This window comes from Muntiacus reevesi, chromosome 2, assembly GCF_963930625.1.
Source record: "Muntiacus reevesi chromosome 2, mMunRee1.1, whole genome shotgun sequence".
NCBI classification, from domain to species: Eukaryota; Metazoa; Chordata; class Mammalia; order Artiodactyla; family Cervidae; genus Muntiacus; species Muntiacus reevesi.
The window spans coordinates 179222119-179360877 of NC_089250.1; the positions used below are offsets into that span (position 1 = coordinate 179222119).

The 138759-nt window shown below is 47.6% G+C and overlaps 8 protein-coding genes across 18 annotated transcripts; 5 read left to right on the forward strand and 3 right to left on the reverse strand.

Annotated features, from left to right (window-relative positions):
• The first annotated feature begins 6446 nt into the window (after positions 1–6446).
• ZKSCAN1 (zinc finger with KRAB and SCAN domains 1) lies at positions 6447–38018 on the forward strand. The gene is made up of 11 exons (XM_065919254.1): positions 6447–6572; positions 13939–14457; positions 14706–14859; positions 16876–16967; positions 17240–17366; positions 19354–20242; positions 29708–29834; positions 29919–30059; positions 34801–35283; positions 35574–35766; positions 36789–38018. Exons 2-11 carry the CDS (start codon positions 14032–14034, stop codon positions 37622–37624), a joined length of 3468 nt encoding a protein of 1155 aa, XP_065775326.1. The 5' UTR covers positions 6447–6572; positions 13939–14031; the 3' UTR covers positions 37625–38018.
• Positions 38019–47957: 9939 nt separating this feature from the next.
• On the reverse strand, positions 47958–56821 carry ZNF3 (zinc finger protein 3). 4 transcript variants are annotated; one of them, XM_065923860.1, is made up of 6 exons: positions 56683–56821; positions 55440–55568; positions 53324–53460; positions 52224–52297; positions 51818–51944; positions 47958–50146 (listed from the first exon to the last, which is right to left on the reverse strand). In XM_065923860.1, the coding sequence occupies exons 3-6, from the start codon at positions 53376–53378 to the stop codon at positions 49077–49079; spliced, it is 1326 nt and encodes a 441-aa protein (XP_065779932.1). In that variant the 5' UTR covers positions 53379–53460; positions 55440–55568; positions 56683–56821; the 3' UTR covers positions 47958–49076. The 4 variants fall into 4 exon arrangements, with proteins under 4 accessions (XP_065779932.1, XP_065779930.1, XP_065779931.1 ...); XM_065923858.1 differs by having other exon boundaries at positions 52224–52315; XM_065923859.1 differs by lacking the exon at positions 55440–55568 and having other exon boundaries at positions 52224–52315; positions 56683–56760.
• An 8198-nt stretch (positions 56822–65019) lies between these two features.
• On the forward strand, positions 65020–67894 carry COPS6 (COP9 signalosome subunit 6). The gene is made up of 10 exons (XM_065923881.1): positions 65020–65126; positions 65342–65467; positions 65891–66022; positions 66342–66430; positions 66529–66591; positions 66894–66941; positions 67017–67131; positions 67212–67304; positions 67398–67498; positions 67635–67894. The coding sequence occupies exons 1-10, from the start codon at positions 65060–65062 to the stop codon at positions 67773–67775; spliced, it is 975 nt and encodes a 324-aa protein (XP_065779953.1). The 5' UTR covers positions 65020–65059; the 3' UTR covers positions 67776–67894.
• A 282-nt stretch (positions 67895–68176) lies between these two features.
• MCM7 (minichromosome maintenance complex component 7) lies at positions 68177–75659 on the reverse strand. Of its 5 annotated transcripts, none has more exons than XM_065923870.1 (15): positions 75503–75659; positions 74242–74321; positions 73542–73706; positions 73246–73370; positions 72991–73171; positions 72563–72700; positions 72109–72258; positions 71809–71923; positions 71589–71720; positions 71308–71391; positions 70648–71041; positions 70321–70404; positions 69557–69725; positions 68699–68808; positions 68177–68557 (listed from the first exon to the last, which is right to left on the reverse strand). In XM_065923870.1, exons 1-15 carry the CDS (start codon positions 75531–75533, stop codon positions 68356–68358), a joined length of 2160 nt encoding a protein of 719 aa, XP_065779942.1. In that variant the 5' UTR covers positions 75534–75659; the 3' UTR covers positions 68177–68355. The 5 variants fall into 5 exon arrangements, with proteins under 5 accessions (XP_065779942.1, XP_065779945.1, XP_065779943.1 ...); XM_065923873.1 differs by lacking the exon at positions 75503–75659 and adding an exon at positions 74963–74994; XM_065923871.1 differs by lacking the exon at positions 75503–75659 and adding an exon at positions 74904–74967.
• A 117-nt stretch (positions 75660–75776) lies between these two features.
• On the forward strand, positions 75777–79617 carry AP4M1 (adaptor related protein complex 4 subunit mu 1). Of its 2 annotated transcripts, XM_065923879.1 has the most exons (15): positions 75777–76008; positions 76111–76199; positions 76581–76687; positions 76775–76871; positions 76972–77082; positions 77170–77250; positions 77473–77535; positions 77616–77682; positions 77785–77838; positions 77968–78074; positions 78176–78270; positions 78587–78631; positions 78854–78904; positions 79029–79140; positions 79308–79617. In XM_065923879.1, exons 1-15 carry the CDS (start codon positions 75951–75953, stop codon positions 79527–79529), a joined length of 1359 nt encoding a protein of 452 aa, XP_065779951.1. In that variant the 5' UTR covers positions 75777–75950; the 3' UTR covers positions 79530–79617. The 2 variants fall into 2 exon arrangements, with proteins under 2 accessions (XP_065779951.1, XP_065779952.1); XM_065923880.1 differs by lacking the exon at positions 78854–78904.
• Positions 79618–79711: 94 nt separating this feature from the next.
• On the reverse strand, positions 79712–87048 carry TAF6 (TATA-box binding protein associated factor 6). Of its 3 annotated transcripts, none has more exons than XM_065923875.1 (15): positions 86986–87048; positions 84199–84420; positions 84019–84105; positions 83745–83898; positions 83495–83551; positions 83296–83415; positions 82933–83078; positions 82774–82851; positions 82568–82669; positions 82304–82486; positions 81746–81820; positions 81493–81618; positions 80796–80969; positions 80375–80572; positions 79712–80243 (listed from the first exon to the last, which is right to left on the reverse strand). In XM_065923875.1, exons 2-15 carry the CDS (start codon positions 84352–84354, stop codon positions 79863–79865), a joined length of 2037 nt encoding a protein of 678 aa, XP_065779947.1. In that variant the 5' UTR covers positions 84355–84420; positions 86986–87048; the 3' UTR covers positions 79712–79862. The 3 variants fall into 3 exon arrangements, with proteins under 3 accessions (XP_065779947.1, XP_065779949.1, XP_065779948.1); XM_065923877.1 differs by having other exon boundaries at positions 87007–87025; XM_065923876.1 differs by lacking the exon at positions 86986–87048 and adding an exon at positions 86550–86950.
• Positions 87049–87304: 256 nt separating this feature from the next.
• On the forward strand, positions 87305–91625 carry CNPY4 (canopy FGF signaling regulator 4). Its single transcript, XM_065923883.1, has 6 exons — positions 87305–87539; positions 89451–89577; positions 89676–89772; positions 90009–90131; positions 90633–90750; positions 90843–91625. The coding sequence occupies exons 1-6, from the start codon at positions 87425–87427 to the stop codon at positions 90986–90988; spliced, it is 726 nt and encodes a 241-aa protein (XP_065779955.1). The 5' UTR covers positions 87305–87424; the 3' UTR covers positions 90989–91625.
• A 137-nt stretch (positions 91626–91762) lies between these two features.
• Positions 91763–93528, forward strand: MBLAC1 (metallo-beta-lactamase domain containing 1). Its single transcript, XM_065923882.1, has one exon. It carries the CDS (start codon positions 92271–92273, stop codon positions 93060–93062), a length of 792 nt encoding a protein of 263 aa, XP_065779954.1. The 5' UTR covers positions 91763–92270; the 3' UTR covers positions 93063–93528.
• Positions 93529–138759: the final 45231 nt, after the last annotated feature.

The window sequence follows — 138759 nt, forward strand, 5'->3', positions numbered from 1 at the left end:
AGTCTTCTTCAACACTGCAGTTCAAAAGCATCAATTCTTTGCCACTCAGCTTTCTTTATGGTCCAAGTCTCACATCCATACATGACTACTGGAAAAACCATAGCTTTGACTAGACAGACCTTTGTCAGCAATGTCTCTGCTTTTTAATATGCTGTCTAAGTTGGTCATAGCTTTGCTTCCAAGGAGCAAGTGTCTTTTAATTTTATGGCTGCAGTGACCATCTGCAGTGATTTTGGAGCCCAAGAAAATAAAGTCTGTCACTGTCTCCATTGTTTCCCCATCTGTTTGCCATGAAGTGATGCGACCGGATGCCATGATCTTAGTTTTCTGAATGCTGAGTTTTAAGCCAACTTTTCACTCTCCTCTTTCACTTTCATCAAGAGGCTCTTCAGTTCTTCTTCACTTTCTGCCATAAGGGTGGTGTCATCTGCATATCTGAGGTTATTGATATTTCTCCCGTCAATCTTGATTCTAGCTTGTGCTTCATCCAGTCCGGCATTTTGGGTGATGTACTCTGCATATAAATTAAATAAGCAGGGTGACAATATACAGCCTTGACATACTCCTTTCCCAATTTGGAACCAGTCTGTTGTTCCACGTCCAGTTCTAACTGTTGCTTCTTGACCTGCACACAGATTTCTCAGGAGGTGGGTCAGGTGGTCTGGTATTCCTATCTCTTGAAGAGGTTTCCACAGTTTGTTGTAATCCACACAAAGGCTTTGGCATAGTCAAAAAAATGCAAAGTCAAATGGGCCTTAGGAAGCATCACTACGAACAAAGCTAGTGAAAGTGATGGAATTCCAGTCAAGCTATTTCAAATCCTGAAAGATGATGCTGTGAAAGTGCTGCACTCAATATGGCAGCCAATTTGGAAAACTCAGCAGTGGCCACAGGACTGGGAAAGGTCAGTTTTCATTCCAATCTCAAAGAAAGGCAATGCCAAAGAATGCTCAAGCTACCACACAGTTGCAGTTATCTCACACGCTAGCAAAGTAATGCTCAAAATTCTCCAAGCCAGGCTTCAATAGTATGTGAACTGCGAACTTCCAGATGTTCAAGCTGGATTTAGAAAAGACTGAGGAACCAGAGTTAAATTGCCAATATCCGTTGGATCATCGAAAAAGCAAGAGTTCCAGAAAAACATCTATTTCTGTTTTATGGACTACGCCAAAACCTTTTGACTGTGTGGATCACGCACTCTTGTACCACCAGCGAAATGGTGATGAGGGAAGATGTTATGGGACTGCTGATGTTTCCTTCAAGTTAATTTGTCCCTGCTTCCTCTCTGCCTTATCTCCCTGCATTAAAACTGTGGGTTTCTACCGGAAGCCATGACCTGAGTTCCAAGAACGGTCCCAGCTCCTTCTTCCCAATTCTTTATCTTCCCTTTTTAACCCCAGACACCAAACCCACCCAATAGGCATCACTCCCAGCTGCCTCCCCTTTCTCCCTCCACCTCTGTCCCTTAAGTCCAGCTGCCCTGCTCCGTCCAAATAGCTTTGACCTGTGAAGTTGGTTGGAACTTCTCGGCTCTGCTCCCACCCACCTTAGCCCAGCCCCAGCACCCAGCTCTGCACCTGACCAGCCTCACCTCCTACTCTTTCCCCTCCCTGTCAAATCCTGTCTCCCCGTCTTCTCACCAATCCGTCCTTCAGTGACTACTTTTCTGACAACTAATGTGCAACTTTGTTTTTACAGCTTGCAAAGTACAGTTGCCTTTATGCATGTACAAACATTCTTACCAAGTCTCATTTAGAAGTTAGTTTTTCCTCCCTGCTGGATCTCTCTTCATCTCCTGCCTAAACTACTACTGGTTTGGGGTGGGGGCTGGGGGCAGATGTGGGAGTTTTGCTTGTATGTTTTGAGTTTGTTTGTCTCTTTGTCTTTTTCTTTGCCTTCAATACACCTGAGTTCTGCCTGTCTTTAAAAAAAAAAAAATTGGCCACACTGTGTGGCATGCAGTATCTTAGTTCCCCAATCAGGGATCAAACCCTGGCCCTCTGCAGTGGAAGCATGGAGTCTTAACCACTGGATTGCCAGGGAAGTCCCCTGCCACTGTTCCTTTAACCAACCTACATTAAGATCTTTCTCCACCTTCCTGACAAATTGCTCCTTATAAGACCTCACTTCCTTTCCTCCAAAAATTCTAATTAACCCTCTATAGTCTCTTCTTTCTCAACATTCAGAGCCTGTTAATAATCGTTAGAATGTGACTCCTGGATGGACTTCCCTGGTAGTCCAGTGGTTAAGAAGTCACCTGCCAATGCAGGGAACATGGGTTCAGTCTCTGGCTGGGGAAGATCCCACATGCTTCGGAGCAACTAAGCCCATGCACCCCAAATGCTGAGCCTGTGCTCTAGAGCCTGAGAGCCTCAACTACTGAACCCCACGCCATGACTAATGAAGCCCACACCTAGAGCTGGTGGACCACAGCAAAGAGTAGCCCCTGCTTGCCACAACTAGAGAAGGCCCATATTGTAGCAATGATGACCCAGCACAGCCCCAAATAAATAAGTAAATAAAGAAATAAAAATAAATATTAAAAAACAAATGACTCCTGGAACCAGCAGCTCTAAGGATCAGGTGGCCATGAATGACAGTTCTCCCCATGACCAGTCACGCCGTGCCACCTGGGTGTGTTTACACATCCACACTTTGTTTCCTTACCCTGCAAGCTCTTTGCGGCAGTGATGATCATTTTCCTTTTTAAACTACACAGATGTTTAGAGGAAGCTCTGGATTCGTTTGACTGCTTTCCAGTTTCTAGCCCAACTCAGACGTGTCCTGTATGTATCTTGTGTTCTATTACCTGTAGGTTTGGAGTTACATCAAAGGCAACTTGCAGGGGGTGGGGGAGGAGGCACTGTGTAAAAATTGAGAAACTTCAACTATATTTCTCTTTTCTCCTTGGGAGAATTAGCGTCTCTGGAAATTCTGAGTCCACACCCAGCTTGGCAGCAATAGCCTGAAGGGTGAATGCTTCCCTCGGCCAGAGTGTGTGCTCAACACATGGGCAAACCCCAGTCTCACATCAGGTTCAGGAAACAGTCACATATATCCCAGCCACTGGCTAGCCTGGCCCCTGTGGGCACTTGGGGGTGGGGTGGCTGGGCATGCATAAAGAGAAATCGATGTTCAATAGAATGAAAGTGTGGGACTTGGGGCAACAGGAAGAGAAGCTGCATGCATCACTGCTGACCGTGGAGCAGGCTTAGTCACCCCCTTTTCCTTTTTTTTAAATTAATTTTTTATTTGAGTATAGTTGTTAGTTTCCACAGCAAAATGAATCAGTTACACATATACATACATCCGCTCTTTCTTATTCTATTCCCTTACAGGTCATAACAGAGTATTGAGTAGAGTTCCCTGTGCCTGACAGAGACAATCCTTTCTTCTACCACCAGAGAGTTACCTTGGAAAGAGGCACCCCACAGAACCCTTAATTCTGCTCTGGGAAACCCACAAGCAGGCAGAGAAGTGTATTTCTGCAGCTCTGGATATACACACCACTTCACTTTGTATTTCGGTGACTCATACGTTGGTTTAATGTCCCCACCAGACTGCAAACTTCTAGAATACCCGTGCAATGTCACTATCATATCCTCCAAACAAGCATAATCCCTGATACATAATATATCATGATCAATGGCTATGAATAAATAAGTTCTGCCAAAATGCTGATGTGACTCAATAAATTAAGCAAGGTCAATGGAAGGACATTTGTCACCCTTCTGGTGTAAATAACTTTGCTGCCACACAAAGGTAAGAATTAAGCCTCTCAAGGGAAGAAATATAGTTATACATATATTTTTTATTGAAGTATATCATTGATATAAGTTACGGATCTATAGTGATGCATGATTTTTAAAGGGTCTACTCCATTTACAGTTATGAAGTATTGGCTATATTCCCTCGGTTGTGCAATATAACCTTGTAGCTTATTTTATACATAATAGTTTGTACCTTTTACTCCCCACCACTGCATTCCCTCTCTCCTTCCCTCTCCCCACTGTGACCACTAGTGTGTTCTTTGTATCTGTGAGTTTGTTTCTTTCATGTTACATTCCCCAGTTTGTTGTATTTTTTAGATTCCACATATAAATGTTGTATTTTTTTAAATTCCACATACAAATATCATACAGTATTTGTATTTCTCTGTCCAATTTATTTTACTTAGCATAATACTCTCCAAGCCCATTCATGTGGTTGCAGATGGCAAAATTCCATTCTTTTTTATGGCTGAGTATTTTCCCATTTTGTATATCTACACACACACACACACACACACACCCCACATCTTCTTAACCCGTTCACCTGTTGATGGACACTTAGATTGCTTCCATATCTTGGCAATATAAATGATGTTTTTTATGTATATGTATGTATGTGTACATATAAATATTAATTCACCTGTCAGAATCTGTACTAATTAAACAATCCAAAAGACATTTGCACAAAAATCTTCGTTTAAATATTTCTTAACCTAGCAAAACTTTCAAAGTATTCAGCATGTCTAGAAATATAGGAATGAACTATTTAGCTATTAAAATGATGCTTATCCATTCTGTGTAGCAAAATTTTAAATGTCAGTGATATGATAATTAAGCTTTTTAAAGTAGTACACATAATTTCACATCAACGACATCTGACTTTTCTAGGTGACAAGGAACCAAGTAAGTCTCTTTTATTGGGAAGGACTTTATTGTAAGGACACACAGGGAAATGGGGAGACAGGAAACAATACCGTCTGCAGCAAAGTCAGGCACCGCACAGAACCGGGGCCTGCAGGCTGTTCAGACGGCCACCTGCTCATGCTGGGGGTTCTCAGTAGTAGGGGGCGGGCTCCCCTCTGCGCAGTCTGCCGTGTGGTGCATAAGCCCTGAAGCCACTGCTAACCCATGACACCCACAGCTTCGTGGCTTCTGTCACCTAATGCCTTCTGCTGATTGATTTCTGGCTGGCCCTGGTTTTCTGTTTGTCTCACATTTGAACTCCCCAAGAAAGGAGATCTAGATGCTTTATTTCCCTACTGTTCCATTCTTCAGAGCTCTCAGACCAGACCACCTCTGTAATCCCAGTGGTCAGCATATAAACTGTGCTTCCAAAAAGTGCCCAAACCTGATCCCATCAATTTGGTCCAAAAAGTGGTCACAAAATATGAATGTAGCAGGTACTTCAAACATATAAGTCACCTATCCAATACAATCTATAATTTTGAACCATGTTTAAAATAATAAATAAAAATATATACATAGGAAAGGGCTTCCCATGTGGTGCTAGTGGTAAGGAACTCATCTGCTAATGCAGGAGATGTAAGAGACACTGGTTCCATTCCTGGGTTGGGAAGATCATCTGAAGGAGGGCATGACAACCCACTCTAGTATTCTTGCCTGGAGAATCTCATGGACAGAAGAGCCTGGTGGGCTACAGTCCATAGGGTCAAAAAGAGATGGATATGACTGGAGCGACTTAGCACATACACACACACATACATACGAAAACAGTTAGGAAAGAGATAAATCCATCATAATTGGGTTAGGGTGGAAGGATTATAAGTGATTACTTTTCTCCATTTTGCACTTTTCATTTAACAATACTGTAATTGACTTTTAGTTTTCAAATATTTTTTCAAAGTACTCTTCAAACTATAGGAGTCATACAGCCAAGCTACTAAGTTCAGTCTCTCCCCAGAACTTGCCTTGGAATATAGAGCAAAGTCACAATCATTAAAGTCTGTGGGTGCTCTGGCTCAGCAGGTAGAGTATTACTTCTGTCTTATCTTACCAGGTGAAGGCCATAATTGTTGTAGGTTGTGAAAGCACCCTGAAGGCAAAAGTGCCTGTTATTATTCTGAAAACGTCTTTTAAATTGCTATAATAGCATATATCACATGAGCAGAACATAGAACCTTATGACTAGCTTGAGCATAGAAAGACGTTCTTTATCCACAAGCCAAGTATTTGAAAATACCACCCCCTCAATTGGCAGACACCTTCAGGGCTGGAGAGGAACTACCAACAAAGTTTTGTGAAACTGAGCCACCCATGGCTTAACTTTGATCTCCTCTGTGTACATCGTTCTTTCAGCTCCTCTGCCACAAACATACAATTACTAAGTATTACTGCTTGATAATAACTCTAATTACTACAAGGACTGCCCGAGGTGAAAAAGGAGAAATCGAATTATCAGATGGACTGGTGTCAGAGTTGGACAGTCTGTTTGTATCTCGAAAAGACACAATCCTTTCGTCCCCAGCCCTAACTTGGGGGCGCACAGGCTGCGGGGGGGGGGACCCCCAAAGCGGGAGGCTGCACCAGTGCAGGGCAGTAGACATGTCCAGCATTGGGGAAACCGAGATGTCGAATCCTCCCGCCCTCCTAGAGAGGACCCGGAAGCGCGGCGCAGTCCCGGAAGGCGAGGTGCTGACACACTTCCGGCCTTTGTGACTCATTGTGTCTGTGTCGAGGCGTCAGGAGGGCCTGGAGCTGAGCGCGGCGCCCTTCGCCCGGCCTGAGCCCCAGAGTCAACTCCCTATTCTCGCCCAGCGCCCCCAGCCGCTCCCGGGGCTCACGGTGAGATTTGGGGCCGGCCTCTGAGGGAGCGGGCGGGGCCGCAGGGGTGTGTGCGTGGGGGTGGGCTCCGCAGCTGCGAACCCGGGGTCCTCTCCTGGCGGCCCGGGCGTCGCGAGCAGCGAGTCCGTGCCCCTGTCCCCTCCTCAGGCCGGGCCGTAGGCAGCGCCGTCCCCCGGGGTAGCCGACGCCGCCCCATCGGGGGCCCAGGCAGGGACAGGGCCTCGGACCTTGGCAGGAGGCCCTGGGAGACCCGGGGGAACGGCTGTCTGCGGGCCCCTTCCGGGCCCTCACCTGCAACGTCGTCGTCTTCGCTTGATGTTTTTGAGAACCGGGTTGCTAGCGAACCGACCCCTGTTGGTTATTTTTCCTTCCCTGCTTTAGTCGCCATTTGCTTTTATTCCAGTGAGAGGTTTTTTTGTTTTTTTAATTTTCGGGGTCCTTGAAAGATCTCAGGTGAAAATGAGAAACGGACACGTTTCAAGATGCCGAGTACGTGTTTCCAGATCACCTGCTTCTCCTCACCCTGTCCCCCAAGCGGTGATTAAAGAGCGTATGAAGCCTAGTCTGAGTGGATGGAGAAGTGATTCTGGTCTAAGAGAGATGATACGTAACGTCCCACTCTCTCTCAGCTTTAGGGCATATTTCGAAGGCTTTTGAAAACGAGCCGTCCGGAAGATTAGGTGCGTTTTTTATTTCTGGGTAGTAGTTACTCTGCTTGACTTGGAAGGGTGAAGAGTGAAAGGAATTTGTGGCAATTGCACGGGACCATTAGGAGACTGATTAACTGAGTGACCTTGGATAAGACAGGACACTTCTGCCAACTCTGAGTTCTGTCATCCATCAGATTAGGCTTTTTCCAAAGGCCCCTCCAACTTTGAGATTATTTGCTTTAGTCATTGTAATTGAAAAATTCAGCTACAGTTAGTTCAGCCTGACACTGCCCCCTGCCCTCCCCTTCCTACAGTGCCTCCAGTACACAATAAGATACTTTCATTATAGAGAGCGGCTGTTACATGGCCTGAGACCAAAGAAAGCATTTATTGTACAGGCCATTGCTAGGCGGATTGGAAGTGGTCAATAAATACTTGTTGAATTGAATTGTGGAGGATTCATTGTAACCAGTCAACAAAGCCCTGTTACTGTATTTGCCAGCCACATGTGGAGAAATAGCATTATTACTTAGGGAACCGTGATGATAATTTGCCCCAGAATGTTTCTCCAAGTTTGTATTGTCTCTGAATTAATATGCATGATTCTTGTTCATTATTTCAGGGTGTTTTCACCAATCTTAAAATATAAACAGGGAGGCTCACTAATCAATACCTTAGGTTTTTGCTGATTCTCTGCTTGATCTAAGCTTTTAAATTTTTGCTAACTAACTTTATACTGTATCTAAATACAGATGAGTGTTATGTTAAATCTTTCCTTTTTATTCTGAGTATCAGTATTCTTTTGGAATTCTCAGAATACCTAGTTATCTTTTTTTTCTTTTTTTCCTAGTTATCTTTTAAAGGTAGCTTTTTCACGTTTTAAAACATTTCAGAGTGCGTCTCAAAAATGGGGGAGGGGGCAGTTTAAAATGTCAAGACTATACCCTGGAAAAGATCACTGGCCTGTTTAGAAAATAGCCTCTGAAATAAACTGAGCTTGTAACTCCAAGCCTTTTTTGTAAGAAAATCTTTTGTATTTACCTTTGGTGAGAACCAGTTACGGGGGTAATCTTATCTATATCGGACAGTGTGTCAGAATGGTTTACAACTCAAAGGGATAGTTGTCTGCTCCTCTGATCCTACCCTACCCCTGTTTGACAAATAAAGATACTGGGTGTCAGAGAGGTTAAATAACTCACCCAGGGACATGTAACTTACTCATCCTAGGAGACTAGAATTCAGGTGTTCCAGCTTCTGCTGCTTTCACTATAACAGGGTTTGTCCCATTGCTTAAGTGAGTTTGGTGTGATGGTTGGAACCTGAACTGAGTCTCACAGAACTCATTTCAAATCCTGACTTAACCATTTAATTGCTCTGTGACCATGAGTGTTCCTTAACATCTATCAACCTTAGTTTCATTGTTTTACATTGTGACCACAATTGTACCTACCGTCTAAGAGTGTTGTGTGAAATGCCTGGCACATAGACCAGAGTTAACATTGGTTCTTACTATTATGCCTGCTAGAGGCTTCTTGAATTGAACAGATGAGGGGCAAGTGGCATTTCAGCTTAGCTCTGAAGGATAAGGAGGATTTGAAAAGGCAGTGAAGACTGGGAGGGAAATCCCAGGCATTATGATGTGAGAAAAGGGTGACAGTCAAAGTATAAGACATTTAGGAAATACTGAGTAGAGTCATTTTGCTGGATGGATAAGGTTCATGCAGGGGAGGGGAAGAAATTGATGGGAAATGAAGCTTGATGGGGACGCTGGGACCACGCGCTGGAGAGTGTTGGATTGCAAGGCTCTATGCAGCTTTAGGAAGAAGAATCTGAGAGCAAGGTTGGAGATGAATTGTGAAGGAGAGGAGGAAAATGAAGGTAGGGAACCAAAGAGAGGAAGCCATTCTTCACAGAACTAGATAGAAGAATAAGTGTGAACAAAGAATTGCATCTCCCTGGTGCTTGGAGATGAATGTACTTACGTAAGGGGAGAGGAATCAGAGATGAAGTTCTCAGTCTGAGTGAATGAGATGTTCATGGACCAGCTGATCCCAAGTTGCCACTGAAGGCAGTAAGATGACAAGGGGAGCTGAAATAGTTGTTCTTATTTCTTCTCTCCAATTTAACAGAATTAAGGTCTGCTCAGTTCTTTAGAAGAGAAGTGAACAAGAGTCCTTGTCCTTGAGGGGCTTAATGTTTAGTTGGGATGTGGTGATAGAAACTCAGGTAATGGTAATAGAAGGAGAGTAGACATGCCTGACAGAGAAAGTCCCAACAGTGTTCAAAGGAGGAAGATATCGTTTTTAATTTGGAATGTCAGGAAACAGTGTACATCTTGAAGGTGAGTGAAATTTGACCAGTTGAGGTTGATAAAGGTGGGAGATTTGTCCTAGCAAAGGAGTAAAGATGCAAAGTCACACCCCAAGTTAATGGGTGTTATGTTAACAGGAACGTTAATGGGCCGAATAGACTGAAATAGAAGGGATCACTACTACTAAGAGAAAAGTAATGGAAGTGGAAAGTCCAGCGGAGTGTGTTGTTTGAATGCTAAGTCAGTAGATATTAAGGATTCACAGAGAGTAACTGAGGGGAAGGCGGGAGTGACCAGCAGCAGACTTTGGCAATACTTCGTTGACCTTGGTATGTTATTCGTGTTGGAATGGGGAGAAATGGAAGCAAGACAAACTGGGTGGGGATGAAGCACTAGTGTCGGCAGGAGATGTGGAACCTGGATATTGGGATGGTGGAAGACGGTTCTGGCATAACTGGAAAAGATACTCTTTTTTTTTTTTTCCACTTTTCCGAATGAAATGAAAGAGACCAAGCCTTACAGGAGTTATTCAGCCTCCCAGCTGGGGGAAAGCCAGCCCAAAGCTCTCTTGGCCTCCCTGCTTGCTGCCTCTCTTTCAGATCCTGGCTCTTCTGATGCTCCAGCTCCATGGGGGCTGTTTCCTGGAAGCTGCCTCGGGGCTGCCCCGGCACTCACGTTGAAACCTCCTTAGAACTGTTGGAACATCTGCTCTGTACTCTGATTTGTGTAAAAACTGGAATCACGCTTCTCATCTTTTTATTCCCCTCAGCCTAGGGTGACACCATGTGTATTTGTGTTGTTTTAGTCACTAAGTCATGTCTGAGTCTTTTGTGGACTGTAGCCCTCCAAGCTCCTCTGTCCATAGGATTTCCCAGGCAAAAATTTTGGAGTATGTTGCCATTTCCTTTTCTGAGGGATCTTCCTGACCCAGGGATCGAACCCGAATCTCCTGCATTGGCAGGCGGATTCTTTACCACAGTGCCACCTGGGAAACCCTTGCGTATGGTAAATCTTCAGAAATGCCTAGGAAATTGAATACTTGTAAACCAAGGACTTTCTAGGTAAAGTTGCTCTGAAGTTGAAAAACAAAATATATTTCCCCAGCAAGGGCGTGGAGTGCGAAACAAGTCTGAAGGAATGGGTCAGTTCAGTTCAGTTGCTCAGTCATGTCTTGACTTTTGTGACCCCATGGACTGCAGCACATCAGGCTTCCCTGTCCATCACCAACTCCTGGAGCTTGCTCAGACTCAGGTCCATTGAGTTGGTGATGCCATCCAACCATCTCGTCCTCTGTTGTCCCCTTCTCCTCCTGCCTTCACTCTTTCCCAGCATCAAGGTCTTTTCAAATGAGTCAGTTCTTCGCATCAGATGGCCAGAGTATTGGAGTTTCAGCTTCAGCATCAGCCCTTCCAATGAATATTCAGTACTGATTTCCTTTAGATGGACTGGTTGGATCTCCTTGCAGTCCAAGGGACTCTCAAGAGTCTTCTCCAACACCACAGTTCAAAAGCATCAATTCTTCAGCACTCAGCTTTCTTTATGGTCCAGCTCTCACATCCATACATGACCACTGGAAAAACCATAGCCTTAACTAGACGGACGTTTGTTGGCAAAGTAATGTCTCTGCTTTTTAATATGCTGTCTAGGTTGGTGATGGCTTTCCTTCAAAGGAGCAAGTGTCTTTTAATTTCATGTCTGCAGTCACCATCTACAGTGATTTTGGAGCCCAAGAAAATAAAGTCTGTCACTGTTTCCATTGTCTACCCATCTACTTGCCCTGAAGTGATGGGACCGGATGTCATGGTCTTTAGTTTTCTGAATGTTGAGTTTTAAACTGGCTTTTTCACTCTCCTCTTTCACTTTCATCAAGAGGCTCTTTAGTTCCTCTTCACTTTGTGCCATAAGGGTGATGTCATCTGTGTATCTGAGGTTGTTGATATTTCTCCCGGCAATCTTGATTCCAGCTTGTGCTTCATCCAGCCCTGTTTTTCATGATGTACTCTGCATATAAGTTAAATAAGCAGGGTGACAATATACAGCCCTATTGTACTCCTTTCCCTATTTGGAACCAGTCTGTTGGTCCATGTCCAGTTCTAACTGTTGCTTCTTGGCCTGTGTACAGATTTCTCAGAAGGCAGGTAAGGTGGTCTGGTATTCCCATCTCTTTAAAAATTTTCCACAGTTTATTGTGATCCACACAGTCAAAGGCTTTAGCAGAGTCAGTGAAGCAGAAGTAGATGTTCTTCTGGAATTCTCTTGCTTTTTAGAAGATGGTTTACAACAGGACTTTTACCAGTTTAAAGTATTAGAGAAATGACTTATTTCCCACATTCTTTTTATATTTATGCAGAGAGCTTTTTTGAATATAATGTTCTTTATTGTAATTATAAGCTGCTATTTTAAGAACAATTTCTGTTTTTTATTAGGGACCAAAGAAAAAATGAATCTTGTTATAAGCCTCAGATTAAAATCATAATCTTTGTTTAGAACAGTCATGTCCAAACTTTTCCAGTCATACAATCCTGGCAGTAAAAACTGTTTACAAAAGTTACATACATATATTATTATACCAGCATTTTGTATAATTTAAAAAAATACGGTAAGTTGTACTTTTCTAAAATAATTTTGTGCTTTAAATGTACATGGTCCATTTTCCACCAAAATTGCTAATAATTTTTTAGTGAAAGTCATGTAATTAAAAATGTTTTGTTAGTTTAAAACTATTGGCTTATCTCATTTTGATACAGATGGATGCTGTCTCTAAAACTTGAACTTGATGCTTAATTTTGATGGCTGTAGAGGTGAAAACAATGCCTCACAAAGGTTTGTCGATTGAGATGAAAGAAATACATTTTTGCATCTGCTTAGTAACTCGTGATTGCTCCTGTCCACCAACCCTCTTCAGTTTTTGTTCTTGAAATTCACCTTCTACATCTCCATTTTTCCATGCCTTTATATCACCTCTTCTTACAAACTAATCAAAAGATGTTTTATAATTTTAACAAACAGGCTTAAGACCCACTAAAAATCCTCATTTGGAAGTTCTTAAACAAATAAGGGAATATTTCCAAGTTTTTAAAATGTGTAGACAATAAGGAGTTTCAAGGATGCTGAGTATCAGTTTTAGTGGTTAAAATTATGTAACAACCCACTAATAGTTCCTTCCTCACACTTTTTTTTTTTTTTAAGTTTTTCACTTGTCAGTTGACTTCTTGTTACATTTAGATCCACATTGGTTTTCACCTTCTAACCTGGCTGAGTTAAAAATTGCTGTAGACAGAAGCCTCAACCATGCCATTTTCTTGTTTGTGTTTGCCTTCCTAGTGTCTCCCCTTATTGTAGTTTCTCTGCAAGAATCTCTAAAGCTGCTTTTTCTTTTCTAAGGGGTAGTTGATATATAGCATAACGTTAGTTTCAAGATACATAATGATTCAGTGTTTCTGTATATTGCCAAGTGATCCCAATAAGTCCGGATAACATCTGTCACCATAGTTACGTTTCTTTCATTTGAAGAGAATTTTTAAGAACTTCTTGCAGCAGCTTTCAAATATGCAGCACGGTATTAACTAGAGTCACCACGCTGTGACTCCACCCCCAGGACTGACTTATTTTATAACAGGAAGTTTGTGTCGTTTGACCCATTTTGCCCCTGCATCACCCCCCATACTGTCTCTTGTGAACATGTTCAGCGTTTAGACCAAGTGAGCTTGTTAGTATCCATTTGTACATTAAATGTGGTCTATTTTCTCTCACTTTTAAAATAGAAATAGGCCTTCTGATATTTTCCTTATTCAAAGTGGATCATTTTGTACTGACCAAGGCACCCATAAAAGTCATAGAAGTAGCTGAATGGTGGGTTACAAGTCCGAGCCTTCAGACCTGGCTTGAGTGTTGGCTCCCCTAGGCAGGTGGCCTCTTGCTCCTGAGCACGCGGCTGAAGTCACCACACCGCAGTCGCATCGTCTGTGAGAGGGTGCTCCGGGTTCTGCTGGGAGCTCGTACATGTGCCGCTGCGGGCCACCGCCTGGCACCCTTTCTCAGCTCTCACCAGGCTGAGTGTGTAAACACATGACGTCATAACCTGCCTTCCCCCTGGAAGAAAGTGCTTGGACTCCAGCAGACACCCTGAGGGTAAAATTTGCCGGTTGGGGGGTTGCTTGCAAAACCTCAGTATCTATAAAGTGAAGTGAAACAGTTGGTACTGGGGGCTTTTTTTTCCTTTCCTATTCAGAAGCCTTTTTTTCTTTTTTTTTTTTTTTTGTCTTCCAGAGGCGTTTTTAATGCTTGGATGTGTAGTCTTGTATGAAGTATTAATGGCAAAGTATCACTTTTTTTGTTTGTTTGTTTATTTTTAAAAAGGTTTGTTTCATAAAGGTATCAGTAATTTTTTTTTTAAACTCTTCAGGAATAGTACAGAAACAGATACCAGACATCTCACAGGAAAGGAGCGCACACGAGCACAAACCCTGTTGGGATCAAGTCAGGTCCCTGAGCCTGAATGATGACTGCTGAGTCGAGGGAAGCCACAGGTCTGTCCCCCCAGGCTGCCCAGGAGAAGGACGGTATCGTGATAGTGAAGGTGGAAGAGGAGGATGAGGAGGAGCACATGTGGGGGCAGGACGCCAGCCTGCAGGAGTCTCCCCCGCCCGACCCGGAGATCTTCCGCCAGCGCTTCAGGCACTTCTGTTACCAGAACACTTTCGGGCCCCGAGAGGCCCTGAGTCGACTGAAGGAACTTTGCCACCAGTGGCTGCGGCCCGAGATCCACACCAAGGAGCAGATCCTGGAGCTGCTGGTGCTGGAGCAGTTCCTCTCCATCCTGCCCCGGGAGCTCCAGGCCTGGCTGCAGGAGTACCGTCCCGACAGCGGGGAGGAGGCTGTGACCCTGCTGGAGGATCTGGAGCTGGATTTGTCAGGACAGCAGGTGAGGCCAGCCGACGCCTGTGATGTGTGAGCAGCAGGTGGACTTTGACACCAGAGCAGAGAGAGAGTTACTGATTTAAAGCTCATGTGTATAGTCTTTGTGGGACTTCGATCCTGCTCCGCTTGGCTGTTAAAAAAGTATTCTGGCCCTGGCCCTCGCCCAGCCACTGGCATATTACTGTCTTTCTGTTTGTCTAAATTTCTGTTTAAAAAGTAATTTACCCACAAGCCCAACCCGTTTGTCCTCAGGTCCCAGGTCAAGTTCATGGGCCTGAGATGCTCGCAAGGGGGATGGTGCCTCTGGATCCAGTGCAGGAGTCCTCGAGCTTTGACCTTCCTCATGAGCCCACCCAGTCCCATTTCAAACATTCATCTCGGAAACCCCGTCTGTTACAACCTCGAGGTAAGAAGCCAGGTTTCACGTGGGGTGTGAAGCAGGGATGCACCAAGCAGATGTGTCTGTGGTGTTGGTGCCTGTAGTAGAGAGGCATGCTTGTGTATGTTGTCATTACCACTACACATCAGAGGAATCATAGCCTACAGACCAATTTCATGAGTTAAAGAGTGTCACTGAGGAGGTAAGTGGTATGTGCATAATAAACTTCGGTGGACATTATATTATTTGTTGAATTGTTAGCATTCTGGATGTCTATCATACCTTTTTTAACAGGGAAGTCCTGAGGAGATGATATATATCCAGCACTTGGTATGTCATAAATTATCTTTAAAAGGATCATTTTAAAATTGATTTTATTTGGGACTTCCCTGGTGGTCCAGGGGTTAAGACTCCGTGCTTCCACTGCAAGGGGCATGGGTTCAGTGTGTGGTGAGGGAAACTGGATCCTCTGCCACGCAGCACAGCCCCAAAATAAATAAATTCATTTTCTTTAAAATGTATAAATACTGTATAACAGCACTCTTTTTCTAGGTTACTTTCAGAAATTCCAAAGAATGGAAAAAGGATGGAAAAAATGTTTTTGGTTGAGGAACGTGAGGCAAAAAAAATCATTTCAGAGTCATATAAATAAAAATTAGTTTTTTTCCTTTGAGGGAAATATTAATGTATTTTATCCAGTTTTAAAATCAGAGTAGGTACATAGACTATCAGTAAATAATAATGACATGCTAAAAGAATGATTGTTCAAGAGCTGATAAACACACAGTCTTTACCCAGTGTGTATGCTTGTAGTGACATTTAGGGTGGGCGTATAGAGCCGAAGGAGGCATTCTTGTCGGTGTGTTCTGGAGGACAGCCAGCATTCATAAGCTGGAGAAACCCACGTGAACCATCCAGTATGTTGTGATGTTTAGTCCACCACTGTCCACCCCATCCCATTATTTCCTCCTGGGAGTTGAAATTAGGAAATGGAAAAGGATATTCATGGTTTTAAATGCCAGATTAGGGCTGCAGATTACCAGAGTGATAGTTCTAGAAATCCTGGAATATATAGTTGTTCCATAGTAAATATGCACTTATTCTTAGTTTCCTCTTTGTGCTGATCATCTTCCATGGTGTCTCCTCACTCTTACAAAGTTGGAGTGCTAGGTACTTGATCTTTTTGGACACTTCGCTCTAGCTTTTGGTAATTCTGTTTCAGAATCGTTTCTCTAACATCTTTGGAATACAGTATCATCATCTGTTTACCAGTAACATTTCCAAATCTAACATTACTTGGCAAGGGAAGGTTTTGATTTTGCAGTCTCCTAAGAATTTTCCAATTTTTCTTTTTCTTTTTTTTTTTTTTTTTTCAGTTTTTCTTACACATTGCAGTTAGTGTGATCCTGTGTTGAATATGTCTTTTAGTAGAGGAGTATCAACCCATGCCTTCATACACTTGGAAATATCTCATCAGCATTCAGACCCTTTGTGTGTTTTATCCAAAAACTGGTCAAGTGAAGGAGAAAAGTAGAGGGACAAAAATTGGCAGAAACTGAAAAATAAGAACCCCTTCCTTCTCTGTTTCAAGATATTACTGCTAAAGATTTTTAAAACTTAATTTTTCACAACTGGATGGAAATCTGAAGTCCTAGTCCAGTTCCTTGGACTGGAGAAGGTTAAATTACGAGCCAGACTTGACTCAAGAGCTGAGTGTTACCCACTTCTGTAGCTGAGGACAGGAACCTGGTTCTGGTTCTGGTTCTAGCTCTGCCCTCTTAACAGGGGACGTTAGGCAAGTCAGTTACCCTCTTGGGGCCTCTGTTTCACCATCTGTGACTCCTTGTTCCTCCTGCTCAAGAACAGAAGTCTTGGGAAGACACAGCTTATGCTGGCCCTCTTACAGTCTCTGTAATCATCAGTCTGTAGTTCCTCGTTGAACATCAGGCACACTAGTGCAGGAAAGAGGGTGCCCTGGGCCCTTCTTTGAGGGGGACCTAAAGCAGAGCTGGCTTCACTCACAGCTCCTTTCTCCTCCTTCAGCTCTCCCTGCCACCCACGTTCCTGCCCCTCATCCTGAGGGGGCTCCCAGAGACCAGGCGATGGCATCTGCATTGTTCTCGGCAGATTCCCAGGTGAGCTGTGGGCCCCTCTGCCCTCCCGAGTCCCTGCCGTCCGCCTCTTGCTGGGGCTCTCCTGGCGGTCTTCTCCCAAGACACTGGCTGCTGAAGCCCGGGCCCACAGAGGAGCCCCACTCCCCGGGGTCCGTTGGAGCCCGGCGCGGCCGCCTTTTCTTCCCAGCGTCCTGTAGGTCTGCAGTCACCTCCGTCCCTGACTGCAGGTTCGGGCAGTGGGACTGTCCCTGGGCCTTGGGGGAACTGAGTGTGGGGATCTCGTGTTATTTCAGGCAATGGTGAAGATCGAGGACATGGCCGTGTCCCTCATCCTGGAGGAATGGGGATGTCAGAACCTGGCTCGGAGGAATCTCAATAGGGACGCCAGGCAGGAGAATTATGGGAACGTGATTTCCCAGGGTAAGACGGGTGCAGGATTACTTGTGATAAGAGTGTATTGCCTCTTTTTCCAGTAGCCGTGGGATCTTTGATGTGTTAGACTCCCGAGCCCGTTTGTTCAGACCAGATGGAGAAGGACACTTTATTTCATCCTGAAGCCTGGCACTGGGACTTCCTGACCTCACGTGGACTTCCTAGGTCTAGGTAGTTTTACCTCTAGGGAGTCTTTTGAAAGCAGAAGTAACTCTTGTGTTTTGATTCCCTACCTCTTCAACTACTCCGCTATCAGCAAGGATTCTGCTTCATTTCCCTGTGGTTACAACTGAGGTGCTTTTGTCGGGGTTGGGGAGTGTCTGTTTTTCAGTGTAGATGGCCAGGTGGGCGCTGACCGTCAGTCTCATCCTAACCTGGGACTTGTTCCTGAGCCCACCAGGCATCCTTCCACGGGTTTTCAGTCTCGCGTCCTATGAGCACTGCTCCACCAAAACTGTATAATTCCATGACCTTATGCCTGTCCCTCCCTCAGGGTCAGGTTTCCTAGGTTCCAAACCTAATGGTGATCTTCTGTGAAGAGCTCTGGCTCCTGAGTGTGTAGTAAGAACAAAGAAGTTCTCAGAGGCATCAACCGGATAAGACAAGGTGACGCAGCTGACAATCGCATTTGTCTCTGTTAGGTCTCAACCCCTGGGAGACTTCACTGCAGGAAACTGTCAGATCAGTCCTGTCACAGAGAAAGCCCACTTCCTGAGACTTCCACCTGGGGAGAGCAAGGGGGATGTGAATGAAGGGAAACTAGGAAGAGAGGATGTTACTACAGAAACTTCAAGTTTTATTTTGAACCGTAGGATTAGCTGGGGTTCGATTCTTAATACTTGCTCTTTGGATGAGGTGAAAATTAAGCCAAAACACTGATTTGTGTTTGTGAGCTGGGTAGTAGCCATCTGTTGCTAACTTACAACATAGGGAACCATCCAGATCATCAAGGACCTAGGCTTGGAATTCAAAAGAATGGACCAGTTTCATTTTCCTTATGATTGGGTCACTATTTATGGCGGTTTCGTCACTAAGTCAGGGTCTAGATATTCAACTCCTTTGGTGGTTGTGTTGAGGTAGTGCACACCCACTTGGAAAGGTTTCTTAAGGCCAAATAAATGAAGAATAGATTTGGATTGGTTTGGGTTTTTTTCCCTAGACAAATGTAAACATATAAAATAGTGTTTTTGTACTGAACAGTTTTTAGTCTGTACTTAAAAACAGAGTGGCACACAGAATATAGCAGTCTGCAATAAAAATATATTCCAGTTTTTACAGGTTGCTAAAATCACAAATCAGCTCTGCATTTGTAAAATCTTGTTTTCTTATATTACATCCTTTGTGAGCCATTTCCAGACATGTTTTCACTTTCTTTGTTCTTAGTAATTCTCAATCATCTGTCAGTGAAAGTTTCAGTTACATTTACTGATGCCACAACCAGCCTGTCTCCCTCAGCCCTGTTACTTGAGCACGTCACCTCTCTTCTCCCTGGTGGAGAGAAACCGTTTCATGTGTCTGGAGGGCCACGTCACCTGCCAGATTCTTTTTAATTTCATAAATACTTCAAAATACTTCAAAATAATTTCATAAATTAAAACAAACACTTTTTAAAAAATGTGTATTGATTCTTTCAAATTAATTATTGGGTGACCAATTATAGAACCATGTGTTGTGACCTCTTATGTTCCTTAATGCCTCACTCCTTCCCTTCTTTTCTCGCCTGGTCTGTTCCTTCTGCTTGTTCCCAGCTTCTGCACACTCCCTGCATTGTCCTTCCCACTCTTTGCCTGCCCTCACATTTCCCAGTTCTCCCTGTTATCCCTGTATTTTTTCCTTTTTTCTACTATTTTGTCTACAATTTGTACTGTGAGGTCATTTTGCAGGTATGTAGAGGCTTCCTGGGAAAGTGTCACTTGAGTAAACCATATATTCAAAAGAGGAAGGTGCTATTTGTATTTTCTGTTTATTGTGTCAGGTTGTGAAAACAGGAATGAGACCGAGGAGTCCACCTCAAAGGCTGAAAGTGCAGAAGACTCAGCATCACGTGGGGAGACTGCAGGAAAATTCCAGAAAGATATCGGAGAAAAGCGTGAACAGCAGGGCAGAGTGGTAGAAAGGCAGCAGAGAAACCCTGAGGAGAAAGCTGGAAAAGAAAAGAGAGACTCGGGGCCAGCTACAGTCAAGGAGAAAAAACCCAGCACAGGAGAGCGAGGCCCGAGGGAGAAGGGGAAGGGTCTGGGAAGAAGCTTCAGTCTGAGCTCCAACTTCACCACCACCGAGGAAGTTCCCACGGGAACCAAGTCCCACAGATGTGATGAATGTGGAAAATGCTTCACACGGAGTTCAAGCCTTATTCGCCATAAAATAATCCACACTGGAGAGAAGCCCTATGAATGTAGTGAGTGTGGGAAAGCCTTCAGTCTTAACTCAAACCTCGTCTTGCATCAGCGCATCCACACAGGAGAGAAGCCTCATGAATGTAATGAGTGTGGCAAAGCCTTCAGTCACAGTTCAAATCTCATTCTGCATCAGCGAATCCACTCTGGGGAGAAACCCTATGAATGTAATGAGTGTGGGAAGGCCTTCAGCCAGAGCTCAGACCTCACTAAGCATCAGAGAATCCACACGGGGGAAAAACCCTACGAATGTAGTGAGTGCGGAAAAGCTTTCAACCGAAACTCATACCTTATTTTGCACCGGAGAATTCACACCCGAGAAAAGCCCTATAAGTGCACGAAGTGTGGCAAGGCCTTCACCCGGAGTTCGACCCTCACTCTGCATCACAGAATCCACACCAGAGAGCGAGCCTCAGAGTACAGCCCGGCCTCCCTCGACGCATTCGGAGCATTCCTGAAAAGCTGTGTGTAAAGCGTTTGTCAGGCCATTTCCCCTTTTCGTTTCTAAAGTGATTTCAGAGATTTGTGCCCATGGAGCAGGAAAAAAAAGCCTAAACAGGTTAAAGAAAATCACACTCAAGGATCCTTCCAGCTACATCAGCAGTGTTCTGCCTTTGTGTAGTCCATGGGCCGGTAGTTCTTCCAAAGCCCCTGTAGGGAAATGCTCAACTCGGGATGTAATCCACATGCTACTTCCACGCAGGATAGAAGCACACACAGCAAGGCTTTCAGTAATGAGGGCACCTCTAAGGCACCCTTGGACTGTCTACAACCACACCATATAATTGAAAGACTGAGATCGTGTCTGTGAAGACGACACCGATGTCCAAAACCTGCTTGCCACAGGCAAACCCTACTTGGCCAACATCTTGCTGAACCTTATTTCTCAAAAAAGAGGGACAGTTCGAACAAACTACATGGAGACCTGCTGCTCAAACTAATTACATAGATATGGTAAGTTCTGTCCAGGTACTGGTAGCCTACCAAAGCTGTAGAAATCTAGGACTGCGCTCATCCATATCAAACCAAAGATTTCAGTCTCTTCCTGAAAGGGAGAGTACACGTGCCCCAGGCAGCAGTCCCAAAGGTAGGTGGTCTGTCCTCCTCACTGAGACAAATCCTGCTGAAACGGCAACTGTGATTCAAAACTTCTCTCCCTGTGTGAGATCCCTGAATTCCTAAAGCGCTGTCGCACTCCTCAGCACATCTCTCCATGAGTGAGCACTTGATTGCATACTGTCTGTGAGCCTTCATTGTTCCATGTGTGAAAGTTTCCGTCACTCCCCAGGAGAGACGCTTCTCCTGTCAGGGGTATATTTATATTTATATCCTGGACAGCCCTGGACGCAGTGCTGAACATGTAAGAAGTGCTCCTTAGGCCTGACTTCTAGCAGGACTTTGACATTCACCACAGGGCCAGTGAGTCAGGAGTACCTGAAATACGGTAGCACAGGCCAGCTTGTGAGATCTTCAGGGCCAAGGGCATTGCTAGAGCTCCAGAGTCTCGTGTTTATTTTTGTCTTGAAGATAAAACAAACATGTCAGTCCACCACCGGCATAGACTCTATCTAGACCCAGATCAGAGAGCGAGTACCAGGGAATGTCAGAAGTGACTTTGTTGTCGTCATCTTAAAAAAGAAAGACACTTAGGCTATTGTTGGATGTCTGTTTATGGCAAAGATGTTCACCAGAATCTGTCAGTCAACTGCTGGACACCATGATGATTGGAGCACTTTCTGAATCATGTGGAACGTTAAACAATAAAGTTCAGAAGATGTGATTTCTGTTGCTTTTCAGAAAAAGGAACATTTTTCCCCACCCCTTCCAGAAACTTTGAAAAAGCATTTGACACCATTATCTGGCAGTTGCTAAACATGTCTGTTGCTCCGAGAAACTCACGAGCCTACTGAAATGTAGGTGGGTATGTCGCAGTCATTCTGCACGGTGTCTTTTCTGTTTCTCGTCACTAAAGACAGGTGAGGCTGTGAAACTTTGATCTTTCCCACCATCTGTGCAGGAGGTTGCACTCCCTTCTAGAAGCTCAGACCATTTTTGGATACATGAGCCCCAAGCAGCGTGGGCTACATAGGAAGTCCTCAGGGCTTCAGGAAGGGGTGACTGCTCATGCAGGAACTTAGAAACAGACTAAGAACACACCTGAAGACTAGCATCCTGATAGGAGACTCCCCACCCCCCTGCCATGTAGAGTTGGAGATTTTCCATCAAGAACTAAAACTCATCCGTCACTTGTTCGTCAACCAGCAACCCAAGCTTGTGAGACAGGGTCAGCTTCATGGGGAGCCGTGGAGGTGGGGCAGCTGTGGCCTCACGTCCAGGCCAGGCAGCACTCATCCTCTGGCCTCTGTAACTTGGGCCCGCCCGCAGCTTCCCTGCAGCTCCTCAGCAGTTGCATCAGTGTTGCTTGGGGGAGTTTCACCGAGGTCAGCTGGTGACCAGAGTAGTCTGTCCAGCCAGATTAAGAAAAGGAGTGATACTCCAGAAGGGCAAACCTGACTACCTTTTGATAGAAAAGGGAAGGTAGAAGAAACTGAGGAATTTTCTTCAGAGTAAGATAAGGATGGTCAAGTAGAAAACTTGGTGCGTTTGAGCACAAAGACGTCCGCTTCCAGGGAGCTACTGAAAGCAGTGAGGTGCTTAACTCAAGACACTGACCAAAGCGCCACTTGTTCTGAAGAGTCAAAGAACGTTGGCTGGGTCCACGTTGGCCTTTTGGAGCCACAACTCCATGCCAGCATAATTCTGCCATCATTTCTTTTTGTGGAAATTATAACCTGTTCCCCCATATGTAATTCCCATTTTCCTGGGATATTGTACAGACTGTGGGAGAGCTGTGGGGATTATTCCAGGTCTTCTGCAGATGGACTCCTTGAAATAGCTGTTTGAAGACATCATTTCTGAAGAAAACAGGCTACTACTGTTTATTAAAACTATTTGCATTGCATCCATTTATCAGCTGCTCAGCACAAAGTGTAATTGGGTCATGGTCCAGAAGGCTGACAACATCTAAATTAGTGTTTGGGATTGAAAGTCCTCGACTGGCTGAAGTCTGTTAACAGTTCAAGGACTCTAGTTAATTGGTGGCATGCTAGCTGACCCAGTGGAAATTTTTGAGAGGTTTTTAAAAATACACCTTAACCTTGCCCGGAAGAGAAGTAAAATTCTTCAGGTTGCAAGGCATTTATTTCTGCTTCATCCTGATAGGCAAGGCTAAAGCCTAAGACTGCAGATGTACAAGGCATCGTGATATGTTAGGGCACTTAGTATTTTAAAGTGAAACTGTGCTAAAGATGTACAGACAGGTTGACCCTTTTGAGAGGTAGGAATTCGCATCTTACCTGGCATCAGAAAATTCATTCCAGGAAGGAACCTCTTAAATGTGATAAATATGGCAAAGCCTTTCACATTTCAGCTCTTAGCATCAGAAAGCTCACTGTAAATAAACATTGTTAATATTATATGTGAGGAAAACTTTCCATGTATAGCACTCATTGCTTTGGACAGAAAAGGAATTCCTTCAGTATGTTCCAGTCGTGTAATGAATTTCAGAAACACTGTGGAGAAAGCTCAATCTTAACTGCAGAGGATCCACAGAAGACAAAAAAAATGGGGAAATGCTAAAGAAATAGCAAAATGATAATTTCTGACAGAAATTGTTGATGTTGGGTACTTCTGTATATTTTGTATGATCGTAATGTCAGTGTCTGTGTTTTGTACCTCCAGCCCCTGTTGTTCTATATACACCCTGTACCAGATAATGTATTTTTATTTTAATCTATTTGACAGAACACATCACTCCAAAAGAGCAGTGTTTTGGAGTGAGTAGTGAAATTGACATAGACAAAAAGTCAATTCACAGAACTGAGGAGAGGGGGAAAAAAACACACTGCATAGTTTGGTGCTTATCAAGTCAAGAGCTTAGGAATGAGTAGATTTCGTTAGGAGGGACAGCTGAATAGGGAACTAAAATGGAACAGTTCGCTATAGACACCTGCAGTTTCCACAGCCAGGAACTCGACGCTTAGCTGTCAGATCACCGATTCAAGCAAGGAGAATGGGTTCTCTGAGCTTGTCGGGGGCGGAAGAAGGTCTGCTCCATGAATTGAGAGTAGGGAGTGGACTGGGAAGGCCAGGGGGACCACTTAACTATCTTGACCTGGACCAATGGTGTAAAGCATCATCCTGCTTCCCCCACTAACTCTCATCTCTGTGTTGAGAAAACGTGGGGTAGGAAAACACCAAGATGGACTTTTCCCTGGAAAATAGACACAGGTGCATCCAGGCCCTGGCATTGCAGTGTTCCCTCTGTATACCTCCCCTGATCCCACTGACCTTCCCTGGCTTGTGATTATTAGAGAGGGCTTGAGAAGATTCACAGCTGAGAAAGAACTTTTTTCTCCTTATCCTAGAGTTGATCACCTTTTATTGCAGGGTCTGGTTATCCTACGTACTCATCTAAAGCTAGCTAACTAGGTTCATCCTACCACCGTCATGGAAGAATCATCGTGTAAATTGGTGTAACAGAATTAACATGTAGTCAGACAGTGGCAGCAATACCTGCCAGAGAAGCCATGTGTTTGGGGTCCCACTCTGTGCAGTTGCTCAGAAATAGCGATGAGGGGGCCATGGTGCCTGAACTGGGAAACCAAATGCAGGTCTGCAGATTGCAAGGCAAAATGTAGAATCAGAGAAAAGGAAAGTAAGTGGTATAAATAGATGTTTTTGTAGAAGTTAGAGTAGATTTTCATTTCAGCTACTGCTGGAGAATATAATAGCATTGTTTAAAAAGTTTCTCTAACATTTGGGTTTCATTCCTGGGATGGACACACTACTGTACATTGAAAAGTAGTTACTTATTTTGCTATTCAAATTAATTTTTTATTATATCTAAAACAAATTATGTGTTTTACTTTTCAGAGCTTTGTAAAAACAAACTTGAAGTTATAGGGAGGTAAGCCATCTCCGATTCTGCAGGTCAAACAGAAGTTTGGGAAATATTTTAGACATCACATAATAAGAATGTCTTAATATGAGAACTTAGTTTCATATTGTCTGATTCTGTTTAATAGTGGATACCACAAACCTCGTGTTTTTCTCTTATCTTGAAACCGTGGAAGGTAAAGAGTGGACATTAGATTGACTTCTGAACAATGGTCTGTTATTTAATAGGTTTTTCTTTTAATCGTTGAATTTCTCACCTCCATTTACTAAAGAATCATGACTCACTTCAAATTGCACAGCAATCAGCAAAGTTAATTGGTCCTAAATTAAATTTTCTCCTTTCAGCAAGCACTCATTAAGCAGTCAGGCTGAGTGTGTGAAGATGCAAAGAGTAAGTTTGTGAGGTATTGAAAGGTGATGCTGAAACTGGGATTTCATTCTAGCATCAGATGTGGGTTTCAAGTTCCTTTGGTCCAGGGAACGGACTGGGCAGCCACAGGTGCCCCCAAGTTGCTTTTGGTTAGTCTCCCAACAAGGTCAGATGCGCCATGAAGGAGAGCAGGGAGGAGGGTTGCGGAAGTCAGACTCCAGCTGCTTAAGAGTAATCGGGGAGCCTGGGGAGGGAGAGGAGAGAGACCGGCCATGAGTTGTGGACCAGTACTTGCCCCCTGCCCCGCCCGAGCAAGGACAGAGCATGTTAGAGATGCTTCTGCTGGTTGTAGGGGTTCTTCTGTGAAAACAGATACGTGAGGGGGGTGGGTGGGAGGAAACGGGTTGTGATGATACAGGAAGATTTGTGAGTTTAGGGGCAAAGGGTGGGATATGCAGGCAAAATTCGTAATTATTTTAAAATGAACATACGTATTTTTATTAGCTTTTAGTTAAATAGAGATTATTACACCCAGGTCAACACGATAAGCCTAAATCTATAATAGAGAACTAACTCAGGCATTGTCTTGTTTATCTGTAGACTGGATAAAATAAATCTTTCCTGTTTTGTCAGATCCTGGTTTCTTCATTTAGAATCAATTAGACCAAAAGAAGAAACTCACTTGTCTTTGTACACACCCAGAGTTAAGTTACTGCTGTTCAAGCCTGGCCTTTTCATTTCACTGGTCTTTGAAGAGTCCAGGTGCTTGGTAGATGTTCAGTAAATGATTTTTTAAGTGAACTTGTTTATTTAAAATCCTCATTAACATTTCTGGAAAGGCTTCTTTCGGTAAGTAATGGGATCTTAGAGGGAAAGTGGTTTTTTTGTTGTTGTCAAAGCTAGGAAACTCCTCCATTGAAAAGTCTTTTGAAACCTTGACTGAGAGCTAAAAGTTTCAATCATGAGAAATAGCAGGAAAATGAAACTGGTATGCACTTATAGTCAATGGTCCATTTTAGGAGGCCGGTGCTGTCTGACAGAGAAATGTTAAGAGTAGTGAGGTCGGGGAAGGAGATGGTGGGGATTTGTAATAAATATTCTGTTTATGTTCTCTCCCAAATCTTGGTAAAACAATAAATTATCATCTCTAGGTGGCAATAGTTGGTGATGTTTGTGTTTTGTTGTCCTTGGTTGCATAAAATGTACATTTTGGATAAAGAAGTAGAAGTATAATTTCAAAGTCAAATGTATTTCACACTTGCGACCCAGAAACAACCCTCACCCAAATGACATGTCCTAAGTAATTTCTCAGGAGCTTAGGTAGCTTCTAAGAGGGCGACAGAATGAAAAACCACAGAATAAAGATGCTTTTTAATGGTCTCCTAAAACATAATTTTCTCATAAAATGAAACCATTAAAATAGTCTTTGACCACTTTATGAATCTTAGAAAACAATATCCTAATGGTAAGAACAGCATGTAAAACTGATAGTTTAGATCTTTAAACTATGACTTCTAATAACCTTGCTTATTAGAAACTTTTATTTTGCTTTGTCTCATTTAATTTTTTTCACTCTATTTAGAAACCAGAGAGAAGTGCAGAGTGTTCTATTTTCCCCTGAGCTTCAGTTTCCATATCCTAAAAGGGGTCCTAAAGGACCAGTATTGGCCCTGGAATACTCGATATTGCTGATACAGGTTTAAGAGGCCTTTCCAAACTTCGCATGTCTGTTCATCAGTAGTCACCACTGCTGCCTCCCAAGTCTCAGGTGTCTTCAGCACAGCCTCCACTCCAGATGCCTGAACACGGGAGGTGCTGGTCTGAGTCCCTCTACCTGAGTTACTGGTCACTGCACCCTGCGTTTGGTTCTGGACTTGCATTTTAAGACATCAACCGTAGGAGGGAAAAACAAAACCACCTCTGGTGTGCAATGAAGGGTTTTGTTTGGTGAGGAAAAAAGGCATAAGAACTTGATCTCTACCCTCAAGTACCTAAAGGCCTGTCATGTCAGAAGAGGGATTCAGTCTGTTCTGCACAACTCCAGGAAATAGATTTAAATCCCTTTCAGTAAACATTGTCAGACCACGTGTTGGATGTCAGGAGTAATAGGTTCTGCAATGAGTAAGGCAGATACATAAAACCAGTTCTGCCCAGCCTCAGCCTCTGATTGTCCTGGCAGAGGCAAATTAGAAAAGGCACCTCTTCCTCAAGACACTTGGCTGCCTTGTGATAACCGCACAACTCCAGGGACTTCCCTGGTGGTCCAGTGGCTAAGACTTCCACCCTCCCAATGCAGGGGGCAAAGCTTCCATCCCTGGCCAGGGAATTAGATCCCACATGCTACAACTAAGAGCCAGCACAGCCAAATAAATATTAAAAAACAAACTGTACAACTCCCTGATGAGATGAATGGTGGCCCCCCGGGTTTTGTAGGGCCCAAGTTGCACAACCAGAAGGAGTGACCCTAGTGGAAGTTGCTGGGAGAAGGAACCTTGTTGCCAAGTCAGCCAGAGCAGGTTGCTGCATCAAATCAGGTCAGCTGTGACACCTGGGGTCCTGGGCAGGAAGGGATTTTGCAAGTGGGAGGGTTGGGCCACATGCCCTTTGTGATCTTCATCTACTCAGAGGTAATGCAATTTTTTTTCTGGGTTCTTCCACGACAAGGCAATGAGCTGGCAACCTGCTCTTGTAAAAGTCTTGGCAGAAAACTATCTTCTCTTGTTAAGAAGACAGGTGGCTTTCTCCAGAGAAGGTAGGATAACAAAAAAGAGGATCTGCAATGGGCAGAGCCACATCCATGGAGGTGGGGTGTGGGAGGCCAACATTAAAACACAGGAGGTGAGAAAAATATTGTAGCCCAGAGTTTTGAAGATTAAAATGTCCTTAGTGCTGGTATAGCTAATTACAAAGCTAGCTCACCTGTGATCCAGGCACTTTAAAGTCTGAAGAGGTTGTTATTACACCCCTTTTCCTGGTAATTAAATTGCATCTTCAAGTCCCCCAAGGCTCATTAGTACAGTGTTCCAGGTCTAAGCTATGGGGTTGTCTAACTACATCACCTTGATTCTCTTTTTCTTTAGCTGAATGAATGTCTTTGCAACTTCGCAACAGGCTGTACAGGTGGACTCCTGGGTGGAAAAAAAAAAAGTTTTAGAGCTGTGATGGGCAAGGAGCTTGCCTTGTTTTAAGAGAAATCAAGGTTTGATCACCCTCTACTGGCAAAGCATAGTGATAGCAGTAAAAATAAGAGTGAAACATAAGGGACAAAAATCCTGAAAGCAGCTCTTTTGTAGAGAACCACAACCACCCTGTCCAAAACAGAGGAGGGAGCCTGAACTTACAGTAACCAGCGTAGCATTTCGCTTTCCAGATTTCTGCTACAAAGGGAACGGACCCTGCCCCCTCCCTTTTTCTTTTCAAACCAAATAATCTTTCCAAAAAAAAGAAAACAGTAATGTAGAGAGTTAAGGGGGAGGATATGGCAGAGTATGGAGATTTGTTTAAGAAACCAGGGCCCTCAGAGCCTGGTTCTGTACACTTCACATTGCAAGATTCAGAAACAAACTTTCAGACAAGATTGTGAAACTGTTGCAGCTGATCTTTGGGACAATCATGTGGCAGTTTCCAAAAATTTTGAAGAGGCTGACAAGAACTACTACATGCATTTTGTGAGAGGAAAAGCTCAGGCAAGACTAGGATCAACATGGGAATTCCCTAATAGTTCAGTGGTCAAGAATTGGTGGTTTCACTGCTGAGGGCCTGGGTTCCATCAGAACCCAGGGGATTGGGGAACTAAGAGTCCACAAGGCCTGTGGCACAGTTTAAAAGAAACAAAAAGGCGGCGGCGGCCGGAGAGGGTCTCCGGCGGCCTCTAAAAAAAAAAAACAGACTAGGATCAATGAGATGAAATTACAGGAAAGCAAATGTTTAATTGAACTTTTTGCAAGTAGAACTCTCCATAAGTTTCTTCCTATGTGATTGTTGAATGAATTCATTGGAAGAGGATGAGGTTCTTGGAAGCCAAAACAATGCTGAAATGCAGATGTCACATCCCAGCGAACCACCAACCACACTGGTTAACTTTATTAGCTGTGTGGTCTTTTCTCTAGTTGGTGAGAGCAGGGGCTCCTCCCTAGTTGTGCAGGGTTTTCATTGCGGTTGCTTCTCTTATGGAGCACAGCGTCAATAGTCGTGGTGCATAGGCTGAGTTGCTCCGCAGTATGCGGGATCATCCTAATCAGGGATAGAACCTGTGTTTCCTACATTGACAGGCGGATTCTTTACCACTAAGCCACCAGGGAAGTCCCAACATGTGTGCCTTTTGAGGGACCAATCCCTAATCTAGTTAGTCCCTAACTGCAATTGAGCAAGAGCGGGGCTGGGAGGAGGGGGTTGATAAAGGTAGGCAAGGACCAAGTACTGCAACATCAGCTGCACCTAGAAGGTGACATCAGAGATCTCTGTCCAGGAAGCTTAGAACCCAGAGGCCCAAGGGCACAGCTACTTCAGGTGGATGCCGCCGGGAGAGAAATAACTGAATCTCGGGCTTAGAGGGCTAAGTGTGGAACTCCATGTCCATAAACGGGGACCGAGTTCCCACGCAGTGACCGGCCTGAGGATCACAGGAGAACCGGCCTCAAGTCCAGGAGAGGGACCAAGGTCACCGCGCCGAGCCCACGACTCCCCCTGGCCCGGCGGGAAGCGGCGGGGACACCGCCAAGACTTCGTCTAGTCGGCCCTTTCTTAGTTTAAAAAAAAAAAGGAGTGCGGACTAGGTCCCCGGCTGTTCACGTTGCGGGGGCTTCTCTCCACCAGTCGTTGCGGGGCAGGAACCACCGGCGCATCCGAGACACCGAGATGCAGAAAAGACCTCCCGAGTTCCTAGAGGGGCTGCTACGGCCCCTCGCAGCTCTCCGCGGGCGGAGCTATGACGTACTTCCGGCTGCGCCGGCCGCGGTGCGCGCTGAGGTGTCCCAGCGGCCCGAGCGGCTCTGACTCACGGTGAGCCTCCTGGTCCACGGTTCGCGTGGCGGGCGGAAGAGGGAGTTTCCGCCGAAAGGGTGCGGGGAGGGACGAGTGGATTAGGCAGCTGTGGCCTCTGGGGACTCCCCAGACCGGTCCTGGGAGGGAGGTTTGAGGAGGCCTCTGTCCCTACCCAGGCCCAGATGGCGGAGGCCTTTGCTCTCCTGAAAGCATTTCCGCTCCTACCCCCACCCCCGGGTTTAACAAGTGAAAGTTGGTCTCTTTCGCGTTACAAAGCAGTTTCTTTCTGCCTTCGGTGAGCCCAGTCGCCAGTCAGCTAGAACGGGGATGTTTTCTCTTATTTCCCGGGCCCTAAGTAGACGGTCCAAATTCAAGGCTAATTGATTTAAGAATTCGCCCGAGGGTCGGGAGCCTCGTGTGAGAAACTGAGCCTCGGAAGTCTTGTGTATTGTCTGAAATAGGGAGGGACTAGTCCGTTGGGCATTGTTCTGGTTAGAAAGTACGTAACAGGAATCTGCTCAAGTTTAGAAACCCATTTTATGAGGGCCGTTTACTTACAGTTTGTCTAGAGAAAGGTGATCGGGTGAGTGAGGTACTTAGAAACCCCTGTTACAAAAGGAGCAGTTGAAAGAGTTGTGAAAAGAGTTAAGCAAGACAACTGTTTTCAGGTGTTGAAGAGTTAAGCAAGACAACTGTTTTCAGGTGTTGAAGAGTTAAGCAAAACAACTGTTTTCAGGTGTTGGAAGACTACTCCGGAGAAAGTAAGTTTTGAACTAGGAGAGAACTAAGTGAAGAAAGAAGAGAAAAAGTGATGCAGAATTTGGTGCTGTTTAAAGAACTGACAAAGCTATCCAACACTAGAAATCTGTGCCTCAAAATTAGCAGATTTGCCTGGGTAGGAGTTTTCAGTTACAGAAGAGTAACATTTAAAAAGTTGTAGGGCAAAAAAAAGTTGTAGGAAAAAAAAAACAAACATTTTAGCAGTAATAGGTAAATCCCATTTAATTGTTAGAATTTATAATAATAACTTGGTTCATTTATGCCTGATCTTCTAGATTGGAATTTGGGGCACTTTTGGGGGGGCATATAAACTTTGGGAAATTGTCCTAAAGGAGGGGAAAAAACTCGGAACAGAACAAACACCTCTGGTTGTAGACTATGAACTTTTGCTCTTTGACCCTTTTGTGCTAAACAGTCTAGAGAGCTTAAAGAAGATAGTTAATTGTGGTTGAGGACAATGTGAGTAATGAAACCTCTGTTTTCTATTCACATGCTTTTTTATTTTATAAACTCTTTATTGAGAAAAATTGAGAAGCCAAGATCTGGAGGGCATCCCTAAATGAACCTTTAGACAAACTCAGCATGACCAGATGTTTGGTCAAGACCAAATACTGGCTTTGACAGGGTAGGGGTGGGAATAAACCATTATCGGATTTAAAAAAAAAAAAAAAAAATTCTTTACCAGTCTGACAGGTGGAAGAAAGAGAAGAGACAAAGGACAGGGAAATCCGGAGTCAACAGAGACTGAAATCCTTGAGGCCTTGTTTTTGGCCTTGTGATGATTTTGGCTTTTACTCCGTATGAGACACAAGGCCTTGAAAGGTGTGAACAGAGGAGTGATGTGATCTGACTTGTATAATATTTTACAGACAACCGAGACTTCCTTGGTGGTCCAGCGGTTAGGACTCGGTGCTTCCACTGAAGGGGGCTTGAGTTTGGTCCCTGATGAAGGAACTAAGAGCCTGCATGCTGTGTAGTGGGGCAGAAAAAAGAAAAAAGGCACAGATGATGGACTGGGACAGCAGTGTTGGAGGAAGTGAGATGTGGTTGAATTCTGAATCTCTTGTGTGTAGAGAGAACAAGATTTGCTCCTGAATTGTGTGTACAATGTGAAGGAGGAGTCGGGTGACCAGGGTTTTTTTGCTCCAGAAAACGGAACAGTAAAATTGCCGTTCACTGAGATGAGCAGCTTTGGAGGAATGATGGGAAGTGCAGTTTTGGACACGTTAAGTTTAAGAAGCCACTGGATATGCTGGTGGCAAGGTCAAATGGGTAGTTGGTTGTAAGAGTCTGGCGCTCGGAAGAGAGGTCCAGGCTGGAGATAAACTGGCAAGTGTGAATAAATAGCTGGTAATTAAAGCCATGCAACCGGATGGTATCAAGGAGAGTTGAGTGCAATTAGGAAGAAGGCCCCAGGCGCCCAGCCCCCCACATGTTGGTGGCCTTACTGAGGCATGAATTTGAATTGTGGGCACTGCAAAACTGATGTGCTGGAATAAATCACTGAGCTACTGGGTTCAGTTACTACTGACGGTACTCATCTAGGGAAACTTTTTTCCTAAAGTGTGACTCTGTGTGTGTTTTGCAAAGACAGTGGTGTGATGTAGTGGCATCTGTGTCTGGATTTGCTAAGGTCTGGGTAACAGATCCCATGTAGGACATGCTCTGTTTAGTGCCTCCTATGCCGCGTTATAACCCCTAGTGTCTGAGTTTCCCAGGCTGAATCCCAGAAGCTGAGCAGCCCAATGGAGAGTCCCGCTCTTCTTAGGGTGCCCTCCTCTGGACAGAGTAGGAAATTCTGTAATAGTTAAGTTAACAGAGTTGTTCTTGAGTGTTAGAGACAAGATGGCAGTGCTTCCCCTGGCTCAGTTTTCAAGTAATCCTCATCTTGGGAGCTTCAGTGGCATGGTGAGTGCAGAGGACAGCATAGAGGAGCGTTCAGTGCTGACTCTGGCCCACTGTGCGGGAACAGTGGTACCCCGTGCAATGCTTCAGAGTTGGGGTACCGTAGTGGAGAGTTCATCCCTAGAATTCTGAACTAATTAGCAGCTGATAATTATCAACTTTCTCATAAAAGCAAGATTGCATATTGAAGTTTCATTCTTAGAACCCCATTTCCTGTGTTTTTAATTACCCAAATGGATCACAAAAATAAAGGGGAAGAGCCATATAAAATACATGTTTTAAATACATATTTACCAAATGTGTGAAACTAAATACCTGATATAAAAGCTGTAACAGAAATGTACCTTTGTTGGAAGGTTCTGCATGGGCTGGAATTCGTGCTTTTTTGTTTTCCTGGGTTTTTTTTTTTTTTTTTGAAGGCCCTAGAATTTGGGCATTAGAAGTAAAATCTATCTTGGTTTGTTAAAAACTGCTTATGATCCTTTAAAGATTTTGATTTTTCTAGTTAGAAATGTAATATCCACTAAAGAAAATTTAGAAAATGAAAAAGACTTTTAAAAATTGAAATCATTCATAATTCTCTGTCCCAGAAAGATCACTGTTAGTGTTTTTCCCTTTTTCCTTCATTGTGTTTATGTGTATATTATGTGTGTGTGTGTGTGCAAGATATTTCAGGTGCACTCAAGCCAGATCCATGGAGGCTGACATGCATGTTAGAAATGAGCATACTTTGCTGTATGGCTCAGGAAACTCAAACAGGGGCTCTGTATCAACCTAGAGGAGTGGGGTGGAGAGGGAGGTTTAAAAGGGAAGGGATGTATGTATACCTATGGCTGATTATGTTGAGGTTAAAAAAAAAAATGAGCATACTCAGTTTATTAAATACCTTAGATCGAGATTATCTACAACTCCTGTTCTCTCATCTTCAGCTTTTGTAAGCCATTCGTACATGCTTTGTATGGTCTCTACTGCTGTTTTCAGTGTAACTTCATGTAATGAACACCCACATAGATTTTTATGTCTTTGGCTCTTTATTGAGACTCCTGGAATTTTCCTTACTCAGAATCCAGTATAGGAACACCTATGTGACAGGGAAGATGCTGCTCAGAGTTTGAAAACATGCTCATCAGGAAAACCAGTCATAAGCATGTAAGATTAATTAACTTATGTAGTTTTCTTTCAGAGTATATTTAATAATAGGGTGATTGTGTTGCCTGTTCACTTATTACTTTCCCATCTCCCCCTTTCTCTGTCCCCTACTGGTAATCACTAGTTTGTTCTCTATATCTGTGAGTCTGTTTCTTTTTTGTTACATTCACTGGTTTTCTTGTTTAGAGTTCACATGTAAGTGACAATGTACAATATTTGTTTTTCTCTCTCTGACTTGTTGCACTAAGCATAATACCCCTCCAAGTTCATCTATCCATGTTTTGCAGATGGTTCCAGTCTTTTGTATGGCTGAATAGTATTTGCACACACACCCCTTTCTAGCTGTTGATCTGTTGATGGTCACTTAGGATGCTTCCATATTTTGGCAGTTGTAAATAATGTTGTTATGAATATTGAGTGGTTTAGTCGCTAAGTTGTGTCCAACTCTTTGTGACTTCATGGACTGTAGCCCACCCACAGGCTCCTCTGTCCGTGGGATTTCCCAGGTAAGAAGAGTGGAGTGGGTTGCCACTTCTCCAGGGGATCTTCCCCACCCAGGGATTGAACCTGGATCCCCTGCATTGCATTCAGATTCTTTACCAACGGAGCCACCAGGGAAGGCCCATGTATATTTTCGAATTAGTGTTTTCATTTTCTTCAGCTAGCTATGCAGAAGTAGAATTGAGCCACAGAGCACTCTTTCAGAGAATGAAGACAAAATCAGATCAAAATAGGTTATCCTGAGCTGACTCTAGAAAGATTTTTGATAGTCATTGTTATATGGCATTTTTATAGTGGCTATAAGTTCCACAGTTTCTTAAAGACCAAAAAGCATACTTCTTTTGATAATTTTATGGTAATCCTATTTTCATAGGTTTAACGTGTAGCCCTCAAGAACCAGAAACCCACAGGAACCAATATTCCTGCTGCACGGAATCCTGTCTGTAGTGACAGCTGTTTCTGGAGTACCTCCGAGATGAAGGTGCTGGGCATGGCCACAGTTCTGGGCCCTAGGCCTCCACAGGAGCAGGGGCCTGTGATTGTGAAGATTGAGGAGGAGGAAGAGAAAGGGAAGCGCCTTCCCATGGAGATATTCCGCCAGCGCTTCAGGCAGTTTGGGTACCACGACACCCCTGGCCCCCGGGAGGCACTCAGCCAGCTCCGGGTGCTCTGCTGCGAGTGGCTGCGGCCCGAGATCCACACCAAGGAGCAGATCCTGGAGCTGCTGGTGCTCGAGCAGTTCCTGACCATCCTGCCCCAGGAGCTCCAGGCCTGGGTGCAGGAGCACTGCCCTGAGAGCGCCGAAGAGGCCGTCACTCTCCTGGAGGATCTGGAGCGGGAGCTGGATGAGCCGGCACCACAGGTAGACCGGGGCGCCCTCCTCTCCTGCGAGACTGAGGGCCCAGCGGATCAGGCAGGGGTGGGTGTGTCCACACGCTGAGAGCGGCTGACAGGACCTTCCACTGACTTAGGCTGTCTTTCCTGCTGGTTTTCTTCTGTTATCCTGTGTGGAGTTCAGGGATTACCCTTGGGAGTTGAATAGAATGGAAGTTCTCTTTCCTAGAGGTTCTACATAGCTGTTCTGAGATTTTCTTTCATTCTGGTTCTTAAAGTGAGCTGTGCACAGACCCAGCCTTTCGTAATTGTCTCTAGGCTTCCCCACCTCCCCGTGAGCAGAAACGGTCGTGGGAGAAGATGTCACCCTCAGGAATGGCAGAGGAGTCCCTGAGCAGCCCGCAGCTAGAGTCCGTGGAGACCAGTCACAGATACGAGTCTTGGGGGCCCCTCTACATCCAAGAGACTGGTGAAGAGGAGAAGTTCACTCCAGCGCTGAGGAAGGTTCGAGGTAGGACCATCTCTCAGGCCCCCTGCTTGGTGCCCCAGGCCTTTGTGGTGGAGGAAACAGTCACCCTAATTCCTGATTATCAGGCGGTCCCCTGAGCTGACAAGGCAGAATGAGTTCCTTTCTTCCTCAGGTGTGTCTTAGTCTTGGCGTGGGAACAAATGACACACTCTTGAAGGGAGAGCTGAAGCTTGATAAGGGGGCTGTTCACGGAGGCGAGGGCAGGTTGAATGAACTGATAAGAGATGGTGCTGGTTCATTTGTTCATGACTTAGTGGCCCTGCTATTATCAGTTTTCAGTGTGGATTTCTCTTTTTCTCCTTTGCTGTGTGTGGATGGTTAGGTGGACTTTTAAAAGGTATGACTGCCTAGTGAAACGGTCTAAAAAAGCTTAATGACTTCAGTCAGATATCAGCAGTTGCTTTATAACTGAGAGAATGACAGGACACATGTATTGATAGTTTAAATGATGAGAATTAAACCCTCATAGGAGTTAAGTACTGTCATTCAGTTTATTAAGGATCTGGGACTAGAATGATTATAAATGGACCAAACGTTCTCTTTTATTGCTATTAAATACATTCAGCTTCTGTGAGAATCCAGATTTTGTGAGTTTGCCACTAGCCGCCTTGCCCTTAATTATCCTTTTTATTTTCTGTTACCAACTTTGATGCTTCCACAATCTTTTCTTTCTGCCTGAGCATCACCCAGCTGCTTTGCTGCTGTCTCAGTATGCTTAGTTTTGCCTCATTTCCCTCTATACATGAAGTTCTCCCGGCAGACAACGCTGTGTCCTCCTCATACCATGATAGCTTCTGGTCGGGGCTTGCGTGAAAGTCTGGCATTGTAAACTAGATCTGTTAATGCCCTGTTTGTCTTAAACATGATACTGTGACTTTATAGAGTGGTATTTGGTTACCCCTTAGAATCCATCAGTGTTACCTGATGGTTCTGTTTCTCATTTAATGGTTTTTTCCTCATGATAGGAAGCAACTGACATGTTCTTATCCTGCTTACTGTTTCAGATCGTAAGTCGAAGACCCAGAATGAGGAATCAACAGATAAGGAGGGAAGTTCTGAAGAATCTCATGCAGAAGGATTCAGAAGGGATACACTTCCCATGATTATTGCCGATAAATGTGAGGCCAGGTTAGAAAGGCAGTGGGTAAATCCAGAAAAGGAGAGAGGAACAAAAACCCCTCTCCAAGACAAAGGTTCTGCTAAAGGTAGAGAAGTAGTGACTAAACCTGCCCCAGGAGAGAGACGTTACATATGTGCTGAGTGTGGGAAGGCCTTTAGTAATAGCTCCAACCTCACTAAACACCGGAGAACACACACTGGGGAGAAACCATATGTGTGCACCAAATGTGGGAAGGCTTTCAGCCACAGCTCCAACCTGACCCTTCACTACAGAACACACCTGGTGGACCGGCCCTATGACTGTAAGTGTGGGAAAGCCTTCGGTCAGAGCTCAGACCTCCTTAAGCACCAGCGAATGCACACTGAAGAGGCCCCTTACCAGTGTAAGGATTGCGGCAAAGCCTTCAGTGGCAAAGGCAGCCTCATTCGCCACTACCGAATACACACCGGGGAGAAGCCCTATCAGTGTAACGAGTGTGGGAAGAGCTTTAGTCAGCACGCGGGTCTTAGTTCTCACCAGAGACTCCATACTGGAGAGAAGCCGTATAAGTGCAAGGAGTGTGGGAAAGCCTTCAACCACAGCTCCAATTTTAATAAGCACCATAGGATCCATACTGGGGAAAAGCCCTATTGGTGTAGTGATTGTGGGAAAACCTTCTGTAGTAAGTCCAATCTTTCCAAACATCAGAAAGTCCACACTGCAGAGGGAGAAGGGTCTTAACTGTCGGGTACGATCTCTTGGTGGTTTTTGTTTTTCTAACTTTAGAACGTGAATGCTAGAGACAGCCCAATAATTGCAGAGTTAACTATGGAGTAGATTTTGTTTGTTTGACTCAATGTTAAGGGGATGGAGTGAGAGCTCAGGCGGGGACAGGGTGGGTTCCTCACCTGCCCACCACGTCACCGGGGCAGGTTCCCTCACCACCCTTCACGTCCCGTACACCGTGCCGGCATTGCCTTCTGTATAGTTACACTGCTTTGTGTCCAGTATAATTAAAGAAGCATTAGAACTGTTTAGCTGTTTTAGGATATACTCAAGATTATGACTTGTAAAGAAATGAGCCATGTTGAACACAGTTTAATCTGATTCAGAATAAACTTAAAAGTTCTTGTAATGCCTCAGGACTGTTATTGTTTAAAAAAAAAATTGTTAACCCTATTCTAGAAAGAGGAAGCTTCCTACTGGTTTTGCTTTTGGAATATTTGGATTTGGGGTAAAGGGAACTTCTGAGTACTTGCGAGTGTGTTAGGAAACTGTGGCCAGGTGTGTGGAGCAGCTGCAGCTTGGTCTTCATTGTGCTTTTCCTACATACAGAACACTTCTTTTTCTTTTTTTTTTGGTCTTTGGGAACATTCTGTCAGCCTCACATGCTTTTTGGTCTTGTGTACTCTGTCTGCCAAAGTCTGAAAATCTTGACTCCTTGAGACACTTTCTTCTAGTTCCAGAAGCCAGTAATCCAGAGTATGATTTTACCTTAAATCAACCTTGTCTTTTCCCTCTGACTGCAGACTCTTTGGTTTCAGGTGTGGCTTTTGGCCAGTTGGTCCTCCTGTTACTTGGAAACCCGACTTCACTCTTTCCTCCTATCGGTTGCTTACCTTTGTGAGGTTTTTTTCCATTTCTTATTGGTAGTCACTGAAATATCTCTTTGCTGCTGCAACCCTATTGGTCATGCAAACCTGACATGCCAGAATTGAGGACAGCAAGAAAGTGTCATGTCTAGTACCAGTTCTGATCGCAGGAAACTGCCTCATGTGCCATCCTGGAATCAGATTAAACTACAGGTAATGAGTCCCTGCAGCAGCCAAATAGGTTAGGGCAGGAGGTGGGGGAGTCATTACTGAAAAAGACTCAGCAGTGCTTAGATATGAACAGATCCTCATGGAGGCCCACAGAATTTAATGACTAGGTGGCAGCTGGGTGTCTTTCCAGCCCCCACTGGAGCTCCTGGTCCAGATCAGGGACAGTAGGAACCTGCTAAGTCCAGAGACTTGTATCTCATCCTCTGGTGAGAAGGGCCTGGACCCCAGATCTGTCCTGTCCCTTATCGTCCTGACTCTGCAGTGGTCCTTTCTGACGGGCGTTGATGTGAGACAAAGGTCCAAACACTTCTTCAGCTCCCGTGAGTCCATCAGCTGAAATCTTCCTCTGATCTCTTTGTCTCAGATTTTCAGCCTTATTCTTTGCAGACCTGTTGTCTAGCCAAGCCACAGCCCAGGAGACACTTTCTCCTTCCATGAAAAGTTGGTGCTCAGTACACGGCTCACAGCTCTGCCCACCAGTTTCCCCTCTCTAGCCTTTAGGGCCATTCCTGAGCAGGGCTGTGTGAATCAGCACATTTTTGGTTCACACATCAAAATACTGAGCTGAACCCTCTGTGAGACAGAAACCCTACTTGTTTCTTCCACCACATCAAAGAGAAATGAAGCCATAGGTGTGAGCAGAGAGATATCAGTTCAGCAAAGGTAAAGGACGTGGGGGTGTGGGTCTCCTGCTTACACACCTTGAAACTTATGGGCCTGCTCAGATTGTCTAGTGACTACATTCATATTTGTCATTAATCACAATATTGCAGTCTGTATGTATTGGGGAAGGTGGGGACAGATTTTGAGGAGAACCGGCTTTAATCTTGAGAGGCACCTGAGTCAGGTGGGATCTTTGCATGGCCTTCAGGCAAAATGAGGCTCTTCTGCATCAAGGGGGAAGGGTGGTGCTTTTGTTAGGCCAGAGGGCTCAAGGGAATTTAGGGTTCCAGGTGATAAAGGACTGCTACCAAAATGTCTCGGATACCAGGACCCCAATCAGGGCCTGGAATTTTGGCCTCAGTGACTAGGTGAGACTTTTCATTTAGCCACCTTTGCTGCTCTGCCACCTTTACAACTAAATCCTGCACCTGATTTTCAGAGCAGCCTGCCTTCCACTGCAGAAGGTGCACCCTTAAACATTAGCCGGAGGACTTCTGGCCGTCACAGCGTGCCCTCAATAGATAGTTGACTGACCCGAGTCTATTGTTTTCTTTCTTCAAAGCTTGAGAGGAGGAAACTCTGCAGCGCTTATATATAACCGCTCCTGTCCCAGTAACATCCGGGTCCCAGAACCACGGCCTAAACTGATGCTCCCCCTGGTACCTGCACCTCATCTCTCATCAGAACAAGTGAGTGGTAGTGACTGCCGTGGGGTAGGATGCCAGCGGTTACCACCACTGAGTTTATCACCACTCTCTCTTTTTTTTAACCACCTGTTCCAGAATCCTATCCTGAGGACTCAGTTTCTAGGGCCACTTCCAGTACCAACTGTCAGAGTTTGGATTTCCCCTAAAACAGAGCCCAGGACAAGGGCCTGGGGGCAGAAAGTTTATCTAGGGGACGTGAGGAAGCAGGAGAGAGAGAGGAGGGAAAGTCAGTAACGGATGCAGTATTGAGCCGGTAATGATGTCGGCAACCAGTGCTCAGGTCTGCTGGGGACCTTCAGAGACGGGAAGACCACCGGTCTCCCTGAGCTCTGCTCAGCCCCAGTGCCCACCTCCCATGGTTAGGAGGCCAGTGCCTCCTCGGGTCCAGGAGAGCGGCTGAGGACCCCTGGTGGGCTGGGAGGGTACCGTCCCGGGGACTGTGAGGCCGGCTTGGTTTGAAGATGCTTGTGAGCGTCTCCTCGTGCTTCGCACAGACACACATTCACATGCACACATACACAGGACCCCTGGCCGGGCTGCCAGGTTTAGCAAATAAAAGCACATTTGGATTCCAGGTAAACAGTGTATTTGGAACATACTTACACTGAAAAAACTACTCAATGTCTGAAATTAGGCTTAGGGTTAGAGTATCTGGGCCTCTTATCTGGCAGTCCTACCCCCAGTATGTGCGAGCAGCAAAGCCTCCACCTCTCTGTCCAACCTACTACAGACACCAAAAGCATAAGGGAGCAAAGGAGAAATAAACAGGACATCTTCAAAGTGCTTCAGAGGACGCTTTCAAAGCGAAAGGACCACCCACAGAACAGTAGAACATTTTTACAAATCGTGTATGTGTGATAAGGCACTTTTACATTGAATATATTTACATCTGAGTAATAAAAAGACAACCAATTGAAGACAGGCAAAGGACAAAGATAAACCTGTGGACAATAAGTTGATGGAAAGGAAAGGCGCTCAAGATAGCCATGAGGAAAAGGCAAATCAAAATCACGATGAAACCACATCATACAGACTAGGATGGCTGTAATAGAAGAGATAACATCAAGTGGTGTTGAGGATGCAGAGAAGTCAGAAGCTTATACCCTGCCAGTGAGAATGTAAAATGCAACAACCACTTTGGAAGCCAGTCTGGCATTTCCTCATTAAATACAGCATTTGACTGAATTTCCTACCCTCGATACATACCCAAGAGAAATGTAAACATATCCACACAAAAACTTGTACACGAATGTTCAAAGCAACATTATTCATAATAGCCAAAAAGAAGAAAAAGCCCAAATGTTTCCATCAGTGGATGAAAGAAAAAAATAAATGGGGTTATCCATAGAATAGAATATTATTTAGCCATAAAATGGATGATGTATAGATTCACACTGCAACATACATAGGTGAAATGACATCATTATACTAAGTGAAAGAAACTTAGACACGAAAAGCCACATATTGTACGATTATGATACCAGTTAACATGAAATGTCTGGAATAGGCAAGTCCATGGAGACAGAAAGTAGACTGGTAGTTGTCTAGGGCTGGGGGAGTTGGAGGGAAGTGAGGAGTGACTGCTAAAGGGTGCGGGATTTCTTTTTAGGATGATATGTCAAATTGTGATAACTGGTTACACAACTCTGGATACTAAAGACCACTGGATATGGTGATGAATTACATCTCAATAAAGTTGTTTTTTAAAAAACACACAAGCTCAAGCAAATGAACAAAGGCTTTGCCAAGTGGCCAGCCTTGGTGGAGCAATGGAGGATTCACGCCGTGGAGACCAGTGGATGCCCACATAGGCTGCTACTTAGTAGAAGATGTGCCGGGCCAGGGACTCAGATGTGAAAAGAGGAAAAGATTCACCACCAGCAGTTAATTCTTGCCTGTAATATCTAGGGAAATTTTCTGTTCATTTCAACTGGAATCAAGGACCAAGAACTCTTGTGTGAAAAAACCCCCTCCCATCTGATAGTCGACTTTCAGAGCACCACCCTTCCTAGGCAGCAGCGCCCCTCACTGTTCTGAGAATGAGGCAAACACAGCCCTCTGCAAGAGCCCTTTGCAGCTGCTGTCCTTGTGCTTGGAGTGCGTCCCCCCAGGTGTGAACATACTGGGAATTCAGCAACCTGGAAAGGAGGGGAGGACACTGCCGACAGGGAATGGTACCAGCAAAGAACGGTGGCGGGAGTCAGCGGCAAGCTCATGGGAAAGGGGCTGGGGGGGGGGTCCTGGGGAGCCTGGTGAGCGGAGAGGCCTCTGATGGCGGGTTGTGGGGTCAGTGGTGAAATCCGACAGGACAGAGTGACAGTCCCCGAACAGTAAAGAAAATGGAGTGGGGTTATCCCAGAGGATCGTTCAGCTGGGGAAGTTCAGTGTTTCTATGGTGTAATTAGAGCAGATATGAATTTCTGAGAACTTCTATGTTTAATTCAGGGTACAAGACAGGTAACATAAGTAGCTTTATGAGCAATTTTTGGGGGGTCATTTGCTACTCCATGAGTCTGATGATGCATCAGCCTCTTCCTGCTAAAGAGACCACCTGAACTTCCTTTTCATTGGAACTTTTCGTCTGGAGTCCACACTGTGATAAGGCAGACTGGGAGGGCAGAGGATGGCAGTGGTATTTCACAGTTCTGGACACTTTTGTCTTGATGATGTCTGCCTGCCCCCAGCCTAAGTGTTGTCCCCCACACACAGAATGCCACACAGCACAGAAGGTCCCGCACGTGGGCATGATGGTGACGGTAACTGTAATGTTGAGATGGCATGGGGTGGTATCCAGGGGAACATGATGGAGTCTTGAGGGAAGGAGAAATCACACCCTTGTAACACTAAAAAAGGAACAGTTGCCTGTATTTACTGACCCCTGTTCTCAATTCAGCTTTAATGCCATTTGCTCACTGAAGCTTTTTGTGCTAGCCACGTGCTCTGTCCATGTGGACACCAGCTGGCTGGCTTCCTGTGATTCCCCGCTTCAGTTGCAGAGACAACACTGCGGTGTCATGAAGAGCCCGAGCTCCAGAGCCAGACTGCCTGGGTTTGCACGCCTGTGCCACTGCTTACTATCGCTATCGTGCATCAGGTTCTCATCTGTAAAAAGAGGGGTGTTAACACGACTAACAGCACATATGATCATGTGAAGATAATGCTGACTTTCCTGTCCATGCTGGCGCATAGATGGTCAGTAAAGATACCCTATCATGATGGTTACTGACCTCTCCTGGGGTCTCACTCTGGCTCCCATTAGGCCAGCGCCCCCTTAGTGCAGAAGCCCTGGGTGGTTCATCTCTGCATCCCCCACGGCACTCACTAAGTTGTTGGCGGAGAGCTTCAAGGATCAGTGGCAGGAGATCTGGGGAGACTGTAATGAGTGTCTCTGAGTCTCCCTGCGCCTTCTATTGTGCCCGGAGAACTCCCCTCCCTCCTCTCCTTCTTCTTTCCTGTCTATTGTGCCCGGAGAACTCCCCTCCCTCCTCTCCTTCTTCTTTCCTGAAGAAAAGGGAATAAAAACGGGGCAGTAATAGTACCCACCTCGCAGGCTGGCTACAAAGATTAAATGAATTATCAGGTAAAGCGCCTGATGCACAGTGCCTACGTCATGGCTGATACTCCTTACTACCTTTATTTTCCCTTTTTCTTGGTGTATATTTTTTCTGATTATGAACGCCATACTTATTTGTGGTAGCAAAGTGTGAAAATGTAGGAAAAACCCCACCAGAGTGAAGGCGACAGAGGTTTGAACAAATAAGTAGAAGACAGAGGAGGAAGAAGATGAGCGCAATCATGAGCGTGTATACAAGGTGCAGAGGCAGCTGGAGGAAATGGTGGACCCGGTGGGGATGAAAGGTGGCGTCCACCAGGCCCTGGAAGGCTCCACAGGCTAGGGGAAGGTTACGGAGGAGGAGGTGAGTGGATGCGGGGGAAGGCCATTAGCATGTGCAAAGGCCCAAGGCATTAAAAGCCATCCGGGGCGCTGTCTCTGCGGTCTGCATTGCCCCCCTGTGCTGGAGGGGAGGAGCATCGGGAGAGTGGGAAGGGCCGGGAAGTGAGAAGCCCGGTGTCAGAAGAATGGAAAGCTTGGAGGTGCCATCATCCAATCAGCATTTAGGAGAGATGATTCCGGCACAGGCAGGACCAATGGGCTGGAGGAGACTTTGGGAGCAAAGAGACCTGCTGTTAAGGCTGGTGCCGAAGTCTGGAACAAGTTAGAGACGGCCTCGGCAGCTGCGGAAGCCCCCCGGAATGGGCCAGACAGGATGGGCTGGAGACGTGGAGGGAGCGGATGTGGGGAGGAAAAGCCGCGCAGCCAGGACGACGCCCAGGTCCGGGGCTTGACAGTGAAGTTGGCGTCAGCAGCCAAAGCAAGGGATACGCGAGGGAAACCATGCTTGTGGAGAAAGGTGCTGCGTCTCTGTCATTCCCAAGAAACCACGCTAGTGACCGTATTTATCTGTGTGTATAGATGATAGTCCATGGGAATTTTTATTCATTAAAAAAACCCTTCAGTTCTTCATTATTAACATATTTAAAATAATACACCTGACTGCTTTTTTAAAGTGGAAAAAAAACTTAAACTCTATAAACAATTTGTTGTTCAGTCACTAAATCATGTCTGACTATTTGCGACCCCATGGACTGCAGCACGCCAGGCTTCCCTGTCCTTCACTGTCACCCGGAGTTTGCTCAAATTCATGTCCATCCAGTCAGTGATACTATCTAACCATCTCATCCTTTGCTGCTCTCTTCTCCTTTTGCTTTCAGTCTTCCCCAGCATCAGGGTCTTTTCCAATGAATTGGTTCTTCACATCCGGCAGCCAAAGTATTGGAGCTTCAGCTTCAGCATCAGTCCTTCCAATGAATATTCAGGGCTCATTTCCTTTAGGATGGACTGGTTTGATTTCCTTGAAAAAGAAAAAAGAAAAAGTCTTTGGGGAGCTTTTAAAGACAATCTTTTAATCAGGAACAGTTTGCTAAGATGTTCTTTTCGGTTCACACTCCTGCCAGCTGTCATGGTCAGGTAAAACCAGGCTTTCCCCCTACTTGGAAACTGAACACAGAATATTCTCTCAGAGTTATTTCAGTTGGAGCTCAAAGGACAGGTGTAACTTAGGGTGGGCAGGAAGCATCAGGGATGAAATTGCTTTGTTACTTTTGTTATGACTGATAATGTCCTTGTGACTCACTCACAGGTGAGAAGGCAGAGCCAAGGGTGGAAAGCGGAATGTACAAGGGGGCGGCACTCAGCACAACTTAAGGTCCATAGATTTTGCCTGGGGCAGCAGCCAGCCTCCCATCCCTGCACACAGCACCACGGAGGCTGGAGAGCCTGCTTCCTGGGGGATACTGCCCACAGTGTCTGCACCAAGCCGAGGTTGAAGATGCTTTCCAAGGCCCTCCTGGATTCTAATTCTCATTGGCTGAAGGTAGGGAGCTGGAGCAGGATGCAGGAACCTCACGGGAGTGAACAGAGGGTGTGTTTGGGGCTCATTACCATCCTGCTATTTGATGCGACAGACTTTTTGCTTGAGCAAACCTTAGACTTCCAAACCTTATCTTAGGCCCCCTCTGTGCTCTTCCTTGTAAAATCTAGTTTTAGCGAGTCCCCCGTCCTTCACATCTGAACCCCCTTAATATCTAGTCATCCCGCACCATCACCCCCGGGAGATGTCCAACCACCCTGCCCTTTCTCCATCAAGAATCCTAAGTCAGTTTAGCCAAACCCCTCTGACTGCTAAAGCTTCCCCTTAGGAAGTTCCCATCCACTGACCCCTTCCCTGCTCCTTAGCTATAAATCCCCACGTGGCCATACAAAAACCAGTTGGGAAAGAGTCAGGAAGAGTGTATGCCACGTGTCTGCTTCTATTAAGACCTTCACTTGGAAATCCCCCCGCCTCCATGACCTCAATTCTAAAACCTTCCCCTGTGACAGCAATCCATCTTTCCTGCTCAGGACTTTCCTGCTCAGCATCTGATTGATGCTGGTCAGATGTAGGAGGATGAGAATACTCTTTTAAAATTTTTTTATCGAATTTTTGGTTGCACTGGGTCTTTGTTTCTGCTCTTAGGCTTTCGTGGAGGTGAGCATGGGCTGCTCTCTAGCTTCCTGGCGCACAGGCTTCTCAGGGAAGTGGTTTCTCTTGTTGCAGAGCATGGGTTATAGGGTGAGGGCTCAGTAGTTGGGGAGCACAGGCTTAGTTTCCCTGTGGTATGTGGTATCTTAGTTCCCAGGGACTGAACCGTCTCCCCTGCACTGGCAAACGGATTCTTAACCATGGGACCACCAGAGAAGTCCACCTCAGACCTTTTGACCTTGAGCGGTTTATAGAAATTCTGAGAGGGGGCAGTTTATGGGGGGGAAATGTATCTGGTTTGAAAGAAACAATTTGAAACTTTCAAAAGGCCCAAAGGTAAATGCCCCACCACCTGATGAGACCAGAGACTGAAGCTTGGGGGAGATCAGGACCAGCTGTGCAGATGTAAAAATTAATTTAAGCTAATAGTTGAGGTCATTGGAGTAAATGGGTTCCCAGGGTAATGGCATAGGCATAGAAACAGACCACCAATACCGTGACTGAACACTGAGGAATGCCCAGTTAGGGACAGAAAAGAGGAATCAAGAGGAGAAAGGGATGAATCATTAGGACACTCAAGTGAATCAAACGTTATAGCTATTGCAAAGTATTTTTTTAATGTATTCTTCACACAGTGGCCCTGCTGAGTCTCAGGTCCCCCTGAGCAGCTCTGAGGAGTGATGGTCATGGTCTTTGCAGGGTAGAGGCGGTCAGCGCCTGGGCAGAGAAGGGACTGAGCCCTCCCGTGCAGTGACGGGCCATCACCCAGCAGCTCCACATGCTCAGGCGTCTTTCCCAGAGCTTCACGACTGCACCTGCACAGGAGAAGCCAGGCACCTCCTGCCTGCCACTTCCTCCCCTTTACCACACAGAACCTAGTAAGGCCTCGTTCACATTTATCTCCTAGAAATGTTCTCCATTTCATGACCAGTTCTCAGTGTAAATGTTTAGGAGCTCTACCCTCGGGAATTATACTTCATGGGTCTGACTCAAACTCCAACACCTGCGTGACTTGCAAGAAGCCTAGTGACCCTGCTGTGATGGTTCATGGTCTGCACTTGGAGAAACAAAGTCAGCCTCAAGTCTGTGGTGGGCGTCAAAGAAGAGCCAAAAATGATGAGTTTTAAAAAATTAAAAACACATTAGATGGCCAATCACAATATATGATCCAGAATTTTTCAGAGGCCAGAGTTCCAGACATTTCCTCATCTTCTCCATCTCAGCCTTCTTCATGACTATAACCAACACCCGCCCCCCAAAGCCAAACCAAGAAATCTCAGTATACCTATTGTTTTGTTTTGGGCTGTGTGGTATGGCTTGCAGGATCTTAGTTCCCCAACCAGGGATCAAACCTTGCACCCAGACAGTGAGAGAACCGAGTCCCAACCACTGGACCGCCAGGGAACTTCCTCGGTTGTCCACTGTGACCCAGCATCTAAGTAGGCTCCCGTCGAGGACCCCATACCTAGAATCGCCTTTCCAGTCCTGGTCGCTGGTGTTAAGCACTGCACCACACAGAAGGACGTGCAGACATAAAACCCTAAAGGCAGGCATGGATGTGTAAGCGGCCACGTCAGTGAGACAGCCTGCGTGTGCTGTGTGCAGAGGGCAGGATGCAGTCGAAGGGCAGAGGTTCCAGGTTTGAGATTAGAGGAGAAATGGTCATTTGTAAAGTTTTAAAGATTAACTTTTAAAAGAGTCCATTCATAGTCACTGATGTTTCTTGTTTAAACTGAAATAAATTTGGCCCCTGCAAAAAGACACACTCAAGCCATCCTTCTGAAAAACTATTCTGTTTAATAGTGCATTTCATTTATGCTACAGATGAGCAGGATTGGGAAAACAGAATGAAAGGTCATCCCTTCTGCTGGGAAAACTTGGGGAGCTCCATCCTAACCCAGCAAGGAGCCCTCCGCTAGGCTCAGGCCCGAGCTTCCTCCTCAGGGCTTTGCTCTCTGCATTCACACTTGGCTGCTGAAGTCAGAGGTGGGGTCGGGAGAGGTCTAGCAGCTGGGGCCAGAGGTCATAGGTCACAGGTCTGAGGGCGGGGCAAGCTGACTGAGTGAGCTCCTTAAAAGCATCCTTGGTAGCTAGGGGTTTAGCTTAAATCACTTTCCATCACAGGAGTGGCCGGAGGAAGAGGAGGGAAGGAAAACGGAGGCTAGTGCTAAAGGCTTTGGATCCTTCCCCTCAGGTTACACTCATGAAGGAGCTGGGCTTCCCAATTAGTCCTGTCATAAAAGGGATGAGCGAGTTCTCCACCAAATGCGTGGAGGTTTGGTCTTGCTGTTCCAAGAGCTCCGGAGGATACACGGTCACTACAGAAAACCTCTCTCAGGGTCTTCACCCACACCTGCCCAATGAAATAACAAATCCCTCAGCACCAGATTTCCATAATTAATGAAGTCAGGAAACAAAATAGCACATTCCTTATCAAAAGGAAGAAATTCCTCATCAAAATTTAAAGCTGGATTAGAAGCAGTGGCTTTGAAATACAGCCTCCATTTCCCCTTTCACAACCCAGACGTTCTTTCTACTTTCTTCTGTGCTGACTATGCCGACTCCAACTAGAGGAACCCCTGCAATTTTATTCCTACTGTGCTTCCATCTCCACTGTGGAAAGGCTCTTCTGGTGTGAGAAAAATGGTCTAGTGCAAACTCCCCTCCCAAATGGAAGGAGACTGGTCCCAGAACTTCCTCTGCTCCCAGCACTCCGTCTGCTGCTGGCAGCCTAGTTCTTTGAGGCTGGAATCATTCCTGGGGAAACTGACTAGGTTGCTAATCACTGGGCCAGGATGATTTTCGCAACAGGCCCCATTCTCTAAGGTGAAGGGACACGTCCTAAGTTCATACTCAGGGAGTAAGGCAGGAGCTCTGGAGACTCGGGAAGTGAGGAAAACCGGCGTGTGGCTCTCTTTCACGTAGACTCTCTGATACTTACTTCAGCAGTAACTTGGAGGGAACTTTTGCTCACTCCCATTACATTCAAAGGCTTCTCTCCAGTGTGAATTCTCTGGTGGCGAACCAGAGCGGAGCTGTACCTAAAGGCTTTCCCACACTCACTACATTCATAGGGATTCTCCCCTGTGTGGATTCTTTGATGCTGAATAAGGCCTGAGCTATAGGTAAACTTCCCTCCACATTCCATACATTCATAGGGCTTCTCTCCAGTGTGGATCCTCTGGTGCTGATAGAGGTGTGAGCTCTGGCTGAAGGCCTTCCCACACTCATTACATTCATAGGGCTTCTCTCCAGTGTGGATCCTCTGGTGGTGAATGAGGGTGGAGCTCCTGCTGAAGGCTTTCCCACATTCGTTACAAGCATATGGTTTCTCTCCAGTGTGGATCCTCTGGTGGTGAGTGAGGGTGGAGCTCCAGCTGAAGGTTTTCCCGCACTCGTTACATTCATAGGGCTTCTCTCCCGTGTGGATCCTCCGGTGGAGAATGAGAGCTGAGCTGCAGCTGAAGGTCTTCCCGCAGTCGTTACACTCATAAGGTTTCTCCCCAGTGTGGATCCTCTGATGCTGAATAAGGTGTGAGCTCTGGCTGAAGGCCTTCCCACACTCGCTACATTCATAGGGTTTCTCCCCGGTGTGGATTCTCTGATGCTGAATAAGGTCTGAAGTTCGATTAAAGCTCTTGCTACATTCCTCACACTTATGGGGTCTGTCTCCCACAGGGAGTCTCTGATGGGAAATGAGGTTGGAACTCACAGTGAAGCTGTTCCTCAGATTGCTGCATTTCTCACTTCTCCCTCCCGTGGGGGCTCGCTTCTCCTCAGCTGTCACTTGACCAAAATCCTGCATCTTCCTATTCAGTCTCTCTCCAGAGGAGCTCCCCAGCTGCCTCTTCAGACTGACTTCTTGTTCATAGGCTTCTTCAAACTTAAGACCCTGAGAAATATCCTTCTGGAATCTTCCCAAGAGCACCCCGTGTGATCCTGTATCTTCAGAAATTTCAGAATCAGGCTCAGTTCTGGTCTCACCATCTGGCACAATATAAAACACAAGTATCATTTGTTCCTTGTGGAAAAAGACTCAAAACCAGAGACAGGCTAATCACATCATGTTCACAGGCTAAAAGCACATGCCACTTATCAATATGCAAAAAGGCCTGCCCAGGCTGTATGCAGCTGAGGCAGAATAAGAGAACTGGGCCAAAAAAACAGGGAAGAAGAAAAGCAGGAAAACCCATAAATAAGCTGGAAGTGAAGAGAAAACTGGATCAGGCAGAGGCAGAGAACCAAAAAATAGGAGAGGCAGGACATACTCTTAAATGAAGTGACCAAGTCCTAGAGGTCAGAGGCTCAAGATAAACTGGGAGATGGTGACAGCTGGGCCAGGGAGAGAATGAAGAGGAGTGGGTACAAGAAACGCAACACGGACCAGTCTGTCTCCCACAGGAAGACACAGCCAGGTGTGGAGAAGCAGCAGCAGATGAGGAAGCCGCAACAAGGGTGCAGCCCTGCAGCCCCAGGGGAACAGGACACTCTGATTTGCGGTCACGTCACCTTCACCAAGTCCATGGGAACAGGCAAGAGACAAAGGTCAGTCCACCTCCGGCCTGGGCCTAGAACACTGTGCTAACTGAGCGGATTTGTAAACAGTTTCTATGTTTGACTTTGCCATTCTCAGCGCTCTGGGGTTTCTAAGGGAACTTCAGGCAGAGAGGACGAGTGGAAGGGGTCCAGACGGTTAGCATGTTTAGTCTGTCAGTAACTGAAGGAGTCAAGGCAGGGCAGTGAGTGTTAGGGACAGAAAGAGCTGTTCCTCCCTCCCACGGACAGGTACCTCTCAGGACCTCTCTGCTCTCAGTTCCCTTCCAATCCAGGCCCCTCGGCAATTCCTCTCACTCCAGCCCAGAGATCACGTCAAAATTCAGAAAAGGGAATCCTGCTCATGGGAAAAGACAGGACAAGGTTTATCCTGTTCATACCAAGTGGCCCAGAGCTCAATCCCAGACCCAGGACCTGCAGGGGACAGAGAAGACACACAGGGGGAGGCCTCACGTGGGAGTGGGGAAGACCCTGGCCTTGCCCGGGAAACCGTCCTGACAGTGGGTGAGGGGGAAGGAAGGAACAGTCATAGGCTTAAAGGTTAAGAAGCTAACTGCTTCCTGACACAAGGTAAAATTTTTACAAGGGCAGCAGTTACCCGAGGTCCATCCACAAAGCTACAGGTCCCTAGAGGAAGTCCAACAGAGAAGGGGGGGAGCCTGACAGAGTTCCAGAATCTTCAAGTGGGCAGAGAGCAGTGCCTCACATGTTCAGGGGTCCCAGTGTGTGAATCTTTTCAGAAAATCTCTGGGTTATATGTTAATGTTAAGTCCTAAGAATAACATGAGGAAAAGTAACAGATTGAGACTTTAAAGGCCAGGGGGGGTCCTGCCAGTCACTAGCAATATGACCTCTTCTTCCTCACCTATAAAATGAGGATAATTCTGCCTGCCTCAATAGCTGCAACACTGTGAGAACTGAAGGAGAGACTGTAAACACGCCTATGGAACTACAGACTACAAATGGGAGTCACTATTACTGTCAGAACTTTCTGAGAGGAAGTCAGTCCTTAGATGATGCTTTTCAGTGACTCAACTGTTACTAGCAAAGAAGGAGGCAAAAGAAGGCCAAGAGGGAGTTTCACTGAGGAAGCATCGTTCCTACCCAGTGAGAACACGTTGCCGTAATTCTCCAGCATCACGTCCCTGTAGAGGTCCCTCTGGGCAGGCTCCAGACGCTTCCACTCCTTCCGGATGAAGTACACAGCCACATCCTCAAAGGTCACCAGCTCCTGAAACGACACGTTCTCACGTGCAATTTCTGGCTCAGGGACGAGGCTGGTGGAGCCAAAAGCTAATTCGGGATGAGGTTGAAGAACACTTCCCAATATTGGGGAAGTGGAAATGGCGGTCAGGGTGGAGGAAGACAGAGGAGAGACTGAGACAGTGGAGTCCATGATTCTGGACCGGGGGAGTCCCGCGGTCCTGACGGGGGAAGCATGGAATGGGATGTTGCTGCACAAGAGATTCCCGCAGAGTAGGAAGGGAAAGAAGGATAAAGCACGGCTCACCTGGGCCTTGGCCTTTAGGAGTGCGGCTGCCAGCATCTCATCCCCCAGACTGTCCTTGTCAGGAAATGCGGGGCCTTTTGAGGAAGGAAGGGCTGAGGACAATGAGAGGGTCCGTGAGAGAGTCAATCTGCACTCAAGCCTCTCTACCCGTTACAGAAACTCCTGGGTCCTGGGACAACCTAGTACCCCCCGCTCCTGCATCTCTAAGTTCGCTCCCTCTGCCGCTCCAAGAGGTGCTCACTGCCAGCGTGGGCCTCGTGGCCTGAGCAGAGGTGCCCACAGCCCTGCTGACCCTGGCTCTCTGGTCTGTCCCAGGAGGCACCAGCTATCTTGTTCGTGCCTCTTCCATCATTCTCCACGTTTCAACTCAGTCTCTTGGACTTCTTACCCAGAGGAAAACTAGCTTCACTCCAACTCTGAAGGAAGTCATAATGCCCATGACTCTTCTCTTATTTTCTCGATCCCCAGATCAAATCTACACACTGTAAGTTCTGTGCTTGATTATGTATCTTTTCCTGTAATTCTTAAGTTAACATATTGGTCCCTGAGAGGCTAAATCTCTGGAGATACTAGATTTTGTAGAATCATGCAGATAAAAATGTTTTTAAATGAGTTTTCCTGATAAGCATGGGAATAATACTTCCTTGGACGCAAACTGGCTCCAAAGTCAGTGGCACAGTCTGTGAGAACAAAATACAAATACTTTTCATGCCCTTCCTCTTCCATCTACCCCTTTTGCCTGGGATCTGCAAAATAACTCCCCAGAGCTCTCCTAAGCACATGCTCCAGAAGAGCCCAAACCAGGGCTCTGCCACTGGCTGTTACAAAGCACCTGGAAAATGGAGTTTGGTGGTTGTCACAGTTTTCTGAATGCTGCATGAGGAACCCACAGCCCTTAAAAAAATGTCTCAGCTCTAAAACCTATCAAGCTGTACTTAATGAATGGCTTCAGTCAGCCTTCCCCACTAGGCTGGGAGTTAGTGAAAGGCAAGGACTATGTCCTCTCCAGTCAGGACTCCAGCAGTTAGCCCGGCACCTGGTGAATGAGCGATTTCAATGGGTATCTGCTGAGGAAGTGAATAAACGGATGAATTCCTTACCTCTCTCAAGCAAGGCCTGAGGTTCCTGAGATACTCGATCAGCCTGAGTTTCCATGGGTTGTGCTAGAAGCTCGGATCTCTGGTCTCCTATTTGCAGAGTCAGCAGGAAGCAGGTTTTGTATGAAAAGGTGGAAGCACTGCAGAAGCAAAATTTCAAGGTTCAAAGATAATTTTTAAAAACCCTCCTGCATACAGAAAGAGGGGAACTAGCATTTCAGTTAATACCAAACAGCAAGAGGAAATGCAGTAACTGGGACTAGTCTTCTGGGTCAAACACCCAAGTTCCTGCACAACACCCCACTTTAGGCTCCCCAACTCACACTGGGTGGTATTTCTAACAACAAAAATGGAGAAGACAGGTGCCAAATGATGCCATTAACAAAGTAAAATACTAAGCAATTACTCAAATGAAGGACAATGAAAAAGAGTGTTACAGGTGGCAAAATGTATAAGTATCATATGAAGTTTTAAGAATACTTAATAATGGATAAACTAACATATACCGACTTTTTTTAAAATCCTCATTAAACATTTTTCTTCTACTAAAAAGAAAAAATAATTTTACTGTGGCACGTTTCTAGCTGTTATAGTAAACGTAGATGCTCTTTTTAGAGGAAAAGGGGCCAAGAAACAGCCCCCAAATAACAGATATTACAGAATACTTCCAGAACTTCCAGAAGTTCTCTGACTCATTTTAAAAACCCTGTCTCACAGAACTAGGACAGGTGGCTCAGATCTATTAAGATAAACTTGGGAGTTCCCCAGTGGTCCAGTGATTAGGATTCAGTGCTTTCACGGCCATGGCCCAGGTTCAATTTCTAGTCGGGGGACAGAGATCCTGTAAACCATGCAGCATGGCCAGAAAAAAGACAAATTCTTCCTCCCTTTCTCCCTAAGATATTTTCTGTTTTCAGTGTCAGTCGGCGGTGGGACGTTATTGACGGATTGGGGCCCTTTCTGTGGTCCTTATATAGGCTCATCACACGGTGGGTGGACATATTCGCCAGGTTCTGGGAGACTAGTCCCAGTTGCTGTGTCTCCTCACCCTGAGAAGCAGCAGCCAGCCTGCTTTTTCATCTCCCTTCTCTCATAGCAGATTTCCTTGGATCAGAATGTAAGTCCCTGAAGCAAGAACCAATGCTTTTGAAGAAGCCTAATATCATTTACTACTCCGTTTTTATCCCTACTAAGGTCCCTGCTCCCTGGCTGCCACGGCAATCAAAAGGGGTCTGTTCTCTGTTGCTCCAGTGAACAACAGTGAATGTCAAGTTAGTACCTAGACTAAGATTTGAATCTCCAGGACAATTCTGTCCTCAAGAATCAACAAGTTGAGAAGAGTGCAGCAGTCCCCAGAGCAGCCTGACACTTAGGCAAGAACCTAGGGGAAAACCCCTGGATTGTGTCCGCCTCCCTCTCTTTATTCATCTACTCATATAACAAGCATCTGTTGAGTGCCAAGTACACTGCAGGGTACTCCTGAAAGGAGTATAAAAATCAAGAGTGACCGCTGCACGCATGTAAGATATAAAAGGGGAAGGACCCCGAGGGTCACTCAGAGTTCAGAGAACTCTAGTCTCTGGGCAGCAAGGGGCTGTAGAAGGCCCACCACAATGCCATTATATAATGAAAAGCAATGAATCAGGCATGAGCCAGGCCCACTGACAATCAATGTGACACGCCTTTTGCTATCATCACCCTCCTAGCTGGGGCCCTTCAGCTTTTTCTCAGAGTCAGCCATCTTCTTCTTCCTATTGCCCAACCTGACAATCTCCAGGACTGGTTATAAGCAGACACTCCCAATAAATCCACTCTCAGTCTAAACTCTCCTTAGAAAGGAAAGTCAGAGGCTCAGACTCCAGAAAAAGAAGTAGCACTCCCTCCTCACAGCTGGGTTAACCAAAGCTGGAGCTCAAAGGCATACTGTTGAGAACAAGTCCCCAGTGTCTGGATCACAGAACAATGTTTCTCAGAGGAAGAAAAACCTCCATTGTGCCCTTAGAGCTTCAGGTCCAGGCAGGGTCCTTCCCCTGCGCCACTGCCCATCCAACTCCCTGCAGTGCTCCTAGGGACTGGGAAAGATGACCGGGCAGTGAGAGCAAGTCATGGAAAGCTTTACCTGCTGGACTCTTTCCTTCCTTCTCTGGAGTTAGTCTCTAAAAGGCCAGAGTAGCAATTATTGGGAACTTGGCAGCCTCTGTTCAAATCCCTGGGAGTTCAGACTTTAGTTGATATCAGTGCTGTAGGACTAAGGAAAAGAAAAAGGAATTTCAAATGTTTATGTAAACTTCACTTCTAATCTAGATACTTGGGAGTTAAGAGGAAAAGACAAAGGACGTGTGCTAACAAATACTGATTAAGACCACAGCTGCTATTTGTGTTGCACCTTTAGAGCTGGAAATGAAATCACGCTTCTCCATTTCAACCCAAGACAAGAAACACCTTCTCAAGTTCCTAAGGTTCTGGCAGCTAACTTGCTACTAGACACTCTCAGCTACTTCAGGGAGTCTATCCCACTGCTGTACAGGTAAGCCATCAGAAAGGGCTTTGGATGCTTAACTGAAAAAAAAATCCACCCCTTGGACTTTCACCTCTCAGAGTCCTAGTGTCCTATGGAGCTTCGGTGATACAACCTTCTCCTTCCGCAGGATTCTCCACCAAACACGCGAAACCAGATGATACCCACTCTCCACAATTTCTCTTCTTGGGGATAATAAATATGTTTAGTTCCCCTAAGTGCCCCACAGATTTCAAGTTCAGAATCCTGCTTCTCCTCTCCATGAGTTTCAGAAAGGAAACACCAGGTCTATGTTCAATCCCAGTTGAAAAGCGAATCAAATCAGGCACCTAATACAGCTGGAAATGGGACACAGTGGTACACCTCTCCGAAAAAGACTCGATTTACTGGGCGCCAGGGGGATTCTTCTGTCATCTGAATGGTTCTAACTGCGCACACTTCCTAGACCCCCTCATTCTCTGGGCCGATCCCAGTTGATTAAACCCTCCCTCCCGCCGGGATAACTGTTAACATCATATGAAAACGTCTCCGGGAAGGACCAAGTTAGGGTCGCTGTCATCGGCCGTTTTTAGAGAGAGGGATGCCTCTCCAGCTGGACTAGAACTTTGAAGGGCTGGAGCCGGGCGCTGTCGCAGAACCAGAACCGAGCCCCTTTCCTCCCCGACGCAGGGCCGGCCGTGAGGGGCGGGGTGCCGGGGAAAGCAGAGTTGGTACCGGCTCCCCCCCGGCACCCTGCTCCGGGTGGTCCTGGGGACCCCGCGGGCCGCGGCGGCAGGGACACCACCCCTTCTCCGGCGATCACTGCCTCCGTCCCACCTCGAGCCCTGGGGGCGGCCGGACTCACCCTGGGGGCAGGGACGGTAGATTTAGGGGACCGGACACCAAACAGGCCCCGTTGGACACTGTCACGGACCCACACACCGGGGACAGAACAAAGAACGGAAGTTCCCTCCGTTTCGCTTCCGGGTCGGTCTTAGTCACCCCCTCCACCATCCTGGGTTCCCCCCGCACCCACGTCCTTTTGTTCCCTCTAGGAAAATGGGAGGTCTTCGCCTCTCGGTGGTTTGCTGACTGGGCGCGGGGGCCCCAGGGCTGAAGCGACATGGCGGGCCTGCCGTCCCCGCCCTTCGCGCCCCCTGCTGGTCAGGCCGGGAGGGCGCCACCGCGCACCTGGTCCGCGGCGCGCCTGCGCGACTGGGGAGCTGAAGAGGGGGCGCAGGGTGCGCAGCGGGTGCCGGCTATGAGCCTGTGTGGTCTCCCGTGGGGCCGCCGAGGGCCAAGCCTAACGCCCTGGATCCAAGCGATCCGAGTCCCCAGCAGACCCGCGGCCAACAGAAGGATATCTGAAGGATTCGATATAGAAAACTCGCCCATATTTGAAGTTTCCAAATCAAGTTTATGCTTCCAAACAGACCAAGTTCATGTAAAAGTGCCTCCTTTAAATGACTGAAATCTGAAGAAAACCTTCTGGCCCATCAGAGTTCACGTGAGGACAAAAACCTGCACAAGTGATACAAGCAGAAAAGACGGGAGAGTTACCGATCCAGATCCACCCAGATCCGAAGAAAACTGGTGAAGCCCCATCCATGTGAAGGAAGCGTGAAATAAATGAAACGCTTGAGGGAATGAGGGGCGAGGCTTCGTGGTTCACTCACGTTTATTCCCTTCCAGGAGGAATCCTGGAAGTGTCAGAATCAAATCCTTCAGATTATAAACAAAATGAAATCTTGTGATCTTCTTGATTCCCCTATGGCCTTGCCTCGCATTTGATCTCAATTTTCACTGCCTTCAATATTTGTAGCGCACCCATTCAGCTCTGCAGTACAACCCAACTTCCTCTCTGGCAACTTGTCTAAAGACAGTAATCTAACCAATTCCAGTAAAATATGGTGGTGGTGCTCAGTTATTAAGTCACGTCTGACTCTTTGTGACTGTAGCCTGCCCGGCTCCTCTATCCATGTGATTCTCCACGCAAGAATACTGAAGTAGGTTGGATCTTCCCAACCCAGAGACTGAACCGCGCCTCTTACCTCTCCTGCATCGATAGGCGGGTTCTATGCCACTGGTGCCACTTGGAAAGCTCTCACCTACTGACACTACTCAGGAAACAGCTCTCAGAGTCCCAGCACCGTCGACACAATCAACCCTATTACTGTGGACCCCAGAAGTCAATTTGCAGTTCACTTTTTTGGTGTTTGCCCCAGAATCTAGCCATCTGGTTAATTCCCAGCAAATTCTCAAAAGCCCTACTATTAATTTTTCTTGAGTCTGTGGACTCTGAAATGCCTTGAATCACAGAGAGGATTCCCAAGGCAGTCCATCAAGATGTAGAAGAAAACATTTAAACTTCCATATAACTTTTATCTAAAAGAAAAGGAAAAAAAAATAGAGTAAAAAAATGTAAGCTTTGGTAGGCACAGCTGCCACAGGCTCAATCGCCCGCCTCGGCTCCGGCTCCGAGTAGGGGACTCCTGATCCAGCTGGAGCTTGGGCCCCTCTCCCCTCCCCAACGCCCCCTGTCCCCTCCCGTCACCCGGGGGCCAAGGGAATGACCATTAAGAAGTGGATGCCAGATGCAAACGTGAAGAAACAGTTAATTTGTTCTAAAGATGCAGCTGTGGCTTTTCAAACAGATTAGAGCTGAATTGTACCTATTTTGTTCTCTATCTCAGAAGAGACTTTCATAAGAATTCATTTGAAGTCATCTGGGCCTAGAATTTCTTTATGGAAGGACTTTTTAAATTCTTGATTGAATTTTTTAAGATTGTAAGACTATTCTTTTTTTTTTTTCCCCTGTTTTCTTTCTTTCTTTTTTGGCCACAGCAGGTGGCATGTAGGATCTTAGCTCCTCAACCAGGGATCAAACCAGTGCCCCCTGCCATGGAAGCTCAGTCCTAACCACTGGACTGCCAGGGAAGTCCCTTTAAGACTATTCATATTTTTATTTCTTCTTGAATCATATTGGGTTTGTTAAGTTCTTTCTACGAATTTGTCTGTTTAATCTAAAATCTCTAATCTTCTTGTGTGATGTTGGTACTATTATCTTATTGTTGAAATAGCTGATTTTGAGCCGTTTTCAAACAATATTCTGTGAACCTGTGTGGGTCCCTGAGACCAGGTGGTCTGGGAGATCAAAACTGTTTTCATAAGACAGATTTTTTTTGTTTTTTTTTCACGGTATTGACATTTGAAGTGATGCTATGAAAATGTGAAACTGCTAACGCTTTAGCATAAATTCAGGTAGTGGCACAAAACTGAACTGTTATATTCTTCATTGCTATATGCTCATAGCTTTTAAAAAAATCCAGTTTCAAAAAAAAATCTGGTTTCTTTTAAGAATATCCTTCATGAAGCAGTAAAAACATTAATTTCATTTAAAAAATAGTAAGCCTTCTCAGAGGTCAATAGAAGGAAGAGTATTGGTGGCCTTATGTGGGTCTCATGTCAGACAATAGCTGTCTTCAGAGAAGGATGTCAGGACTTGGTTTAGGGTGGAAGGGTCAGGGTGGAGGTAAAAACAGAAATCTTCCCAAAGAGTGTGTGAAGAGAGTCAGTTCTCTTTCTTTTTAATATTTTATTTTTATTTATGTACTTATTTGGCTATGCCAGGTCTCAGTTGGGGCATGTGGAATCTAGTTCCTGGACCAGGGATTGAACCTGGGCCCCCTGTGTTGGGAGTGTCCAGTCTTACTTAGCCACTGGACCACTAGGGAAGTGCCCCCTAAGGGACAATTAACAAGGAAGCTGCCCCATCTTTACTGCTCCAGGGCAGCTTGTCTCCCAGAATGCAGAAAATTTTCTTAACTTATTTGTCTGGGAGCTGCCTTTATGGAGTGACATACCATGGAAAGAGCTGGCCTGCGAAAGCTGCTGCTTCGAGGGCAAGACCTTTTGCCAGTCCCAAGGCTAGCCCAGGAGCACTCCACCCTGACTCTGGATGACCATCGCCACCAGGCCAATTTCTTCCCATCACTTGGCTCCTCTTGTCCAACATCTCAATATAGGAACCCAGAGGACTGAGACAGGCCTCTAAGTACTTGGGCATTCTGGACAGTGGGAGGAAGCAGGCTTGAAGCTATGAAGAGGGACAGACAGGACATCTGGATGTCCTTCTATTCCAGCTCTCTGGGTGTGAGCATTCTTAGGGGATCCACCTGAACCCCAGGCTGAATTCGAGGGGCATCCCCGTTAGTTTTTAGCAGTTACTGGAAATTGATGTGTAATTCTTGGTTCTTTATTCACCTTTCTACTCAGTGCCCTAAGATTTTGCAGGGTGATCGCATTCTCTGCACCCCTGGAATCAGAGAGGGCCCTTACTCCTTGTCTTTTGGTCGATACCTCCGTGCTGATCCCTCTGGGTCACCCCTTTACACCACGCAGCCCACGGCAGCAGCAGCTCTGGGGCATCCCAGCTGTGAGCGCTTCCTGCTCAGTGATTGGAAGTTCCTGGCCTTAGGGAGGTGTTAGTGCTAAGATCCAGTGCTTCATCACACATGTAACTTAGCTTCTTCAGACTCACTTGCAGGTGGCTCAGGGGTGAAAGAATCCACCTCCAATGCAGGAGACACAGGAGATGCGGGTTCGATTCCTAGGTTGGGTAGATCCCCTGGAGGAGGGAATGGCAACCCACTCCAGTATTCTTGCCTTGGGAAATCCCATGGACAGAAGAGCCTGGAGGGTTAACCATCCTATGGGGTCGCAAAGAGTCAGACACAACAAAGAGTCAGACACAGCACTCATGCTCACTCAGACTAATTCGTGTGAAGTAGGGGAAGCAGAGTGATGAAAGGCCCCAGACAGCACGCAGAATCTGAAGGCAGGATGCATCTCAGAGCTGGGACTGTGAGGAAGCAGCCACTCCCTGCAACAGCGCCACCTGCTGAAACCCCCAATCTGGGGTGACACAACTCGAACCTGAGTTAACTAGACAGAAAGAATCTAAAAGGCCTCACTAGTCAAATAGAAATGATATATTTAAAAATGTAGTCAGCCTGGCCCAAGAAGGGTTTTAGATGAAAAAGTGGCAGCTACCACCTTGGGAGAAACCACCTGAAGCAAAGTCATGGGTCGATGGGGCCCTCAGTGTCAGAGTGTACCCTAAATGCCTGGCTTTGCTTCACCTCCTGCTGGTCCACACACCTTAGCTTAGTAAGGCAGCCTGGCCACTGACTGTGGCCGTCGCCACTTGGTCAGCCCTCTTTTGCATAATGATCAGGATGAAAGGGATGGAGAGCTCTCTAGACTTATTTTGAAAAATTAAGTTTCTGCCCTGACCATTTGTTGGCCTGACACTTCTTTTCTTTCCCTTAATCACTACTGCAGGCCAGCCTGGCCAGTAGACTTCTCTGAGTGCAACCCGGTCAAAAGGAAGCCTAGGGAATTCCAGCTTCATTCTGGCCCAGCTGTCAGGAGCTCTTGTTGGGTTGATGTGGTTCCAGGTCACTTGACTGAGGGCACTGCTCTCTCCAGCTCCCCTCCAGAGGCTCATACATGCTGCAGCAGGCTGAACAGTGGCCCCCCAGATTTCTGGGTCCTAATCCTTAGCACCTGTGAACATGGCAAAAGGGATTCTGCAGATATGATTAAGAATCTTCAGATGGGGAGATTATCCCAGTGGGCCCTGAAGGTCATCCCACGTGTCCTTATAAGAGGGAGGTAGAGAGAGTACTGTAGAGGGCAGAGTGGTAATGAGACAAAGAGAAACGTTTGAAGATACTGCTAAAATACTGGATTTGAACCTGAGGAAGAGGCCATGAAACAAGAAATGCAAGGAATGCAGTTCTAGAAGCTGGAAAAGACATCAAAAGGGATTCTCCCCTAGAAGGAATGTGACCCTACAGACACTTTGGTCTCAGATCAGTGGAAACTATTTCAGACTTTTGAACGCCAGAATAAGTGCGTGATGTTTTAAGTCATAAAGTCTGTGGTCATTTATTACAGCAAGAATAGGGAACAAAGACATGTGCCAAGGTGGAGGGAGTTATGGGTCTTTGTAAGTTTTTAAAAATGCCTCGTTGCTCACACCTGACTCTTCTGAACAAAAGGGGTAATTGGCGAAAAGGAAAATTCACAGTTACTTGAGTGTGACATCCATCACCATCTGTAGTTACTTTTTCTTGTGATGAGAACTTTTAAGATGTACTCTCTTAGCAGCTTTCATAAATGCAATGCAATATTAACTGTGGTCCCCAAGCTGTCCCTGAGAATCTTTTCTTTGCAGGCTCTCTGAGCAGACCCTCTGCTGTCTTCCCAACCAGCCCAGTCACTGCCACTCTGTGGAAGGAAAAGTTAACAAAACAACCAAGTAATACATTATGTTTAGTTTTGTTGGGAGAAAAAGAACCAGGGGATGGTTGCTTTACCCTGAGGTTTTGAGGTGTTTTATTTTTTTTCTCTAATTCAATGCACTTTAAGTTTTTTTTTTTTTAAACAAAGATTTATTTATTTAATTTTTTTGGTCATGGTGGCTATTTGTCGCTGCATTTGGGCTTTCTCTAGCTGCTGCCAGTGGGGGCTACTCTTCGCTGCAGCGCGCAGACTTCTCATTGCAGTAGGTTCTCCTCCACAGGCTCCAGGCGCAAGAGTGTCAGGAGTTGCCGCACACTGACTCGGTAGTTTTGGTGCGCTGGCTTAGTTGCTCCGCAGTGTGTGAGATCTTCCTGGATCAGGGACCGAAGCAATGTCCCTTGCATTGCAAGGCAGATTCTTAACCACTGGACCATCAGGGAAGCCCTTTTTACAAAAAAGAAAAAAAAAAGAAAAAATAGCCAAGCTTGTGATAAGCTGCTGCCTCTTGGGGAGGCTGCTTGCCTCTTTTTGTTTATTTGGCTGCTGTGGATCTTAGTTGTGGCGTGTGGGATAGATCCTGACCAGGGATCAAACCCAGGCCCCCTGCATTGGGAGTGCAGAGACACAACCACTGGATCACAAGGGGAGTCCCTATTCCTCACCCTACTTCTTTAGCATACACTTTTTCAAAGCAACTCATTCAATTTCAAAGTCATCTTTAAATTTCACAATAACCACTGTTTTTAGTTTTATAGTTATCTGAGCAATGTTTCAAAAGCATTTGAAACAACAAAAAGACAGGAATTCTGTAAAGACTGAAATAGCAATGCAAACCAGCAACTTTAACACCAGTATAATCTCTCTCTCTCTTTTTTTTTTTTCAGCCTTCAGTCCATCTGAGAAACCTTATACTCCTGAGTAGCTGCCTACTATTTAAAAGAGATACATATTTCTGACCTCATTTTTCCTAAATGAGGTATGTGTAGAGAAGTGAAGTTCTTCCATAACCCTCTCAGTTGACTCGGAGATTTGTCACTCACTGGGGGTCAGAATGAGAGAGACTCTTTCTTATCTTCCCTTTGGCCAGAAGACCTCTCTCCCTGCAGGATTTCTCAGGTCCCTTCCTTTGAGGGCTGCTGGCCTTTTAACTTCTCTTCATCCAGGCTCCATTTAGGAATGATTGCTTAATTCACAGAAGTCACCCTTATCACAAAAAATCTCCTGGGATCTGCTGGTTCTGGGCACCAGTAGGCTCCACAGGGTCAAGATACAGGTCTCTACCTGTTCTCTGGGCTTTTCTTGTGGCTCAGGTGGTAAAAAATCTACCTGCAATGTGGGAGACCCAGGTTTAATCCCTGAGTAGGGAATATCCCTTGGAGAAGGAAATGGCAATCCACTCCAGTATTCTTGCCTAAAGAATTATATTACCAGAGGAGCCTGGCAGGCTATATAGTCCATGGGGTCTCAAAGAGTTGGACGCGACTGACTGACTCTTAGGAAAAATGAGGTCAGAAATATATACCTCTTTTAAATAGTAGACAGTTGCTCTGGAGTATAAGGCTTCTTAGCTGGACTGAAGGCTGGGGAAAAAAAAAAGATTATTCTGCTGTTAAATTTGCTACTTTGCATTGCTATTTCAATCTTTACAGAATTCCTGTCTTTTTGTTGTTTTAAATGCTTTTGAAACATTGTTCAGATAACTATAAAACTAAAAACAGTGGTTAGGAGCTGTTTAGGAGGGATTACTTAATTCATAGAAGTCACCCTTATCATCAAAAAACATCTCCTGGGATCTGCTGGTTCTGGGCACCAGTAGACTCCATACGGTCAAGATAGCGGTCTCTACCTGTTCTCTGGGCTTCACTTCTGCTTCAGATGGTAAAGTGCTTCTCCCTGCAATGCAGAAGACCCAGGTTCAATCCCTGGGTCGGGAAGATCGCTTGGAGAAGGAAATGGCAACCCACTCCAGTATTCTTGCCTGGGAAATCCCATGGACAGAGAAGCCTGGTTGGCTACAATCCATGGGGTCACAAAGAGTCGAACACAACTGAAGCGAATTCACACCTGCTCTATAGGAGGTAACACTTTGGGTGCAGTGCAGACACACACTGAAAGAGCCAGCTAGGCCGTAGGGCAATGAGATGGGAGATGGGGTAAAGGCAGTGTACCCAAGTTGCTTGGGTGCAGGGGTGGAGAGAGGGCTGGAGTTGGCAAGGTTTGCCAAAGTTAAGTTTGGCAAAACTGATGGAGATGGAAGGTAGAGGGAAGTTGGGAGGGGTTAGAAAACGCTGGGTGTTAACAGAAAGAGAAAAGATAAGCCGTGTAGACAGAGTCACTCAAGACCAGGCTCCATTGCAAAGCATTCACTCAAATATCACTTAGGTGCCCCTGTGTCACGTATGGATTTGGTCACCTGTGTTACAGTGATGAAGGCGACAGAGGGGCCTTAGGTGGGCGTGAGTGAGGCGTGTGAAGGGAACAGACATGAGGGCCAGTGTGGCTGAAGCACAGGAACCAAGGGGCAGCAAAGTAGTGGCCATGGCCAGCTGATCGGCAGGGTCTGAATCTTGCAGGGCCCTGCAGGCCGTGATTAGGTATTTGGGTTTTATTCCGAGCGCAAGCAAAATGACGTTTCATTCATTCTGCAACAGCCTTAGGAACTAGGCGGCGTTATCCCAGTTTTACTGACGAGGACGATCAGGGTGGGGTTAGGTAATTTGTTCACGGTCAGTTGCAGGCGAAAAGGGGGTACAAACACCTGCCGGATCTCCCTGCTCCGGGGCCGCCCGAGCCGTCCCCGCAAGGCCAAGTAGGAACGGCCCGGCGTGGCCCAGGGTCCCAGCAGGCACGCGCCTCGGCGACAACGCGCATGCGCTGCTGCCTACGGAAGCCGGCAGGGAGGGGGCGGGCCGACGCTGGCGGGCGCAGGGGAAATGGCGGCGACGGCGGCAGCGGCGAACGGGACTGGAGGGAGCAGCGGGATGGAGGTGGATGCTGCAGGTAACGGGCCGTGCGGGGGCGGCTTCTGGAGACTTCCTGGCGGGCCAGTCGAGGCCTTCCTAGAGTCCCGGGAGCAGTCGGGGATGGCGAGTCGGCAGCGAGCTCCCTGGGTTAACTTGCGGGAGGGATGGATGGCCCGACTCTGCCGTCTCCCGTTCCCGGCTGCCGGGAGGAACGTGGGGCCTGGACTCTCACCCCGTCTTACCCCTCCTTAGTCGTCCCCAGCGTGATGGCCTCCGGAGTGACTGGCAGCGTTTCAGTCGCTCTTCATCCCCTCGTCATTCTCAACATCTCAGACCATTGGATTCGCATGCGCTCGCAGGAGGGGCGGCCTATGCAGGGTGAGTGTTCAGCGTCATTCTCCAGCCTCCTCCCCCCAAATAGTGGTCCTTTCTCCTTCCTTTGCTGAAGCCAATTCCTCCTCCGCAAATCATCATTTCTCTAGTACTTGGTTCACATGACCTCAGACCCTCAGGCTATTATTAGAGAAGTTTGAGGATTCCTTTAAAGTCTTAGTCGCTCAGTCTTGTCCCACTCTTTGTGACTCCATGGGCTGTAGCCCGCCAGGCTCCTCTGTCCTTGGAATTCTCCAGGCAAGAATGCTGGAGTGGGTTGCCATTCCCTTCTCCAGGAGAATCTTCCTTACCCAGGGATTGAACCCAGGTCTCCTGTATTGCAGGCAGATTCTCTTTACCATCTGAGCCACCAGGGAAGTCCTTGAGGATTCCTTACCCTCACCTCTTATGTGTCCTTTTCTCCTCCAGTGATTGGGGCTCTGATTGGGAAGCAGGAGGGCCGAAATATTGAGGTGATGAACTCCTTTGAACTGCTGTCCCACACCGTGGAAGAGAAGATTATCATTGACAAGGAATATTATTACACCAAGGAGGAGCAGTGTGAGAGGGGAAGAGACGTGGGGGAGAAAAGTGGGAGTGGGGAAAAAAAGAATGGGGAAGATGGAGAGGGTTGGGGAAAAAAAAAGAGAAATGGGACCAGAGCAGAGGAATAATGAAGAGAGAGTAGCTGAAGAGACTTTACAAAAAGAACACATATGGGTTATTCCCCGCAAAGAAAGCAAGGAGTGAGAAAAGAAGAGATCAGTTGTTCCATGTGGAGCCAGGATGGAAAGGGGAGAAGCTGGTAAAAACACCAGGAGTTTCAAATTAAGGAAGGATGATTTAAAGATATACTGTGTGTCCTGGCCCCTCTCTCCAGTTAAACAGGTATTCAAGGAGCTGGAGTTTCTGGGTTGGTATACCACAGGGGGGCCGCCTGACCCCTCCGACATCCACGTCCATAAGCAGGTATACATGTTCACACAGGTACATATTGGGGTGGGGACGAGAGAATGAGGAGAAGGAAGATGGGCCCTGACACGCGTGTGCATCCTCCCTTCTTCCAGGTGTGCGAGATAATTGAGAGCCCTCTGTTTCTTAAGTTGAACCCTATGACCAAGCACACAGATGTGAGTACAGTGACCCAGTGCCCACTTTGTCCTGCCTGTTGCTATGCCCCTGCTTTTACTGTAAGACATCTCTGTTGACTCTCCTTTTTGCAGTGGTAAACTGCATCTGTGAGACTTTAGTCACTTAACCTTTAAACTGCATTTTCCGCACATGTAAAAATGGAAATGAGTTCCGCTTCAGTAGGTCCTTGGGAAGATTAGCTGAGGAAATGGAATGTGAAAGGGCCAAGTCCAGTTTTTGTGCTTATATAGGTTCAGGTGTCTGATGTTTAAAGAGCTGTTCTCTTGTCTCTTCTTCGCAGCTTCCTGTCAGCGTTTTTGAGTCAGTCATAGATATAATCAATGGAGAGGTAGGTAATGCCCAGCCCTTCAGCCCCTGCTGCCTGCCCCGGGGTTTCCTGCTTTTGACCCTGTGTGCCCCACAGGCCACCATGCTCTTTGCTGAGCTGACCTACACTCTGGCCACAGAGGAAGCGGAACGCATTGGTGTGGACCACGTGGCCCGAATGACCGCAACAGGCAGTGGAGAGAACTCCACTGGTAAGGGTGGCTGCGGGGGCTTCCTTAGAAGTGGGGGGACGGTGTGGCCGCCCCTTCTCACCCTCGGCCTGACCCCCCAGTGGCCGAGCACCTGATCGCCCAGCACAGCGCCATCAAGATGCTGCACAGCCGCGTCAAGCTCATCTTGGAGTATGTCAAGGCCTCCGAGGCAGGTAGGATGGGGGTCTCCCTGGGTCCTGAGGCGCTTTCCTCTCCCTCCGGGGGAGTGACAGCTTCCACATTAATGCAGCTTCTTGTGCCCTCAGGAGAGGTCCCCTTTAACCATGAGATCCTGCGGGAGGCCTATGCTCTGTGTCACTGCCTCCCGGTGCTCAGCACAGACAAGTTCAAGACAGACTTTTACGATGTGAGTGCAAAGCCCAGGATGGGGAGGTGGGGCTCACGCTCCCTTCTGCATGCAGGACACGACCGGCTCCTGTGTCTGGGCACATGGTGGGAGACCCAGAGCTGCCGGGGAACTGCTTTTTTCTGTTCCCTCACAGCAATGCAATGACGTGGGGCTCATGGCCTACCTTGGCACCATCACCAAGACCTGCAACACCATGAACCAGTTCGTGAACAAGTTCAATGTTCTCTATGACCGGCAAGGCATCGGCAGGAGGATGCGGGGGCTCTTTTTCTGACAAGAGGGTACTTGAAGGGCTGATGTACAGGGGTCAGACAGCTGTCAAGGGAAGGGGTGCTCCACTCCCTTGAGAGAAACCTGTCACTAATAAAAGGGGAGCAGCCCCTCAGCACCCCTTCTAGTGGCTCTGTTCTCTCCTGTGGGCACTGTGGATGGCTGAGGGGGAGGCGTTTGCGTTACTGCAGCAGCCAGCGCTCATGAAGATGAAAAACCTGCCCGAAACCCAGGAGGCAAAAGTACTGTCCATGTGTGAGACTGACACCTGGAGAGGGGTGGGAGAGCCCATTGTGGTCCTGTACTGGTGCCTTGGCAGGCAGGGCAGGAAGTCCCTCAGATGTATTGAATGGCTGGACTAAGGTAAGCATAAAGGGAAAAGACTAGAATCCAGAAAACTCAAAATCCTGTTTGAACAGAAGCAGCAAATGGACACACACTTTATTAGGAAAAAAAGACGAGTAAAACAAGTGCAGCCTGGGCAAAAAAGGGGACCTTCCTTTCCCCTCAAGAGCACTGTCAGACCATCCAGGAAGCCGGGCAGGACAACATGCAGAGCAGATCCAGTGTCCAAGCGACCAGACTCACACAAAAGTGATCCGTGTCCGGGCAGTATTGACCTGCCAGACGTTGAGCTCCTCATACTCATCCAGGGCCGCCTGGAACTGAGCAGGTGTGAAGCCGCGAGAGATGCAGCGCTGCTCTGCCTCGGAAAACCGGACACTTTGGCCCTCTGAAACCAACTCACGGACCGTGGCAAATATCACATCTGCTGGTCTCTGGGTCCTGGATGGACAAGTGTGGTGTGTGGTCAGGGTTAGAACTTTGAGGCCAGCACCGCAGACCCAGGGGTGCAGAAGCCACAGGATGGGTTTCCTGCTAAAGAGGGTCAAGGTGCCTCCTGCCACCCTCTGCTAAGCTACTCACCTAGCTGTCTGCCCCTTGTCACCCAGCAGTGAGTCCTTGGACATCTCCATCAGCCGTATGGCTTCATTCACATCTTCCTTCTCCACAGTGTCCACCATTCGCAGACGTGCCTAAGGGGAAGGTAGGGAGAGATGGGCACAGGAGGAGGGGGATGGAACCAAGTTAGGGAGGCCCCCCACCCTGCTCCAGCTTTAAGGCTGGGCACCTAAGTGTTCCTACTCACAAAGGAGTAGCGGCCCCCTCCCCGCCCACCAGGCATCCGCAGTGTGGGGCCGGCACTGTCAGACCGAGACAAGTGCAATGCCCGGGGCAGCGTCCAGCAATTGCCCAAGTCTCCGCCTCTCAACACTGGCCAGTCCCGGTGTTCAGCTGTCCTGTGAGGGAGACCAGACCCTTCTGAATCCACTGGGCTCCCCACCATGACAGATGGAGCTTGGGGCGCTCAGCCGAGAAGGTGACTGGCAGAGGGATAGTGTCCCTGGGGCTCGGGAAGTGCTGGCTCAGCAGTAGGTCAGGTGATCACACTACCTGCACGAACAGCACTTTGGAGCCCCCAGGACGATTGTCCAAGGCGTGATGATAGAAATGAAGGTTCCCGACACCGGAGCGAGGCTAACCCACCCGCCCCTCAGCCAGATCTGAGAAACGGGGAGCAGCCTCTCTCCTGGGACGCTGGGCGTGCCCTGCCGGGGCAGCAAGTACCCACAGTGCGGTAGCACACGAGGACCACTATCTGCACTGTCAGCACTTTAGCCCCGGCAGGGCCTGAGCAGGAGGCAGGCGGCAGCGCAAGGACAGGAGGGCAGGCCCCAGTAGAGCCCAAACGGACGATCCTCCAGCGCACAGACTGGCACTCACCAGAGCGGTGGACAGTCGCAGGATAGCCAGCAGAGTCCGGGCCGAAGTGTAGGTGGCGTCCTTACTGGCCCAAGCCTCTCTCCTCATCTCTACGTACGCCGCCGTGATGTAGTCGGCCAGAGACTCTGGCACGGCGGGCTGCTTCTCCCGGCACATAGCTATGTACCGCCTGTGGGAAAGCAGGAGAGGTGGAGAGTGTGTTTATTCTGCATTGAGTTGGAAAACTGGGAGTAAAAAAACTGGAAAGGAGGACACTTTTTAAAGTAGGAAACAACAACTGGATGATTAAGCTTAAGTATTACTGATGGATTTCTCCAAATGCAGCATCTCAAGTTATCCCCAACTTTTTTCTTAAAAGGAAAGCGGCCTTTGCACAATTGAGACAAATCCACCTGTCTGTAAGAGATGGTTTTGTGAATTCATGAGAACAGCTAAAAGGGAAAAACAGCGTTAGGAATCCCTGGGAGTTCTTGGATGGCCTCCTCAGAGAAGGCGGTGCTGTCAGGTACCCACGCAGCAGCAGCCAGCTTTGCCAAAATCTGCACCTGTGTCAGTAACCCTCAGACAGGCAGGTGGAGGTGTGTGAAAGCACGTTTCTCCGCCGTGGTCTCCTATGGCCAGCCCCGGGAAACCAAGACTCCCTGTTCTCAGACCCAGGGCACCGGAGGAGGGGGGAGGGATGAACGCTTTTTAAGAAAAGCAGAGGCCAGGACACTGCCTCCCGTGGCGCCGGGGGAGTGTACGGCCCTGTCTGGCTCTCCTACCTCATCAGTTTCATGTCCAAAGGCTCAAACTGGGCGGGGGGCTGCCGGCTGTGCTGGTGCACGTAGGTGATGTGCTGGGCCAACCTGGGGGGGGAGGCAACAGGAGCGCTGGATTTCGTGCCCCCTCAGCGCCCCACCCCACAGCCGGGTCAGTCAAGGATCATCGGCACTTCAGCCCTGACCCCTTCTGAGAACTGTGGAGCGAGCCCTGCGTTTAAGGGGAAGGTTCTGGCGTTTCCCTAAGGAGACGGTGAGGGGTTTCCCAGTCTCTCCTCCCCGCAGAGAGGGCTACAGGGGGTGTCTCCCCGCGTGCAGAGTTGCAGTCACCTCAGGTCATTGTCTCGGTCGGGCCGGTCCTGGATCAGCCAGAGGAGGTCAAATCGGGAAAGCAATGCCGCAGGAAGCTGTATGTTCTGCTCCAGGCTGCGGCGAGGGTTGTAGCGGCCGTAGGCGGGGTTGGCGGCAGCCAGGATGGAGCAGCGGGCATTGAGCGTCGTGAGAATGCCCGCCTTGGCGATGGAGATGGTCTGCTGCTCCATGACCTCATGGATGGCCGTGCGGTCGGCCTCTGCCATCTTGTCAAACTCGTCAATGCAGCACACTCCCTGGTCGGCCAGCACCAGGGCCCCGCCCTCCAAGGTCAGCTCGCCACTCACAGAGTCTCTTAGCACAGCTGCCGTGAGGCCCACCCCGGAGGAGCCACGGCCTGTCGTGTACTGGCCTGCGTAGAAGGTTCAGGAAGGTAGACACGCACAGGCGTGTTTAGGAAGAGGGAGAACGAGGGAGCCACAGCAGGGCAGAGGGAACGGGGCTGGTGAGGCGAGGCCTGTGCTGAACTGCTCCACCGACCTAGCCAGGCCATCCTGAGGCAGTGGCAGGTCTGGGGGTGATGACAATACCCACCTCCAGTCCCTGACCCTCCCACAAAAGACGCCTGGCGGTCCTGCCCCTGTCCTCAGGTTGCCTCTCCCAGAATCTGATACTCACTGCGGGGGGCCAGGCGGTCAATGTAAGACAGGAGCTGAGACTTGGCCACACCAGGGTCCCCCATCAGGCAGATGTTGATGTTGCCTGGAGGAAGGGAAGGAAGCCCCTGAGTGACTGTTCCTTCGATGCAAGTTGTCTGCACACAGAGAAAAGGACTACTGAGGGCTGCCTGCCCTGTGTCTAATCCCACCCTGTGCCCATGAAATCAAGATGCCAGCTTTTATTCTGTGATCGATGGGACCCTGATCCAGCATCCTTTCTTCCGCGATGCCTCCACTCACCCCTGATTTTCATGCCTCGAGGAGACTGGTCCACCCCTCCCACCAGCAGGAGCAGCAGTGCCTTCTTCACATCTTCGTGCCCGTATATCTCTGGGGCGATGGAGGCCGCCAACTTTTCATAGAAATCCTCCTCTGTGGGAAAGCAAAGACTCAAGAGTATTTTCCAGGGGAAAGAAGTGCTTGGGATAAACTCACATTTATCTTCCCACCGACCCCTCACCTGCGATTTGCCTCAGCTCCTCCCTGCTCAGCTCTCCGGCCGCAGACTCATCCTCCTCACTCTTACTCATCTTCACAATCCGATGGGCTTCCAGGTAAGTTTCTGAGAGTAAACCCTTGGGCAGGAAAACACCAGGGCGTGAATGAAGCTCTCTACCTGCCCACCCACACAATTCCCTCTGGAGTTCCTGACAAACCCTTTGGTTCTGTTCTGCTACTGACACTTTTCTGCAGGGCCCGTAGAAGGGAGGGATGAGGAAGAAGGGATCACCATTTGCTCCTCTTAAACTCCCTTTCTCACCTGGACCATCTGTCGGAACCCAGCGCGCAGGATCGGCAGGAAGATGCCGGTAACGCTGACGTGGTCTCCGGGCTGGGCAATCCTTGTGTTCTCTCCTTCTACCAGCACCGTGATGCTGCGAGGGATGTTTCCCACAGGCACTTGGTCGCTCTGGGGGAGAAGGGCGCTTGAGGTCGGAGGACTAACCTCCCCTCCCACGCACACAATTCTGCCACTCCCTGGCCTACTTGGCCCCACATAAACCGACAGAGGGAAGCTGAGCTCTCTCTCCTTTACCACATCCCAGCTCAGTCAGAAAGTTCCAGAGAAGCCTGCCTCCTACTCTCTGCAACTTCTCTGCCTCAGCTCCTCTCTGTTCTACTTTCTTCCCTCTATTTCACGAGTGACTACTGAAGTTGAGTGAACTCCCCACCTCCAACTTCCCTGGGCCTTGGACCTCATACCCCAAACTCACATGTTCCTGCATCTTCATCTCCTGGAATTTGATGAATTTGGAGCCACGAGTCTGGAGATACAGTCGGCCTCCTGACCGGTTGGTCTGGCACTCCTGACTCGGGCACATGATCAGAGGCATGAAAGTAGGAGATTGGATCTAGAGTGAAAAAGGAAGCACCAAAGAAGTCATAAGGAAAGGAGCCTCTCAGTCACTGGAATCACGTCTCTCCTTCAGCAGAGACCATGGCACTTTCGAGAATGGCTTAAGCCATGCTAGGTAGACACTGACAGACACAAAGAAAACAGACTGGATGGAAAGACCACTCCATACCGAAAAGTGACCACACAGGTGTGTTTTACAGTAAACAGAAAGACATCAGATAAACATCAATAGACAAAATTCATTCTCACAGAATTAAGTGTTCCCATTCTCTGCTCCATACATACCGGCTGGTAGGTTTCCGCCCCGCACTGGTCGCAAGTGTAAGTGGCCACCACCATTCTTGGTTTGACTTCAGAGACACGAGTGACAATTCCACGCACTGTTACTAGTTTCCCCACAGAGTCAGCCCGTACTTCCCGGATCACACGAGGCTTGTTACTGCTGGGGCCTTGAAAATACAGCTCACTAAGGGAGAAAGTGGTCATTAGCAAGGGTCTGGGGACCTGAACCCCGCGCATGTCCCCACCGTGGCCACTCACAATCTGCGCATGAGCTCAGGAGGGTACTGGTTTTGAGGGCTTCGGGCTGCCCCCGGGTCACGGCTCCGCTGCTCCATCATTAGCCGGTGCTCAATGTAAACATCCAGGACATCTTTATTTACTACCTAAAGGAAAAAAAAAGAAAACAGGAAAAGTGAGTGGCAGAATGGTGAAAGGAGAGAACGTTAAGAGTGCCAGGCAGAAACCACTGACCCCTTTGGGTCAGGTTGGACAGCATTAGTACCCAGGAAGTTTTTCGACACAAACCTAAGTTGTGTGCCCTGCATTTTTCTCACCTCCCTCTCCTTGTATTGAGGCAGTAGCTCTTGAACAGCATCAGCGAAGAGCCTGGCATAGCGCTTGGTGTTCTCACAAATTGAGTCCACCAGCTCAGGGTCATCCTCAGCAATGTCATCTAGGTCTACGTACATGGCCACTTGCTCCCGATGAGCCAGTCGAACCTGGGATGAGGAAGAAAAAGCAGTGGAGCCAAGTTTATCTTGCCTGTGTTCACAAGCAAAAATTGGTCACTACGAGCTCAGCACACAGGATTCAGGCTCCACAGGGGAGAAAGGTGTGTATCACTACATTCGCAATAATTAAGGTCTTTTCAGGGATTGAAGGACCTGAAACTGAGTCCTGTTGAGTCTCACATTGCTTTCTCCCAGGTGGCACAGAGGCAAAGGATTTGCCTGCCAGTGCAGGAGACACAGGAGACATGCGTTTAATCCCTGGGTCAGGAAGATTCCCTGGCGAAGGAAATGGCTACCAGCTCCAATATTCTTGCCTGGAAAATTCCATGGACAGAGGAGCTTGGTAGGCTACAGTCACGGGGTCGCAAAGAAGTAGACTGAGCACAGACACAGCACACAGTGATACACAAGTATCAGGTGTGGTGCTAAACTCATCACTTCCAGAAAAACATACCTGCTAAAATAAGCCAGGCCTTATAGCTCAAGTCACCACCCCATTCCATCTACCTAACTTTAGACTCACCAACTGGTTCCCATACTTGAACTGCTTCTTGCCAGATTCTTCATCCTGGTAAAACTCTTGTAGGAACTTCTTCACTTTTTCTACAAGGAAATAATAAAGTCGTCAGGATGGACTTTTCTTCATATACCTTACTGCAAACCCCTGATAGAGATCTAAAAAACTTACTTCTATTTAAAGTGAAACCTCTAAACAAATTAAATGAACATTCAAATAGGCCTACGTAATTCTCCCCAACAGAGCAAAACTCTTTTTCGCAAGTCTGTTTTTACCTAAGGAAGAATAAGTGGCCCCTGGCAGTTTAGAGTATTACCCAACACGCTCCCCCCAGGGGAATTCCACTCTCTGCCTTAATTAGAAATCTCAGTACCCTTTTCTAAGGGCCTCCCACACCCGGCAGCATACTCAAGTCTCACGGTTCTCAACTTTCCTTCTACGTGCTTTATTCCCCCTTTTTTTCGGTCCCTTAAATTGCTGCTCTCCCGGGGACCTCCGCCACCAGGCCAGTCCTCCGCCCCACCCCCTCTCCCGCCACTGCTTCCGCTCTTAGTAAACAAAGAAGCACATGGGCCCAGATGCCGCCGCCTCACAGCCCGGGATTCCTCCGCCCGAGGAGGGAGCCCGTCCGGCGATTGGCCGGCTCGTCGAGGGCCACCCTGCCTCACCCCACCACTTCATCCATCAGCCTCCGCAGAAACCCCTCCAATTCCAGGCACGCCCCCACCCTCGGTCGCTCTCTCCGAGGCCACCGCGCGGAAGGACACTGTTTACACACGACACTCCCTCCAGCAGCGTCGCGCAACTTCCGCCCGCCTCCGCTTCCGCTAGGAGGTGGACCTAACGCGGCCCAATCGCGGCGCGCAGCGGCCCGAGACCGCCCGCCCCACCCCGGGCTTCGGCGCGTCTGGGGGCGCTGGGAGTGCCTAAGCGCGCGGAGAAAAGCGGGACTGGGGGTTGCTGGTTAGATAGGCCTCTGAGGGCCGCTCTGTGCTTAGCGCGACCCTTCCCTCTGGAGCTTTCAGCTCGGGTGTCCGCACCGGCCCCCTCCACGACTCCTTTCCTGGACACGATCACCAGCTCTCCCCCGGCCTCGGCGGCCCGTGCGCATCCCAGAAACCGTGCGCCTCCACTCCACCACTTCCCTACCCTGCCTCCGGCCTCGCGCGCCAAGAGCCCGGTCCCCCGGGGCTCCAGCCCACACCAACAGGTGTCGCCCAGCAAGCTTCCCGCGCAGAACGCCCCTCCTACACTCGCATTCCCTCACCTTTTTCGAGCACGTAGTCCTTAAGTGCCATTGCTGCCGAGGACCTTACGGCAGCGATTGGCGGGCTCTGAGCTCTCACTCCCGGGTCAGCAAAAAAACGTCCGCGCGGCGGACTGCGGCCGACCAACCGAAATTGGCGCGAAACGTCGCCCCCCACGTGACCAGCGCCGCTGCGTGCGGGCCAATCGGAGAGGATGCCCTTCGCCCCTCCCGCTTGCCGCGGGCCCCAGCCTCGGCCAATCAACGGGCGAACCTTGGCTGAGTGACGGGGAAGAGGCGCGGGTGTTTAGAGGGAAAAGCTGGTTAAGGCGGGGCACGCGCCGGGTTTCCCGCGGTCGGAGGAGAATCGCTCTTAAAGGGCCAGCCTTCTCGCGTCCTTTTGTTCCAGGGCCGCAGGGCGGGGCAGGCCCAACGTTTTCTGTCTCCTAGTCTATTTTCCAGAACGGCCATGATTTCCCAGTTCTTCATTCTGTCCTCCAAGGGGGACCCGCTCATCTACAAGGACTGTATCCTTGGCCAGAGGGGCGGGGGGAGAAGGGCTGAGTGGGACTAGGGCCCCAGTGCCAGCGAGTGTCGCCATATCCTTAGCTTTCCTTCCACTCGGTCAGTCCGCGGAGACAGCGGCGGCCGGGATGTGGCCGAGCTCTTCTACCGGAAGCTGACGGGACTGCCTGGAGACGAGTCTCCGGTTGTCATGGTAACCACTGGCGGGAGTGGGGGTGGGGTGGTGGGTATGCGGTTGGTGGTCTGGGGTTGGGAGGCGCCTCCTCCCGGGACTTTCTCTAAGAGATACTGGGGGTTGGGGGGGTACATTCCTCTAAATAATATTAATGGCGGTTTACTGATCGCTAACCGCGTTAGGCACAGCTCTTCACACGTCTCAATCCTCAGCCACTTTGGAGTAGGTACTATTATTAACTTCATTTACACGTTAGGAAGCTGGGCCTTGGGGAGGTTTCGTCTGTGGCCTAAAGTCACGCTGCTAGTAAGTAGGGAAATCAGGATGGCAGCCTCAGTCTCATGGCCGGGAATCACTGCAGCTCTCTTCCTCACGCTTTTCTCCGTGCCTCTGCCTCAGCACCACGATGACCGGCACTTCATACACATCAGACACAGCGGTCTCTACTTGGTGGCCACTACTTCAGAAAACATCTCTCCCTTCAGCCTCCTGGAGCTGCTCTCCCGGTGAGGAGGGCAGGGCTGACCACCCGGGCGCAGGGGTCAGGGTGTCAGAGAGGAGTTGTTATGCACCCTCTGTCTGGGTTTTCGCAGGCTGGCCACTCTCCTGGGTGACTACTGTGGCTCCCTAGGGGAGGCGACCATCTCTCGCAACGTGGCTCTGGTCTACGAACTCCTGGATGAAGTGCTGGTGAGGTTCCTCCCTGTCCCCGGTTCCTTGAAGATACAGCATTCATTTTCACCCCTTCCTCTAACCGACTACCCAAAAAGTGTCCTTCTTCTGCCCCTAGGACTATGGCTACGTACAGACCACATCCACGGAGGTGCTGAGGAACTTCATCCAGACAGAGGCTGTGGTCAGCAAACCCTTCAGCCTCTTTGATCTCAGCAGCGTTGGCTTGGTCAGTCCGGGGACAGAGGAGGCCAGGATCGAGGAGGGTTAGTGGGAAGCCTCAGGCGTGAGGATTGATTGATTTGGGTGCTTTCAGTTTGGGGCCGAGACACAACAGAGCAAAGTGGCCCCCAGCAGTGCAGCCAGCCGGCCTGTCCTGTCCAGCCGCTCTGACCAGGTGAGGGAGGGGCTGATGGGTTCACATCCTCTGGTTTTTGAGCCCCCAGAGTCCAAGATCCCGGCATATCTTTTCCCCTTTTCTAGACATGGAGGATCCCTTTTCTTAGACCTGTGCTCCCATCCTGAGGCCCCAGCCTCCACTGTTCTGTCCTTTCTGTCTGTCCACGTTAGGAGACAGACTGACCAACCTCCAACCACAAGACCCCCTTTCTTTCCTTAGAGTCAAAAGAACGAAGTGTTTTTGGACGTGGTCGAGAGATTATCCGTACTGATAGCCTCTAATGTAAGTTTGGGCCCCCAGCCCTGCGGCTGAGCATGGTGGCACGTGGGAATCGCTGGGCATTGACCTCCCACTGCTCTCAGGGCTCGCTGCTCAAGGTGGATGTGCAGGGAGAGATCCGGCTCAAGAGCTTTCTGCCCAGCGGCTCAGGTGAGCAGCATGTGGGCTGGGCCGGGTTGGGGTGTAGGAATGGCTCCTTGGTGCCGGGTATGGTGGCATGGTGGCTTCTTCTGATACTCTTTCCTCTGACAGAGATGCGCATCGGCTTGACCGAGGAGTTTTGTGTGGGGAAGTCCGAACTGAGAGGTGAGGAGAAAGCGGGTCTTTTTCTTCTAGGTAGAGGTCTTTGTCCCAGGTTTCATCTGGAGAAGTTAGACGGATCCCCACCCCCTCCCAAAATACAGGTCAGCAGAGGGGGTCTTTCTCTCTTTCCAGGCTATGGGCCGGGAATTCGGGTGGATGAGGTCTCCTTTCACAGCTCAGTGTACCTGGATGAGTTTGAATCTCATCGGATCCTCCGTCTGCAGCCCCCTCAGGGTGAGGTCAGGACCGGGCTGGCCTAGCACATTCCGTCTCCTGAGGGGGAGGGAGGCCATTCGGGTGTGAGGAGACCAAACTCACCTCCCTTCCTCTCTGGTCTCAGCTGACTGTGATGAGGTACCAACTCTCAGATGACCTCCCCTCCCCACTCCCCTTCCGGCTCTTTCCTTCTGTGCAGTGGGACCGAGGCTCAGGCAGGTGAGACCATTTCCCTGTTCTAGAATTTTTCTGGAGCCCAAGCCAATGTATGTATGTATGTGTGTGTACACATATATTTGTATGTATATATGTAATTCCTAGATTGACTCTCAGGAGTGGTGGTGGTGGTGACATTGGCTCCAAGTTGGAATAGGCACCCTCCCCCACAAGCGGACCCAGCTCCGTGCATGGCATGGCTCGTGGAGTTGGGTGGATCTCAGCTCCTCTTTCTTTCTTGAAGCAAAAGCCACAGCCGCACATAGGGGCCTGCCAGTGGGATAGGGCCTGAGTAACAGCATTGTACCCTCTCACGCAGGCTCCAGGTTTATTTGAAGTTACGTTGTGACCTGCCCTCAAAGAGGTGAGTGGGGGTAGCCCAGCCTGGTCCAGCTGTGGAGGGTAGGAGACAAGGCCCAGATACCTGCTCTTTTCACCCCAGGTGCCGCCAGCAGCCTCAGAATCCAGGGGAGAACCTCTGGAGTTTGGGAAGGGGGTAGGGGGCGCTTGTGCACAAGTCTGGTGGTGACATTAATGAAGACGGATGCAGCCTTCCCGGGACTGACTGCTCTCTTCTCCCTTGCAGCCAGGCTCTCAACGTCAGGCTGCACCTTCCCCTGCCTCGAGGGGTGGTCAGGTGAGCACGTGTGCACTGCAGGCCTGTGGGCAATCTCACTAGCTTCTCAGGACAGCAGACAGCACTGGGGTGGGAGCTGTGGGGCAGGGGCTGACCCCAGCCCTTTCCTCTCCCCCGACTACAGCCTGTCTCAGGAGCTGAGCAGCCCAGAGCAGAAGGCAGAACTGGCGGAGGGAGCCCTTCGCTGGGACCTGCCTCGGGTGCAAGGAGGCTCTCAGCTCTCAGGCCTCTTCCAGGTACCAGCTGCTGATTCTCCGAGGCCCTGCCCCTGCCTTCACCTCCAACCCTGACCCGTGCCTTCTCACGCAGGGGGTCTGTGTGGTCAGCTTCCTGGCCCCTTGGCTCTCTTGCCCTCCCTCCTCTTGGGGCCTTCAGCACCCCTCCCTGCCTCTGCTCCTCACAGATGGACGTCCCGGGCCTCCCTGGGCCTCCCGGCCAAGGCCCCTCCACCTCGGCTCCCCTGGGGCTGGGCCCTGCCAGCCTCTCCTTCGAGCTTCCCCGGCACACGTGCTCCGGCCTCCAGGTCCGCTTTCTCAGGCTGGCGTTCAGACCCTGCGGCAGCACCAGCCCACACAAGTGGGTGCGACACCTAAGCCACAGCGACGCTTACATCATTCGGATCTGAAGCTGCCAAACGAGGGCATGGGAGGCAGAGGTGGCGGTCAGGGCATCGCAGAAGGACGGTGTTTTCTCTCCTAGTGTCCTGGCCTGGGGCTGGAAGAGTCCTGAGTCCTCGAGACCAGTGAGCTCGACAAGTTAGACCCTCCTGTGGGCCCTGACCCAGGGAGGACTGAGGTGGATCACAACTTAAAAATCGAACTTTTATTCTGAGCAACTGGCTGTACAATATCTAAAGAGAAAGTCACATGGGGGAAGCTGGCTACTACCCCCTTCCACCCAGTATGTGTGTGTCTGTGTGTGTGGGAGAGAAAGGGAGAATCCAGGGAGAGGGTCAGCATCAGGGTGCGGGCGGAGGGGAGCCAGACCCGGGGGGCTGCGAGCCATTAGCCTTTGGAGTCCCTGGAGCAGGAGGGGGGCTCTCCCCAGCTTCCAGTTTCCCCCCACAGAGGGCACTGCCCCCAAGCGGGGAGGGGGCTGAGGATGGGGTAGGGGCAGGAGAAGGATGGGATGTGGGGCCTCCTTTGCCCTCCCCGGTGGGTGGCAGAGAGACCACGATGTATTTCTGGACGCTGCCCGGACCCGAGGGGGCGGTGCTAGGGGGCGTGGTGGTGGCGGTGGAGACCAGCTTGACGATGGGCTGCACGCTGGGGACGGTGGTGGTGACGGGAGAGGTCGTGGTGGAGCCGGAGCCCGGGGCCGAGGTGCTGAGGGACAGGACCTGGGCCAGGAGGAAGGCAGCGCTGCTGGCCTGCACCCACCCCACACCCCAGGCTGGGGGATGCTCCCAGGCTCCCACCACACAGTGACATGTGACACGGGCCCCAGCATCCCTGGGACCACGTGGGGTACCTGCTGGGTGGATGAGGCGGTGGAGGACGAGGACATGACGATGAACTTGGTTGGTGGCGGGGATGGCTGTGGCGGGGCGGCAGCTCGCGCAGACACCAGTGTCTGGACGGGCAATGCGATGGAGCCAGGGACCTTCAGCAAGCCGGGGGTCCGAGGGCCAGGCTGGGGGGCCTGTGAGAGGGTCAGCGTGGGCCGGGGCTGTAGAAAGCAGCAGCAGGAAGAAAACGTCACCATCTGCGTTCACCAGTTCCTCCAAGACGGCTGACTCGGGGTCCCGTGTTTCACAGAAGTCAGGGTGCGCACCCCGGCGTGCAGTGTCTGTGAGCCCCACTGGGATGGGAACCACACCCCGAGTTTTTTTTCCTTTCACCCTCCCCTTCCTTTCCACTCAATCCCCCTTCCTCCCTGACCCTGCAATGACCTGAGTGATGGTCAGGGTGGTCCTGTTGACCTGCTGAGCCTGCAGTGCAGCCTGAGCCCGGGCCTTGACCACATGGGAGCAGAGGAGGGGCCCAAGGGACCCAAATTCTGCCCGATAGGCATCCTGATTGTCAGGTGGCGGGCGCAGCTTTGCCAGGACAGGGGCACAGTGTTTCTGCAGAGACAAGGCAAAGAACCGCCAGGTCGAGGGAGGGCTGGGACGGCTGAGAATCGGGATGGGGAAGGGGTGACGGAGGTCATCCATTGTTTCAGTGTGTGCCTGCCGGAGGCCAGGCTGCGCTTGCTGGCTTATCAATGTGTAAGGAATGCGGTGGTTTTTCCTTGTAGAGAGCACAGGCACCAGCTGGTTGAGCGGACAGCTCACTGCGTGATCATACTGGTCACATCTAAGGGCCAGCTGGTCCACAGGGCGTGTGCCTTGCAGAAGCATCAGGGGCAGGTCAGGCTTGAAAGTCACAGGCTGCGTCAGACTCCTTATTTCTTACTCAGTGCCTTGGTCTTTCCAGCTATGTAACAATATTGGACTCTGAGGTGTGCTCTGCATATGAGGTGAAGACGGGATAAGTGAATGGAAGATGCTCTATGCTTTGCTAAACACTGTCCTGTGTGTTTGTGTGTGTGTGGTGGGGGCAGAAGGGGCATCAGTGGGAAGAAGGGGGAGGGCGGGGCTCTGTCACCAGGAGGAGGCTCTGCACGTGGTCAGCCCCGATGCGGTCAATGTTGCTCAGCACTGGGCCATCCAGAACCCCTCGGATCCGCTCCCCCTCCTGCTGCAGCCGAGGCAGAATCAGTGTCTTAATCACCTATAGGAAAAGGAAGGGAGAAGTCGGGGTCCAGGGGTCACCACAGGGTCTCCCAGGTTGGGAGGCTGTTTCCCACTCTGACCTCCCAATCCCTCCCCTTCCCAGTGCTCCCCTCCCAGGGCCTAACATCGTGTCCCAGCTCTGCCAGGCCTGCGATGGAGCCGTAGCGCGTTGTCCACGGGGTCTTCTCGTCCACCCAACTCTGTAAGGGGATGGAAAATAAACCCAAATGAAGGGGTGTGAAAAGTTAACTGGTAAGGACTCGAGTCTCACACACACATTTCCTTATAAGTCATTAAGACACAACAGCTCTTTTCCGACCACCCTCTCTTCCTGATGGTAGCTGCTATTCTGACCTCTGCTGTCAGAGATTAGTTTAATTCTTTGGCAGCACTGTGCAGCATGTGGGATCTTAGTTCCCTGACCAGGGATCGAACCCTCACCCTCTGCACTGGAAGCACAGAGTCTTAACCACTTGGCCACCAGGGAAGTCCCGCAGAGATTAGTTTTGGTTTTTGAACTTTAAAGTGGAATCACACAATTGGAAAAAGACACTGGATTTGCCCCAAGTCCAGTCTGCCCCTCTCTGTCGCTGGTTTTCAGTGTCACCTCCTGAAGCCACACTGGCTTGGGCGTGGTGCTCACTGTTCCTGTGACAACCCAGCTAGTGGTGGAAAGGGCTCACCTTGGTGAAGGTCTTGGTGATGCGGGACTGGATGTTGTTTGTGGTTGTGCTGAAGTGCTTGCAGATCTGGGCCACCAGGCGGGCGGCGAAGTCCCGGAGCGCCCAGTGATTGTCCACGTCTGGCCGCAGGCACAGCTGCCTGCTGACGATGCAGGTCATCACAGCCGGAATCAGCTCGTGCACCTGCAGGAGAAGCCTGCGTCAGCTCACTGTGACAAACGGTCCCCGAGCCTGGACGAGGGGTGGGCCAACAGGTCCACTCACGTATTTCTCTAGGTAGAGAGTAGGGTTGTCCATCAGCGCCTTCACCATGCGCATCAGGTAGATGAGCAGGGCCAGGTTGTTCTGCACCACGTTCACTCGCACCTGGGGTGGGGAGGGAGCAGGGATGGGCAGCGGGAACCCTCCATGAGCCACCCCGGCCGCCAGCCCGTCCCGGAACCCCACTCCACCCTCCCGTGGCCTCTCACCCCCTCGGAGATGAAGGTACTGAAGCGTGGCAGCATTTGGTAGAGACCCGGGTCCGTGGCGATGCTCTGCAGAGCCTCCTGTGAGAGGGAGGGGAGCAAGTGAAGCGGGGCGACCCCCGGGCCGAGGAGGAGGGAAGGCAGGATGCAGCGGGGCCTCACCGCTCTCTTGGCCTCGCAGGAGCCCACGCAGGCCTCAGTGATCTCCTTGTAGTACAGCTGCTGCTCCACTGACAGCTCGTGGATGCTTCGGGGCTTCAGTCGCAGAGGCGCCCCCTCCAGCAGGGGTGGCGCCTTCTTCTCTTTCCCTGTGTGAGTAGGGGAGCCAGGTTTAGGCAGGAAAGCTCCTGAGGAGGCCTGGGCACCAGACAGACCTCTAGCCTCACCTCCCCTACCCAGGGAGACCGGCTTCTTGGCCCTTTCTGGGTCTCTGGCCAGAGCTCACGCCCCCTGCCCTGACCTCACCCACCTCACCCACATGACCATCTGGCTTTGGGGCAAGAGGCCTGGCCCAGCGGTACTGACCTTTGCCGTCAGCTGGAGCGGCCCCCTGACCTTTGCCTTTCAAGGGGCCGTCTTCCTCCTGACCTGGCTTGGCTGACTTCAGGGGTTCTGTGGCCTCAGCCTTCTGCTGCTCCTTGGGAGCTGGTGGGAAAGGAAAGCAGTCAGGGGAAGAGATGTGGAGGGAGGAGGGGAAAGGGTGGGCGCTGGGCATGGAGGTTACCTGGGGGTGGGTTCTCTGGAATCGCCGGCTGGCAGCCTTCGATGCTCAGCCAGTGAGCTGCGAGGAAGAAAGGTGTCCGGGTGAACCACGGGGTGGCGACACCAGGAAGTCACTCCACATGAAGGGATGTGGGTTCTCCTTCGTGTTTCCCACTAGGGGTCTCAGGAGGAGGGCTCCTTCACTAGTGCCCTTCCTCACACCCACACACGGCCCTTTCCCTCCTCCCTGCCCCATTCTCCCCTCCCCCAACCTTTGAGGCAGACGTCCAGGGGCACCCGGGGCAGAGGAGTATTGATGATGTCGCTCAGGTCAACCTCCTTCTCCTCGTAGAAGTAAAGCTCCCGGCCGCCACCAGAGGCGAAACGGAAAGGAATGAATTCCTGAGCATGGAAGCCATACAGTGGCTACAACAGGAGGGAGAGAGACCCTGGATGAGAAGGGAGCCCGCACAGGCTGGGCGGAGGTCAGTGCAGTGACTGGGAGGTCTCGGCACCCAGCCCCTCCGTCCTGTGCGTCCCTGTCACCTCGACGTTCTTTAGCTTCAGAGCGTAGTCAATGTCACTGGTGGTTAGCTTCTGCCGCTTCCCCATGTGCATGAACTTCAAGGCATCCTGGGTAGGGGGTGGGAGGACAGACGTCAGCCCAAGACCCTGGGGAAGGCGGCCTGGGCACAGTCTCTGTGCAGTGCAGGAAGACCAGGGTACCTGCGCGATCTCCTTGATGCGGTAGCTGACCTCATCCGTCAGCAGCTGGCAGGTCTCCTCCTGAATCTGAGCGATGCCCATGGACTCGGCCACCACCTTCATGGACTCCGAGGGCAGCACGGTGTTGCTCAGCTTCAGCTTCTTCTCCTCAGCCATCCTGGAGCCCCTCCTCCCCTCCCAGGAAGGATGATGCCCCGGGGTGGAGAGGGAGAGGTGGAGACCCTGGGGAGGGGGGTGACAGGAACCTGAGAGTGAGACCTAAAGAGGGTCTGTCTGTCAGGAGAGGCCGCCCCGAGGGGAGAACGGTGGAGTGTGAGGGGGAGGAGCTGGGGGATGTCTTCTGTCCATCCTCACATGAGCGGCACTCACTGAACAGGAGGTAGGACTTGGACCCAACTGGATGCAATTTATTGAGCTCTGCTTCTACGCCAAGCACAGCGGAACGATCTCAGTTCTGTTTAAATTCCAGCCCCAGCACTACCTAGAAGTGTTGTCTGGGCAAGTTACTTAAATGCTCCCGGCTTTGGGTTTCTTCTCTGTAAAATGTGCAAAGTGTCTTTTTTTCTTCTGGTGGTTGACGTGCCTACCTTCACGTCTCTTGTCCCTTCTTGCATCATTATTCATACTTGACAAATATAAAATATTGGTTAAATACAACTCGTCCTGTCTGAGCCTATGTGCCCCTACCATTGAGTGTGATGAGAAAATACACAGCCATCTTGACCAATTTGCACTTTAAATTCATGGCCGCAAACTTCAGATGGGCCCTTGATGCTGCTCTGATGGTCAGAGCTCAGTGGACTCAGGTTCCGTCTCACCTGTCATCTCTTCTCCTCCCTGATTTTTGGCCATCAGAAGAGACCTCCCCAGGTTCCCATCACTATGTCCACCGGCTGAGCATCGCTGGCACCCACGTGCTCTGTCTTCTTACCTGTTACTGTAGAGGTTCTCGTCCCGCCCCTCCCCAACTCCTCTCTTTCTCTTGAACCTACCCCAGTCAGGATTGTGACTCCTGCCGTTGGTTTTCCTCCTACTTCACTGGCCCCTCTTTACATAGCCTTTGGCTGGTTCTTCCTCTTCTCATCTGCCTGATGCTGGAATGCTCTGCATTTGGTCCTCGCATAGCTATGAGCTATACATATTCCCTTGGTGACCTCAACCATTCTCACAGCTTTCAGTATTGCATACAGGCTAAGGATGGTAAATTTATATCCCCCATCCAGAGCTTTCTTCCCAACTCCAGACTTGTATATTTAATTGGCTACTTAAAATTTCTTCTAAACTCAACTCCTGACATCCCCCTCCCCACCTGCTCCAGCCTCAGCTTTCCTCATCTTCATAGCAACGCCATTAATCCAGATGCTTTTTCATCACATAAGCCCTCACCACAAACCCATCAGGTGATCTGACTTGATCCCTCTGCTCCCACTATGTGGCCAGCTCACCATTATCCATCCCCCAGGAACCTTAAGAGCCTCCTGACAAGGTCTTCCTGCTTCCATCCTTGCTCCCTACATCTATTCCCAACATAGCAGCCAGAATGATTCTGTCAAAATATAAATGAGATTGGGTCATTTATCTGGTCAAAACCCTGAACTGGGTCCCAGTGTGCCACAGCGTAAATACAAAATCCTTATTTTGGTCTACAAGGTCCCTCATGATTTGCTTTCTCCTCATCGAGTCTCTGACCTTTCCTTCCTTCTTCCACTATGATCCAGCCCCACGGTCCTCCTTGCTGTTCCAAGATGCCAGGCATGTTCTTGCTTTGTGGTCTTTGCTCTGTCCCTCTGCCTGGAATGCTCTTCCCTAGATGTCCCCAGGCTGCCTATTCTCATTATCCTGTTTAATACTGCACCCCACCCGTACTCTGCTTTTTTTAATTCCCATGGAATTTAACGTCTGCTGATACATACTGTATTACTTCTTATGCTTCTCACTACATCGCCCCTTCCCTTCTCTGGGTGGACGGAGAGCTTTGTTATGTTCACTGATGTATTCAGAGTCCCCACACAGATTAGATACTCAACAAATATCTGCTGAATATATGAGTAAGTTGTAAGGCTTAGAGATTAGAAACTCACTAAGGACTCGGTACCACTATTATCGAACAAGACATAAGCCCAAGCTTGGAATCTACTTTGTGGCCTAAAGGAAAGTGAAGCTGGCATTAGGAAGTCTAATGTCAAAAGTGTTTAGGACCGACTGCAAGGTGGTGAGAGGCAGGTGTGGGCCTGATGGAGGGGCGGGAAGAGGAGAGGGAAAAACAATTTCGTTCTTCTCAACCCATCCCAAGTCTCCTCCCCCACTTCTATAAATCTTATCTGCAGAGGACACATTTATTCAACACATACTCTGGACCTGGAGCCGAGTAAAGAGGAGGTGGTCGTGTCCCAGTTCCCTGGCGAGCTCCTAATCCTTCAATAGCCCGCGGTACCCGCTGCCAGTGTAAAGATTCACAAAACGCACGGCCTCAGGAAACCTCAGGTCAGTGGAAGCGGCAAGGAGGCTTCACAGGAGACTAACTTGATCTAGAGCCCGTGTAGCATTCCCCGGCAGGGAAGCGGGTCGAAGGGTCTCCAGGCAATGGGTTCAGCGCGAAAGAAAGCGTAGAGAGCCCGCTTCATCCCCCAACATCCCTCCAGTGCAAACACAGGGTCCCCCCGCACACGGACACAACCAACCGTCCTCCTCTGGGTCCCCACACGGGCCCTTCAAAGAGTCTAGCCCCAGGTACCACTCAGACCCGCCCCCGCCAGCCGAACGCCCAGCGCAGGAAAACCCTCTCACCGCCGCCAAAGCGCCGCTCACCCGGCGCTCGGCGCCATATTGGCCCCGCCCCCTCCGGGAGCAGGTCCTGGCAGAGACCGAGAGCGGGTCCCTTTCCCCTTCCCCGAGCCGGAGTGAGCTCCCTAGTCTCACAGCCTGAAATGATATAAAAATGGTGTCTCTATGCATGCGTGTAAGGAGCACACTCTCTTGCTGTAATTACTTCAGTTTATTCTTTCACTATTCGGCGGCCAGGACCTTCGGGAGGCGCCACAAAACCAGGTGGGGAAGCCCAGAGCGCAGCGAGGCCCCGCCCTCTTTCGAGGCGGCACTGCGCGTGCGCCTCCCAGGCCAGGTTGGATTAAAGTTGCCGCCGACCGCCTGGGGATTTAAAGGGCCCGCTGCCTGCTCGAAGTTGGCTTGAAAGCGAGGGGTGGTTAGCTGTGGACGGCACTTGGTCATGGGACCTGTGCGGTTGGGAACGTTGCTTTTCATTTTGACTGTGTACGGTGCTTGGGCTGGGACGCCGAAGGAGGAGGACGATGACACAGAACGCTTGCCCAGCAAATGCGAAGGTATCTAAAGGGAGTACCCCTATTCGCATCCTTCTGCCCTACCTCCTTCGTCTGGGCCAGGCCAAATGGAACGTGATGGGTGGGTCACTCCGACCTCCTTGAGGACCTGAGTGAGGTTCTGATGGAGCCTGGTGGAATTCGAATGGGGCCAACAGAGGGAACGCCTAGCGCTACCCCCAAACTATGGCACTCCAATTCCCATGAGACATCCAGACCGGGGCCTGCTTTTTCTTGCTGGTTTGAGCCCCAGTGGCTTGTGGGAATTGTAGTTCAGAGAGTATCTGCCCGATCGCCAACTCCAGTCAGCATCTTCTCTCTGTGTGTGCGTGTTTCCCCCATACGACCAGAGCTAAATCTGAAGAGCGTGCAGGAGTGGGCTGTCAGGCTCATTACCTTGTGGATATCCTCTGCTCCACCCCAGTAGAGACGCTCCCAAATTATAGGCCCTACGCCCTCCTGCGGGGGTTTGAGAGTCAATAAATCAGGCTTTGAAGCTCATAAAAGAGAGAGGTGGCCAAACAACTGGGAGAGGTTCCCCATAACTGTGAGGCTTTGCAGAGGGTGTGCCCTGTGTGGAGTTTTCAGCGAGCAGTATCTTCTGTAGCTACATCTGTGGGACCAACTGGGAGGGGGCACTTCAGAGCTGAGCCATCGAGCGCCTTGGTTCCCTAGTTTGTTGCCTTCCTGGCTTTAATTTCTTCCTGGATTCTATTCCCCTTTGCCTTACTCCACCCTGCATTTCAGTATCAGTGTTCTTCATGACATGGTCATAATCGCTCCTTTCCTTTCCTTTGTGTTCTGACTCTTAACCTGCTACACCTGTCAGCCTTTCTAAACACAAATTCAATTGAGTCCCTCCTTGCTTTAACACCTCTTCAGGCCTCCTGCTGTGATTAGACTCAACGTTTTGGGCACATCTTTCAAGTCTTTTTCTTTCTTACCAGCCTCCATCTTTATTACATTTCCATGCCCTACCTCCCATCCCCAGCGTGCCCACGCTACAGCCACACTGAACGTCTCAGGGATCACTGAACCCGCCTGCTCCTCTGCCATTGCACTTTGTTTTTGTCCTTTGCCAGGAATGATCCTCACTCTTCTGAACTTGGTTCTTTAACATCCAGTTTAAGTGTCACCACCTTTGGAAGCCTCCTTCCTTATCTGTCACCTCTCACTGCATTGGAGGGAAGGAGAGCACCTATGTCTCCCTGGTCCTAGCATCGTGCCATAGGCATATGTGAGACACTTTTGGTACTTGCCCCTGTGGTGAGTTTGCTTGGCCCTTCTGTATAGGCCACTCCTTTTCTTGGGACCCACGGGTACTGGGAAGACAGTGGTGGAAGAGACACAATGCTCATCTTTGAGGAAATCACAGGCTAGTAGGAAGTCAATGAATGACCATTGAAGGAATTTTGCATTTCCTAGTGAGATTAAATCTCTTGGTTTTCTCTCCCCACCCCCCCCCCCGCCCCGCCCCAGTGTAGGGTCCATTACAAAATATTGTCATCGTCTTTTTATCTGTCCCCAGTGACACTAGCAGTGTCCTGTGGATAGGGATCACGGGTCGGTGGCTCTCTGTATTGCTATTGTGTATCCAGAAGGAGCTCAATAAATAACTGCAGGAAACAGCAAACACTTCTGCAGTGCTCACCACCTTCCAGGCACTATTCTAGGGGCTGTACATAGATTGATTTAATCCTCACCACAGCCCTGTGATGGAGGCACTTCATTTTAGAGGTGAAGAAACAAAGACCCAGCAGGATTGTCACCCAGCTACTATGTGGCTGAGTCAGGATTGCAGCCTTGCCAGTCTGGCCCCAGGGCCTGCACTCATAACCAATGTGGCTCTGCTGCCACCTACGGAATGAGCTGCTGGTGTGTTTGTTTATTTTTCACATCCCCTTGGACATCTAGTATGTAAACTCCTGAGCCTGGAGCTACAGGAAGAGCTGAGTCGTACTGGCCGATCTCGAGAGGTGCTGGAGCTGGGGCAGGTGCTGGACACAGGCAAGAGGAAGAGACACATCCCTTACAGTGTTTCGTGAGTCCTTCTCGATGTTCCTCCACCTTCCAGTCCTCCGATGAGCCCTGGGAACACCCACAGCATCCAGGGAGTCTTTGTTTCCCCTCTTCCCACAGAGAGACAAGGCTGGAAGAGGCCTTGGAGAATTTATGTGAGCGGATCCTGGATTACAGTGTTCACGCTGAGCGCAAGGGCTCATTGAGATACGCCAAGGTCAGACTCTTCTCTAGGGCAGGATCCCACCTTTCAGAAACTACAGCCTATCTCCCCTGAGGTCCTCACGAAGTCTGCCCATCTCCTCCCAGCTCTGGAGTGTCCCCTCCCCATGGTAGACTCGCCTCATCCCTGTAGCACTCACCAGAATCTCCAGTAGATGACAAAGTGGATCTGGCAAAAAGGGGAGGAGGCGGGGCAGGGGACTGGACTGAGCTCAAATTCCCATCTTTCAGGGGCAGAGTCAGACCATGGCGACGCTGAAAGGCCTGGTGCAGAAGGGGGTAAAGGTGGATCTGGGGATCCCTCTGGAGCTGTGGGACGAGCCCAGTGTGGAGGTCACGTTCCTCAAGAAGCAGGTAGGATAGGGTACTGCATTGCCCAGGGAGGTGAGAAGGGAACCTGAGAGGGGAGCTAGATCCTAGGGAGGTCCATCTTTGAGCAAAGCAGGGACTCTGCCATTGACTGACGTGGGCCCAGGAGCATATCAAGAAGTAATAATGGAGGCTAAGAATATATACTGCTATTTGTTGAGTACCTACTGTGTGCCCAGTTTGGGGCCACATACTTTCCAGCTGCTGCCTCATTTTACCCTCACAACAACCTGATATGGTAGATACTATTACCACTTCCCATTTTACAGGCAAGGAACTAAGACTTGGAGTTTAATAACTTACTTGGCAGGGTAGATGTCAATAAATGTCTGTTGAATGAAAGAGGACCACAAATCTAATAACCCAGGTTTATCTGCCTGGCTCCCTGCCTCTCCAGAGCAGGTTGGGGAGACAGGGAATGAAGCGCAGGGAGGGTCTGCATAGAACAGCAGAGCAAGTACCCTTCTGACCCTTTCACTTGACCAGTGTGAGACCATGCTGGAGGAGTTTGAAGATGTCGTGGGAGACTGGTACTTCCACCATCAGGAGCAGCCCCTACAGCATTTTCTCTGTGAAGGTCATGTGCTTCCAGCTTCTGAAACTGGTAAGCGTGGGAGCTGGTCCCTTTCTTGCCAGGCTACAACCTCTCTGCCCCCCAGGACTAATATCTAAATTATTTTTTATTTCCCAATCTAGCATGTCTACAGGAAACTTGGACTGGAAAGGAGAAGATCACAGATGGGCAAGAGAAGACTGAAGAGGAGGAGCAAGATCAGGAGGAGGAAGAGGAGGAGATGACTAGCACACCGGTCCACTCCCAGCATGACCCAGAGGATCTTTGACCCTTGCCTTTGAGCCCCCAGGAGGGACAGGGGTCATGGAGAACCCTCTGAAGTCTGAGCTTTCTTTGCCCCACAGCTTTAAGAGTGTGTGTATGTGTGAGTGACCCCACCTTACAGCTTGTAGCTCTTCTCTCCCATCTGGTCTCAGGCAGGATCCTGGTGGGGTAGCATTGCCTGGCTATGGAGAGAAAGGTGGAAGCAGTAGATAGAAGCCCGGCCCCAGCAGATGAGTCCTCTAAATACCCTTTGGCCCCTTCTCAGGTGTGTGTGGGGACCGTATTGAGTTATTTGAATATCTCCGCTACTCCCCACTGGACCCAGAGGTCAGCTGGGCATAGGAGCAGTGGACCCTGACAAAGTCACTTTGCCCCTTGAAGGTCTGTTTTTAGACTCAAAACAGAGAAGACAGAACGGACGTTCTGAACAACCTATACACACCGCTGGCATCTAGGAGGCTACATGCCAACAATCTGTAAACGAGAAGGGGACACTGGATGGGGACAGGGCAATACTGATAAGTTAGATGAAGTTAGATGGGACACTTTGGTCTACTTCGTAGTAATTTCGCCGAGACGACCATGTAACATCAAAGGTGCCAAATTTTCTATAACGCTAGTAAACTTTTTTTTTAATATCAGTTGGACCCCAAATTTCAAACAACTGCCGTGCACGCATCATAGCTGCCCGATAAACAGCAGCGTCCGGTGAAGAGGGCCGTCGGCCGCCGGCCTGCTAGAAGTTAATGATGCTTTGTAATTTTGCAGCCTAGGAGGTTGGCAGGGATCGGCGGGCTGAGACCGGTTTCAGGCTGGGGGTGGGGGGGGTGGGGGGGTATGTGTGTCCCCGATCTGCGCATGCCTGAAAACGCGCCGGAATAAAATGCCATGCGCGGGGCCGCCATATTTGGGTTACGGGAGCTCGCGGAAGACAAATTCCTTCTCGCTTTTCCAGTGTCACTTCCCTCGAAGTGAGGCAAGTTCTAAGAGAGGCGCTAAAGCTAGGTCCAAGGTGAGGAGCGGCTCCGGTTAGAGAGAAGGAAATAACTACGACACCCCAGGGGTTGCGGTTGAGAACCTCACACGTGAGCGGGGCGGTGGCCGAAGACGCTGAGGGACGGGCGGATTCGCGCCGAAATTCAATTGGGCGATGCCAACTTAAGCTTGTGAGGGGGGTAGGAACTGAGATTTGGAAGGTACCATTCGGCGGAGGCCGGGCGAGTGGGAACCTGAAGGGAGAGGACAGTCGCCCACAGCCCCACTTCTCAGCTGATCCCTCTCAGGCCATGAGCGGTCTGGTGCGCACCGAGCCGCTGCCCGGGGAGACCCCTCTGCTGGTGCCCGGCGACCCCTACTCTGTGGTGGTTCTGCTGCAAGGCTATGCGGAGCCCGAGGGGGTCGGCGACGCCGTGCGAGCCGACGGCTCAGTGACCCTTGTCCTGCCCCAGGCTTGGGGCCCGCCCTCCACCTACCGAGCGCCCCCGCCTTACGAGGCGAAGACCGCCCTAGAGGAGGCGGCCCGGGGCCCCATCCTCGTGGACACCGCGGGCCCCTGGGCTCGCGAGGCGCTCCTGGGGGCCTTGGCGGGGCAGGGAGTGGCTCCCGGAGACGTGACTCTGGTGGTGGGGACCCACGGACACTCGGACCACATCGGGAACCTGGGGCTGTTTCCCGGGGCGGCCCTGCTGGTCTCGCACGACTTCTGCCTTCCCGGGGGCCATTACCTCCCCCACGGACTGGGTGAGGAGCGGCCTTTGCGGTTGGGGCCGGGACTCGAGGTGTGGGCCACACCCGGCCACGGTGGCCAGCGGGACGTGAGCGTGCTGGTGGCTGGCACGGCCCTGGGAACCGTCATGGTAGTGGGCGATGTGTTTGAACGTGATGGGGACGAGGGCTCGTGGCAGGCACTGAGCGAAGACCCAGTGGCCCAGAAGCACAGCCGAAAGCGGGTCCTGGGCACTGCCGACGTGGTCGTGCCTGGTCACGGAGCCCCCTTTAGGGTGATAAGGGAAACCTCGGCGCCAGAGACAGAGCCAGCCAGATCTCGTGACGGAGAGGAGCCCACTGTGCACGGATAAAACCCAGTCTTGACTGGATCCTTTTCAGTGATCCCATCTCCCACCCCCCCAACCGAGGAACTGAACTGAACATCCAAGAGACAAGATGAGGTGTCAAAGTAGTCATGGGTAGTCTCTTCCAGGAGGCCAGTTTTCCAGCGAGGACAGAGTGCTTCTGCCACAACTGTCACCAGTATCATTGTTTCTCTGACCAAATTAGGACCAAGGACGCCTCAGCTCTGTCATCTCTCAGCCGTCATAAGTAAAATAGTAGAATGTTCTTGGGAGTCTTCCAAAATAAAGGTAGAAACTACATTGAAAACCATACTGCCCTTCAAATATATTCCAATTAAAAGATTTTTTTAAAAGAAAGAAAATCATACTGCCCTAATGTAAATGTGAGTGCCTCAGGTGGTGCAATGGTAAAGAATCCGCCTGCCAGTGCAGGGGATGCAGGAGACTTGGATTGGATCCCTGGGTCAGGAAGATCCCCTGGAGTAGGAAATGGCAGCCCACTCCAGTATTCTTGCCTGGAAAATTCCATGGAGAGCAGACTGGCAGGCTACAGTGCATGGGTTGCAAGAAGTTGGACACAACTGAGCATGCACACATGATTTAAAAGTGAAGCATCCATAGTGATTATTATGCAGATATAATCCAACAACTGCAACAAGGGGACACTTTTGGCAATACATTGCCTGTTTCTCAGAGGAGGCAGTTTGCTGTGAGAAGGTGCAGGGCAGAGAGAGATCATTGGAGTCATGTGACTTTAAGTTGTCATTCGTCTATTCAGCAAATGCTTGTTAACACACCTGCAGTATCAAGCATGGCTCGAGCTCTCAGGGATATAGCAGTGAGCAATCAGACAAACTCAAGGAGACAGGTAAACAATAATAGTAGTAAGCCAAATAATTTCAGGTTCTGGTTAGTGATATGAACAAATGGCGAGGTGAGAAAGGGATAGAGTGCTGGGGTGGGAGAATGGTCAGGAAAAGCCTCTGGGAGGTGGTGCCTGATGAGAGAACTGAATGAGAAAAAGCTGGCCATGTGGGAGAGGGGCATTCCAGGCACAGACACAAAGGCCCAAGGCAAGCCTGACTTACTTGAGCAGTAAGAAGACCTTGAGGTTGGGTTACAGAGCGTGGGGGAAGAGCAGTAAAAAAATGAGCCTACAGAGTTCGGCAACACCATCTTGTAGAGCCTTGGTGACCATGCTGAGAGGTTTTGATTTTGTACTGAGATCAAAAGCTTTGGTTTTATACTGACAGAAGACCAGGTTGTTGACCTAGTCTCATTTATGTTTTAGAATAATCACTCTTCTGAGTGGAAAAGGGGCTGAAGTGGGGCAACAACTAGTTTGAAAGCCATTGTGGTTGAACTTGATGGTACCTGCCCTTATTCCAGAAGTTCTTTTGTGGCTGTGGTCCTCCTCATAACTGTGTCCCAGTACCAGGGCCCTCTGTCCACACAGCCCCAACACGGGCAGAAGTGTTTCGATTGGGGAGAGGAAGGAAAGGATCAAGTCCACCTCATTGTGGACGATGAACCTCCCTGGGTGGTTGCTGTTGGGGAAGGCCAGGCTGGAGGTCATTTCTCAGGTGTTCACAAAGGCCACATGGTCCGCAAAGGCAGTTCAGAAGAACCAGTTCACCTGGAGGGCATTTCCAGTCGCTGCCACACACGGACTTGTATTCTGTGTTGGCCAGTTTGATGACCACCAGAATGGGCCTCCTGGGCCAGCAGTGCAGCCACAGCGGCCCGGATCCCCAATTTCATGGGCCACCAGTTGTCATGAGACTGCTGGTATGTGGAGGGGCCAGCTGTGTGCACTATATGTGCACTATATGTGTGCACCAGTGCAGCACTAGACCCTGAGTGGTGTCCATGGCCATCAGAGGACCCATCTAATACACGGTACGTAATTCCACTATCTTCAGGGCTGCATGGGAGGATGAGAAAGGAGGGGATGGGTTTTTTTTAGAGCTGTGTGTTCTGGAGTTTCACAGGTAAAAGTTCCAGCCTCAAATTATTTTCTGGAGCATAGGTATCCTGCCCTTGACTCGGGGCTGGTCACCCAGAGCAACACATCCCTTTGGCCATATCGATTATCTCCAGGATGGACAGACAGGTCACCTACTAAGTCTTAGTAATCTTAGTGGTTTTGCTGGATCTAGGGGGGGGGAAGTCTCATTCTTTCCTGCAAGACTGACATGGAAGGATGAGTCGTCTTGGCTCCTTGTTGGAGGAGCCCACTGCTGCTGGGGCCACCGAAGAGGGACTGAAAATGAAGCTGAACGGTAGGGGGCAGAAGTGGGCAGTGAAGAGAAACAGACTAGATGACCAGAGAGAGCAGTGGAAGCCAGATCTGCTGCTTAACTCATCAGTCACCTGGGCTAATCAACTCCTTTCCTGCCTAAGCTGTCCTGTGTTTTCAGTTGTTTACAAGATGAGTCTTGAATGGATACAAACACTGATGGATGTACCCTTAGAGACAGGCAGTGAGGACTGTGTGGGGAGGGGGCTGATAGTAGAGGGGGAAAGTGCTAAAGATATTAGGGTGTTGGGCCCAGAGTGACTGTTCTTTTCAAACTTTTTTTGTGAAAACTTAGGAAAACTTGACCTGTATGATTAACTGCCTCTGCTCACAAATCAGTGGCAGACGTTGGCTACAGAATAATCCAAACTTTCTTGCCTAGTTCTCTCCAAGAACAACTCTCTGCTCCAGTTTGGCTGGCTGCCTGCTGCCTTCCAGACACCCACATCCACCTCTCCTACAAGCCTTTGATTCTCTCCCCACCGCCCTAATCCTCTCGCTCTTCTGCGCCAATCTCAAACACCCACCAATCTCAAACACCCAGGCTCAGCTTTCTCATCTCCTACAGAAAACCTCCCCTGAATTTGCCAACCTTATTTTAAACTCTAGTAGTGCTTTCTCTGTATTGTTCACTTAGCGTTAGGTAATACCTGGTGTTGGGCATTATTTCTGGAAATGTCCTCTCCTTGTGTCCCTTGGGAGCAGGAGCTGCAAGGCCACATGAGGTCTAGGCTGAGAAATTGTACAACACTTACATCACATTCTGTTGACCAAAGCATGTCATAAGGCCAGCCCAGATTCAGGCATGAGGAAATCGCCTCTTCATCATGATAGAAGGAGCTGTAAGGAATTTGTGGCCATTTTTTCTGTTGCAACGTATCACAATAGGTTAGTTGGTGATAACAAGTTCCCCTTCTTTTGAGGGTGTGTGTGTGTGTGTGTGGTTATTCTAGGTTCTATTTTTATTTTTTAATTTTTAAAATTGAATTCTGGTTAATTTGTAAAATATTAGTTTCAGGCATACAACATAGTGATTCAATATTTTTATAGATTGTACTCCATTTAAGGTTATTGAAATGGCTGTATTTCTCTGTGCTGTGCAGTACATTCTTGTTGCTTATTTATTTTATATTTAGTAGTTTGGTCTCTTAATCCCGTACCCCTATTTTTCCTTTCCCCCTTCACCTCCCTCACTGATAACCACTACTTTTGTCTCTGTATCTGTGAGTCTCTGTTTGTTTTTTTTCTCCCTTTGGCTGTGTCATGTGGCTTGTGAGATCTTAATTCCCCAACCAGGGATCAAACCTGGGCTCCAACAATGAAATTGCCATCTTAATCACTGGAATGCCAGAGAATTTCTGTTTTGTTATATACATTCTTATTATTAATAGAGGCAATCCTTTATGCCTTCTCCCAGGACTGATGCTGAAGCTGAAACTCCAGTACTTTGGCCACCTGATGTGAGGAACTGATTCATTTGAAAAGACCCTGATGCTGGGAAAGATTGAAGGTGGGAGAAGGGGACGACAGAGGATGAGATGGTTGGACGGCATCACCGACTCAATGGACATGAGTTTGAGTAAACTCTGGGAGTTGGTGATGGTCAGGGAGGCTTGGCGTGCTGCAGTCTGTGGGGTCGCAGAGTCGGACACAACTGAGCAACTGAACTGAACTGAATTGACTGTGCAAAGCAGCTGTCAGTCACACTACATCATTCTCTCCTCACTTCCAGAAGGGGGCAGCACTTGCTTCACAGAGAAAGCAAAGACCATTGTCCCTACTTTTCTCTGCTTCAAGCCACCTTAGAAAACTGCATCTGCACCCAGGCTCACCTCCAGAAGAGGGGTGATCCCTCCCTACCCCACAAAACACTTTATATCCTTGCTGATTTATTCATCAGTTTCTGTTTATCACCCTGCTCAGACTGGTTCCTACCCTGAGCACACCATTGAAAGGGCTCTGGACAGTGCTACTTACGAACATCATAATTACCAAATCCAGAGTTCACTTAGTGCTTGTTTTACTTGACCACTGGCAGCACTTGACATTCCTTCTTGAAACTTGCATGTGCCGTTGGCTTCCTGGACCCCACGGTGTTCTCCATTTATCTCACTGCCCACTCTTTGTCAGTCTCCTTTGTGGGCTCCTCTTTCTCCTATGTACCTAAATAGAAAAGGTTTTTCTTGGTTAAAAATGAAATAATTACAAGAATATCTCTAAAGTTAACAGAGAACAATAATGCAATAAACACCTGTCTTCACCACCCAATTTAAGAAAAATACATTATAATTACTCTAAAATCTTCTTTATGTTTTTCTCTAATCCCGTCCCTTTCCTGGCCCTTCAGAGGAAACCACTACCTTGAAATGAGTGTGTATCATTTAGATATTTTTTGTAATCTTACCATATATATTTGCATTTACACACAGGGGTTGTTTTTGCATATTTTTAAACTTTATATAAAATGAAATCATATTGAAATACTCTTCTATACTTGCTTTTTTCACTCATCCTGAGAATTATTATTTATTATGGATAGCTGTAATTCATTAATTTTCACATGTTTAGTATTCAATTTTGTGAATTACCATGTAGTGTTAGGAAAACTGGATGTCCACATGTGAAAAAATTAGACCCCTATACCAGCAGTCCCCAACCTTTTTTGGCACCAGGGACTAGTTTCGTGGAAGACAATTTTTCTGTGGCCGGTGGTGGTGTGGAGTGGGGGATGGTTTGGGGATGATTCAAGCGCATTACATTCAATTAATATCTAAAATATATAAGGAATTCATATGACTCAATGACAGAGAAACACCTCAATTTAAATATTGGCAAAGGACATGAATAGATGTTTTCCCAGAGAAGACATGCAAATAGCCAACAGGAATATGAAAATGTGCTTAATATCCCTAATCATCAGGGAAATGCAAATCAGGACCACAATGATACATCACTTCATATCTGTTAGGATGGCCGTTGTCAAAATGATAAGAGATAACAGGTGATGGTGAGATTGTGGAGAAAAGAGAATCTGTGTGTACTGATACTGGGAAAAGGTGACTCTGAGAAGTGATGAATGTGTTAATTAACTTAATTGTGGTAATCATTTCACAATGTATACCTACATTAAACCATCGTGTTGTGCACCTTAAAAAATCACACTGTACAACCCAAATATTTACAAGTTTTGTCAGTTACACCTCAGTAAAGCTGGGGAAGAAAAGAATTTTAAGAGCAGTTAGTTTAATGTTAGAATGACAAATTCAAGTCAAAGCTGATAACAAGAGCAAAAAATGAAAAGAAGAAACTGGAAAGCAGCCAAAAGTAACAAATGGAAAAGCGGGTTGGAAGGCTGCAAAGAATGTGAAGAACAGATAATAGATCTAAGTCATAAGCATGTGTGGCTCTGGGTTTTAGTTACCCCTATTACTAGCAGCACCTTATGGTTGGTTTAAATATGACTCAAATAAGATCCCTTGCTCATTAATCTGGTACTGGATTTTCTATTAGTTTAGTGTTGAATTTAGAGGTTACCAAATTAGCGTAGAAGAATCTCACCCAATCATGGGTTTCTCCAAAGAAAATTCTTGCTTTTGCCAAAAATTTAGGCTAATAACACCCTAGAGCATGTTAAATTAACACAGCTTGAGATTTTTCAGCCCATGATGTTTTGTGAGTTTCAGCTGCACATCTCCCTGAGGGCTGACTTGAGCGTGTAAATTATCCAGAGTTTTCTCTATTCACTCTGGATCATGGTCCAAGACACTCAAATTCTTTAAATCCTCTGCTTGAGTGTGGGGTGGTGGTCTCCAGTTCACACAGTATGAGGATGTAGAACTTTGAGACTCTGGCTTTATGCCAAGTGGAGAATTGCCTGGTAGATTCACCCCATTGTCAAAGACCTTGGGGGTTTGTTGCCTGCTTTCAGTTTTCTGAACACCAAATCTCAGATTCCTTGAGCTTGGCAAATACTCTCAAAGGGAAAGCAGTCTTCAGTGTATCACTCTCCGAGTTTTTAGTTTCATTTAGTTTTGCTCTCTGAGAATTCCTTTAATAATAATCAGTGCATTTAAAGATATTAAATATTTTTTGTCTTGAAATTTGGACTTATTGAGGTATAATTTACATACAATCAAATTTACTCTTTAGTATCATAACTGTACATTTTGATAGACATATAGTTGCATAACCACAGATGTACTCAAGATAAACAACATTTACATGATCCACAGAACTTGCCTCATGATCCTTTGTACTCCTCTCCCCCTGATAATCATTGATGTATTTCTGTTTAAAATAGCTTTTTTATTTTTTAAAAAATATTTATTTGGCTTTGCCAGGTCTTGGTTGTGGCACTTGGGATCTTCGATCTCTAGTTTTGACATGCGGAATCTTAGTTGCGGCATGTGGAATCTAGTTCCCTGACCGGGGATTGAACCTGGGCCTCCTGCATTGGGAGCCTGGAGTCTTAGCCACTGGACCCCCAGGGAAGTCACTTAAATGCATTCATGTTTAGAATTTTAATATATCTTCAGTAAATTAATCTTTACTGTTACACAGTAAACCCATGATTCCTAGAAATTTCCTTTTTCTTCAAGTCTGTTTTTTCCCCTTGTATTTCTGTAGTTAAGCCAGATTTCTTTGGTTACGATTTGCCTGACATATTTTTTCTTTCTTTCACTCCAGCCTTTCCATATTCTTATGCTTCATGTGGGTCTCTTGTAAACCAAACATTATTGTGTTAGTTTCAGGCATACAGCAAAGTGATCAGTTGTGCATATATTCTTTTTCAGATTCTTTTTCCTTATAAATTATTTTGAGTGTAGTTTCCTGTGCTATATAGGAAGTCCTTGATGGTCATCTATTTTATACATAGTAGTGTGTATATGTTAATCCTAAATTCCTAATTTATATCTCCCCCTCATAATATTTTAAAGCAAATTCCAGACATCAGATTTTATTGAGAAGCATAGATTTTATCTGGAAGCATTTGTTATTTTGAAGAAAATTCCAAACATCATTTTACCTGGACACGTTTCAGTACATATATACTGCATGTACTTATATATATACCACACTTAGTGTGTTTGGACAACTATGCATTTGTAGTGTATACTTCAGTACACACTAAGAATGTCTTTTTAAAAAACTGCTACTTATCAGACTTAAAAATTTTACCAATCCTTTCTTTTTTTTCTTTTGGCCACACTGTGCAGCTTGGGGGATCTGAGTTCCTCAATCCATGTCCCCTGGAGTGGTCAGAATTCTAACCACTGGACCACAAAGGAATTCCCTTACTGATCTTTTATTTTTAATATATGTTTATTTATTTGGCTGTTCTGGGTCTTAGTTGCAGCATGCAGGATCTTTAATCTTCATTGCTGAGTGTGGGATCTTTAGTTGTGGCATGTGAAGTCTCAGTTGCTTCATCGGGTATCCCGTTCCTTAATCAGGGATCAAACCCAGGCCCTCAGCATTGGGAGATTCTTAGCCACGGAACCACCAGGGAAGTCCTCCTTTACTGATCTTTTTAAAGAAATCTTTATATCATCAAATATTACTTTTTAATAAAATTTCTATGATAGTTTTTTAAAAGACCTTTTAAAAGAAGTTTTCAGTTGATGATAATGTTGAGAGAGAGGTACAGTGATTTCCCATATAGCCCCTGCACCCACACAGGCATAGCCTTGCCCTTTAACAATGCTGCTCACCAGGATGGTACATTTTTTACCAAACCCGTATTGACCGTCATAATCATCCAAAGACTATGGTTTACCCTAAGGTTCAACCTTGGTGGTGTGCATTCTGTGAATTTGGACAAATGTATAAGGATACACATCCATCATTATAACACCATATAGAGTATTTGAACTGCCCTAAAAATCCTCTGTGCTCTGTCTCTTCATCTCTGCCCACCACCACCCCTGCCCCCAGCAGCCTGTGATCTTTTTATTATCTCCATAGTTTTTGCCCTTTCCAGAATGTCATAAAGTCGGAATCAAGAGTATATAGCTGCCTCCGATTGGCTTCCTTCACTTCGCAATATACCTTTAAGTTTCTCTCATGTTTTTTCATGGCTTGATAACTTTTTTAAGCTGTGGAATAACATTCCATGGTCTGGATGTACTACAGCTTATTTACCCATTTACTTTCTGAAAGACTTCTTGTTCACTTCCCAAGTTTTGGCAGTTATGAATAAAGCTACTATTAATATCAGTGTGCAGGTTTTGTGTCATCTTAAGTTTTCGACTCCTTTGAATAAATACCAAGGAGTGCAATAATTGGATCTTATGATAAGAGTATATTTAGATTTGTAAGACCCACCAAGCTGTCTTCCCAAGTGGCTGTATATTTTTATTCTCACCAGCAATATGAGAAAAAGTTCCTGTTGCTTCACACCCTTGCCAGCATTTGGTACTGTCAGTGTTTGGAATTTTGGCCATTCTAATAAATGTGTAGTGGTGTCAAATGTTGTTTGAATTTGCATTTCCCTGGTAAGATATGACGTGGAACATCATTTCATATACTTATTTGCCATCTATATATCTTCTTTGGTGAGGTGTCTATTTAGGTATTTGGCCCATTTTAAAAACTGGATTGCTTTTGTGTGGCATGTGGGATGTTAGTTCCCTGACCAGAGATTGAATCTACACCCTCTGCAGTGGAAGCACAGAATCTTAACCACTGGGCCACCAGGAAAATCTGGATTGTTTTCTTATTGTTGAATTATGAGTTCTTCATATACTTTGGATAAAAGTTGCTGTATCAGGATGTGCCTTTTGCAAATATTTACCCCAGTCTGTGACTTATTTTCTGTTAATAATTTCCTTGTCGTTATGTTGTGCAGGGCAGAAGTTTTTAATTTTTTAAAAATAATTTTGATTTATTTTTTATTGTGCTGAGTTTTCGTTGCTGTGCAGCCATTTTCTCTAGTTGCAGCAAGCAGGGGCTACTGTCTACTTGCAGGGCATGGGCCTCTCATTGAGGTGGCTTCTCTTGTGCAGCGCATGAGCTCTAGAGTGTGGGTTTCTGCAGTTGTAGCAGCAGCAGTAGTAGTTGAGCTCAGTAGTTTCAACTCCTGGGCTCGAGAGCATAGGCTCAGCAGTTGTGCACGGGCTCAGTTGCTCTGAGGCCTGTAGGATCTTCCCAGACCAGGGATCGAACCTGTGTCTCCTGCATTGGCAGGCAGATTCTTTATCACTGAACCACTCAGAAGTTTTTAATTTTAATGAACTCCGGCTTATCAATTATTTCTTTCATGGATCATTTCTTTGATAGTGTTTAAAAAGGATTCACCATACTTGAAGTGGGCTTCCCTGGTTGCTCAGACAGTAAAGAGAGACCTGGGTTTGACCCCTGGATCAGGAAGATCCCCTGGAGAAGGGACTAGCTACCCACCCCAGTATTTCTGCCTGGAGAATTCTAAGGACAGAGGAGCTTGGTGGGCTACAGTCCATGGGGTTGCAAAGAGTCAGAGATGACTGAGTGACTAACTCTTTCACTTTTCATACCCAAAATAGTCAGATTTTTTCCTAGTTATCTTCCAGGAATTTTATATTTAGGCATAATCCATTCTGAGTTAATTTTTGTGGAAAGTGTAAGATCTGTGTCTAGAGTCTTTTTTTTTTTTTTTCTTTCCTGAGACTGTCCAGTTGTTCCAGCGCTATTTGTTGAAGAAACTGTCTTTGCTCCATTGTGTTTCCTTTGCTCCTTTGTCAAAGATCAGACTATATTTATGGGGATCTATTTCTGGGTTCTCCATTCTGTTCCACTGATCTATTTGTCAGTTCTCTCCCACACCATCTTCATTAGTATACATCTTGAAGATGGGTAGGGTTAGTCCTCCAGCTTTTTCTAAATTCTGTTTTTTCATTGTTAATATATAAGAAAGCAATTGACTTTTAGGTTAAATGTATAACTTGTAAGCTTGCCAAAGTCATTTATTAGTTCTAGGATATTCTTATTTGTTTTGTCAAGTCTTTCAGATTTTCTACATAAATAATCATGTCATCTGCAAGCAAAGACAGTTTTATGTCATCCTTCCCAATCTGAAAACTTTTATTTCCTTCTCTTACAGTATTGCATTATCAAGGACCTCTGTTTCACTGTGTGGAAACAGAGTGGTGAGAGAGGACATCCTTACCTTGGACCTGATCTTGGTGGGAAAGATTCAAATTTCTCTCCGTTAAGTATGATGTTGTTGTTGTTGTTGTTTGGTTGCTGAGTCATGTCCAACTCTTTTGTGATTGCATGGATTGCAGTCCACCAGATTTCTCTGTCCATGGGATGTCCCAGGCAAGAATACTGGAGTGGGTTGTCATTTCCTTCTCCAGGAGATTTTCCTGACCCAGGGATCAAACTCACATCTCCTGTGAATTCTTTACCACTGAGCCATCAGGGAAGCCCAAGTATAATGTTAGGTATTGGTTTTTTGGTAGATATTCTTTATCACATTGAGAAAGTTCCATTCTATTTCTAGTTTACTTAGAGGCTTTTTTTTTAAAATCATGAAAAGGTGTGGGATTTGGTCAGATGCATGTCTTCATGAGGCCTGTAGTTTTCTTGTAACATCTTTGTCTATTTTGGTATTTAGGAAATGCTGGTCTCGTAGAACAAGTTGGGGAATATTTTCTCTGCTTCTATCCTCTGAAAAAGATTGTAGAAAATTGACATAACTCCTTACTTAAATGTTTGGTAAGAATTTACCAATGAACCCATCTGAGCTTGGTGTTTTCTGTTTTGGAAGGTAACTAATTGTCAAGTCAATTTCTTTAATAGATATCGGCCTATTCAGATTGTCTATTTTTTTCTTATTGGAGTTTTGGCAGATTGTGTATTTCAAGGAATTGGTCCATTTCATCTAGGTTAACAACTTTGTGAAGATGGAGTTTCCTTTATTATCCTTTTGATGTGTATGTGATCTGTAGTGATAGCCCCTCTTTTACTTCTAGTATTAGTAATTTTTAGTAATTTCCTTTTTTCTTAATTTTTTTCTTAGTAGTCTGCCTAGAGTCTTGTCAACTTTATTGATCTTTTGGTTTTGTTTATTTTCTCTATTGATTTTTTATTTTTTATTTCATTCATTTCTGCTCTAATACTTATCATTCTTTTCTTCTGTTTACTTTGAATTAAATTACCCTGCTTTTTCTAGTTTCCTAAGATTGAATCTTAAGAAATTCAGTTCAGTCAAATTTCCTGATTCCTAGTGAATCTTAGATTATGGATTTTATATCGTTCTTCTTTTCTAATAAACATATTCAGTGCCATGAATTTCCTTCTAAGCACTACACTACTTTTGCTCCATCTGATAATTTTGACAAATTGTCCTTTCACTTTTATTTAATTAAAAATATTTTAAAATTTACCTTGAGATTTCTTCTTTGATCTATATGAATTCAGAAGTATACTGTTTAATCTATATGTATTTTGGATTGTCCAGTTATCTTTCCATTACTGAAACTTCTAGTTTAATTCCATTGCAGTCTGAGAGCAGACACTGCATGATTTCTATCCTTTTATATTTGTTTGGATGAAAAATTAAATAATTAATTTGTTTGGATGTATTTTGTGACCCAGAATGTGGTCTATCTTGGTGAATGTTCTATGTGACCATGGGAAAAAATGTGTCTTCTAATTTGTTGGATGAAGTAGTCTATTGATGGGATTGTTCATTGGCTGTGAGGTTACTTGGCTAAAGTTAGAGTTGTGCAGCTTATATATTAATAAACCAGGTTACTAGTTAATGTGGTTTGGTTCATCTCTAACCACTAGCTCAATTTTGGCTTTTTTCTCTCCTTCATGTTGCTGGGGCACGTGGTGCCTTCTGGTGGGAGACCTGTCAGTATAGGGATCTGGGAAGGCGATGACACCTGAGTCCTGGGAGAAGGAGATCGAGAGGGCAGGTCTGAGTTCATATCCTGCCTCAGCCACTTACTAGCAACACGGCCTTGGGAAAAGCGCTGTGACCATTCTGGTTCTTATCCTCTCTCAGATGGTGCATCCAGTGCCATAGAGAGTGGCTGATGACGCTGAAATGAGGCCACGCATGGAAAGCACGAACACGACACGTGCTAGTTATTGTCCTAAGGAAAGTAGAAGGGTTAGATTAGGGGGACGGACCTTGGGTTCCGGGTTGATTACCAGTGTTTGAGGATTTATTGGTCCCTGGCCTGAGGCAGTCACTGGACAGAAGTACCAGGGGAGGGATCTGGGTGTGAGCTATCTATCAAGGTTCATTTTATCAACTTCCGGAAGGACAGAAGTTGAAGGTGACGACAGCTTTCTCCGCAGATGCATTCAGGCAGATTGCACAGGTCCTTTTATTTTTGTGGTGAAAGGCTGGGGAGGTGAAGAGGGAATTGGGGTGGGGGCTGTGTGACTCTCAGGTCCTTGGTGGCCCCGAACCTGCTGGCCTTTGAGCTGTCTGCGTCTGGCCGAGGAGATTATAAGGAGCTGAGCTCCCTGTGCGCCGCTGACTCGAAGGAGGTCCCCACTCCGTCTCACTGCTTAGGCCTTTAAGACAGAGTATAGGGTCTCTTCCTGAGGTTCCCAGTGGGGAAGGGGGAGAGGAGGCGCTGCTGAGTTGGTGAGGTCCAGCTGGAGACAGTGAGGGAGGCACTGGGGACTCCAGCGTCATCCTGGGGGAGAAGGAAACAGGAGGGGGTGAGACAGCAGGGGGAGGGGTTCTGTCTCAGAGCCACGATCCCACAGCTGGTGCCCCACTGACACCACGGTCCTTCTGTCCACCCACCCCACCTTCTCCAAACTTCCCTGTCATCCTTGCAGGTCCTAGCCTGAGCTGCTTATTTTATGGTCCTGCTCCAGTTCTATATGTTGTTCTAGGAAAAAAACCAATTGTCCCAGAGTCAGGTGACCAGGCAGCCAGGGTAGAGAAATGGGCAGGGGCTCCAGCAGTGAGGTCATCTCTAGGTCAGGACCAGGGTCTCAGGGGAGGGTGGGTGAGGCAGGGGAGAGAGGAGGATGCTGAGGGCACCTGTGTGGGGAGGGGGTGTGGGGAGAAGAAGGAAGCCCCAGGTGAGAGGGAGGATGATGGTGGCAGGACTTACCTTTACTCCCGGTGTTCTCGTAATTCTCTTCCGCGTTTTGGGAGGACTCCCTGAGTGGGAACAGGAGGGCATTGATGTGTCAGAGTCTGGGCAGGAAAGAGCTGCCACCTGCCTCGGGCCGCTCCTCTCGGTGGGGGCTCTGTGACCTGCCTGGTCACACTCAGACATGAAGGCAGAGGTTTGGGGCTCTCAGGAGGAGGCTGCCTGGATGGGGTTGAGGGGCCGTTTGCAGTGTAGCCCCATCCCTGAGAGCTGACTGGGGTGGACTCTTGCAGAGAAGCGGCTTTATTGAGGGGCTCAGGGAGGAGAAGCAGGAGGGGGCGCCTGTCCTCTCTGTGGCAGCGCCTGGGTCCAAACTGGAGCGTGAGAACCAGGGAGCTTCTCTTAGGTCTCCTGGGCGGTGCTCAGGCCCTGGTCCCCGAGGAGACGCCATCCGGGGAGGGGTCCCGGGAGGACACTGTCAAGAGTCAGAAAGGCGAGAAAGGAGGGAGGGGCTGTGAGAAGGAGAAGCCTGGACGTGGCAGAGAGGATGAGAAAGGAACGCGGTGGGCAGTGAGGAGGGTGAGTGTCAGGGAAGGAAGAGGAGCCGGGGCCAGAGGAGAGGGAGCCAGGCTGGGGGCCGAGAGGGAGCCACTCTGAGGAGAGACAGGCCAGAGCCGAGTCACAGGGCAGAGGACAGACTGGATGAGGAGCAAGAAAGGGGACAGAGCATGGAGGCAGCGGGTGTGTTCTGGAAGGATGGTGTTCAAGCAGGAGACAGACCAGGATGAACAGAGGGAAAGGCTGGGACCTGGGGATGGAAGGAAGAAAGGCGGGTGCCAGAGACAGACAAAGGGAGATGTTCTGGGAGAGAGTCAGAGAAAAAGCTGGTCCCCTGCTCTGACTTTCTAAGGATCGGGAGCCTCAGGAAGTGAAGAGCCTGGCCTGTGGGGACTTGGGAGGATGTGGATGGAGGTCCAGGAGGGGAGGCCCGTGAAAGGCTCCCTGGTGCTGCTCTCAGGAGGAAACTTCTTGCTCATAACATAGCCCTGTCCCACCGCACCCCCCATACTGGAGGACAAGCGCTCACCTGGCTAGGGCCCTGGCTTCAGTCTGCGCACCTGTAGGAGGACCAACAGCATGTCACTGTGCTGTCCACGGAGGCCTGTCTCCTCCCCGCCTCTCTGCCTGGTCCCACTCTGAGTTCATCCTTGTAGAGACTGGAGCAGCTGAACCCTCCCGGGGAAGGGCCTGGGACTCAGAGCTGACACACCGCCCCCCGCCCGGCGGCACCCCGAGGCTGCCCGCACCTGTGCTGCCTCGTCCCCCACACCAATCAGGGGAGCAGCTCCTCCCGCACCCAGAGCCATGTCACTCTCTGAACACGGTGGTCTTGGCCTCCCCCAGCTCAGGCTACCGCAGGTCCACTCAGCCACACCCTGGGTCATTTTCTTTCCTCTTTTTTTGAATCACTGGGACTGAGAACTCTGACATAGCACACACTAGGGTTTTTATGCTCAGCTATCTTTCCTTCCAGCTCTCTTCGGGATCATCCCTCTCTACCTGTGTGTGACCTCACTGCACTCTTGTCCTGACGATCCGCTCTCTCTCAGGTTACCCAAGCCCCCGCTGAGCCCCCTCCTCTCCACCTGCGCCCTCTCATGGGCTCCCTGACCCCCTGGGTCCCCCTGAGCTTCTGCCACACTTGCTGACACGTCCCCAATCGTGGCTGTGCCCCGGGGCAGGGGATACTGTATGTTGCCCCAAATCCACTCACTTCTCCTTGTTCAGTTACAGAACCTTGATTTTATCTGGAGTGGCCAGGTGGCCCCCCCTCAACAGACAGATGTAGGATGTATAACTAAATCTAACCCATAAGGGACTTTCCGAGTAGTCCAGTGGTTAAAAATCTGCCTTCCAATGCAAGGGACACAGGTTCAATCCCTGGGTGGTGGGGGTGGGGGCGCATGTAACTAAATTCCACAAGCCACATGCGGCAGCTAAGCCTCAGTGCCACAAGTAGAAAGCCTGCGGACCACAGTGAAGATCCTTCTCCCCCCACCCCCCCAGAAAACGACAGCAACCATATTTTAAGTAAAAAAATTTTTAAATCTAACCAATAAGACATAAGGGGAAGTTGTGGGTAGGATTTCACAAAGGCTCTTTAAAAGGAGGACAGACAGTTGGGGAATAGTCTTTTTGTTCTTTCATCCTGATTGGATTGAGAAACAGTGGCTGGAATTCTAGCAGCCATAATGAACCATGAGGTGGCCTTCAGGTGAGAAGCCAAAATGCAGGACAGTGAACAGAAAGGCAGGAGCCTCGGTGCTCGTGGATGCAGCTTCTGCTCTCTGGCTCCACATTCTTTTATATGAGGGGGAAAAGTAAACTCTGTGTTATTTATCTTAACCTTTCCTCCTGGATTTTGGTGCTAACAGTTGTACACAGATTCTAACTAGTAATTCCTAAATGCTTCTAAACCTGCATGCTTGAATACTGCTGTGGGAAGACATAATTATGTGCAATGATGTTTTTACCCATTTGTGGTTTCTCATCTGAGTTGATCCTCAAATACCATTTTGCATTTCCACAGTGACTATGTCACATTTTCTCTTCATCTCTGACCCTCATCCTCACTCTCAGGAAACAACCACTCTGGTTTTCGCTCTGCAGAATTAATAAAACAATTTGTATGTATTCGAATTTATAAATATTTTTGTTATGGCTTTGGATATTTTGTCATACTTAGGCCAGTCATCTTCAACCCATGGTTGTAAAATAAGTTTCACCTGCTTTCTACTAGCGCTAGGGTTATTTTTTTCCTCCTTTATATCTTCAATTTTGGTGCAAATTATGAGGCAGGGAGCTGATATTATTCTCTCTCAGCTGTGACTCCATTATTCCAGAGCTACTCATTCTTCCCCCTTGATTAGAAATGCTTCCTTTTAACTTACTAAATTCCCGCATATATTTGGATCTGTTTTTATCTTGCTTGTATCTGATTTTTCACTTTTATTCCATTTGTTTACCTATTATAATCCAGAATTACATAACTTTAATTGTCGCAGCTTAATTGTAATTGCTCGTGCTCATATAGCGCTTACTCTGCTGCAGGATCTATTCTAAATGCCTGTTGTTTGTCATGACAACGCCAGGGAAGTACTGTTTTCATTCCCATTTTACTGATCGGTAAGTTCAGGCTCACAGCAGTAGTATTAGTGTGCCAGAGTTTACCAGGCCAGAGTGTGAAGCAGGATTTGGCTGCAGGCATGCACAATTCTGCACTTTTCAAGCTCTGAGCTTTACAATCTGACAGGGCTCATTGCTCACTACAAATTTTAAAAATTATTTATGTATTTATTTTGCTGCGCCGCGTCTTGCTGCGACAAACAGGATCTTTGTTGTGTCATGCGTGATCTTCCTTGTCATGTACTGACTGTGTAGCAGTGCGTGGGCTTCAGTAATTTAGGCGTGCAGACTTAGTTGCTCTGCGGCATATGGGATCTTACTTCTCCCACCAGGGATCAAACCTTCATCCCCGACATTGCAAGGCAGAGTCTTAACCACTGGACCACTAGGGAAGCTCCCAAGTTGCAAAGTTTTTAAAAAATATTTCAGATCAGTTTTGGAGTTTGTTGTGGCATAAATAGTTAATGCCTCTTGCCCTGCGGTCTCTTTCAGCTGTAAATGTATACATCCAAATTTCTGATGGGCATCTCTACTCAGATGCCACACAAACATAAACCATCCCAAACTCAAGAATCATTCTTCTCTCCCAGTCATGGTCCTTGACCTCCTCTGCTCCCTAATTTACTTGATGGCCTCACCATGACCTCATTTGCCCAAGTTGGAGACATGAGACTTATTCCCACGTCTTCACCCTCGCACCAGTGCAATCACCAAGTCATACTTGTTTTCTCTCTTAAACTTTTCCAGGATCTGGCCTCTCCCTCCATGCATACAAACACGGTGGGTCCCAAACTTGATAACACACGAATGCCACCTGAGGAGGTCACTAAAAACGCAGATTCCCAAGCCCAGACCTCAGGTCCAGCAGGGACTTGCATTTTAACTGAGCACCCCTGGTCATTCTGGTGCAGTGGGTTCTGAGAAACACCGAGCTGGGAATCTTGGGGAGAGGCTAGCAGTCCTGGACCACTTACCTTTGCTTCTCTTCCACCCAAGGTACACAGTCAGTCCCACGATCGGGATCTTGAGCAGCATAATGCCGGCCAGTGCCAACCCGACTGTAGCTTCCATGGTCAGGGACCACAGCTTGGAACTCCTTTTGCCCTCTGAGCCCCCGAGGTCAGCTGTGTTGATGGTGGTGATGGGACCCCAGGTGGTTGTTTTGGTGCCTGAAAAATATGCAAATTCTTCACTAAAGGGCTGGAGGTATCTGGGTGAAGCTGTCAAATCTTGTTCCCTAGTTTGTGGAAAGTGGGGATGGGGAGCAGGTCTCTGAAGCTCTCCCACAGGGAGCGGAGTAACAAGAGGTGACGCTGGAAGCTTTGAATCCTCTTCACTTCTTTTAAATCCTGACTCTGACTGATCAGTGCTATGACCTCAGAACCTCATTTTACCACCTACTCATAGGTGAACTAAATCACAGGATGAAAAATTATTTATTGTGGTAAAAGACACATAACATGGAAATTACTATTTTAACCATATTTAACTGTATAGTTCAGTGGCATTAAGTACATTCACACTATTGTACAAGTCTCACCACCATCCATCTCCTGAATTTTTCACCTTCATAAACTGAAGCCCTGTCCCCCTTTTCCCCTTCCCCCCAGCCCCTGGCCCCCAGCAGTCTGCTTTCTGACTCTGTGAATTTGACTGTTCTAGGGGCCTCCTGTAAGTGGAATCAAACAGTATGTGTCTGTACCTAACGTATACTGGAATGCACTTCTAAGGTTAACTTAATTTCTAAGTCCTACAAATAGATTGTACCTCTTTTAATAGATAATTGAAAAATTACTTAATACCCCACTAAAGGGAAAAAAATCCCAAATTCCAATGAAGTCTTCTGGTTAGTGTGGACCAAATTCATGTCCACTCTTATTAGAACTTAATAATAAAAGTGTAAATACCATCCCTCAACTAAGATTTTTTAAATTAAAAATTACTTAACTTTACTAACATATCAGATAAAAGTGATAGGAATGCACGTTCAAAACCCTACAAAACTAAAGCTTCTATAAACTTTCATTATTTTAAATGTGAAGATGTTTTAAATGAATGAAAGATTAGCATCTGAGAAACGAGTAACAAAAATAGTGAGGAGGCAGCTCTAAGGACACTCACAGTTTGAAAGTAATGAAAACCTAGACTGGATACATATTTAAGGAAATAGAACAGCAGAAGGAATAAAAAATGCAGGAGGCAGAGAAAAACAAACCAGAAAGCAGAGAAGACTCTTACAAACCTAACAGTGTCAAAAGAGTATTGAAATCATACATGCATTAAAAAAATCATTGAGAAATCTACAAAGGTCTGTGAAATGTCTGATTTTCTGAGACAAAAGTTGAAAAGAATTAAAAAAGTAAACTTTAATGGGCAGACAAAGAAGAAATTGAGGCTAGTTTTAAAGAACTACCTTTTGTAGAGAGTTCAAGCTCAGAAGGTTTAATGGTTAAATTCTGGTGAAAATTCAAGGAGTGGATAATTCTCAGACAGAAGGTTCTGGAACATAGAAATACAGAAAATGATGGAATTCTAATTCTAAAACTTCCAGATGTACAGGCTGGGCTTTGAGGAGGCAGATCATGGAGAAAGCAAGGGAGTTCCAGAAAAACAGCTTCTTCAGGTTCATTGACTACACTAAAGCCTTTGACTGTGTGGATCACAACTAACTGTGGAAAATTCTTAAAGAGATGGGAATTCCAGACCACTTCACCTGTTTCTCAGAAACCTGTGTGCGGGTCAAAAAGCAACAGTTAGAACCTGACATGGAATAAGTTGACTGGTTCAAAATTGGAAAGGAGCGTGACCAGGCTATGTATTGTTACCCTCCTTATTTAACTTATATGCAGAGTACATCATACGAAATGCCGGACTGGATGAAGCACAAGCTGGAATCAAGATTGCTGGGAGAAATATCAGCAACCTCAGATATGCAGATGATATCACTCTAATGGCATTAAGTGCAGAGGAATTAAAGAGCCTCTTAATGAGGATCAATGAAAAACAAGAATGAAAAAGCTGGCTTGAAGCTCAGTATTAAAAAATCTAAGATCATGGCATCTGGTCCCATCACTTCATGGCAAACCAAAGGAGAAAAAATGAAAGCAGTGATAGATTTTATTTTCTTAGACTCCGAAATCACTGTGGATGGTGACTGCAGCCATGAAATGAAATTTCCTTCCTTGCTCCTTGGAAGGATAGCTATGACAAACTTAGCATATTAAAAAGCAGAGATGTCACTTTGCTGACAAAGGTCCCCATGGTCAAAGCTATGATTTTTCCAGTAGTCATGTACAGATGTGAGAGCTAGATCATAAAGTAGGCTGAGAGGCTAACAATTGACACTTTTGAACTGTGGTGTTGGAGAAGACTCTTGAGAGTCCCTCGGACAGCAAGGAGATCAAACCAGTCAACCCCAAGGGAAATCAACCCTGACTATTCATTGGAAGGACTGATGTTGAAGCTGAAGCTCTAATACTTTGGCCCCTGACGCAAAGAACTGACTCATTGGAAAAAACCCTGATGCTGGGGAAGATTGAAGGCAGAAGGATTTAGGGATGGCAGAGGATAAAATGGCTAGACAGCATGAGTGACTCAATGGACATGAATCTTAGCAAACTATGGGAGATAGTGGAGGACGGGGGGAATCTGGCTTGCTACAGTCCACGAGGCTGAAAAGAGTCAGACTCGACTTAGTTACTGGACAGCAACAAAAGCATAAACCTTATGCTAATCTCCAGTCATAATCTGGACTGCTTCATACCCTCTTTCAGGGATATTCAGTTCAGCTCAGTTGCTCAGTTGTGTCCGACTCTTTGTGACCCCACAGACCGCAGCACGCCAGGCTTCCCTGTCCATCACCAACTCCCAGAGCTTACTCAGACTCATGTCCATCGAGTCGGTGACATCGTCCAACTGTCTCATCCTCTGTCGTCCCCTTCTCTTCCTGCTGTCAATCTTTCCCAGCAGGGATATTAGGGGTTCACATTTATGACCCTGTAGGGGGGTTTGTTGTGTGAATTGGTTTCCTCCTGGTTGTCCCCACTGCTGGCTTAAACTCCTGTGATCTCCCGAGTGAGTTGCATACATCTGTTTCTAGCTTCCCCAATTTTGTTTTTGTCCTCCTAGATCACAAATTTTTTGTTGTTGCTGGTTATTGTCTTAAAAACTCCCTTCGCTGTCATTCATTAGATTTAGAGAGGGAGTGTAGATAAACATGTGCATGTAACTCTCCATCTTGGCCAAGACTTATGCTTTACTTTTACAACTTAAATTATAAAAAGTAAACATTCAAAAGATAATGTTGCACACTAATAATAACAACAAAGAATGGAGAGGAAGTTAGTGAATTAGAAAAGGAAGAAGAGGGATCTAAGGAGGTCAAAAACCTCTCAGAAAAGTCATTTAAGGGAATATGGAGGAGACACAGGAAATATTAATCCGAGTCTGTCTCGGTGAATTCAGATTCCGAGTCACTATCTGTTTGCTTTGAAATCAGCATGGTGGTCAAGAAGGGGCAGTGGTTTTCCAAGGGTCAGAGAGAGTGCACTTCCGAGCTGAGAGCCATCGTCCCTCGTGGATACTGTTTAGAATTGCCAGCACAAGTGATTATAAAAGCAAACTGTATTAGTCATTCACTAGTTTCCTAAAACGTTACAGACAACAACCCCCTTACTGCCTGTGACTGTCAGAGAGGACCCCACCCCCATTGCTCTGGAGACAAATAAATTGAGGTTAAACAAATTGAGGTTCAAGTTCCGACGGCCCATTTATTGACAGAGGGAGATCTGTTAATGCAACACGTTCATTGTTAGGTTAAAAATAGTTAAGATAACGCGATGACAGGTCAGTAGGTAAGGCTGAGAGGCTCATGATTAAGAGAAGAGGTTCTGGGGTTAAACTGGGGTCAGACCCCAGCTGCACCAGAAATCACTTCAGGCAGGTTTTGCTGTGCGAGGAAGGCAACAGGACCAACTGTTACCTCGGGTGTGGGGAGGTCGGCTGGGGCGATGCTGCCAAGGTGTCCCGCCAGGATGCAGGTCACAGCCAGGGGAGCTGCCGGGCCTGCTGCCTCATCACGACCAGGACAGAGGGCAAGGTCAGGGTGGACACGGGACAGGGTGACTGGAACCACATGGGGGGGTGGGGACAGAGGGAAGGAGGTAAAGGGGATGGAAGGAGGGAGGAGATGGAAAGCGAGGAAAGAGATGACATGAGGGAATGATGGTTGAACTGATGTTTTGGGGGGCAGAGCAGAGAAGGAAGGGGAGACAGGAAATCAGGTGATGGGGACATGGGGCCCCTCGGCACCTGCTGTGTGTGCGGGCTGAGCTGATGGCTGGGGGGACAGACATGGGGCAGCTGGGGCTGCACACAGGACTCAGGGCAAAGGGCAGGAGCCGCACCCCGAGATGTCAAGTCACCTGGAGGACGTGGGGCGCGGGCAGGGGCCAGGGGGAGCCCAGCTTGGAGCGGGAAGGGAGGACAGCTGGGAGCACAGAGGGTGCAGGGGCCTGGGGATGGGATGGGCAAGGGAGGTGGTCCTGGGTTCGGGAAGATAAAGGTGAAAAGGGTAAAGTTGGTGGAGGCCTGGGGAGGAGTAGGGGGTGGGCAGGGAGAGAAGTTTGAGAGAGGGGAGTCAGGAAGAGGGTGCCTGAGCCAGGCCCGGGGCCCAAGGCATCAGTGGCCTCCAAGAGCCTCAGGCAGGACAGCTGGACTCACCGGGGGTGACGGTGAGGTTGGTCCCCTCGATGGACTGCCACTGCTGCTTGCCGTGTGTCAGTGTGTCTAATGCCACCTGGCAGAAGTACACAGACTGGTCCTCCCTCCGCAGGTGTGAGATCCAGAGGGAGCCGGTCTTCTCAGGCTCTCTCCAGTTCAGGAAGAGCCGGTTCTTGAAATTCTCATGGATGAATAGAGGGGTTGTCTTGTAGATGTACTCCCCATGGAAGTGTTTCCATCTCCAGGATATTCTCACGTTGGGATCCTTGGCTAATGCCCAGGAGTAAGAGAAGGAGAAGGGGATGTGAATGGAGCCACCCTCGGGGGCTGAGAGATGCCTTCGTTGCTTCATCTCAAAGAGAGGCTCTGGATTTCTCTGTGCCCAGGGACCTAGAGGAGGGAGGGAGAGACGCTGAAGCCACCAGGAGAGACACAGAAGGTGACCCCAGGCCGTCAGGTACCCTCACCTGCAGGGGGATGTGTGACGGGGGGTAGGACTGGCCCTCTGGCAGGAGGGTGAGGGTTGGGAGACCCCACACTGTGGGACCCCTTCTGTTTGTTGGGGGTGGGAGGCCTGGCCAGCAACCCTAGGGGGCCCTTCTACACACACCCAGCTACAGCCCCTCCCCGGGGTCCCTGGCAGAGCAGGACACGCCCAGCCACTCACCAGCCTGCAGAGACGCCAGGAGCAGCAGAGGCAGTAGCACGGGCAGCCCCATGGCCTTGCCCCCGTCCCGGGGTGAGAGGACTGGCAGAGCCCTCAAGGCCAGACGGGAGGCCTGTGGGGGCCCTGGGGGAGACTCAGCACCAGGAGGGAGGACCAGGCTCCTCCAGAGGACGGAGGAGGGTGGGGGCCTTCCCCAAACCCGCCCACCCCGACAGTGACGGGCACTTCCTTTATCAACCTGGTTTCTTCTTTTCCTTTATTGCAAAAGGGCTTCCCTGTGGTCAGTGCAGAGGGAGCCATGGTCTGGGGCTCCCCGCCCCCATCTTCACGCTGGGGGCTGGTCCTGACCTGCGCCCGCTGGGCCTCCCCCGCTCAGCTCCTGTCTCCCACCTCACATCTCCCTGGCTAGCCGTCTCTGTGTCTCTCCTGGTTTCTGCTTCTCTGAGTGTCTCTCCTCCCAGGGGAAGGGGCGGCAGCAGGACCAGCTCAGGCTCCTTCAGGGAGAGGTGGGCCCGGGTCCCCGCCCAGCTGCAGCCCCTCAGGGAGGAGCAGGGGAGAGCCGCTGGCGGTCAAGCTCAGCCCCCCTCAGACATCCCCCTGATAAGGAGGCTGTGCTCACTGCCCACCCCACCCCAGGTTGAGGTTGGGGATGAAGGTGATTTGTCCTATGTGTGGGGGTGACACCTGAGTTCCATTCCCGCCTCACCCCACTTGGTTTGGGACCTGGAATTTCTCCGCTTGCCTGACCGCCAAAGGCGGGGACTGGAGACCACCAGGGGGCGCCAGTGCCTATTCTGTTGGACAGCATTTAAAATGAAGAATTTTCAAGAGTACGGTTGTTTTACAGTGTTGTGTTAATGTTTGCTGTACAGCGAAGTGCATCAGTTATACATATACATATATCCACTCTGTTTTCAGATTGGTCTCTTTTTGGTTTTGACCCTGTCTCGCACAGACCTTAGTTCCTTGATCAGGGATCATACCTGTGCCCTCTGCAGTAGAAGCATGCAGTCCTAACCACTGGATTACCAGAGAATTCCCCAGCACGGGACTTTTACAAACAGGTCCTGGGTAACCTTTGCAGATGACCTTCTTTCCAGGTGCCCTCAGGCCCGGCTGCTTCTGCAGAAAGTGTCCCTAGATGCAGATTGCACATTTCATGTCACCCTCAGGCCTGGGGTGGAGTTGGATCCCCATGAAGCTAGGATTTGTGAGGTGTGGCTTCGGCTCAGGGATGGCATGTGGCCTCCAGATTTGTTCTTCCTTACTCCCCCAAACAGGTATAGGAGGGCCTGAGAGTCAACCTGGTCCTGTGGCTCTACTGAGAGAGGAGTTTTGTGGGAGGAGGGGGGCCTGGAGTTTGCGATTCAAGGATGGGCAGAGCCTAAATGCAGCCCTTTAGCCTAGCGGGTGGCCCTGAGAAGCCAGAAGCTGTGTGATCCCCAGCAGGGACAGGTGAGGGCTACGAGCCATGCCCCACAGCGCGAGACCCACTGCCTCGGGTCTTCTCACTCTCTCCCAAGCTTCCATCCTCCTTTCCCCACTGACCACGTCCATCACTGCCCCACCCCTTCCCCTCCATGGCACCTCCTGTTTCCCCCCCGCCAAGGCTGGGGAGCAGAAAAGGACACCTGTTCTCACTACCTCCATTCATTGTTCTGGAAGGTTCTAATTCATGCCATAAGGCAAGAAAAAGAAATCAAACAGTTCTAAGTATATTTTCTTAGATTCTGTATTTGTCTGTTTGGCGTCCATTCATCCTGGGACCAATAGTACTAACTCTATTTTCTTGTTTTCTGTAGTCCTGGTGTTTGGTCACTTGTGGCCTACCTGACTTGCAGAGACTGCCCCACCCAGGACTAACCAGTTCTTAGAGATAGCAGAGGCCTCTCCTGGGAGTGGGCCTTTCATATGCACACCAACCAACCCAGGGCTCTGCTTTAAACCTCCTCCTTTATCTGATTCTCACACATCAACCCAGTATTTCCACTGCCCTGAGTCAGCACAGGGCCAGGACCAGCCAACTAGGACAGCACCTGTAGCCCACAGCCCACCGGAGGTATTCAAACTAGGTAATCCGAAGCTGCCTCTGTGTCCTGTCCTGCTCTTCCTGCAGAAAATACAGTATAGAAGGTGGTCTGTGCTTTTCCCCTGGCTCTTTTTCACCTTTTTAATAACATAGTTGCTTCCTAATGTGGCCCTGTGTGCCCCCTCCCCTTGGAAAATATAAGTAATAAATATCTTTCAATGACATTAATCTCTTTGAATCATCACTCAGTCACCTGGAGGACTGAATTAACTGCGATCCAACAGTTGAGACCAAAGGCATTCTACCAGGAAGGACATAGTAAAATCAGTGCTTGTTCACAGATGACTTGATTGTTTATGTATGTGGTCAGTGAATTGACAAGAGAGCTACTAGAACCTTGAGTGATTAAGCAAGTTTGCAGGATACAAAATCAATATACAAAATCAATTCTATTTCTATATACTAATAGCAAAAATTGGAAATTGAAATGAAAACAATGCCATTCACAATAGTGTCAACAATATGAAATACTGAGGAATAAATACTATGCAAGATGTGCAAGACCTGGACAGGGAAAACTCTAAAATACGCTGAAAAAAATTAAACAAGATGAACAAATGAGGATGTCATCCATGACAGGACTCCATAATGGTAAAATGTCCATTCTCCCCTAATAGGATGTAGATTCAACACAATTTCAATCAAACTCCTAGCAGGGTTGGGTTTTGTTTTTTGTGGGTTTTTAATTTTATTTATTTATTTATTTGAAATTAACAAGCCAACTCTAAAATTTTATGGAAATTCAGAATCCCTAAATAGCCAAAATGTTTTACAAGTGAAGAACAAATCTGGAGGACTTAGACTACGTACTGGCATCAAGGAAGACAAATAGATCAGTAGAATAGAACTGATAGAATAGAGGGCACAGAAAGAGACCCACACATCTATAGGCAATTAATTTCCAACAAAGATGCAAAGGCAATTCAGTCAGTGAAGAAAGAATAGTCTTTTAAAGAAATGGCACTGGAACAATTGAGTCTTAATAGACCTCCTTTCAATCTTTCACTTTTTCTTTTTCAAAATAATAGTTAAAAATCAATCATTAAAAAATACATGGAGGCATGTTCATAGGGGCCCCACACTTTTCTGTGTCTGGTAGGAAAGTGGTCTAGGTTTGGAGGGACCCATAAGAGGCTATGCCAAGTCCCCACACTTTATTTCTCCTCTATTCAATTTTTATTTTTCTTCTTAAATAATAATGTCACTAAGACAAGACACTTTCTTCATAGCTCTCATTGTATCCAAGGTTTTGGTGATGTGTTGTCCTCCTTGTGGCTTTCTAAGAAGTTTGTTAAGTCCCTTTAAATTTCTCTTTGATCCAAGAGTTATTTTTAACAGTATGTCTCTGCATTTTCCAGTATACCAAGTTGGTCCCATTAAAAAAAAAACAGCCTTATTGAGCTGTAATCCACACACCATATAGTTCACACTTTAATGTGTAAAATTCAATGCTTTTGGCTTGTTACATCATTAATTTTAGCAACTTTGGTAAAATATACATAAAATAACATTTTCTCATTTAACCATTTTAGTGTGCAATTCAGTGGCATTCTTACACTGACAATGTTGTACAACCATCACCACTGTCTATTTACAAACTTTCCATTACCCGAGACAAAAACTTCATTCTTTTGCATGTAGGTATCCAGTTCTCCCAGCACTGTTTATTGAAGAGAACGTGGGTAGTTTTTAGGTGGTCTCTCTAGGGATTGTATTATATGTATTTAAGTTTTTAATTATAAATATAATTAATATTTTACCATTTCAAGTGACATGAAGAAAACTCACAACCACAGAGTCCTCTTTACCCTCTTTACTTTATGATGTAATTATCATATGTATTAAATCTATAATCATGGAAAATCCCACTAACAATGTTGCTTTCAGTAGTCATATATATTTTAAAGAACTTAAGAGGAGAAAACAACCTTTTCTACTCATCTGGATAATTAGTTTCTCTGTGCTTTCATTTCTCTTCCCTGTGAAGAACTTCCTTTAGCATCTCTTTTAGAGCTGGCTGTGAGTCCATTCAGTTTTCCTCTCTTTGAGAATCTCTATTATGTCTTCTTTACTGAAGGATGTTTTGCTGGATGTAGAATCTGGGTTGACCTTTGTTTCCTTTTAGCACTTTAAACTAGCAGTTCTGCTGTCTTCTGTCCTCCAGGTTTCTGATGGGAAATCTTCAGTCATTTGAATAATTGTTCCCCTGTATAGAATGAATGCTTTGTGGTTTTCTGGCAGCTTTTGAGGTTTCTTTCTTTTTTATTAATCAGTTACTTTTAATAATACTTTGGGCACCTGATGCAAAGAACTGACTCATTAGAAAAGACCCTGATGCTGGGAAATACTGAAGGTTGGAGGTGAAGGGGACGACAGAGGATGCGATGGTTGGATGGTGTCACTGACTCAGTGGAATTAAATTTGAGCAAACTCCAGGAGATGGTGAAGGACAGGGAAGCCTCTTGTGCTGTAGTCCATGGGTTCATAAAGAGTCGGACATGACTGAGTGAGTGACTGAACGGCAACAGCTTTTTAAGGCGTCTGAACTGGGTCTTTGTTGCTGCATGCGAGCTTTCTCTTGTGGAACACAAGATTTGTTGGTTATTCAGAAGCGTGTTATTTAGCCTCCATATGTTGGAATTTTTTAATAGTATCTTTTCCTGTAATTGAGATCTAATCTTACTGCACTGTGGTCAGAAAAGATGATTGGAATGATTTCAATTTTTTTGAATTTACCAAGCCTAGATTTATGGCCCAGGATGTGATCTATTTTGGAGAAGGTTCCATGTGCACTTGAGAAAAAGGTAAAGTTGATTGTTTTGGGGTGAAATGTCCTATAGACATCAATTAGGTCTAGCTGGACCATTGTGTCATTTAAAGTTTGTGTTTCCTTGTTAATTTTCTGTTTAGTTGATCTGTCATAGGTGTGAGTGGGGTATTAAAGTCTCCCACTATTATCGTGTTATTGTTAATTTCCCCCTTCATTCTTGTTAGCATTTGCCTTACATACTGCGGTGCTCCTATGTTGGGTGGATATATATTTATAATTGTTATTTCTTCTTCTTGGATTGATCCTTTGATCATTATGTAGTGTCCTTCTTTGTCTCTTTTCACCGTCTTTATTTTGAAGTCTATTTTTTCTGATATAAGTATTGCGACTCCTGCTTTCTTTTGGTCTCCATTTGTGTGGAATATTTTTTTCCAGCCCTTCACTTTCAGTCTGTATGTGTCCCTTGCTTTGAGGTGGGTCTCTTGTAGACAGCATATTTAGGGGTCTTCAGCCAGTCTTTGTCTTTTGGTTGGGGCATTCAACCCATTTACTTTTAAGGTACTTATTGATAAGAATGGTCCCATTGCCATTTGCTTTGTTGTTTTGGGTTCACGTTTATACACCCTTTCTGTGTTTCCTGTCTAGAGAAGATCCTTTAGCATTTGTTGAAGAGCTGATTTGGTGGTGCTGAATTCTCTCAGCTTTTGCTTGTCTGTAAAGCTTTTGAATTCTCCTTCATATCTGAATGAAATCTTTGCTGGGTACAGTAATCTGGGTTGTAGGTTATTCTCTTTCATTACTTTAAGTATGTCCTGCCATTGCCTTCTGGCCTGAAGAGTTTCTATTGAAAGATCAGCTGTTATCCTTATGGGAATCCCCTTGTGTGTTATTTGTTGTTTCTCCCTTGCTGCTTTTAATATTTGTTCTTTGTGTTTGATCTTTGTTAATTTGACTAATATGTGTCTTGGGGTGTTTTGCCTTGAGTTTATCCTGTTTGGGACTCTCTGGGTTTCTTGGACTTGGGTGGCTATTTTCTTCCCCATTTTGGGGAAGTTTTCAGCTATTATCTCCTCGAGTATCTTCTCATGGCCTTTTTTTGTGTGTTCTTATTCTGGGACTCCTACGATTCGAATGTTGGGATGTTTCACATTGTCCCAGAGGTCCCTGAGGTTGTCCTCATTTCTTTTAATTCTTTTTTCTTTTTTCCTCTCTGCTTCATTTATTTCCACCATTTTATCTTCTACCTCACTTATCCTTTCTTCTGCCTCCGTTATTCTACTGTTGGTTCCCTCCAGAGTGTTTTTGATCTCATTCATTGCATTATTCATTTTTAATTGACTCTTTTTTATTTCTTCTAGGTCCTTGTTAAACATTTCTTGCATCTTCTCAATCCTTGTCTCCAGGTTATTTATCTGTAACTCCATTTTGTTTTCAAGATTTTGGATCATTTTTATTATCATTATTCTAAATTCTTTTCCAGGTAGATTCCCTATCTCCTCCTCTTTTGTTTGGCTTGGTGGGCATTTTTCATGTTCCTTTACCTGCTGGGTATTTCTCTGCCTTTTCATCTTATTTAGATTGCTGGGTTTGTGGTGGCCTTTTTGTATTCTGGTAGTCTGTGGTTCCGTTTTATTGTGGAGGTTTCTGGCTGGGGCTGGGTGTTTGGCTTGTCAAGCTTGTCTGGTTAGAGAAGCTTGTGTAGGTGTTCTGGTGGGTGGAACTGGATTTCTTCTCTCTGGAGTGCAATGGAGTGTCCAGTAGTGAGTTTTGAGATGAGTCTATGGGTTTGGTGTGACTTTGGGGAGCCTGTATATTGATGCTCAGGGCTATGATCCTGTGTTGCTGGAGAATTTGTGTGGTATGTCTTGCTCTGGAACTTATTGGCTCTTGGGTGGTGGTTGGTTTCAGTGTAGGTATGGAGGCTTTTGGATGATCACTTTTTAATTAATATTCCCTGTAGTCAGGAGTTCTCTGGTGTTCTCAGGTTTTGGGCTTAAGCTTCTTGCCTCTGGATTTCAGTCTTATTCTTTCAGTAGCCTCAAGACTTCTCCCTCCATATAGCACTGATAATAAAACTTCTAGGTTAATGGTGAAAGGATTCTCCACAGTGAGGGGCACCCAGAGAGGTTCACAGAGTTACATGAAGAAGAGGAGAGGGAGGAAGGAGATAGAGGTGAGCAGGAGGAGAAAAAGGGGGATTCAAGAGAGGAGAGAGACAGATCTAGGCAGTACTCTGTTCCCTTAGTGTTCTCCGCAGCCCAGAACACCCACAGAGATTCACAGAATTGGATTGAGAAGAGAAGGGGGAGGGAGGAAATAGAGGTGATCTGGGGGAGAAAAAGGAGAATCAAAAGGGGGAGAGAGTGATCAAACCAGTAATCACACTCCTGAGTAAAAATGGGTAGTGAAGGTTGAATTCTTAAATTCCAAAATAGATATCAATACTGAAAATCAAAGATTAAAAATCTAGAGTAGAGGTTAGACTCTTAAAAATACAATAGTAAAAAACCACAAAAACAAAAAAATTTAAGAAATATATATGGAGTTTGCTTTAAAAATAGGGTCCTTTTTTTTTCTTTGCCAGGTTATAGTGGGTTATAAAAATGAAAATTAAGGAGTAATAGAGGACTTAAAAAAAAAAGTAAAAGAAAAATTAAGAAAAGAAAGAGAAAAAAAATTTTTTTTAATTAAAAAAATAGTAATAAAATATATATCTAGGAATTTCTCTGGAGCTGTTGTGGGCAGTGTGGGTTTGGTTCAGTTTCAGATAGCTCCTTGTTCAAGCTTACACTTCTCAATATCTATAGGCCCCTTCCAGTGTAATCGGTGTTAACTACAGGGATTTTAATCTGTTGCACCGGTCCCTTCTGAAGCGATTCCCTTTGTTTATTTGGCTTCTGTTTGCAGGTCTCTTCAGTGTCTAATTTCTGCCCTGACAAAAGCGGGTGGAGGTGGTCTCTTGTTTAGGTTCGCTTGTTCAGTCGTGCTGTGGGGAGGGAGGAGCGCTGCAGACAAGTGTCACTGGCCTGTGTGGGGAGCACTCGCTGTGTTCAGGCCACACTGGGTTTGTCTCCGTTCAGGGCAGGTGTGTGTGCTTCCCCTGTGTACACTGCTCAGGCTCCAGGCTGCTCTCCAGGGAGCTGGCCCTGCGTTCCGTGGACTTCCCAGGCCTAAGCTGCTCAGATTCAAGTTTGCGGGTATTCCACAAAATCACAGACTCGGTTGGGCCTGCGTTTTTTGCCTTCCCTGGTTGGAGCAGCTCAGGCAGCCAGGAGCTTGACGAGCGCACTCTCCTCGGGTGCAGGGCGCCTTATCCCCTCCGCAGTCCCCACCTCAGTTTCCCTGCGCGCGGGTCGGGTGGGCCTTGTGTCAGTTCTGGGGAGCTGGACTCTAGCTGCAACCCTCCCGGCGGATGTAGACCACCCAGAATCTCAAGGAAGTCTTTGGTTGAAGCTGGGAGCCTGTTTGCAGCTTCGTAGGGGTGCCATCTCTGGGGCTGGGTTTGCCCCTTTCCCCTCCCCCCTGCCTCCTGCCTCCGGTGGGGGATGGGCTGGTCCATCTTCTCTGGTATTCACTCAGTCCTTCGTTCTGGGAACCAGCGGGTAGTGCCTAAGTTTAGGGCTTTTCCCAACTTAATTCTCTCTAGCTTGCTATTCCACAGTTTAAGTTGCTATCTTGCGTTAGCTCCCTCCAATTGCCCTCAGGGCATTCAGGCCAGGTCCTCACCCTAAGCACTGCTGCTGGCTCCTCTCCGTTCAGCCCCCACTTGCTGGTGGCGGATGCGAGCGTCTGGGGTTCTTTTCTGCTGGGAGTTGCTTTTTGGCATGTAATCTGTGGGTTTTAATTATTTTTCCTCCCAGTTAGGTTGCCCTCCGAGATTTGAAAACTTCCCCCAGACCCGCCAGTGAGAGGGTTTCCTGGTGTTTGGAAACTTCCTCTATTAAGACTCCCTTCCCGGGATGGATCTCCATCCCTAACTCTATTGTCTCTCTTTTTTATTTTTTATATTTTGTCCTACCTCCTTTCGAAGACAATGGGCTGCTTTTCTGGGTGTCTGATGTCCTCTGTTAGTGATCAAAAGTTGTTTTGTGGAGTTTGCTCAAAGTTCAAATGTTCTTTCAATGAATTTGTAGGGGAGAAAGTCGTCTCCCCGACCTATTCCTCCACCATCTTAGTTCCCTCCCTCCCTCACTTATTCTTATAACATGAATCAGTCAACCTTTTGGCACAGTTCTTTTTTAATCTTGTAATGACATTTAATGGAGCATAATCTACAAAAATACTGAATCACTATACTCTACATCTGAAAATAACATAATATCATCATATATCAACCATGGTGGTGGTGGTTTAGTCACTAAGTCGTGTCCAACTCTTGCAACCTCATGAACCATTGCCAAACTCCTCTGTCCTTAAGATTTTTTCAGGCAAGAATACTGGACTGTGTTACCAGTCCAGTATTCCTTCTCCAGGGGATCTTCCCAACCCAGGGATCAAACCCATGTCTCTTACATAATGCATTGCAGGTAGATTCTTTACCACTAAACCACCAGGGAAGCTCATATATATACACTACCATGGGTAAAATAGATAACTAGTGGGAAGTTTCCTTGATAGCTCAGTTGGTAAAGAATCCAACTGCAATGCAGGAGACTCTGGCTCAATTCCTGGGTTGGGAAGATCCCCTGGAGAAGGGAAAGTCTACCCCCTCCAGTATTCTGACCTGGAGAATTCCATGGACTGTACAGTCCATGCGGTCATAAAGTCAGACACGACTGAGCAACTTGCACTTTCACTTTCTTTTTCAATGGGAAGCTTCTGTATAACACAGGGATCACAGCCTGCCTCTTTGTGACAACCTTGAGGGGTGGGACGGGAGTGTGGGAGGGAGGCTCAAAAGGGAGGGGAGATATATATATATATATTATGGCGATTCACAGTGATGTAAGTCAGAGACCACAACACTGTAAAACAATTATCCTCCACTAAAAAATAAAAATATATTATTTACTTTTCTATATACTGACAATGAGCAAGTATAACTTCAAATCGAAAATATGATATTATTTAATTATCACCCTCCCAAATAAAATACTTATGTATCTATCTGACAAAGTACATATAAGACTTAATGAGGAAAATTACAAAGTTCTAATGAAAGAAATAAAAGAAGAAGCAAATAACTAGAGAGCTATTCTATGTTCATGGATAGGAAAACTCAATATTGTCAAGATGTCAGTTCTTCCTAACTTGATCTATATATTCAATGCAATTCCAAAAAATCCCAGCTATTTTATACATACTGACAAACTGATTTTAATGTTTATTTGGAGTTATGGGCAGAAATGCTTCCATGGCTTAAAAACTTGTATGGGAATTCCCACATTCTCTCCCTTTGTCTCTGTGTCTCTTTCTATCTATTTGCCTATCAATCATCTACTTCACTCAAAGTGGAATTCTCACAAAATACATATATTATTATGCCTACATATTTTCCAAATTTTGTAGCTATTCATTCTCACATATAACACATATGTTTCAGGTGGTGACTAGAAAATCACCTTGGGGCAGGTCCATCTTTACCCACTTGATTCAGCGAAGACTGCTCATATGTGGAGATTTAACCATAAAATTTTCATGCTATAATGTGAATTAATCAAATAGAGACCTGAAATTTGATGATCAGAAAACCTAGTCAAATATTTTTCACGAGAAATCCAGCACTAGTCAATTTCTAGTATTAAGAATGGGACAAGACTATGAACAGTGTAAACTAAGTTATTGTGCCCTTGTTTGAGATTGTAGGTGTTTGTAAAAGCTTCTTGAAATAGGTCTGGGCTAGAATGTGAAAGGATGTAGGAAATAACATAGTTATCACATGTTTTTTCATGCTGCCAGTCAAGGGTACTTTGCTCAATTTTTACACCCCAAGACCCTGGGAGCCACAACTATGGTAGGGAATATGCCTGCTGTAACTCAGAACTTTCTCATATTTTGTTTCTCCTGTCTTGGAGCTTCACCACCCCACCCCCTTCCCCAGTCACCAGTCTGCAAATGTGCAGAGATGAGTCCAAAAACCCACTTCCTGTGAGACTCTTGCTTCCTGACCACATGTAGAATAACGGTCTCATGCTCAGTGCACCTAATATGAGTTACCCACAGCTCTAGGCCACTTTGCAAAGTGGCCAGTTGGTCAAATTGAGGCAGGAGATAGGCTTCAGATTAGGTATTTACAACTGGCTTCCTGTTTATATTTCTTGAGGCAGGAAAAACGTGGGCTTCAGGCTGGACATTTACGACTAGCTTCTTGTTTACTTTTCCCGAGACTGGGGATAGATGGGCCCCAGGTTAGGCTTTACAACCAGCTTCCTATTTTCTCTTCAAAATAGAAATAACAGAAACAGGGTAAATAGCCAGACTTTGTCTCTTGTGGACACCTGAAGATAACAGTCTTGGCAGGATCAAAGAAGGGCTAAACACCTTGTTTGAGTAACGGATCAAGAGGTCACATATTTCCGCTCCTTGGGGCAAGGGAGACACTGTCTACATATGCATATAGATGCTTCTTGGGGGTCAAAAGGCAAGAGACTCCAGGCCATAGTAAGTCTTGCCATTTCCCCACCACCAGATGCCTTTGCGCTGAAACACATCTTGGTTGAAGGGTGTGCCTGTACCTAGAGATAGGTCCCGAGAAAAAGTTGCCAGGGAAGAAAAACAAGACAATTGGCTAGAGGGAAGACAAAGACCTGGAAAGCTGTCTGCTTATAAAGGATTTAAACTCCCCAAAGGCATGACTCCTTTGACCCTTGCTGAGTCCGTCTATGCATCTTTCCACATGTACTCTGCTTTTTCAATAGAACACCTCCTCATCAGAATTTTCTTGTCAAGGCAAGCAAAGACTGGAGATTTAGGCTCTAGCCACTGGCTTTCATGGTCTAGCAGTTAAGACTTCTGGTTTTCACCCAGGTAACTGTTCTGCCCATAGTCCGAGTCCCCGGTCGGGAAAGAAGACTCCTCGAAACAATGCAACTTGCAATAGGGGAATTTTTTACTGACTCGAGCCAGGGCCTCCCGCCCTCACCAAGGGTGTGAGGATGAAAAGGCCCCGAGCCCCAGTTCTTTCGGGTATTTATTGGGTACAATCGGGTAGTTGGCGCAAGCGGATTGGTTACACAGTTGCAAGGCAATTTTTGTTGGCCCAATCCTTGTGGGCTTTCAGCTTTCCCCTGATAGGTTCCCTTTTTCTTGCTAGGCACATGTTGATTGTCTGGCTCCAGGTAGCCTGATAATTATGTTACCCCGGGAAACCAGGCCTACTCCTAATCTAGGCTGCCTGTCATGACGTTAGCCATGACAGCCTCACATTTCCCCCTTGTCTTTGTACTTTTGTAGAGGAATCTTTCTCTTCACCCTGTGAAATTGGCTGATATTGTTGTCTCAATACCATAATTTGGATGGTATTTAGGCGCTCCCTAATAAATGAGACCAGATGGTTTAAAATGCATGGACCAAAGGTCAGTAACAATATTAATATTATAAGGGGACCCAGGAGGGTGGAAATCAAAGTGGTCAACCAGGGGGAGCGCTGAAACCAAGATTCAAACCAGTCTTGTTGGGCTTCTTGTTCTCTCTTCCCCTGGGCTAGTCCCTCTCTTACTTTCTGGAGAGATTTTTGTACCAACCCTGAATGGTCGATATAGAAGCAGCATTCTTCTCCCAGTGTTGCACATAATCCTCTTTGTTGCAGAAACAACAAATCTAAACCTCTCCTATTCTGTAACACTACTTCAGCCAAGGAACTCAGGGAGTGAGCCAATGGACTGTTCCCATGGTTTCGTGGTTTCGCAACCCCAAGCGGAGCAAAAAAAAGAGTCAACTCCCCCACATTTTTCAATTTGGTTCCGATCCCTTCCTCCCCCCCGGGCAGACATAGACAGGCACCTGTTCTTAGTACTGTGGGCCTTTTTGCTCACAGTTACGAGTGAACAGACCGAAAGAGTCATGGGCAAAGAACTTGGTCAGTTGGTGGGGACCAAACCCATTACCATCAGCCGTCAGCACGCACAAATCAAAGGTCAGTACTGGCCACCATGTCCCTTTGGGGGCCACATTGGACCTCGAATTAAGCACTTCTCCAGTCTCAGGATTGTAGATCACCCAAGTCAGGTTAGCTGACTGATGGGGGTTGTGGCTGGTTGCTCCTGGGCCGATGAAAACTGTTATCAGCAGGAGAGTTAAGAGGGCTCCCGTCATACGAGTTTCAGTTTCAAAGGATTTGACAGGTGAGGTCTTGCGGCCTCCCATTCTGCTTGCGCCTTCCCCTGTTCTTCCGGGGTGGCTTGCCGCACGTGATTGCAGTGAACCCAGGGCCCGATCCCGTCGACCTTAACAGCAGTAGGAGTGGTAAGGAGAACACCATAAGGACCTTTCCATCTAGGTTCTAATGCTTTAGATTGGTGTCATTTTACCCAAACCCAATCACCCGGGCCAATATTATGTGAGGGGATGGTCCCCTTGCTTGGACCCTCGTGTATCTCTCGAATTAATTTCCAAACATGGCTATGCACCTTACTTAATGCCATCAGTGTTTGCTGGAATTGTCCCAAGGTAGGGGGTGGTAGGCATTTTCCCTCGATTATAGGACACACAGGAGGGGGTCTTCCATACAGAATCTCAAAAGGGGTAAGATTCAGCTTATAAGGGGTGTTACGCACTCGAAAGAGTGCCAAGGGAAGGAGGGTCACCCAGTCCCCACCAGTCTCTATTGCCAACTTTGTCAAGGTTTCTTTTAGGGTCCGATTCATTCTCTCAACCTGTCCTGAGCTCTGGGGATTATATTCACAATGTAACTTCCATTTTGTCCCCAGAGCTTGGGCCAGCCCTTGTACAATCTGGCTCACAAAGGCAGGTCCGTTATCAGAGCCCATAGTCACTGGCAGCCCGTACCTAGGCACTATCTCCTCTAAGATCTTTTTAGCAACCACTGTTGCTGTCTCTCCCTTAGTGAGGAAGGCTTCTACCCACCCCGAGATGGTATCTACCAGAACCAACAGATAGCGATACCCGTACTTGCCTGGTCTTACCTCAGTGAAATCTATCTCCCAGTGTTGCCCTGGCTCTTCCCCTCGGTACCTCGTTCCAGTGTGCTGCCTTTTCCCTGTACGACCCAGGATGGCAGGCAATATCCTCGTTGATCCAAACCAGGTCAGGGAGGGAATAGTCGGGGACTGGCGGCAGAGTCCCCATACCAGGACGTGGAAGTCCCACGGCTAATATGGGGGACTACCGGTTGGCCTTCCCCCTCAGTCCACTCAAAGGCAAATATCTCCTGGCTCTGGGCCGCCAGGGGTAGGCTGAAAAAAACATCTTTCAAGTCCAACACAGTGTACCAAGTGTACTCAGGCAGCAGACTGCTCAGGAGGGTATAGGGTGTATATCATTCACCCGCTTGTTGACTTCTCGTAGGTCTTGGACAGGTCTGTAATCCGTACTCCCTGGTTTCTTCACCGGTAGTAAGGGGGTGTTGCAAGGGGATTGGCACCGCTTGAGAATTCCGGCATCCATGAGCTGTCGAATGTGGGGAGTAGGGTATTGCCTCACCCTCACAGGAGTTGCCTCGGCTTTTAGTTTGATGACGATCGGATGTCTCTGTTTAGCCAGTCCCATTCCTGCTGCTTCTGCCGATGCCAACAGGTATTTGTGGACCCACGGTTGTATATCTGGTGCTATAACCTCTGAGGGCTTAGGCACAAAAAGTCTGTATCACCAAAAACGAATGGGACACCTGGTGGGTCCCCAGGTTTACTTTCCGTTCCATGGTCCAACAATATCTTTTTGTCCCCATGGCTCCCTGCACCAAGCTGGTTTTCTTAGACATTGGTCCCAGTTAGTCAACAAGTCCCGTCCAAGTAGAGGGGCTGGGCATTCTGGTAAAACAGAGTGTTGGGCACCAGTGTCCACCATGAAGCCAATGGGTTTCCCCTCTACATGTGTAGTTACCCAGGACTCGGGGAGGAGTGCCGAGTCTTGACTCCCCTAGTCACTGTCTTCCCCCGCATATAGAACTCAAGTTCCAGGGGAAATTCTCTCTCTCTGGGTTGTTCCTCTCTTCAGGTCCCTCTTAGGGCACTCATTTTTCCAGTGCCCCCGTTCTTTGCAGTAAGCGCACTGATCCCGTCTGGGGGCCTCGAGGCTCCCTCAATTCTGTTCCGGCCTTCATCCCCGCAAAAAGAATCTTGGCTAGCTCTCTCTGGTTCTTCCGATTTTCCTCCGCTTTATGTTTCCTATCTTCTTTCCTGATCTTCTCAGCTAGTTCCCTTTCCTTCCGACGAAGTTGTTCCTCCCTTTCTTCTGGGGTCTCCCTATTATTAAATACCTTTTCAGCTGCTTTCAGTGTCTTCTATTGTCTGTTCTCCTAACCCCTCTATCTTTTGTAATTTCCTCCTAATATCTGGGGCTGCCTGATTCACAAACACTAATAGAACTGCAGCGCGTGATTCCTCAGCCTGGGGGTCCATAGGTGTATATTGCCTAAAGGCTTCCATTAGCCTCTCTAGGAAGGCTGACGGGCTGTCAGTGGGCTCTTGCCTTACTAAATTTACCTTCGCCAAATTTGTCGGCTTCCTAGCTGTGGCCCGCAGGCCAGCCATTAGAGTCTGGCGGTACACTCGGAGATGCTCCCTACCTTCCACTCGCTCAAAATCCCAGTTAGGCTGCAACAGAGGAAACCCCTCGTCCACAAGATGAGCCTGGGCGGCTGGTCTCCCGTTGACCCCCGGGACCCGTTTCCACGCCTCTGCCAGGATTCGCTCCCTTTCTTCTGTGGTGAAGAGCATCTGTAACAGCTGCTGACAGTCATCTCAGGTGGGGTTATGAGTGAACAAAATGAAATCTAAGAGGTCATATCACTCGTGGAAAAGGGCCAGTACTGATAGGTTCGCTCTCCGTCCGGGTTAGCTGGTCCCACCCAGACGGGGAGTGCCTGTACAGTAGATGAAGGTAACTCTGGGTCCCCATGATCCTGCTCACCCCTATCTCCTCTATTTCTTCTCCGGGGTCGGGGTTCCCTTATCCCTTCTGATTCATCAGGCGGGGGGCCTCTTCCCCCCGGGGGAACCTGCAACGGAGGAGGGGCATATGGCGGGGGCCTAATTTCCGTCTCCAAGTCAAGCAGGTTCCGGTACGAGGATTCCTGCAAGACCGGTTTTGGACCCTTATTCTTCTCGGCTTCCTCTGAGGGAGTGGGGGTTTCCATAACCAGGGCCTGTACATTAGGATAATCAGGGAGTTTGTGAACAAAAAGTTTTAACCATTCGGGAGGATCTTCTACTAGATCTTGCCAGACCATAACATATGCGACTTGGCCCGGGTGGCCCCAGGGATCAGGAGCCATAATTTTCTCTTTCACCGCCCGAGTAATAGAAGGTTGAAAAGTTCCCTCTGGAGGCCATCCAACTTGGAAGGCGGGCCACTCTGCAGAGCAAAAGGTTATTAATTTACTCTTTGTAACCAGTAACAACAGATCATACGCTCTAGCCTTGACATCTGAGAAATGATCAGTCATGAGAGAGAGTGGGGTAGATTCTCCTTGCCCCATAGCGAGAGTCAGAAGAAGGTCACCAAGAATTACCACCAAAAATTCCTATTGGGAGTGGTGGCGACCAGGAGGTTGGGCTTGTGGTATGCTTCGTGGAACTATTTGAGTGCCTTAGTCATTGCACGGAAGTTTTCTTGTTGGGGGAGGGCACCCTAAGGGTTTCTAGCCCGTTCCGTGACCCCCTTATCCTTTCACAGGAGTCTTCCAGTGGCAGGCGCCCTATCGGCTCTTAAGTGCCTGTCCCGTGCCTACACAGACGGGTTTATATTTGGCCAGATTCTCAGTTTAGAATACGAGAAAAAAGAAAAGAGTTTCACCCTCTTGGGCTCCCGTTACTGGGGCTGACTTGTTGGGAGGTCTTCAGAATCCGCCAGAGAGTAGCCCTGGCCAGGATTCGTCAGTTGCCCTGACAACTGTCTGCCTGTTCACTGAAACTCTCAGAAACAGAAATGAGGCTCCAAGGCTTTATAGGAGGAAGTAGACAACGACACACCAGAGAACGAGACAGGAGACAATGCCAGCAGTTATACAGACACGAAAGGGCATAGAAAAACACATAGACAGACACACATCGGCCGACAACACAGAACTGGGGGGCGGGACCCCCTGAGTTTCCCTATCCTCTGGAACAAGGGTCACCTTACTGAATGGCGTCCACTGTTCCCCAGATCCGGGCTTAGGAGAGGAGGTCTCCTTCCCACAGAGCCGGCTGCCTTCCAGCATGCTCGCTGGCCTCGGCCTCACGCCGGCTGGAACAGCCAATCCATTCCCTCATGGAAAGCTTTCCCTCATGCCAGACATCTTCCTGCCTTTTAGCAGGGCCTCGGATTTACACTGGACTTTTCCAGACCTGCCTGAGCACCGGTGCTATTACCTGTCCTTTTTCCCCTTTGTTCCAAAGAGCGTTCTTCCCCGGTCAAGGGGTCCCGGACGAGCCCCCAAATGTTCTGCCCGTAGTCCGAGTCTCCAGTCGGGAAAGAAGACTCCTCGAAACAATGCAACTTGCAATAGGGGAATTTATTACTGACTCGAGCCAGGGCCTCCCGCCCTCACCAAGGGTGTGAGGACGAAAAGGCCCCGAACCCCAGTTCTCTCGGGTATTTATTGGGTACAATTGGGTAGTTGGCGCAAGCGGATTGTTACACAGTTGCAAGGCAATTTTTGTTGGCCCAATCCTTGTGGGCTTTCAGCTTTCCCCTAATAGGTTCCCTTTTTCTTGCTAGGCACATGTTGATTGTCTGGCTCCAGGTGGCCTGATAATTATGTTACCCCGGGAAACCAGGCCTACTCCTAATCTAGGCTGCCTGTCATGACGTTAGTCGTGACAGCCTCACAGCAACCCAGATTTTGATTCCTGGTCAAGGAATTAAGCTCTCTCTCTCAGCTACTGCTGCTACTTACTGCAGGGTACCGTTCACTGCTGTATGTGTCTGAAACCAAAATTTCCATAACAGAGATTCAACAATTTCTCACCTCCTTCCCTAAAGGGCATGCTCCTCCTCCAGCCTAAGAGGCAACTCTCAGTATCAGGTGACTCTTTTCCTTCCCAGTTGAGTTGATATCTTCAGGCTGGACCACTTAGATTCTCTCTTGATGGGTGTGGAGCTGAATACAAAGGTTCAGGCCAGTGAGAAGAAGGCCCAGGGCCATGCAGGCCTGAGCTGTGATTTGCAGATGGGAACTGCAAGACATCTGTTTGCAGAAAGAAGGAAATGAAACAAATATGTAGAGGAGAGGAGAGATATTGAGAAAGAAGTGGAGTTGTTGACTACCAAGGCTTTTGACAGATTCCTGGCTCCCAGTTCCAACCTTTGTAAGAACTCACTTTCTCTCAGATGTATTATTTTAATAAGTACTAATTGGGCATTATCATAAGTCAGGCCATGTTCTAGGGCCAGTATACAGAAATATCTGTCCTCATGGTGCTTGCTTTATAGCAGGTTCTGGGAGAAAGTCTTTCTTTGCCTGAGTGAACCCAAGTGGGTTTCTGTTTCCCACACCCAAGAGATCTTGCACTAAGATCCTATTCTACAGATGAACACTCAGAACTCTGAAGGGGTAAAATAAGCTGTCCCTCAGGTTCACCCAGAGACAGAGCTAGACTTTGAGGGCCGCACATCAGATCCAAAACCTTAGCACAATTCCTATCACCTCCTAATGGATGAAGTAATCCATTCTGCCAGAGGATGTCAGGATTCTGCACCCAGAGGTAGCTCCTGTGGTCAGTAGCAAAGATCCCAAGGGGTACATAAAGTTATGCTCATATAAACTCAACTTTGGAGTTTTATGTACTTTTTGATATTGGATTCTCACAACAGCCCTGCTGGAACCCTAAGACAGGCGTTCACTGATTTTTATAGTTGGGGAAACCCTGAGCTCAGAGCCATCAAGTGACTTGCCCAAAGTTACAGAATTGATGAAAAAGGAGCCAAGACTCCACCCAAGCTCTTAGCCCATACTTTTCCCCACTACTTACCTATGGCTTTAAATCTGTAAAAAACTATTTTACTCTATCTTATCATATAACTCCCTCCTTTCCTTGGGCCATTTGCCACTTATTTTTTGCTTAGTTTGTACCCACAAATGGGTAGAGACTCAAAATTCTCAAAATGCTCAAAATTTTCCAAGCCAGGTTTCAACAGTACATGCATGGTGAACTTCCAGATGTTCAAGCTGGATTTAGAAAAGGCAGAAGAACCACAGATCAAATTGCTTACATCCTTTGGATCATTGAAAAAGCAAGAGATTTCCAGAAAAACCATCTACTTCTGCTTTATTGACTATGCCAAAGTCTTTGACTATGTGGATCACAATAAACTGTGGAAAATTCTGAAAGAGATGGGAATACCAGGCCACCTCACCTGCCTCTTGAGAAACCTGTATGCAGGTCAGGAAGCAACAGTTAGAACTGGACATGGAACAACAGACTTGTTCCAAATTGGGAAAGGAGTACATCAAGGCTGTATATTGTCACCCTGCTTATTTAGCTTATATGCAGAGTACATCATGAGAAGTGCTGGGCTGGAAGAAGCACAAGCTGGAATCAAGATTGTTGGGAGAAATATCAGTAACCTCAGATATGCAGATGACACCACCCTTATGGCAGAAAGTGAAGAACTAAAGAGCCTCTTGATGAAAGTGAAAGAGAAGAGTTAAAAAGTTAGCTTAAAGCTCAACATTCAGAAAACTAAGATCATGACATCTGGTCCCATCACTTCATGGCAGATAGATGTGGAAACAGTGAGAGACTATTTCTTGGGCTCCAAAATCACTGTAGATGGTGACTTCAGCTATGAAATTAAAAGACACTTGCTCCTTGGAAGGAAATTTATGACCAACCTAGACAGCATATTAAAAAGCAGAGATATTACTTTGCCAACAAAGGTCCGTCTACTCAAGGCTATGGTTTTTCCAGTATTCATGTATGGATGTGAGAGTTGACTATAAAGAAAGCTAAGCACTGAAGAATTGATGCTTTTGAACTGTGGTGTTGGAGAAGACTCTTGAGAGTCCGTTGGACTGGAAGAAGATCCAACCAGTCCATCCTAAAGGAAATCAGTCCTGAATATTTATTGGAAGGACTGAGGCTGAAACTGAAACTCCAATACTTTGACCACCTGAATGGGAAGAACTGACTCATTTGAAAAGACTCTGATGTTGGGAAAGATTGAAGGTAGGAGAAGGGGACAACAGAGGATGAGGTGGTTGGATGACATCACCAACTCAATGGACATGAGTTTGAGTAAACTCTGGGAGTTTGTGGTGGACAGGAGGCCTGGCATGCTGTGGTCCATGGGGTTTCAAAGAGTCAGACATTACTTAGTGACTGAACTGAACTACCCACAAACTACCAATTCTTTCATTACTTCTAGCCATCCTCACTGAACTCAGGTTCCTTCCTGTTCTCATACACACATTCTGTCTCTTAACATGTCAAAACCCAATACTTTATATTTCCCCATCACCTAAACTACTTCATCTGGGCGTATCTTATTCCAATTAAGTGTCACTGTCTCCAACTCAATGACCAGGCTGAACTCTGGAGTCAGCCTTAGCTTAAACGTCATTCTACTCTATTAGCAAGATGTCAATATCTTGTGCAAAATTTCTGTCCAATCCAGCTACTTCCACTGCTGTGACTACAGCCTAATCCTGTCTCAATTGGATGACTGCAGTGTCCTCCAGACTAATCATTCTGCTTTCTGAATTGTGACTACAGGATCTATTCTGTAAACTGCAGCCAGAGAGACTCCCATACACTCTTCTGTTGAAAGCAAGACTCAGGAGAATCAACCAAGGGCTATTGTTAAAATGCTGTTTCCCAGGCCTTAAGCCTAACACCCTAAGTTGGCATTGCTAAGAAATGGGCCAGGGATTGTCGCTAATGAGCTCTCCAGTGATTTGTATGCACACTAAATGTTTAGAACTACTGAGAGTTCTGACAAATGAAGAGGAATTTGTCTGTCCTGGGAGCTGTCCTGGGGCCCTTTAACTGCTAGATGGAGTCAAAATCTAAGCTCTGGGGTGGATGTTGAGAAAAGTAGTTTAGAATCAAGGGCCTATGTCAAAGACCTCGCTTTGCATTTACTACATATGAGCCCCCTAGCTATGACCTCAAGTTCCTAGTCACAAAATGAGATAATGTCACGTGCTAGTAGGGCTGCTGTAAGGATTAATACCTTCAGGATTTATCCAGCACTTAATACAGGCACTAAATACCTCACAAATGTGGGACATTTTAGTAATTAGTGCTATGTCTTCCTGAAAACATCAGTTATTTTTTGATTGATGTAGTTATACAATTTGAAGGACAAGTGGGGATTCCCTGTGGAATGTTTATCTTATTCCTAAGGATTATTAGATATTTTTTCTCTTTCTTCTCTTGTTACCTTCCCTTTACACATACACACCAAATACACACACACACACACACACACACACACACACACACACACACACCTGGTGTATATATACACACCCACCTAATTCACACATACACATATTCCAGTCTTCCTCAACATTCCTGGACGCTATCTTTTTTCTGTCCCTCAGTACTGTTTACTATCTTATCCACAAGGAATTTTTTTTACCTATACCCTTTCTTGTGTCAACTACAGATTGGCACTTGCCTTTGGCAATTGCCATCTACCTCTACAAAGAGTGAAATATGAGCTGCTGCAGCTGATGACTTCCACCAGCCCCTGATAGGAGTTCAGTGTGTGTGTGTGTGTGTGTGTGTCTTCAGTCACTCAGTCATGTCTGACTCTTTGCAACCCCATGAATTGTAGCCCTTTGTCCATGGAATTTTCCAGGCAGTAATACTGGAGAGGGTTGCCATTTCCTATCCCAGGAGATCTTCTGACCTAGGAATTGAACCTGCATCTCTTGCATCTCCTGCAAGGAAGCTGAGCATCAAAGAACTGATGCCTTCAAACTATGGTGTCAGAGAAGACTCTTGAGAGTCTCTTGGACTGCAAGGAGATCAAATAAGTCCATCCTAAAGGAAATCAGTCCTGAGTATTTATCGGAAGGACTGATGCTGAAGTTGAAACTCCAATATTTTGGCCACCTGATGAGAAGAGCTGACTTGTTGGAAAAGATCCTAATTCTGGGAAAGATTGAACGCAGGAGGAGAAGGGGACAACAGAGGATGAGATAGTTGGATGGCATCACTGACTCGATGGACATGAGTTTGAACAAGCTCCAGGGGTTGGTGATGGACAGGAATACCTGGCATGCTGCAGGCCATGGGGCTTAGCTTTCTTTATAGTCCAATTCTCACATCCATACACGACCACTGGAAAAACCATAGCTTTGACTAGGCGGACTTTTGTTGGCAATGTAATGTCTCTGCTTTTTAATATGCTGTCTAGGTTGGTCATAGCTTTTCTTCCAAGGAGCAAGCATCTTTTAATTTTATTGCTGCAGTCACAGAAAATCTACCTTCTTTTTTTTTTTTTTTTAAATATTATTTTATTAGTTGGAGGCCAATCACTTTACAACATTTCAGTGGGTTTTGTCATACATTGACATCTAATGAAACTGGAGCCCATTATACAGAGTGAAGTAAGCCAGAAAGATAAAGAACATTACAGTATACCTTCTCTTTTCTAGGGCTTCTTAACTGCTGTTAGTCACACCACTTAATTTGGAATTTTCTGGCTTATTTCCAGTGAAAGTTGTTTGCTCTAAATCAGTGATGGGCTCCAAATAATTGATTTTATTTTTTGGTGGACAAAGATATTGATGCCAAAAATCTTGTCTCTCTGTGCACTGATGCTGAACAGAAATACAAAGTTTTGCAGGAAAAAAAAATAGCTTTATTCT

Coding starts and splice junctions, on each gene's coding strand:
- ZKSCAN1 (XM_065919254.1), top strand. CDS start 14,032: ATGATGACTGCTGAGTCGAGGGAAGCCACAGGTCTGTCCCCCCAGGCT. Junction 16,968..17,239: donor TGTTCTCGGCAGATTCCCAG/GTGAGCTGTGGG, acceptor GTGTTATTTCAG/GCAATGGTGAAGATCGAGGA. Junction 35,767..36,788: donor AGCGCTGAGGAAGGTTCGAG/GTAGGACCATCT, acceptor TTACTGTTTCAG/ATCGTAAGTCGAAGACCCAG.
- MBLAC1 (XM_065923882.1), top strand. CDS start 92,271: ATGAGCGGTCTGGTGCGCACCGAGCCGCTGCCCGGGGAGACCCCTCTG.
- TAF6 (XM_065923875.1), bottom strand. CDS start 84,354: ATGGCTGAGGAGAAGAAGCTGAAGCTGAGCAACACCGTGCTGCCCTCG. Junction 82,670..82,773: donor GTACCTTCATCTCCGAGGGG/GTGAGAGGCCAC, acceptor TCCCCACCCCAG/GTGCGAGTGAACGTGGTGCA. Junction 80,573..80,795: donor CCACCCTGACCATCACTCAG/GTCATTGCAGGG, acceptor TGCTTTCTACAG/CCCCGGCCCACGCTGACCCT.
- MCM7 (XM_065923870.1), bottom strand. CDS start 75,533: ATGGCACTTAAGGACTACGTGCTCGAAAAAG. Junction 73,707..74,241: donor TCAAGTATGGGAACCAGTTG/GTGAGTCTAAAG, acceptor TCCTCATCCCAG/GTTCGACTGGCTCATCGGGA. Junction 73,371..73,541: donor CTCAATACAAGGAGAGGGAG/GTGAGAAAAATG, acceptor TTTTTCCTTTAG/GTAGTAAATAAAGATGTCCT.
- ZNF3 (XM_065923858.1), bottom strand. CDS start 53,378: ATGGAAACTCAGGCTGATCGAGTATCTCAGGAACCTCAGGCCTTGCTT. Junction 52,316..53,323: donor TCAGGCCTTGCTTGAGAGAG/GTAAGGAATTCA, acceptor CATTGTCCTCAG/CCCTTCCTTCCTCAAAAGGC. Junction 51,945..52,223: donor TCCTAAAGGCCAAGGCCCAG/GTGAGCCGTGCT, acceptor GTGTCGTTTCAG/GAGCTGGTGACCTTTGAGGA.
- CNPY4 (XM_065923883.1), top strand. CDS start 87,425: ATGGGACCTGTGCGGTTGGGAACGTTGCTTTTCATTTTGACTGTGTAC. Junction 89,578..89,675: donor CACATCCCTTACAGTGTTTC/GTGAGTCCTTCT, acceptor CTCTTCCCACAG/AGAGACAAGGCTGGAAGAGG. Junction 90,132..90,632: donor TCACGTTCCTCAAGAAGCAG/GTAGGATAGGGT, acceptor TCACTTGACCAG/TGTGAGACCATGCTGGAGGA.
- AP4M1 (XM_065923879.1), top strand. CDS start 75,951: ATGATTTCCCAGTTCTTCATTCTGTCCTCCAAGGGGGACCCGCTCATC. Junction 76,688..76,774: donor CTCCTGGAGCTGCTCTCCCG/GTGAGGAGGGCA, acceptor GGGTTTTCGCAG/GCTGGCCACTCTCCTGGGTG. Junction 76,872..76,971: donor AACTCCTGGATGAAGTGCTG/GTGAGGTTCCTC, acceptor TTCTGCCCCTAG/GACTATGGCTACGTACAGAC.
- COPS6 (XM_065923881.1), top strand. CDS start 65,060: ATGGCGGCGACGGCGGCAGCGGCGAACGGGACTGGAGGGAGCAGCGGG. Junction 66,023..66,341: donor TTACACCAAGGAGGAGCAGT/GTGAGAGGGGAA, acceptor CCCTCTCTCCAG/TTAAACAGGTATTCAAGGAG. Junction 66,942..67,016: donor TAGATATAATCAATGGAGAG/GTAGGTAATGCC, acceptor TGTGCCCCACAG/GCCACCATGCTCTTTGCTGA.